The sequence below is a fragment of the Schistocerca americana genome, chromosome 4 (assembly GCF_021461395.2).
Source record: "Schistocerca americana isolate TAMUIC-IGC-003095 chromosome 4, iqSchAmer2.1, whole genome shotgun sequence".
NCBI lineage: Eukaryota > Metazoa > Arthropoda > Insecta > Orthoptera > Acrididae > Schistocerca > Schistocerca americana.
In genome coordinates this window covers 306,937,681-307,081,859 of record NC_060122.1, presented here as the reverse complement: position 1 = coordinate 307,081,859, position 144,179 = coordinate 306,937,681, and positions in this window count along the sequence as shown.

Below are 144,179 nucleotides of genomic sequence, written 5' to 3'. Positions count from 1 at the left end.
GTCTCAATAAGATAAGTCATTACATCAAAGGCCGTATAAAATAAAAGTGAAATAGGTGAAGTTAAAAGAAACATCAAGCTATCAAACGGTCGTCGTATAAAACAGTACACCAAACACTGAATAAAACCTTAAAAGAAAAACCTAACTATCCAAAGTGCGTAACTGGCAAGTAAACACATTCATCACAAAGAAAACAGTGTAAACCATACCCCAAGTATGTACACGGATATTTTTCATCCCCGAAAACTGTATAAACGATTCAGGTGGAACCAGTTTGGACAATACCTACAGGGATCATGCCTCCTTTTTGTCCCACACCGGTAATAGGAACGAGTTCGCAGAATCGCGTTTACGCTCTGCAGATCAATTAACTATCCGTATATATTTGACCGGTGTATTTCGAACGATTCTAATCACTATCCCAGAAAAGTTTGAACAGGCAACGTTTATTGTTTGAAATAGGGCATAGCTCATTTCTTTGATTAAGAATTTTTTGTCCAAGATCTAACGCCAGCATTGTTTTCTTTGGCACGCTTGGACATCGTATCTGAATCTGGAAGTCGCTGTAGTCATTGTGATATTTAAACGTTCCCTGTTCGATACGACCTGACACCGCTAACGAGGAGAAAATGGTATTTATTTTTGGACTCTGTTTCCATTACAGGACCGATACGCTCCTTAATAGCCTTATGTTTCATTCGAAATCATTTTGCGCGCAGACATTGCTTGGTAAACAACCCAGATTAGTGGTGCGGCTATGCCGACAACTGGCGACATGGTGACCAAAATTTGCGGTCTGTGTGTACAACGAGAGTAGAAACTGTGTGTTTAGCCGAGACAACAGCTCACAGGACGCGGGCGGTCGGAATTGTTCGTCCAGAAGCTCCTGCCCGCTATCAGGTTGTATTGTCCGTCAACCGCAACCCCAAAGTGCATTTTACTTGCTAGCGAACTGCAGACCTGTACGGCAGAAGGGGGCGACCACAACGCACGCAAACTGACCGTGCAAGTTCCCACAATGCAATTGTCTGAAACACATAAAGGGGCGGTAGCGGCCGTTGGTTTTAATTGCTAGACGTGAATGCAGCGAATGGTCGTACATCGGGACCAGTTTATTGGCTGAGTGGCGAGTAATGCCAGTCCTCTGCAAACAGCGACTCCAGTCTGGAATACACATTGTTGAATTTCAGGAAAGCACTGTTACCCAGGAGGGCGTGCTATCTGAAAACTAATAAGGCTTTTTGAATAAAATATACGTTATTAACATTCTACATCTTTACTCTTCATGTCTACGTATTTATTTCTCAACATTATCACCCTGGCGACGAACACATTTCTCCAGGCGGGAGTTTGTCTATCTGTTACCATAGAATGATCGACGTTTTTTGACGAAGCCATAATCTTTGGTTGCATCGCTTCCTCACAATCGCGTTGAAGTCCTTAAACAAGTTCTTAAAGTTTCTGAAACAGAAGTAAATCGGAGACAGCAAAGTGGGGGCTGTATGGAGGATGATGGATGACACTTAACTCAAGCTGTCGGATTGTTGCAGATGTCGCAGCAGTAACGTGTAATGTGGGGACCAAAACTTCGAATTCGAAACTCGATTATCTCACACACCGACATACTTAAGAGATACACAGCCATGTCACACGATAAAATTCGAAACCCTCTAGGACTGAAAATATGAATACAAGAATAATACAGATGTAGAACATTAATAATACTTTTTTTTAAAGAATACTTTGCCATTTAACTCGATTTTTGTATTTTTCTTGTATATGGTGTAGATTTGGCTATCACGCCACTATCGAGTACAATGTTCTTAGACCATTAACATCATTTTACTGTGTGCTGTACAGGCTGACAAATACACTGTTCAACACATCTGCTTAACAGTGATACGCTATGTGATCAAAAGTATCTGGACACCTGGCTGAAAATGACTTAAAAGTTCTTGACGCCCTCCATCGGTAATTCTGTAATTCAATATGATGTTGACCCGCCCTTAGCCTTGATGATAGCTTCTCTCTCGCAGGCATACGTTCAATCAGGTGCTAGAAGGTTACTTGGCGAATGGCAGCCTGTTTTCTACCATAGGCTGTGAACAGGTGCTCGATCGTTTCGAAAGATGCAATCGCCATCCCCGAGTTACTCCTGAACAATGAGAAGCAACAAGGTGCTTAAAACATCAACGTAGGCCTGCGCAGTAATAATGCCACGCAAGAAAACGAGGGGTGCAAGCTCCCTCCATAACACGACCGCCTCCGAAATTTACTGTTGTCACTACATACGCTGGCAGACGACGTTCACCGGGCACGCGCCATACCTCTAAGGTATGGAAAAAAGGTGTCATATTGACCTTCCCCTTACGAAGTATGAAACTGTTATGTAAGGTGCGAAATTTACCTTCATTTATTTTGCCACCTTATATACCCATTTCCTGCCATTGGATCACCACGTTGTGTACCATGATTCGTTACTCCCCACAACGTTTTTCCACTGTTCAGTCGTGCAATTTTTACGCTCCTTACACGAAGTGGGGCGTCGTTTGGAATTTACCGGCGTGATGTGTGGCTTATGAGCAGCCGCTCATCCATGAAATTCAAGTTTCCTCACCTCCTATCTAACTGTCATAGTACTTGCAGTGTATCCCGATGCAGTGTGGAATTCCTGTGTGATGGTCTGCATAGATGTCTGCCCTTTCCAAATTACGGCCCTCTTCAAATGGCTCTGAGCAATATGGGACTTAACATCTAAGGTCATCAGTCCCCTAGAACTTAGAACTACTTAAACCTAACTAACCTAAGGACATCACACACATACATGTCAGAGGCAGGATTCGAATCTGCTACCGCAGCGATCGCGCGGTTCCCAACTGAAGCGCCTACAACCGCCCGGCCACTGCATCTGGCGCCTCTCTTCAACGGTCGGCAGTCCCTGTCCGTCAACAGACCAGGTCGACCTGTACGCTTTTGTGCTGTGCATGTCCCTTCACGTTTCCACTTCACTATCACATGGAGAATAGTGGACCTAGGGATGTTTAGGAGTGTGGAAATTTCGCATACAGATGTACGGCGCAAGTCTCACCCCATCACGTGACCACGTTCGAAGTCCGTGAGGTCCGCGGAGCGCCCCATTCTGCTCTCTCACGATGTCTAATGACTACTGAGGTCACTGATGTGGAGTACTTGGCAGTAGGTGGCACCACAATGCACCTAATATGAAAAACGTATGTTTTTGGGGTATGTCCGGATATTTTTGATCACATAGTGTGATGTGCTTGAACGATACGGTGCTGCATTTCTACGAGATATTAATTTTGTATCATTGATATCAGTGTTAAGCCGATGTGTTGAACAGTGTATTTGTCATACTGGACAGTACACAGGAAAATGATTTTAATGGTCTAAGAACACTGTACTCGATAATGGCGTGACAGACGAATCCACATTATACAGAAGAAAAATACAGTTAAGTACAATCAAATGGCGGTGTATTTTTTGAAAAGCTACTCTTCGGCTGTGCCCCAGCACCAATAAAAACTTCTTTTTCTTACAAACTTTTGTTCTATTTAAAAATCATTATAAGTTTTCACATAAAAAATTCAGATTCATTACGTTTCAGGTGTAGAATGGAAGCTCTATGAGACTGTTATTCACATTCCTTTATACCTTAAGTCTGCAATTGTTCAGCGCATTAAAACGTACGTAACGTTACATTTCCGTTACGCACGAAATGTATACCTGCTGAATGAAGAGTAAAAATTAATAACTTCCTTGTTCACGAGAAACCACCAACGTCACCAGGAATTACATTGGCTTTTATTTTCTAAATCAAAATCAGTTAGCATGCAATAAACGAGGCTCTGCGATAGTTTCAGGATAATAGTTGCCTTTTTATTTCTTTTTTCATTTTCCACTCCATTGTGTGCCCCATATAATACTTCTGCATAAGTTGGAGTGGCGTTACCTTCATTCTCGTAATGAGAGGTTTACTGTGATGGTTTCTCAAGGGTTTGACACTAATTTGGTAGTCATCGGGCTATGCTACTCAGTATGATACAATGGTCGCGACATGGAGGCAACTCTCACTGACGAGGGTAATTTTTGCATATGTAGCGCACTGCAATACAGTTGATACAAGTTTCTATGATTTTAACGAAGATGTTATCCTGTTATGACCCGTCCTCTGAAGTTTTCTTAAAATTTGCGGTGTGAAAGAAAAAAGCCCTACGATGGTTAAATTTGTATAAGGAAAGTTTAAATCTGACTGTCACGTAAAGTGGAGGGATGAAAAAGGGTTCTGGGGCTTTTCTTGATATATGTCACCGATCTGCCATGACAGATGATACAAAAACTGTTCTATTTGCACGTGACACAAGTATTACTGAGAATGACATGTGTCGTAATATAAGTAGTTTCGCTAATGTGATAGTCATTAAGATCAGCTTGTCGCTTTCAACAACAGATTAAGATAAGGCAGTACATGCAGTTTCTGACACGGAATTCATGTAAAAGAGTAATTTTATCGTGCGAGTGGGGTCCAGGATTCACTGAAGTCGACCACTTCACATTCATAGGAATGAGGGAACCCACAGGAGGGAGGGTAAATTGGAGGCTTTCTTAGAAGCACCATGTTAAAGATTTTGTGCAAAAACTGAATGCTGAAGTGTTCACTATAAGAGTAATCTCCACTGCTCGGAAATGCTAAGGCTTGTTAACTTTTCTTACTTGAACCCTATTTTATTGAATGGTGTTATATGTTGGGACAGCACTGTGCATTCGCCGAGAACATTCTTAACACAAAAACGGAAGAGGAGGAAATTAATGTTTCACGTCCCGTCGACAACGAGGTCATTGGAGACTGAGCACAAGCTCGGATGGAGGAGGAGAGCGGCAGCGTCCTTTTGGAGAAACCATCCCGGCATTTGCCTCAAGCGATTTAGAGAAATCACGGAAAACTTGAAACAGGACGGTCGGACGCGGGTTTAAGCGGTCATCTTCCCGAATGCGAGTCCAGTGTGCTAGCCACTGCGCTATCCTGCTGGGCAGGGCGGTGAGACACACCTGCGGTCTCAATTGGCATACTTAGTGCAGGGCGTTGTTCAGGTGTCCATAAATTACAGCTCTGAAATCCCTATACACCTATTCCATCATAGTGCATGTTGCTAAGAATAAAAACTATTTCAGAAGAAACTGAAACATTAGTCCAGTGTGTGCACAAGACGGTCAAACGATGCAAACTTAGATAAAACTTCCTCAACCACCGCACAGAAATATGTGCATTATTCAGCACGTTTCAGCTTCAAAAGTCTACCAGTGGAGCTGAAAAAGTTGAATGTAAAACCCAAATACTTGAATCCAAGTTAGTGCACTCTTCTCATTTTCTGCACCAGTTCCATGTAATACACTCCTGGAAATTGAAATAAGAACACCGTGAATTCATTGTCCCAGGAAGGGGAAACTTTATTGACACATTCGTGGGGTCAAATACATCACATGATCACACTGACAGAACCACAGGCACATAGACACAGGCAACAGAGCATGCACAATGTCGGCACTAGTACAGTGTATATCCTCCTTTCGCAGCAATGCAGGCTGCTATTCTCCCATGGAGACAATCGTAGAGATGCTGGATGTAGTCCTGTGGAACGGCTTGCCATGCCATTTCCACCTGGCGCCTCAGTTGGACCAGCGTTCGTGCTGAACATGCAGACCGCGTGAGACGACGCTTCATCCAGTCCCAAACATGCTTAATGGGGGACAGATCCGGAGATCTTGATGGCCAGGGTAGTTGACTTACACCTTCTAGAGCACGTTGGGTGGCACGGGATACATGGGGACGTGCATTGTCCTGTTGGAACAGCAAGTTCCCTTGCTGGTCTAGGAATGGTAGAACGATGGGTTCGATGACGGTTTGGATGTACCGTGCACTATTCAGTGTCCCCTCGACGATCACCAGTGGTGTACGGCCAGTGTAGGAGATCGCTCCCCACACCATGATGCCGGGTGTTGGCCCTGTGTGCCTCGGTCGTAAGCAGTCCTGATTGTGGCGCTCACCTGCACGGCGCCAAACACGCATACGACCATCATTGGCACCAAGGCGGAAGCGACTCTCATCGCTGAAGACGACACGTCTCCATTCGTCCCTCCATTCACGCCTGTCGCGACACCACTGGAGGCGGGCTGCACGATGTTGGGGCGTGAGCGGAAGACGGCCTAACGGTGTGCGGGACCGTAGCCCAGCTTCATGGAGACGGTTGCGAATGGTCCTCGCCGATACCCCAGGAGCAACAGTGTCCCTAATTTGCTGGGAAGTGGCGGTGCGGTCCCCTACGGCACTGCGTAGGATCCTACGGTCTTGGCGTGCATCCGTGCGTCGCTGCGGTCCGGTCCCAGGTCGACGGGCACGTGCACCTTCCGCCGACCACTGACGACAACATCAATGTACTGTGGAGACCTCACGCCCCACGTGTTGAGCAATTCGGCGGTACGTCCACCCGGCCTCCCGCGTGCCCACTATACGCCCTCGCTCAAAGTCCGTCAACTCCACATACGGTTCACGTCCACGCTGTCGCGGCATGCTACCAGTGTTAAAGACTGCGATGGAGCTCCGTATGCCACGGCAAACTGGCTGACACTGACGGCGGCGGTGCACAAATGCTGCGCAGCTAGCGCCATTCGACGGCCAACACCGCGGTTCCTTGTGTGTCCGCTGTGCCGTGCGTGTGATCATTGCTTGTACAGCCCTCTCGCAGTGTCCGGAGCAAGTATGGTGGGTCTGACACACCGGTGTCAATGTGTTCTTTTTTCCATTTCCAGGAGTGTAGTTAAAAACTCTTCTGTAATGTGCTGTTTTAATCGTTTACGCTATTGCAGTTACTTTTGCATTTCATTAATTCTTTAATTTCTAATCATCATTCTGTAAACTAAGTACTGACTCGTTCCATGACCAGGTAGTTTTATCTCGCATGGTTTCTTGGAACTCGGAAAACTACCATGCACCAATAAACGAAGACAGCAAAAGACATATACAGAAAGCAAATACATTTTGAGATCTTTTAGAATCCCAGATCTCCAATACTTTAAAATAACAAGGTTAAAATACTTCTCGGACACTTATATACACAAGTTGGGAAGGAAAAGAAATTTAGGAGTATGTTTGGCGAACATTCATTACATTTAAGAACAAACATAAATGGTGAAAAACTGAGTCATATGCGTAAAACGTCCCATTTAAAATTGCTGTCGACACGACTTCTCTAACTACAAAGAAAAGTGAGAACTTGGATGTTTCCTGATTCGTACCTAGGAGAATTTCAACTGATTCACAATGCCATAGGTCAGAAAAAACATCAATATTAAAGTGACAATAAAAGGGAAATTTAACTGAGATATTTACCCCTCTAAGGTTACGATATGATTTCTTCCATCTAAAACAAAAAGTAGAGCCCAATACACCTAACAAAACAATATGGAATATAGAAAAAATTATAGAAGTATGTTAGATAACGAAAAAGGTTTTTGGCATGAACTCCAGGCACAAGTTACTACAACAGCAGAGAAAACACTAGGACTGGCAACGAATGGAAATAAACGCACGATGGCACGAAGAATGTGGAATAAGAGTAGTACCAAAAGCCCAAAATGGAAGAAATAGAGGTGAGTCAAAAAAAAGAAAAAAAGAAACACGTTGAATAATTAAGACAACAAAGTAAAGAAACATCAAAAATAATCCAGAAAACCATAAGGACATTCGACAAATTTCTATCGATAGAAATACAAGAAAATTTGAACAAAAATAGTACTAGAAATATTTTACCAAAATTTTCAATAATTAGATAAAGTGTACGAAATAACACTTGTTTCAAAACTAGAAATGGCAAAATAACGTTCAACAACAAGAAGAAAATATTAACAAATTTTGATAGGCTCTTAATATGTCCACATCCAAAAGTTAAATTAGGATTTCCAGCAATAACGTAAGATCTTGAGCAGGATTTCCCACCAACAGAGCCACAGATTCATAAAGCTACGAAAACTATCAAAAACAGAAAAGGGCCGGCCTGGGTGACCGAGAAGTTCTATGCGCTACAGTCTGGAACCACGCGAGCGCTACGGTCGCAGTTTCAAATCTTGCCTCTGGCATGGATGTGTGTGACGTCCTTAGGTTAGTTAGGTTTAAGTAGTTCTAAGTTCTAGGAGACTGATGACCTCAGCAGTTAAGTCTCATAGCGCTCAGAGCCATTTGAACGATTTGAACAGAAAAGGAAGTGGTGGAAATGTCATTACAGCAGAATTATTGAAATGGTCTGCAGCAAATATTGTTAAGTGATCTATATTTGCTTTTTGGGAACATCATTTCGGAAGCAGAGAAGACTAAGGAAGAGTGAGAAATTGGAAATGTGTGGTAAATTCTATGGGACCAAACTTCTGAGGTCATCGATTCCTAGGTGAACACACTACTTAATCGAACTTAAACTAAGTTACACTAAGGACAACAAACGTGCACCCATTACCAAGGGTTGGACTCGAATCTCCGACGGGGGAAGCTGCGCGAACAGTGGCAAGGCGTCCTAGACCGCAAGGCTACACCTCGCGGCTTGGAAAATTGCATTAATCCGCCCACAATATCAAAAGCGAAAGAAAATGTGAATAGTTACAGAGGAATGTAACTTTTGCCTGCTGCATACAAAATATTTTAAAAATTTCTCCTGAACAGTAGTGAATAAACCATAGACAAGAAACTGGGAGAATATCAGGTTGCGTTTCGGAATGGTATATCCTACACTGGACACATTTTAACTCAAAATCAGTAATTCGCAACAGAATGTTAATCAGCAAAGGTCACGAAATGGAACCAATAATTATTGGAAGGAAAACACAGTGGATTGGTGATCACGAAATAGATGAACATGAGGAATTGTTACCTAATCAGCAAAACAATCCAAGACGGACGGAGCAAGGAGGACATATAAAGCGGACTAGTACAGGCAGTAGGGGCATTTCTGGCCAAGAGAATTCTACTAGTTCCAAACACATATTTTAATTTGATGAAGAAATTTCTGAGAATGTATTTTTGGAGAACAGAACTGGGAACGCGGACTGTGGTAAAACTGGAACAGAAGAGTACTGAGCCATTGGAGGTGTGGTGCTAGAGAAGAATGTTGAAAATCTGTTGGACTGATAACATGATGAATGCGGAGGATCTCCGGTGAATCGGTGTAAGGAAAGGAATATTGGGAAAACACTGACAAAGGGAGGGGACGTGATGTTAAAAATCGCGGAATAATATTAATTTAAGGGTGGCAGCAGCGTGCAATCCCATGGAGCAACGCTTAGCGCTGTGGACTTTGAATCCAGTCATCCGTGTTCGAGTCTCAGTGGAACGTTTCGATGTGTTTTGCGATCTTTTCTGGCCGAGCTGGCTGGTGAAGTGGTGTTAAGATAACGTGCGTCACGTCTAAGACAACCTCTGTGCTTTATTGCAATGCTACATTGCAACTACCGGAAGCAGTCAGAGATAACGCCATTGCTGTTGAAGATAACGTATCCGAGACAGTTTGATTATGTTCGTACCTAGAACGGAATCTGCACAACGGACGAGCAAAATTTGTTTGGTACTTGTGATGTATCGTATGGTTTGAAGTGCGATCACAGTGAAATAGCTGTTTCGACGGCCGCACCATATTTGTGACGTGCACTTGTAGAATCACAGGCTTCAGCCATTTCTCCCATATATCATCGCCGTAGTGATTGAAAGAAAACTGTAAAAAACCCAGAGGACTCTACAAGATGATGACGTCCCCGCATCTTCCCAAACGTCTTGAATACTGTCTGGACTCCAATGTCTCCCAACACTTCCCTTTGTCCTCCATATGCTGCCGCACATGGATCACCAGGTGCACAACTCCACACACTCTATGCCCTTTCCCAGGGTAATTTAAAACATCTTCTACTCGATGACCACTATAACATTCCTGCCATCTTCCCAACTTGTTGTTGTTGTTGTTATTGTGGTCTTCAGTCCTGAGACTGGTTTGATGCAGCTCTCCATGCTACTCTATCCTGTGCAAGCTTCTTCATTTCCCAGTACCTACTTCAACCTATATCCTTCTGAATATGTTTAGTGTATTCATCTTTTGGTCTCCCTCTACGATTTTTACCCTCCACGCTGCCCTACAATACTAAATTGGTGATACGTTGATGCCTCAGAACATGTCCTACCAACCGATCCCTTCTTCTAGTCAATTGTGCCACAAACTTCTCTTCTCCCCAATCCTATTCAATACCTCCTCATTAGTTATATGATCTACCCATCTAATCTTCAGTATTCTTCTGTAGCACCACATTTCGAAAGCTTCTATTCTCTTCTTGTCCAAACTAGTTACCGTCCATGTTTCACTTCCATACATGGCTACGCTCCATACAAATACTTTCAGAAACGACTTCCTGACAAATCTATACTCGATGTTAACAAATTTCTCTTCTTCAGAAACGCTTTCCTTGCCATTGCCAGTCTACATTTTATATCCTCTCTACTTCGACCATCATCAGCTACTTTGCTCCCCAAATAGCAAAACTCCTTTACTACTTTGTGTCTCATTTCCTAATCTAATTCCCTCAGCATCACCCGACTTAATTCGACTACATTCCATTATCCTCGTTTTGCTTTTGTTGATGTTCATCTTATACGCTCCTTTCAAGACACTGTCCATTCCGTTCAACTGCTCTTCCAAGTCCTTTGCTGTCTCTGATAGAATTTCAATGTCATCGGTGAACCTCAAAGTTTTTATTTCTTCTCCATGGATTTTAATACCCACTCCGAATTTTTCTTTTGTTTCCTTCACTGCTTGCTCAATATACAGATTGAATAACATCGGGGATAGGCTACAACCCTGTCTCACACCCTTTCCAACCACTGCTTCCCTTTCGTGCCCCTCGACTCTTATTACTGCCATCTGGTTTCTGTACAAATTGTAAATTGCCTTTCGCTCCCTGTATTTTACCCCTGCCACCTTCTGAATTTGAAAGTATTCCAGTCAACGTTGTCAAAAGCTTTCTCTAAGTCTACAAATGCTAGAAACGTAGGTTTGCCTTTCCTTAATCGAGCTTCTAAGATAAGTCGTAGGGTCAGTATTGCTTCACGTGGTCCAATATTTCTACGGAATCCAAACTGATCTTCCCCGAGGTCAGCTTCTACCAGTTTTTCCATTCGTCTGTAGAGAATACGCGTTAGTATTTTGCATCTGTGACTTATTAAACTGATAGTTCGGTAATTTTGACATCTTTCAGCACTAGCTTTCTTTGGGATCGGAATTATTATATTCTTCTTAAAGTCTGAGGATATTTCGCCTTTCTCATACATCTTGCTCACCAGATGGTAGAGTTTAGTTAGGACTGGCTCTCCCAAGGCTGTCAGTAGTTCTAATGGAATGTTGTCTACTCCCGGGGCCTTGTTTCGACTCAGGTCTTTCAGCGCTCTGTCAAACTCTTCACGCAGAATCGTATCTCCTATTTCATCTTCATCTACATCCTCTCCATTTCCATAATATTGTCCTCTTGTACACTGCCCTTGTATAGACCCTCTATATACTCCCTCCACCTTTCTGCTTTCCCTTCCCAACTTATCAACTATAAACTACATTATATCTTCCTTTTCGAAATAAACGTTCTGTCCTTGCATAAATACAGACCTATTCAACTTCTAACAAATACTTCCCGCCTCCTAGCCTTTCCCATCACTCATTCTACATCCTTCCACTCCAATCCTGTTTGCATAAAAATCTCTCACGCTTACTGGGAACCCACAACACCGCCATCCTTATACTTTCCAGAATCAAGCATGTTAGTGTCTTAAAGGTCCACGTATTTTATGAGTTTTTAATCATTTTATTTAACCATAAAGTGCCCCGTGTCCGATACAGGAGCCAGCTGTTAATGGTCGCTTCTTTGGGCGTTTCCGATCAGTCGTGAGGCTGGTATCATGCCCCGCCTGCATTTGCCGCCACATGACTGAAAACACCAAAGAAGCGAGAATTGTAATCTGTGTACTGCAGGGGAAATAGTGCACCACGGTGTTAAAGACTGAATAGCGGCGTGTCGGAATGCTGCCAGTCCGTCCTCCTAATGAGGCAAACATCAATAAAAAGTAAACGCTAATTATTGAAGGCGCTCTTATGCCTGTTAACGTTTTGTCACATCAAGATATGTTCCTTTGTCTGATTGCTTTATGTTCGCATTACTGTGTTGCAGCCCTCATGTATGCTTTGTCTTTATCTTGATAACTTTGCTTCATGTATTACAGGCTGTGACACTGTTGCGAATAAAGACAGTGATTCAGCAAGCACAATTTTTTTTTCTCTAATTACTGTCAGTTACCATAAACGGACAGTCAGGCTATTGATTAGGATCTGTAATGACCTTTTACGCATGTATCAACTTGACTAGAAGAAGGGATCGGCGTTAAAGAAAGAAATTTAGCTTTATGCACTTCTGTTCGCTTCATTTCCTTATCACAAACTCACGGGCTACATCTATTTTGTTTTAAAAACTGCACAACAGTTGCCAGCCGGTGTGGCCGAGCCGTTCTGGGCGCTACAGTCTGGAACCGCGCGACCGCTACGGTCGCAGGTTCGAATCCTGCTTCGGGCTTCGATGTGTGTGATGTCCTTACGTTAGTTAAGTTTAAGTAGATCTACGTTCTAGGGGACTGATGACCTTAGAAGTTAATTCCCATAGTGCTGAGAGCCATTTTTTTGCACAACAGTTGCGTTCGTGAATTTAACTTGACGTGCTCGAATAAGTTATTTTCCTTTACAGTGAATTCGAATAGTTTTATAAAGATCCTTCCTGGTATTTGTACATTTACATCTCTAATCTGCACTCCACATTCCTGTGTGGGGTCGTTATTCCGGTACTAACATCCCTTGTCCCTTCCCAGCTCACTTCAGCAATTTTATGAAGGAAAAGCGACTATACAATTGCAAATGAGCTCTAATTTTTTTTTTTATTTACTTATCGTTACCGTTTCGGGAAACGGATGCGGGAGGAAGTAATAGAGGGAAGTTTGATAATTCTGGTAACGTTTCGTGAAATAATGGAAAATTTTGGTCATTCCGTCATGGTTAGTAGTAAGCTTGATTATTCCAACGATAGTATAAAGAAATTTCAACAATGTCGAGCGTACAGTGCATTGTTGATAGACGTCTATACTGGGCTGTGTTTCGACTGCGATTGAAAACGAAGGAAACAGAGTTTCATGCTACTATTTAACATTTTCATTTGAAGGGTTGCACTACCACACAAATGAAAACAGTACTGGATGAAATTCAGTCAGACTCTGCAAGGTCGTTGAAGTCCATTTACTTTTGGATTAATGAATTTAATCCTTAACTCGTGAGGTGACTTTTCTTTAACGTACACCACGAGGTGGAATCTCTGGGACCCTTACGTCTAACAGAGAAAATTATTTGAAATTTTTGATTTATGCTATATAATATTTATTTTTACAGTTATTTCAGTATTTTTTAAATGCTTCTAGTTTATTTTACTGTTAAACAAAGCCTACAGGTTTTTACCGTTTATCACACAAAAGGACATAATTTTGTGTAGTTCTTTTAAATACTCATAAATGGACTGTTAGAGTACTGAATTTTGCATTCTGAAAAATTATATAATCTCTGTACAAAGAAATTTCCAAACGAAACTAAATTCCAGGGTTTAAATTTGCGCAAAAAATTCCACTCGATAGGTACAAAATGAACTCTGTCAAATTGACATTCATTGCTGGGAACTACATTTTTCCTTATCACCACTCAGAACGCATTCGATTTTAACACACACTTTAAGTATTTCATTGAAGAAACAGACAGATGCTCATCACAAATTTCCTGGAGTTCTTCCTCTGAATGATTCTCTTGTTCAATAGCAGAACTATGATCACTGGCTAATTTAAAATCGTCGTCTTCTTCGTTTATTTATATCACTGACAGCTTCCTCCACAGACCAACTAACAATTTCATTAAACTTAGGAAAAGTTAAAACTGACGCATTCGTGCTAACACATTTTGAGCTATACGGTACTGTACTGAAGAAAACAGGTACGTAGTTCACGAGGCGCGGTCAAGGAGACTCCAACACCAATCAGTAACACGTGTCAGCAATAAACAGTTAAGTAAATTACGCAACCGACAGCAAAACATCGTAGGCTTGGCAATATAAGGAGGGTCGGAGGGGTACAGAAGCATTCCACCTCAACTGGGAGCGAGTTCGAAAATTACCGCGCGGTCTAGAAGACCACAGCTCGTGAGTTAACGGTTAAACGTGGCCGGACAAACACCGAAGACGAAAGGCGCTCCGGCCATCTAATTGAGGTCACCACAAAGGAAACAAATGATAGAATCCGTGATATGGTAATGCAAGAGCGCCGAATAAAAATTCATGAAAATTGTGGTACTGTAGGGGCCTCGACTGACTGCGTGCACGATATGATTGCTTGAAATATTCACTCTTGGGAGTTCAGCTGAAAACCTCTCTTTCAGCGTTTGTTTCTGTAGTTTATTAAGCATCTCTTTAACGTTCTCGAACCGACTAAACGATCCCGTCACAGAAAGTGTTATTCTGTCGATGTTCTATGCCTTCTGTTTATCCAACATGGTAATGGTTCCAGAATAATGAACAATCACTAACAATCATTCGAAGGAGTATTTTGCAGTTATGGTTATTTTATATTTCCTTGAGAATCGACCAATGGATGACTGGACCGAAAACTGCACACTTCAATGCGTTAAGAAATTAGAATTTTAATTTTAATCTTAGTCTACTATTTTATACATTTTAATCGACCATATTTAATCCACTATTTTATTAAAAATATTGTGATATAGTATCATTTAGGCGCCTAACAATAAAAAAAGACGGTTACCAACGAAGTAAGCCAGAACTCTTGCAAAATTGTCACTACATGTGGAAGTGCACTGACATGCATTATTGTACAAACATCACTAATAAATGGAGCGGAGACAAAATATGCTCCAAAAGGTTTTCTTCCAGATACCAATGTGCTGTAAGGCTCCCATGAACCACGAATACCACATAATTCCCTACAGTCGTAGTGATTTCTGCCAACAGCATCGGGGAACCTCCCTGAAAAAGCGTTCCGAATGAGAATATGCAAGAGAAATACCTTAACAACTAGTTCCATTGACATCTAGTGACTACCCTTTGCGACATGTCAGCTTTCTATAATCATGATAAAAATGAGAAATAACTCTCCCCAGTTGATGATATTTTCTTCGTGGGAGGAACACAGTCACGTAGGACTAGTTGAAAGAAATTTCCGCCATTTGACTGTAAATTACTATTTATTTATTTCACACAGTCATTTTCTCGGCTTTACAGGCGTTTTCAAGTGCAACTTGAAAAGTCAAAGAATGTCAGACATGAATAAATGAATTCTCATTGTACATTATTTCAACGCTGGCTTATAGTTTAGGCACATCGAACATTTAGTGACATTTTAACTTGCACTTCAGAAAGCCTGTAAAGCTAAAATCTGAACAGTGCAATTGCGAGTTTCCCTTGTATTATATATGTGCTAAGCCCTCTGGTGATGTCTGGACCTATAGCAAGTCTTCCGGAATAAGGAATGGCGTCTTCTAAATCTTCTTCGGACGGTTACCATTCTAAAATCATCCCTTTGATTTTGGAGTCTACATCTACATCTACATGTATACTCTCCAAATCACATTCAAGTTCCTGGCAGAGGGTTCATAGAAACCTCCTTCACTGTTCTCTATTATTCCAATCTCGTATAGCGCGCGGAAAGAATGAACACCTATATCTTTCCGTACGAGCTCTGATTTCCCTTGTTTTATTGTGGTGATCGTTCCTCCCTAAGTAGGTCGGTGTCAACAAAATATTTTCGCATTCGGAGAAGAAAGCTAGTGATTGGAATTTCGTGAGAACGTTCCGTCGCAACGAAAAACACCTTTCTTTTAATGAATTCCAGCCCAAATCCTGTATCATTTCTGTGACACTCTCTCCCATATTTCGCGATAATACAAAACATGCTGCCTTTCTTTGAACTTTCTCGACGGTCAGTGGCGGAAAACGTGAAATGTTAAGAAATGATAATATTTGGCTGATGTTGCTCTTCTCGGGCCTCGACTTGACTTGCTGGAATAGCCTCCAGTTTCCCTGTGCCTTCTTACGGTTTGGAAGTCGTGGAAGGTAAAGTTTTCAACACTTCTCTGGCTTACTGCACGCTCCAACCATCTCAGACCAGAAAATTTTCACAGCAGAACTCCAAGTTTGCTGCAGAAAGCTGACTATGACAGTTACAGAAAGATCATACAAGCACGTGTGACTGAAAGGAGAGCCATACAGAGTATAAGTGGTAGAAGAGCGTGAAAACGTTATTTCATCAAATCCTCAGGCTGAACGTTAATAAACTCGATAAACTGCAGGGATATTTTCCTGATTGGAAATAGCGGAAAAATGGTCTTATGAACAAGTGTCCGGAAACGGATCGTTGTCACGGTAGATGGCTCTGATGAATGATAGTTCCTATGACCAGGTGCCACGTGTTCCTTGCTTGTGCAGGCTGCGTGACTGACGAAGCGTATTGTAAGCAGGATAATAGTCCGTTATTCATGTCGGGAACAAGTCAATATTGTGTTTGTGCACAGCCAAGCAGATGGAAACGGTCGAGAGGCAGCCCGGCTGTACCAAAACACTCAACCTCATGCACACCAACCACATGAGGCAACATTTCAAGCCCCTTTAGGGCGTTTGTGTGATCATGGGCCCATTGAGACAGACGAACGTGCAGGGACACGGTGGACTGGGCGTACACCACATTTGGAGGACCGGGTTCTACATGATAGTGAGACGAACCCTAGCACAAAATCAAGGAAGTGGCCCATCACTATCGTGTAAACCAAAGTATACGTGTGAACGCGTGCATTGAATCGTATGAAGGGCACTTTGAACATCTGTTGTGACGTGGATGCGATGGAGCTCTGTTCTGTGTTCTGGGACGATTTGTTATCATTGCACGCACTCCGTACATTTCGCAACACATGTTCGTAGGACATGTATTCATCCACTTCCAGTCAGGGATCTGTCGTTGCTGCAGTTTGTAGGTTTAATTAGTGTTCACCCTGCGTAAATAATTACATATCGTTAATTACGTGTTGCTTTTGTCGTAGAGGTTAGTGTATTTGTTTTATGTTGTCACCCCACTTCAGGTCGCTACAGTAGTTTCTGTTTTCAGTGATTTGTCGCCAGTAGCATGATCGAACGGTGATAGATCTCCTCGCTTATTAGCACGCAGGGTGTTAAGTTTGTTTAAGTTCATGGTCAAATGGCAGCCTTTATAACATTCATAGAGCCTTTACAGATCTTCCTGAAATTCATACAGTCTTCTGAGATGGTACGTTCCTATACTCCTATTCACAACTACACTTTCGGCGTGTAGTCTGACAGAGATTCTTACGTTGTACTCTAGGTCACTAGTTACTAACATAAAGCAAAATCAGTAACAGCCCTAAAACATTCCCCTCCGGCACTCCCTTGATTGTCTTTAACCCTCCATTACTCGCGCGAAAATACGTGACGTTGTCACTCGTTCGGACAACAGGTGTCATCTACAAAGCAAGAGGTCTATTTTTATATGTTAAACGGTCTCTATGAGTGATTTTATGATATTTTTTATTAAGTCTAAATATAATACATATAATATTCGTACACAGTGTAATATATCCTAAAGTTTGAAACAGTTTGTGAAATAATTTAATGAAGTTTCATTTGAAAATAACAAATTTACGTGTGCTTTCCATGTAAGCATTGAGTAGTGTGTAACAACACAACTACGTATCAAAAGAAAATGGAAACGTTTACCTCAAAACAACGACCTAACTAATAAGCATGTACAAAGAGTAATTTAGTGACAAAGTGCAAACAAAATTGAAATAAACAACACGTTATTTGACAACACAGTCTACACATATATCTTTCAGATAATCTACACATGTCCAGTTGTTGCATGTAGTGCACCATCTACGAACTGTTTCCTTTCGTGGTCTTACACATATACGTATAACACCTTCCACGTGATCCCGATGATTTTAGTGGCTATTCCACAATTTCTTGAGTAATTTAGCCCTCCTCCGAATTTCACATGGAAGGCTTTCAATAAGGGGACGTCGCTCTATTTGAGGCTTTATTAGTTCCCAGCTGATTTTTTCTATAAAATCAACCCCTTTTTACAACCTGATTTGAAGCCATGCGGTGGTATTTACATATGAATAAAGCAATTATGGCTGCAATGTCCAAAATATTGTTAAAACAGTACCATAGGCCACCTTCTTGTATTACGTGACACATTGCTCTTCTGACAAAACTGATCTAAAAGATCTACCCCCACTTTTGACGTGTTATAGAAAGTAATCATTTCAAGTTTATTTTGTTCCCCTGTTGAACGATCTATAGCGTCATCAAACTGCATATTTGACAACACCAAAACTGTTCTATTTTTCTTTGGGCAGTATGAGACCAATGAACAATGCTGTTGAAATCCAAAGATAGCTGACTTTGACCCCCTTTCTCGTTTTGGTAGAAATTCTTTCGGTACTTCTCTCTTGTTTTTTCGTACTTTTTTTTAATTCACTATGGAACTTAAAATCTGAGGTCATCAGTCCCCTAGAGCTTAGAGCTACTTAAACCTAACTAACCTAAGGACATCACACACATCCATGCCCGAGGCAGGATTCGAACCTGCGACCGTAACGGTCGCGCGATTCCGGACTGAAGCACCTAGAACCGCTCGGCCACCCAGGGCCGGCTTTTCGTACTGTTCCGACGTATGTCAGTTTCTTCGCCTGAAGTTTCTTGATTAAAGACAAACTGGTAAATCAGTCGTCACCAGTAATATTTCTGCTTGTACCTTGAAGCGGGCCGTGCGGTTCTAGGCGCTACAACCAGGATATAAAATAAACTGCTGTAGTCACAATACAACCGATTGGAAAACAGAATTCCCATTTTAATAAACTTGTGATTCTCACAGACAAAATGAAAGAACTTGTTGAACCGTTACTCAAACAAGCACTGAAGGAAGCACTTAATGGCACATCGTTGAAAGCATCTAATAATGTACAAATACATCACTTGGACCAGAATCCACCCAAAACGGAAAATAACGTAATTTGAATGTACAGTCATACGTAGAGATATAGTTTGACAAGGACAGGACAGGTAGTACGCCGTGACCTCATAGTAGATCCATCCTGGCATTTGGCTGAAGTAATTTGGCGACACCACAGAAAATCTAAACGAGGATAGTCTGATGTAGACTGGTGCCTCAACCCTCAAGAATATAAGACGACAGTAGCGTAGAAGGTTAGTGCTACACTGTTCGTTCATTTCTGACCCCCAAATCACTCCACAAAGTACACACACTATGCATACATAGTTTTGTAATATACCAACACAAACACTAACATCTGAATTAAGGACATAGAGATGATGTCTGTTTCCATTTCGTGAACCGTAACTTCTCCTTTGCTAGCCTGAAAACTGGGTCACCATACCTCTATAACGAGTGACGAACTGAGCTAAGAAATATCACAGGAAAAAAAGCAAATCATAGTGAGAAACTGGAATGTAAGGTGAAACACGTTTCCAGTTCTACATTTATTCATTCTTGGTAAATCTATGTTCAGTTTAGAACTTGTCCCATGGTCTTGAACAGAGTTGTTTGTGCAATAATTATAAATGGTATTTTTAATGTATACTGTAGAACCGATTGGTAGGTGTACACGCACGGTCTATGGTGTTTAACGCACCCGGTGGTTTCAGCAGATCTTTACACTGAGCTCGACTACTATGATTGCTTATTATGGTTATGGCCCCTTTCTGCATGAAAACTATGTTCACATTTTGAGCATCTGCTCACCAGAAAAGAACATATCTATGAATTGAGTATACATGTAAGTAGTATGCAACTAAAACAATAACTGACGAAAGGACTCTAAGCGCATTAATTACTGATGATATTCTGTTTGCAAATATCTTTGAGTGTTGATACGACTCAACTGAGAGTCAGTAACCATACCTAGAAGTTTTGTTTTTTAATGTAGTCTATAGAAGTCCTGTCTACATTTAACTTAACAGTGTCATAATCTCTCTTCAAACTGAAATTAATGGCATTTCTTTTGTTCAATGTCACTATTCCAATACTATCCAGCTGTGAACTATAAACTTCGTTGAGGGTTTCATTTGTTTTCTCTGCAAGGTGTTCTCTTGTTTTCTCGGTGTCTGCAATCTTGCTGTCAACAGATCGGCGTATATTTTCTTCGTTGGTATGTGTGTATCAGGAACAGTATTGGCCCTAATATGCTGCCCTAAGGAACTACTATATTAATGAGTTATGGTTCTGATAAGTAACTCTAACACTTATGGGAACAAAAATTCATTAATATAGTAGTTCCTCAGGGTAGCATATTAGAGTTACTTGAGGTATGTGTTGCCTCTGTTCCTTGAAGCCTATCTTTTTTAGTAGAATCGAATGGTGAACTGTTTCAAGGCCCTTAGAAATATCTAAAAGTATGATTGTAACACATTCGTGTTTGTCCGGAGTATGAAGCACCACATTTGTGACTTTTGCTGCAGCTGATTATGTACTTTTACCACTTTGGAATCTATAGTGTAATTCTCTTAAAGCGTTACATTTATTCAACAAACTTATTAACCTGTCTTTCATAACTGATTCTATTACTTTTGAGAATGTGACTACAGGTAAATGAGCCACTAGTTTTCTGTCTTCTATGTTACCTTCGTTTCCCAGAAGAACAGCTCCTGCATGTTTGAAATACTCTAGAAATTTCCATGAAATGAATTATTTATCATATAGTTTAATGAAGATTGTATACTTTCTATCCAGTGTTTCAGCACACACTTCAGAAACTAATTTAAGCTACAGACTTTAAAATTTTTGGGTTTTGTACAGCTTTACTGACACATACTCTGTGGTTGGTAGAACACCATTGTACTTAGTGCATGGTTATTTATAAATTGAATATGCTTTATGTCAATTTTTGTTATAGTTTATCAGCAGTACTTGAAAAATACTTATGCACATAGTTTTCTAGGTGGTGTGCATCGCCGACCGAGGTGGCCACGCGGTTCTAGGCGCTGCAATCCGGAACCGCGCGACTGTTACGGTCGCAGGTTTTAATCCTGCTTCGGGCATCGATGTGTGTGATACCCTTAGGTTAGTTAGGTTTAAGTAGTTCTAAGTTCCAGGAGACTGATGACCTCAGAAGTTAAGTCCCATAGTGCTCAGAGCCATTTGAACCATTTTGAACCTAGTAGCGGTTCGGCCATTCGGAGCACAGTATCTTCAGCTGAATTACTGCCATTATATTGTCCCTCTGATTGCTTACCGACGCACGGCTCTAAATTCAAAGTGTAATCTGTTTTTACATCAACCAAAGCAAACACTCTTAACCCACACTTTGCAGGTTTGCTAGGCATATATTGCCTGAATGGGCAGTTTCTTCTAAATGCCAAAAGCTGTTCATCAAAAGTAAGATATTCACTAGGTGAAAAATATTTTTGGCAATTGTTCCTGAATAGTTCAAGTACCTCTGGGATGGCAGCCAACTTCTCAGTCTCTCTGCGAACACCTCTATCACGGATATCATCAAACCTCAGACATCTGATCAGAAACCTGAATTGGTTTTAACTCGTGCATAAATAACATGACTCAGGTCTGTTTCCCTTCGAGTTATCCCACAATTTCGATATGCTCTTCCTAGAACGTCTCAAAAATCCACACAGATATAACAAACCAATGAAGGCTCTGATCTCTACCGCATCTGTTTCTTTAGGATCCCTTTCCCTGGAGAAGTTACCACGAGCTTCATTGATGTATATATTAGTGCATGTTGCGATAATGCTTATTATGTTTTCATCCAAGAACAAATTCATAATTTCTATTTCTGTCTTTTTTATACGAGCTTGATTTTTTGGTCCAGGAAAATGCGTAATAATACTACATGATCTGCTTCTGCCATTAATGGGATATTTATTTTTCCTCCATTTAGTTATTCCACCTTTCCCTAAAAAAATGCATGCTCTTCAGTTACGTCTCCTCGTGTCTCATATTCATCATTTCCTTGCACTTCTTGTTCTGTTCCTGAATCATGACCGCTTTCATGAACAAAATCCTCAATCTCTGAGCTAGCCCTATCACTGTGAACATCTTCATCACTCAGCTCATTGAACCATTCCAGCCATACGTTAGGATCTCTCCTAAACTCAGTCTTCCACAATTTAAAAATAAAAATACTAGGTAACAGGGAACTGCAATCAGTTTCCATACGCCTAAATTTATGCACGTATAAGATCGATTGAATCTAGGAAAGCACTAAAGTAATATTGAATTACTTTGTTTCAGATTTTGGCAGCAGAGCTCACGCGGATCACCAGTGTCCTCCAGACTATAATAATGTATAATAAACAATGTATCTTTCGTAACTGAAAGCCAACAATGACTGTAGCTAACAGCCGGAGAGTTGACAGAAAGGTACTGAAAATGGCGCGAACTCAGTCCAGCCCTGTCAGACAAAACTGAGCGGGAAAGTCATGTGGATGACGAGTGTCATCCGCGCGAGCAATGGAGGGTTAGAAGATTAGATACTTATCCTGTTGCGAACAACGTATTCATTTCTCTCGCTACCCGTTAAGTTCTACACTGTACTTGAACTTCACGCAGAAACTTCACTTTGGTATATTTCTGCGGCGTGTTCACCATATAAACGCTGTTCGTTAGACAGAACTGTTTTATCGAGGTTCCAGGTCTTCAATATCGTTTCCTACAAGTTTATTACTCTCTATTGCGAATTTCGTGACAGCATCTTGTCGTCTAGCTGAAGCGTTTATCAACGGAACAGCACGAAGCTTAGCAGGTGTTCCCGACAGCCTTTGAGAGCACCGGGACGCACATTGCCAGTAACGCAGTGCGTGGGAATAGACAGTCGTAGAGTAATTGCGCCGCCGGGCCGCGCCACACGACGGCTTGTCGCCTGTCACGTGTACCCACCTCTAGCAGCGGCTCCTGCGAAATTCCTCGACTCCCTTCCCGGCGCGGCCGCATTAGCGGATGGGGCAGAGTATTGCATTCTGCGTCTGGCCTGATTAATAGCCCGGCATCCGGCTGCCTTTGTCTCGGGGGACGCAGAGATTCATCACGCTAAAAGCGAATCACGTCTCGAGAGCGCCGATGCCCCAACTCAGGTTTTTCTAAACTCCTTAATTAAAATAAATGTTCCTGTCCATGTGGCGGCTCCCTTGCTTTCTGCGTTTCGTCAGATTTTTTTAATAAGTGCTGCAGCAGCGGAGCACTGATCTGTTTAGTAAGATTAAAAGGCCACTCAAATCGGTCAAGAGAGTGAAATAATTTACGTACCAGCGACGCACTTCTGTTGATTGTTGTAAACGTGTACCACCCCTTTTTTAAATGTTGTGAACATGTTTAGTTGAACACTTGAAGTATTACAACAGGTACTGCCTGTTTTATCTTCGTTCTTTAAATCCGAGTCAGTAAGTTTACCTTCGTTCGCCTTAATTAATACAGTCTGAAATGGTTTCATTTACTTTGCGATTAGGCTCATAATTTAAATATTATACCATATTTTCGGAATCACCTATTGCTAGAATAATTTCATATTCAAAGGTGAAAAAGGAATTTCATTTTGTTTCACTAGTATTTGTTTCACATTATTAAACCATCATCAGGTTTCTAACAACCATATGTAATACTCAAACAAAACGCAATTGGTTTGCTTTGTAAGCTGACTCTTGTTTCCTAACTACGAGTGAATGGCGGTACAAAGATATGAACATAACTTATGCCCTGAAATATACCCCACAGAAAATGGACATGATCTAACGATGACATCTGAAACCTGAGTACCTATAGCAGATGGCCAGCTCACATAAAGCGAGAACAGAGGGAGAAAATTATTCGGTAGGAACACAATTGAATATTGAACACATATATGAACTTTAAACCCCATACATAGCTCCTTATACGTTTGATTTGTGCGAGGACAAACGTTTTTGTCGTCTGTTACTCACGTTGCCTAAGAAGCTGAAAATACTGAGCTTGTGTCATGAATGAGGTAAACTGCAGTTACCTTAGAGAACTGCATTAACGTCAACTTACCTGGTTTGCTGAAAACATTTTACAAAACCATCGACACGTATGCTGTGGAGCTCCCGATCAAGTGCAATTGAATATATGTTTAAAGGATCCCGATATAGAGGCAAATACACGTGGCGGAAATTTGTACCTGCTGAAACAAAGTGTAAGTTAATGAATTCGCGAAGTCGAATTACACAATAGATCAGAGAGTCAATATAATTTACAGTTAGGTTACGTACACAGTTTTGCATTGGTTGTACGAATAAACTTCTACTCTGAGTATCTAACATCCTTTGTATCTACCTTGAAAAATATCAAATAACCCAGTCGTATGAATCCAGCTGAAATGCTCGCGGCTCCCTGTGTCTCAGTCTGACAGACGGCTAAATGTCAATTGCGTCCGTCTTAACATTCGAAATTACTGATGTACTGCTTGCTACAGAGTGATGGCCAGGGTGGAGGACAAAACGAGAGTACCTTCTGCTTCAAAGCATGAGGGAATTGAAGCGATTTCTGGCTCATAGCATTCCCTTTGGTTGGGTGTGGTTAAAGCTGTTGGCCTGGCCCTATCACTATGATAGATCCGCACTTCTTTGTCTTGGCAACGATAAGTCCCTCTCGCTGCTGGAAGCGACCCATAATGGTCCCAGTGTGATCAATCAGTGGCATACGACTATTGAAGTGTAGCTCTCCTTCCGAAATGACTGTCTTACAATTTTTCACTATAAAAAATAAACAGCATATCTTACAGAAGTTGAATTTTTCCAGTCATTATATCTGAAATAAGTCTTCAGTAGTGCTTCACAAGGTATCACCATTTCTCAGTCTCTTTACACAGTAACATAAAAACATGCGATCAGTCAAAATAAAAAATAAAAATTTGTTGAAAGTATCACGTGAGTGGTAAGATCATTCCGTATCTGTCGTATGACTGTGAGTTGTGTTGAAGTTACCCAAGTATATCAGTGGAATTTTGATTTGGTAAGCACTTCGGCTAAGAGTAATTCCCTCAATCCCGCTCTCCAACCACGTTACCTCTATAATTTTGAAGAAAAGTGATCAGCTAAATTGGGCGAAGACACCCGCCCAAAGAAGTCCCCTTCATTCTGCCAATGGCCTTGTTAAAGAGGGCGGAGGAGCGGTCAGAAGTTCAGGCCAATCTCTTGGCCTTGGGCTGGGAAACTGCCCCTAAAGGCGGTAGAATCAGAAATAGTCAACGGCGTAAAGATGCAGAAGGCACTGGAAACCACTTAATTAAAGACACATAATGCGTATCCACAGGACATGTGGCCTGTAGTTGAAAAATTGTCATGATGACCTCTCCACTGGCAAAAGATCCCTGATAGTCCGGCATTCGGATTTCCGGTGGGGGACTGCTACGAGGGAGGTGACCATGAGTTAAAGATTGAATAACCAACGAAAGAATAAAGTGCTACGATTTGGGTCATGGAATGGAAAAAGCTTGACAGTGGTAGAGGCACGAGAATATCTGAAAAAGGTAAGGCATAGGATCACTTCAGATGTAGTGGGGTTCAGTGAAGTGAAATGGAAAGAAGGCAAGGATTTCTGGTCAGACGAGATAGGGTAATATCGACCGTACACAGGGAGTAGGACAAGTTATGAATAGGAAACCAGAGAGTGAGCTACTGTGAGCGATAGAGTTGTTCTCATCAGAATAGACTGCAAACCAACATGGACCATGGTAGTTGTCTGAGGTATCCATGCCGACGTGCTAAACTGAAGATCGAGGGATAGAGAAAGTATATGAGGGTGTTGAACGGGTATTAAGTATATACAGGAAGGTGAAAAATCCAGTCGTCCTGGGGCCTGGAATGCGGTTGTCAGGGAAGGAATAGAGGAAAGTTTTATGGGAGAATGTGGGCTTGGTATGTCCTCTGTGACAAGGCCGTTGGCAGAATGAAAGTGATTTCTTATACTGAAGGTCTTCATCCACCGATTCTGATTACTATTATGAATTTAAGTGGTGATACCTGGGGATACGTTTTTTAGTTAGGACTGAAATAAACAGGAGGTGTGGGGAAACTAAAGCCTTCGGGAATGGCAAAAGCTTGACAGTGGTAGAGCCTTCGGTAAAATTAAAGGCGAGGACTGTAACATTGAGTGAGTAATGGTAATTCCACTGTTAGTTGCATGGGAGAGAGTACATTGTGAGCTAGTCTACTACGAGTATCAAACAAAGACCTTCATTTGAGGAAGAAGTTTCTGACGTTTTACGTTTGAGCCACAGCATTATATGGTAGTGAAACATGGACTGTGGAAAAACCGGGACAGAGGACAAGAGAAGGATTTGATATGTTGTGCTACAGGAGAATGTTGAGGTAAGAAATGATGACCTTCTCCGAAGAGCTGGTGAGGAAAGGGATGTATGGAAAATACTGACAAGAAGGAGGGACAGGATGGCAGGATATATGTTAATACTTCGGCGAATAAATTCCGCAGTACTAGGGGGGCTGTAAAGGGTAAAAACTCTAGAGGAAGTCAAAGACAAATAACTGAGAATGGAAGCTACAGTTGCTACTCTGAGATGAAAAAGTTTGCACTGGAGAGGAATTCTTTGGTGAGCCGCCTCAAACCAGTCAGTAGACTAATGACTCAAAAAACAAAATAATAAATCTTTTTTGGAGGTTTGGTCTGAAAACAAACGGCTACATTCGAAATTAGTCACCAGCATAAATTACCCGCAGCTGTGGTGGAATATTTAATTAAAGAATTACCAACTCTACGTTGCTACCAGTAGTTATTTCTCTAAAAAATGTTGGAATTAGATAAACACACATATCATGAACGAAACTAGTAGTACCCTCATAAATATCTTTCGAAGTTCCGGTACCCTACGATTCTGTGCTCCAAATGTGCATCATCAGAAATTTCATCCTCAAATGAAAACCTATGTTTGACACTCGTTGTAGACTAGCTCTCAATGTACTTTCTCCTATGCATCTAACAGTGGAGTTACCATTGCTCACTCAATGTTAATGACCCCGCTTTCAATTTCATCGAAGGCTAGTTTGACTTTTCTATTGCTGAGTGAGTCCCGGTGGCAATCATTTCTTTTAAGAGTTTCTCAGATTTTTCGTTTAACCATTTCGCTTTAGCTTCCCCGCACTTCCTGTTTATTCCAGTCCTACTAAAAGAGGCATCCCTTTGTCTAGGGGTAGCAACTTCGTTTCGTAATCAAAACTTCAATAGTGCACAAGGTTACTACAGTGACTGCATCAGTAATGGAGCTTGTGTTTACAAATATTGAGAAGCGAAAGTGTAGTGGAACTGTAAAAGACCTTAAGCTATGAGGCTGTTTCGGCTAAATAACAACAGTGAAATCGAGCATCGAAAAATTTTAACCCTAGGCAGGCCTAGAGTATACGTTTAACAGAAATCACTATACAAGATATTTCAAGACAATTGTCAACCCAAAGTTGAAAGTAACTATTCAGAAGAGTAACATAAATTTAAAATTCTCTACATTCTCAAAATCATTTAAACTGAACTTCCAAAATACATTCCTAGAAGTACCCACATAGGGATCAGAGTCTCACAAAAACAGATGGATAACAGCAGATATTAAGAAGTCTTTCTAAACTTTTAAATACCCGAGTTCCATGAAAAGAGACATAACGAGCTAGAATACTTAGATATAGACCATAGAGACAAAAAGATTTGTAGGAAGGTTATGATTGCTGCAAAAAAGTAATTTGATTACAAAATAATATAGAAGTAGAGGGTAAAATTAAAGTAATTTGGGAAGTCACTATACAGGAAACAGAGACAAATAAAGATATAATAATGTACTTATAAACGACGGGACAAAGTAATAAACGATGCACACCAAAAAAGTGGTTCAAATGGCTCTGAGCACTATGGGACTTATCATCTGAGGTTATCAGTCCCCTAGAACTTAGAACTACTTAAACCTAACTAACCTAAGGACATCACACACATCGATGCCCGAGGCAAGATACGAACCTGCGACCGTAGCGGTCTCGCGGTTCCGGACTGCAGCGCCTAGAACCGCGTGGTCACCGCGGTCGGCGATGCACACCACCTAGCAAACTATGTGCATAAGTATTTTTCAAGTACTGCTGATAAACTATAACAAAAATTGACATAAAGCATATTCAATTTAAAAATAACCATGCACTAAGTACAATCATGTTCTACCAACCACAGAGTATGTGTCAGTAAAGCTGTACAAAACCCAAAATTTTTAAAGTCTGTAGCTTCGATTAGTTTCTGAAGTGTGTGCTGAAACACTGGATATGAAGTACACAATCTTCATTAAACTATATGATAAATAATTCATATCATGGAAATTTCTAGAGTATTTCAAACATGCAGGAGCTGTTCTTCTGGGAAACGAAGGTAACATAGAGGACAGAAAACTAGTGGCTCATTTACCTGTAGTCACATTCTCAAAAGTAATAGAATCAGTTATGAAAGACAGGTTAATAAGTTTGTTGAATAAATGTAACGCTTTAAGAGAATTACACTATAGATTCCAAAGTGGTAAAAGTACATAATCAGCTGCAGCAAAAGTCACAAATGTGGTGCTTCATACTCCGGACAAACACGAGTGTGTTACAATCATATTTTTAGATATTTGTAAGGGCTTTGAAACAGTTCACCATTCGATTCTACTAAAAAAGATAGGCTTCAAGGAACAGAGGCAACACATACCTCAAGTAACTCTAATATGCTACCCTGAGGAACTACTATATTAATGAATTTTTGTTCTGATAATTGTTAGAGTTACTTATCGGAACCATAACTCATTAATATAGTAGTTCCTTAGGGCAGCATATTAGGGCCAATACTGTTCCTGATACACACATACGAATGAAGAAAAAATACGCCGATCTGTTGACAACAAGATTGCAGACACCGAGAAAACAAGAGAACACCTTGCAGAGAAAACAAATGAAACCCTCAACGAAGTTTATAGTTCACAGCTGTATAGTATTGGAATAAAGTGTCATCGAACAAAAGAAATGCCACTAATTTCAGTTTGAAGAGAGATTATGACACTGTTAAGTTAAATGTAGACAGGACTTCTATAGACTACATTAAAAAACAAAACTTCTAGGTATGGTTACTGACTCTCAGTTGAGTCGTATCAACACTCAAATATATTTGCAAACAGAATATCATCAGCAATTAATGCGCTTAGAGTCCTTTCGTCAGTTATTGTTTTAGTTGCATACTACCTACATGTATACTCAATTCATAGATATGTTCTTTTCTGGTGAGCAGATGCTCAAAATGTGAACATAGTTTTCATGCAGAAAAGGGCCATAACCATAATAAGCAATCATAGTAGTCGAGCTCAGTGTAAAGATCTGCTGAAACCACCGGGTGCGTTGAACACCATAGACCGTGCGTGTACACCTACCAATCGGTTCTACAGTATACATTAAAAACACCATTTATAATTATTGCACAAACAACTCTGTTCAAGACCATGGAACAAGTTCTAAACTGAACATAGATTTACCAAGAATGAATAAATGTAAAACTGGAAACATGTTTCACCTTGCTTTCCAGTTTCTCACTATGATTTGCTTTTTTCCTGTGATATTTGGTTTCCAGAGCTATGCAGTGTATAATAATGTCTTGTGCTATTTCTTAGCTCAGTTCGTCACTCTTTATAGAGGGATGGTGACCCAGTTTTCAGGCTAGCAAATGAGAAGTTACGGTTCACGAAATGGAAACAGACATCATCTCTATGTCCTTAATTCAGATGTTAGTGTTTGTGTTGGTATATTACAAAACTATGTATGCATAGTGTGTGTAATTTGTGGAGTGATTTGGGGGTCAGAAATGAACGAACAGTGTAGCACTAACCTTCTGCGCTACTGTCGTCTTATATTCTTGAGGGTTGAGGCACCAGTCTACATCAGACTATCCTCGTTTAGATTTTCTGTGGTGTCGCCAAATTACTTCAGCCAAATGCCAGGATGGATCTACTATGAGGTCACGGCGTACTACCTGTCCTGTCCTTGTCAAACTAGATCTCTACGTATGGCTGTACATTCAAATTACGTTATTTTCCGTTTTGGGTGAATTCTGGTCCAAGTGATGTATTTGTACATTATTAGATGCTTTCAACGATGTGCCATTAAGTGCTTCCTTCAGTGCTTGTTTGAGTAACGGTTCAACAAGTTCTTTCATTTTGTCTGTGACAATCACAAGTTTATTAAGGGGCTCCGGAACACCCTATACTTGCAATGTTAAAATAACGCTTATAAATTACATCTTTCCTCACAAAGTATTTGAGGTAGGATGTTGAACTTTTTACAGATTATTTATTGGAATATGGGCTACAACTTAACACAGGGATTTTACAAAATTTTAGTTCAGTTATTAAAGATGATTTTTTTTTTTCAATTGTAATGAAAATTCACAACATTTTTTTGCAATTTTTTATTTATATATACAAAAATATACAGTTTTTTGGAAAAAGGCTGTGTTAAATTATGCAGAAGGTACTGTGTAACATTTACTGAAAGTTTGAAACAAATACGTTTGGAAGATCCTTAGAAAACATGTAATTAGTATGAGAAAATAAAAGTTTTGGGAATCGAGCGACAAAGATTGGATTAACTTTTTAGTGCATTCCAGGTCCATAGGATGGATCATCTTCATCCTCTGCAAACTCCTCCTCCAGCTTCCTCTTGTTCCTCCTCCTGTTTACTCTTTCTTGTATTTCTAGACTCTTTACAGCCCTGTCTGCAGCCCGAAGGCGTTCCTTGTCTAAAGCAAGCATCGCTCGTTGTTGTGTTCGTAGATTTTGCTACCATTTTCTTCAGTTGCAGTTACTGCAACACTGTTCCAAAAGGTGGTCATGTATGAACACTTATCACATTTCAGTTGTATTTCACTAGCAAGTCCTACGTGCTTTATTATGGACAGTTCCAGACCAACTTCACTACAATGAATACATCTTACACAGTTTGAAAAAATTCCTTTGAGAACCGATATATCAAATATTTCATTCACATCCGATTCGCCCATAAAACATTCATAGTTTTCACTCATTGAACCAAGCTTCTTCTGTGAAGTATTTTCTTTCCCACTTTGACTGCTATGGGCAGGTGTACTTGAGAGGTTAGGTTCACTCACTTGGTTATCGTCTTTATTGTTTACAGTAATAACACATACCTTTGGCTTTCCAACATTTCTCCTTTTCTTAAAAGCCTTCAGAGGATTTCTAATAACTTTACTTTTACTCATTATTATACTTCAACCAAACAGAGACTCAAGAAACAGAATTAATTACGAATATTTTCGAGATAACGACAGAGTAAATAAACATGAAACAATCGACAATCACACCAGCGATATATATTGAACCATCACAGGTTAGCCACAACACATACTTTATCTCACATCACTAAAATGTACCTGATGAACACGGACGTTAATAATAACACCATTTGACAGCAGTTTAACAGCGCCACAGTGGGTCACGCCCATGTAGAACACATTTCAAAAAAAATTTAAAAATAGTTGTAGTCTTCGGAATTGAATAAATTATATATCTATTAAAAGGTAATAGTCTGCAGATTCAGAAAACGCAAAAAAGTAAAAATTGAACTTTTCATGATTTTGAGCCTTTCCGGAGCCCCTTAAAATGGGAATTCTGTTTTCCAATCGGTTGTATTGTGACTACAGCAGTTTATTTTATATCTGTCAACAGATTTTAGTGATGCGACATGTTATAGTTATTACTATACTACCTGATTACGCAACATTTCGGTTAAGTCACGTTTATGCTGCTGTCTTACTCAGTGGACCTGATGATGGTTGCATAGTAGAAACCAACATGATCAAGTCATTGAGTTCTGTAACCTTTCCTAAGCCTTTGAAGGTTACTGGTCACTTCCGGGGGCCCTCCTACACTCATTTCGCAATATGTACACTGAGCAGCCAGAATATTATGACCACCGAACCGCTGTTGGTATAGACCCATCCAGGAGATAGCAGAGTTACACGCCCGGTGCATGTAGTATCAGTGAGCGTGCTTTCCTTGTGTAGAATGAGGAAGGCGCGCGACCTGAGTTTGACCAAGGACAGACTGTAACGGCCCGGATGCTCGATACTAGCATTTCCGAAACTGCATGACTTCTCGGGCGTTCGAAGAATGCTGTCGGGGCCGGCCGAAGTGGCCGTGCGGTTCTAGACGATACAGTCTGGAGCCAAGTGACCTCTCAGGTGGTATCTCCGTGTCTCTTACGCTTTTTAGACCCCTTCTGTACCCAGCGAAGCCTGGTAACAACTCTAAACACGACCAACGCTAATACTCTCGCTGTCGTTTTAACCGTCACAGGAAATAGTAACTAATCATCTACAAACCGCCGGCCGCTGTGGACGAGCGGGTCTAGGCGATTCAGTCTGGAATCGCGCAACTGCTACGGTCGCAGGTTCGAATGCTACCTCGGGCACGGATGTGTGTGACGTCCTTAGGGTAGTCAGGTTTAAATAGTTCTAAATTTAGGGGACTGATGACCTCAGATGTTATGTCCCGTAATGCTTAGAGCCATTTAAACCATTTGATCTACATACCCGACAATAGTACGTGTACGACATTACATCTGCATCGACATCCGGCAAAGTTTTCTGGGTGCTTCACATTTTTTCAGGCAGTGTATATTCCTTTAATCCCCTAATACTGTGCTGGTAAGTGGTCTTTAATTTGTGACGACGAATTTTCCGTTTATAGAGTTAGGGTAAGGCAGAAATTTCTCTCCGCGAGAGTAGAGTTCAAATCGCTTCTCAACCGTCCTGTTTCTATCATCCATAGTGTCTATACATTTTTAAGCTGAATGCCGGGAAAATTCTAAAGGTGGACGACGACGACTTCGTTCAATGACATTCTAAATGATAGCTACATTATCTCTCTAGCGACCTCATTGTCGAAGAGTAATTTAAGTATCATCATCCGTTCTTACATAACATTCGTTGTCCAATTATCCGTAGAGAACTGCTCTCCGTTTCCCTCTTTCTCTCTCTCTCTCTCTCTCTCTCTCTCTCTCTCTCTCTCTCTCTCTCCCTCCCCCCCCCCCCCCCCCCCCCCTGTCTCTCTCTCTCTCTCTCTCTCTCTCTCTCTCTCTCTGTGTGTGTGTGTGTGTGTGTGTGTGTGTGTGTACTCTTTCCTCGCCCTGTCTACCTTACTACAATATCTTTCCTCGCCCTGTCTACCTTTCTACAATATTAACCAGTGGCCTGGCACTTAAGAGAAAAACGACCTATTCTAAGAAACTGCTCAGGCACTCAATAGCCAGGATAGATTTAGGGGGATCTGCGAAAAATATAAATCTGGATACCTTCTGCCGGCCGGAGTGGCCAAGCGGTTCTAGGCGCTACAGTCCGGAACCGCGCGACCGCTACGGTCGCAGGTTCGAATCCTGCCTCGGGCATAGATGTGTGTGATGTCCTTAGGTTAGTTAGGTTTAAGTAGTTCTAAGTTCTAGGGGACTTATGACCTCAGCAGTTGAGTCCCATAGTGCTCAGAGCCATTTGAACTTTTTGATACCTTCTATTAACGGTTTATTTACCGCCACAAAAAAAAAAAAATGGTTCAAATGGCTCTGAGCACTATGGGACTTAACTACTGTGGTCATCAGTCCCCTAGAACTTAGAACTACTTAAACCTAACTAACCTAAGGACATCACACACATCCATGCCCGAGGCAGGATTCGAACCTGCGACCGTAGCAGTCGCGCGGTTCCGGACTGCGTGCCTAGAACCGCTAGACCACCGCGGCCGGCTTTACCGCCACAGTCACATGTAATTTCATCAAGGATTTAGCTGTTGCGGCTGTCGGCCGTCTGCAGATCTAATGGAAATAACTTTAAAAGATATAAATACATACAGATTACGTCAAAATTAAAACGCGTAAAATACGATGATATCATACCATTAGAAAGAAACGGTAGTGCACTCGAAAGATTCGTAAGAAAAACACGCTTTCAATGGAAATGGATAAGGAAGTAATCACTCAGTGGGTGTGTAAACTAACCAATCATGAGCTGTTTCACACACATTTACATACATTAATAAAATTTAAAAATGTATGTGTTATTATTTTTAATGAAAATAATCTGTAAAACGGCATTAAAATATGCCTGAAACAAGCGTGTTTTATGTTACAAAAGCCACGGATTTGGTCGAATAATTGAATCTAAATTCAAACTTCTTAATGCGGTTTTCTTAGATTACTTTGACTATTGATCCCTCCAGCGGATCAGCAATTATGAGCATGACGGCCCGCATTTCCAGTATGGTTTTCCCAGAGAGGTTGAGAGATAAACACAGTTCCATACCTATGGTATAATAGCTCTGTATTTCACACATTTCATTAATAGTGTAATATGTATAGCTTAAGTAAAACCTTTTGCCCTTCATTATTGCCTATTTCGTACATCTGAAAATCTCGTCCAAGTTGTATGTGATTGCGCAAGAAAATTAAAAAGTATTTCGGGAAACACTGGATTCTCTATGAAAATCAAAATGTGGTCCTTCCCTAGCTCTGGAAAACTAGGAGGAGACCTAATTCCTTATCTTTTTTGCAGACTACAGCGCCTCGCTAGATGGGTGTGTTTCTTACTACCACTGAGAAAACCACAGTGCGGCAATTGGAGGAGCAAGCGTTTAGCGCTGCTGCTAGCCACAGTTTTTCTAAATACAGGATACTGAACATGTATACGGTACACAAGTTTGTAGAGCAACACCTGGTTCACGTACCTGCGTGCTGCACCTTGGTTTCCCGTGCCGCTTCTTCTAGTCCCCTTGCTTTCAAATACAAAATTTAAAATCCGAGTTAAAGTTCAGGGGTAAAAAACTTAAAATTTTGACCTATGCCGAAGACACTGTAAATCTCATAGGGACGGCAAAGGACTTAGAAAAGTAATTGAACGGAGTACCGTATTATGCAGACTATAAGACACTACGGACTATAAGACGCAAATATATTTTTGAGCATTTTCTTTAAGATATAACACTTTTATTATTTTTGTTATCACACTGCCAGACTAAAGAAATTCTTATTTTGTATAGTCTCGGAAAATCGTCATCTGAACTTTTCTTCTTCTTCTTCTTCATCTTCTTCTTCTTTATTTGCCCCTTCGTTGTCATCGTTGTCCTCTTCATATGTAAGATGGTCTTCAATGCCAACGTGAACATTGCTGACGCCTCACTTCTCAAAAGACTTAACATTAATATCTTCTCTCACTCTAAACCACCACTGTTTTATCCACTGACGTATTTGTTTGATTGTAAGTCGTTTTAAAGCTTCCTTCGGCTGAATTCATGTTGAGTTTCATTCGTCATCCACTTGTTCATTCCTCTCTCATATACACTTTAAATGGTTTATTTATCGAAACATCAAGAGGTTGCAGTCCTCCCGGAATAACAAGAAGTTCTGTATTTCCCTGTCTCGATTTCTCTTTCACAGAATTTTTCAAATGACTTCTAAACAGATCTAGCACAATTAGAAACTCTTCTTCAATAAAGCACCTTTGCTTCTCTCCCACATTCTGTTAATCCATAATTTCTACCAGCTTAGTCCATCCAACGCTTGTCATGTACGTGACAACACTTGTGGGTATTTCATAAGGTTTTGACATTGTTTTGCGCTTGAAATTGTTCATTGGATTAGGTTTAACACTGTCAGCACAGCATGGAAGGTGAACAATGTAGTGCATTTTTTCAAGTCCACTTGTTTCTTTAGATACAGTTTTAGCACCTTCATCACAACCGTTCTGTTACTCGGCACATCAAATGTCACTGAAGTCTGGTCCATATTCACTATCTTGATTAGTTCAACACTGGTTTTCTTTCAATGTTGAATAATAAACCAATGGAAAAATAATATTTTCTCTTCATACTCTTGTAGCATGGTTTGACATTTTTTAGATTTGGTTCACACGCTATATCAATGACGCTTCATCAATCTGTACCACTAACCAACTCCATCCTTAAAGTCTGTTAAGTTCCACTGTAGCGCTAGCTAACGAGCGTGTATTTGAACCACTTTTATATTACTTCATATGACATTTTGATGGTGCCCTTAAATCCATTTCAATATGTCACCTTCTATTTTTGGCCATTTTGCGTTCAGTCCTCTATTTGTATATTTAGTTTTCCTCATATTTTTTTCAGTTCTTCTCTACTTGCCCACCAATCGCGAATGACTTTTTCTGTCGGTGGAGGACCTAAATGCCGCTCACCTGCCCTGTTTCCATGTTCTTTTGCAATTACTTTAGATTTATAGCCGTATCTCAGTGCATTTTCTCATGTACACTTGTTTCTTTAATTACAGTTTTAGCACCTTTCATGACAACGGTTCTGTTACTAGGCATAGCAAATGTAACAGGAGTCTCGACCTTATTCGCTACCAGCCTTAGTTCCACAATGGTTTTCTTTCGATGTTTAACAACAAGGCGATGGAAAGATAACATTTTCTCTTCATACCTTTTTGGCATTTTTTGACGTGTTGCTCCGTTACGGAACTAAAACTAACAAAAATATTGGACTGTTACCGATAACAGAAGTCACTTTCAGTTAATGTTCACCGGCACCGTAGAGTGGAATGACCCAGTGCTATAGTGATGTGATGGCGGGGCGGAAGGGAGACATTGTCAGCAAACGTGTAAATCCCCGCAACCAATGTTCGCCGCACCGGTGCACTGCTGTCGCCAATTGAATCCAATGCTGCCAGGTTTCCCGCGGCATAGAAGATACCGCCATTTTTAAGACTGGTGGGAATTTTAAATCAGACACTGGACATTTTTATATTAACTTCTAAAATAAGACGCACCTGAATTTTGGAGGCCATTTGTCGAAAAATAAAAATGCGTCTTATAGTCCCTAAAATGAGGCAGGTAGTCTCTCTGAAAGACATAACACCGATATACAACTGCGCTGGCGGTTTTAAAGTCCGTTATTGGTGTAACTATTTTCGTTCGCCTTAAGCTCTCAGAGGTCTGTCGTTTGTTAATGAACTGTCACTATAATCAAGTATGCAGGTAAGCGGAGTAATTGGTTCGGAACGGAGTCCACTCAGCCTCGTGATGCCAATTGAGGAGCTAACTGATTGGTAAGTAGCGGCTGGGAGGCCAAGAAAGCCGACAACGCCCGGGAGAGGCCCCACAACCATCCATACTGCGTACAGTGACTCCAATGGCAGAGAATGACGCGGCAATCGGTCCATCGAGAATGGCTCATCCGTGCCAGCACACGTAGCTTCTCATTGCTTTGCGGAATAATTAATAAATAAGTAAACTGCATGGATAAATCCACTGAGATTAACGATGTTGCCGAAACGGGATAATTACCGTAAATCAAGTTTATTGAAAATAATACACACATTTTCGGATGGCGGCCAAACACATTTGTGGGTTCAAATGAGAATGAAGGTAAATAATAATTAATTTATTGCAGGCGAGCAACATAACCGACGCAGGTGTGTGCAAAGTTCATTTCACAACCCATTAATCATATTAAAGAGGGAACATTCATAACACGAAAGTACAGATGCTCACTATTAATCATCTTACAAAAGTAAAATTCATTGTCGTAAATAAACACTGCAAAATCCTGCAGCAACTCCATCACATTTTGAAGTCTCAATATGAAATACAGCAAAAATAAAGTTCTAGCGCCAATTTTCACAAATAATGATGGTATGGCAGATCAAACTTAACGACCAAAGCCAGTCAAATAATCTAATTGAAATGAGACGTCGAAACATGAGACTGTGCTCACCAACATTATTCTTAAGTTCAATGATCTGTACCCAAAATGTTTTAGCGCAACTGCTTCGTCGCCTACACTGTTTTGACTGCCGTCAAAGAAACCCACAGGAGTAATATCCCGCAACAAAGATGAAGGTCTTCAAGGGCGACCGAGTAAGTACCAAAAAACGTGTATGCCCTGGTACTGGTCCTTAAATACTTTCTCTGTTAAGTTTGAGGCAGTGACCACCATTCAAACATTTGTCTGTTTGCACATATGCACAGTATATCAGAATAATCCCACAGTTATTTTTGTCATTCTGCGACTTCTCATTACAGAAACAATACACTATAAAAAAACTTATTAGCGAAATTCAAATTTATATTTTTACCCAGTTTTGCAATCTGAATCACTTACGTTGAAAACTACAAAATATGTATGGACAATTTGAAGAAAGAGTAGCGCTTTAGAGAATGTCCTCTTTTACGTAGTGATCTGATATAACTTTTATTAATGGTCATTTAAATAAGTGATCCCCTGAAGTATATCTAACAGTTACTCGTAGGTCGTCATCTGGGATGATCAGGTAATGATCTAGGTAGCTCGTGTTACCTTCATACTGCATGAAGCTTGGACAAGATTTATAGCTGTAGTCCATTTGCATGTCTATATTTTGTATAATCGTCTGCAACTCTTGACGTACGAGGGTCTTTCAGTAAATAGTGACCCCCTTTTTTTTTCAGAAGATATTTATTCTTAAGAGTTAGAATTTGGTGACAATATCAGTCATTATTTATTTTACATTTTCTGTTTTCTAGCATAGTCTATCCCACGTTTTATGGCCATACGTCAGCGTTCTCTGATACCATGTACTCTCTGTTTGTGAAAGCGATTATGTTGTAGTTATCTAGGTGTTTTCGCTGCATGAATTATGTTTTCATCACCTTCAAACTGTGTCCAATATAGAGAATATTTAAGTGATCCATACAGATGGATGTCAGATGGTATGGGCTGTGGGGTGTATAAGGCAGTCATGTCAATTCCGAGTGCCGATGTGTTGTAAGATTCTAGGACTTTTATGTGAGCGTGCATTATCGTGTCGGAGGAAGATTTCTTTTGGATTCCTGTCTGACCTACCACAACAGAAATGGTTCCTAAGTTTGCTCACTCTTCACATACGTCTCAGACTTAAAGGATGACCTTTTGGGAAGAAATCCAAGTGAATGAGGCCATGACTATCAAAGAAAGACTGTCACCATGACTTTACCAACAGACGAAACTGCCTTCAGTTTGTTCTTTGTTGGTGATAGTGGGTAGTCTCTCACTGGTAGGAACCTTTTTGGTTCCAGGTCAAACTAATGCACCACTGTTTCATCACCTGTAACTATTCCATACAGAAATGCCTTTCCATTGTCATCAAGCTGATACAGAAGCAGGTGAAATGGTTTCTTATTGAATCTTGCGGTCTGCTGTGAGCATGTGTGGGACTCTTATCGAGCACACGAATGTATAACCAAGGGACTCAGCCGTAGCACGTGCACTTCGAATAATCAGCGAAAGCTGTGGAGCTAGCTGTCGAGCTATGATCGTTGTGATGCTTGAATATACTATCGGCACCATGTTAGCGGTAGTGGCTGTGACAGGACTTTACCCATCGTCTAACAATACTGTCAACTGCATCTTATCCTAAACGGCACACAAACGTTTATGGTGCGTCAGTATTCATTAAACTATCCTTGGACATGTGGGATTTGAAATGTAGCCTGTTGTTTCATTTGCTGAGGTTGTCATCTTTCATTTGATACTTCATCTGATGTGATCACTTCTGACATCTAATTGTTATTAATTTCTTTGTTCCACGCAACTGCTAAGGTCGCAGGTTCGAATCCTGCCTCGGGCATGGATGTGTGTGATGTCCTTAGGTTCGTTAGGTTTAAGTAGTTCTAAGTTTTAGGGGACTGATGACCACAGATGTTAAGTCCCATAGTGCTCAGAGCCATTTTTTTCTTTGTTCCACTGTAATATTCATAATTAAAAACAGTTGTAACTTTCTTAGTATTACCGTAGAATTATGCTTAAAGCTACAATGATCTTGTCTCATCGCTGCAATTGTAATGCAAGGACTCACTATGGAAAATCCCACGTCCAGCAATCACATGGTTGTCTGGTCTAGCACTGCTCTGCTTGTCCAAAGCATTGACAGTCAACGCCCATTGCACAAGCTTTTGTTCCATGAACTGACTTCTCATAAATTCACAAGTAAGACAACCGTAATGGTACTTAGTCGAAGTATCAAGTGACAGTTGATATTAGGGAACGAAACAGTAAAAACCGTTGATAAGTTTTGCTATTTCGTTAGCAAAATAACTGATAACAGCTGAAGTAGATAGAAAAGAAGGTTGACAATGAGGAATGAGGTAAAGTCTTCTTTAGAAACGAAACGTGGATGTTAAACAGTTAAGGTAAGACGAAAAGAGTGGCTTTTGAAATTTGGTGCCACAGTGGAATGCCGAAATGTGTGAATAAATAGAATAATGAATGAGGATTTGCGGAACCGAAGTGGGAAGAAAAGAAATTTACAGGAAAACGTGACAAAAGGAAAGGATGGATTGACAGGAGACATCACTAGGCATGGAAAAATAGTCAGCTTGGTAGTTAAGGAAAGTGTGAAGGGTAAAAGTTGTCAAAGAGTGTGATTACAGTAAAACAGGTTCAAATGGGTATAGGTTTCATAAGCTATACAGAAATTAAGACGTTTGCGCAGGATAAATTAGCGTAAAGAACTGCATCCCTCCAGGCTGACTGAAGCCTATAACAATAAGTCGACATTACGGTCGCGATATCACTTTGTTATCATTCTGGCGGATAGAATGGGTCCTACTAATTTGGATATTGAAAACCTCAGATCGTATTCCTGTCGTTGTAGTTTTACAAGTGATGGTCGCTATAAGGTCTTCGTCCATGACACAGCCTATTTCTCGTACTCAGAACTCCTCTACCGGCTGAAAATTTCTTATCTAACATAACAAATAAGCTCCAACGATTTGCTTTTGACCGAAGGAAATTAGAACACATCTCTACCGAATCGCGTCAGCTCGCATCTGTGCCATGTTCAGTGAACGTGCGGCAGCAATGGAACGGGAAAACGTCGGGAATCACTTTGTAAAATGGTGCAGTGCTTAGCTTACAACCGTTGCAGAAACCATTTTAAACACATTCAAGATGTCGAATATTCATGAAAAAAGGGACTACAGACTCGAAAGCAGTGAGCCCCGGCAAGAAAAATAGAAATTCTTTGTTCACTGATCGATCAATTTCAGTTAAATTTTGTACGATCCTTTTGCTTTTCGATCGATCTTACAGCAGTTGCAAGAGGACGTCTTCGAAAACAGAATGAGTGTGTGCACCGCCTGCTGCTTCATTAACTCCATATACGTCTTTCACAGTGTCTGATAGTTGCGAAAACGTGATACTTTGTGAAAAATGATTGACAAAAGAAGTGAAGCACCCGAATGCGGAGAAGACATGGAAAAGAAACATCAAGGATTGGAAGCGTATGTTATTGTAGTGAGTACAAAAACGACTCATATTTTCAAAGAACATCAGAATGATGTTGCACAGCATCTGACCAGGGATGCCATAAGACCTCTCTACCCTCTTCTGAATCTGGCCCCAAATAATTTATGTGGTCTTGGTACTGGGACCAAGCTGAAATACGAGCTGATCTCTCATATGTTCTATCGCTGACGTGTATGGGGAACCCACTGGCCGTGGGAGAACCTCAACATCAGACAGACAATTCACAGAGAGTAGTACCATAAGTGGACGAGCATTACCCTTTTCAAAAATGGCACTACGAAACAGTCGCATCAGTGGTAGCATATGAGGACGCAGGAAGTCCGTAATGTACTATTGTGCCGCTAAAGCTGCCCCAGTCACCACCCGTACTGACCTGACGCAATGTACGAGGGCTTTCACACCATGATGATAGCTGTAACGCCTCTTCAAAACAGTGGAAGAATGGAACCGCTACCAAGGTTACCTTCATACTTGCCGACGATGGTCGTCTAAGGTAGTGCAGAACCGCGAAAACAGTACTACGCCATTCATCAGGAAGACATGTTCCACGATTACAGTAGCACGCCAGACGTAGCCGTTTGTTTAGTGGTGTTATCGAGAGCCTGAGCATGGGACGATATTTCCCTAATGTTACCAGAATCTCTTGACGACGAGTATGCGTGTCCTCAGTTCCCGGTCCAGCCAAACAGAGGAGCACTGTTACATCTGAACGCCCCTTATTTCTAGATATTGCTCAATTCGACCAGTCGGCCAAATGTAGACGTACAATGAGCCCATTTCCTCTTCTGTCTGCAGTTGATAACGCTGTCTCCTCCAAGTATGTCGCATATAAGCGTGCTTCTCTGTAATTCTTCAACATCCGCCGCTATTCACCCCCATTACAGACACTACAAAGCCCGGTAACTACACTAAACGGGAATAGTATTAATGCACTCGGCGACTGTTATGTGTCACAGAGAAACCCAACTCATTTTGTACCCGCCGATGGTGTTCACGTGTGGTATTCGAAGACGTCTTTCGAGTGCTTCTCTTATTTCTCAAGCAATGTATTTGAATTTACAATGAAATGAATACCCCTAGCAGCATAAAGGCGTTGATATAAGTCAACTGGGACACTTGAAAATGTGTTCCCCGACCGGGACTCGATCCTGGGATCTCCTGCTAACATGGCAGACACTCTATCCATCTGAGCCACTTCATATATATATATATATATATATATATATATATATATATATATATATATATATATCGGCCATTTGACTATTTTCTTCTTCTGTGCAGATGCACAAACAGTGCCCGAACTCTTGCAGGAATCGGCAAAAAAGCCGCGAGTGATAATGGGCAGGGGCATTATGAATGTAATGCGAGACAATAAGTTGGGAATGTTGGTCTCACGGGAGGCGTGCCAGAGATAAGTCCCTGCAGTCGCACTATCCTCTGTGTCCTCGAATGGATGCAGGTGATCAAAAAGGATGCTTACGTACGTCCATCAGTTCGATACAAAAAACGAGACTCGTCCGACCAGGGAACCTATTTCCAGTCATGAACAGTCCAATGTCGGTGTTGGCGGGCCCAGGCGAGGTGTAAAGCTCTGTGACGTGCAGTCATCAAGGGTACACGAGTGGGCCCTCAGCTCCGAAAGCCCTTATCGATGATATTTCGTTGAATGGTTCGCATGCTGACACTTGTTGGACCAGCACTGTAATCTGCAGCAATTTACAGAAGGGTTGCACTTCTGTCACGTTGAACGATTCGCTTCAGTTGTCGTTATTCCCGTTCTTGCAGGATCTTTTTCCGACCGCAGCGTTGTCTGAGATTTTATGACTTACCGGATTCCTGATATTCACGGTACCCTCGTGAAATGGTCATACGGGAAAATCCCCATTTAATCGCCACCTCGGAGATGCTGTGCTCCATCGCTTGTGCGGCGACTATAACAGAACGTTAAATGTCACTTAAATTTTGAATAACCTGCCATTGTAGTGGCAGCAACCGGTCTAACAACTGCGCCAGACAACAGTTTTATATTGGCGTTTCCGATCGCAGCGCCGTATTCTGCCTCTTTACATACACTGAAGCGCCAAAGATACTGGTATAGGTTCAAAAATGGGACTTAACTTCTAAGGTCATCAGTCCCCTAGAACTACTGAAACCTAACCAACCTAAGGACATCACACACATCCATGCCCGACCCAGGATTCGAACCTGCGACCGTAGCGGTCGCGCGGTTCCAGACTGTAGCGCCTAGATACTGGTAGAGGTACGCGTATTCAAATAGAGAGATATGTAAAAAGGCTTCATTGTATAACTACCTGCTAACGTCACATGAGTAGATAAATCGCTTACAACGTTGGACGTTATAAGAGCAGAGCTTAAAGACGTGGATTTAAATGAGACAGATGTTCATTACTATACGAGAAATTTGGCTGTGCATCTTCAGTTTTAAATAACGGCATTTTGGTCCGCACGAGTTAGTAGTTAGTAACTTCCGCACATTACCTGTCATTTGTGTAATAAAAATTCTTCTTGAGCGGTTCAGTCATAGGGTTCTATACACCCCTAACTACTGAATGGATCATCTGCGCGTGGTTGTACGTTAACTTGTGGATAACATCGGAAGTTCACTGAGGCTTTTTGTGGATGATGCTGTAGTATATCGAGAGATTATAACAATGTAAAATTGTACTGAAATGCAGGAGGGTCTACAACGAATTGACGCATGGTGCAGGGAATGGCAATTGAATCTCAATGTTAACAAGTGTAATATGCTGCGAATACATAGAAAGAAAGATCCTTTATCGTTTAACTACAATATAGCAGGTCAGCAACTGGAAGCAGTTAATACCATAAATTATCTGGAAGTACGCATTAGGAGAGATTTAAAATGGAATGATCATATAGTTGATCGTCGGTAAAGCAGATGCCAGACTGAGATTCATTGGAAGAATCCTAAGGAAATGCAATCCGAAAACAAAGGAAGTAGGTTACTGTACACTTGTTCGCCCATTGCTTGAATATTGCTCACCAGTGTGGGATCCTTACCAGATAGGGTTGATGGAAGAGATAGAGAAGATCCAACGGAGGGCAGCGCGCTTCGTTACAGGATCATTTAGTAATCGCGAAAGCGTTACTGAGATGATAGATAAACTCCAGAGGAAGACTCTGCAGGAGAGACGCTCAGTAGCTCGGTACGGGCTTTTGTTGAAGTTTCGAGAACACACCTTCATCGAGGAGTCAAGCAGTATATTGCTCCTACCTACGTATATCTAGCGAAGAGACCACGAGGATAAAATCAGAGAGATTAGAGCTCACACAGAGGCATACCGATAATCCTTCTTTCCACGAACAATACGAGACTGGAATAGAAGGGAGAACCGATACTCAGGGTACCCTCCGCCACATACCGTCAGGTCGCTTGCGGAGTATGGATGCAGATGTAGATGTAGAATAGGGTTGTTTCGAAAGGTACATGAATTCTCTATTTCCTACCGTATCGAGTAGACAAAACAGGACGTGAATTGTACTGTTTTTCTTTAGCTCCCGTTTCCTTCAAAGGTTAGCATTTCCAATCACAGATATTGCAATACACAGTGCCATCCGTAGCCTTTCTTCAGCGCGGCCATAAACTACCTAAGGCTTCGATTATGATTGATAGTGAGGGAACAGTGAACTTATGGCAGCAAGAGAGGGGAAGAAAACCGGGGGGAGTCATTCCAGAAGTGGAAAGGGTCCTTCCGGATGCCATGAAGGGTACAGGGTGCACCCATCTGCAGGTGGTCGCTCATGTCGGCACCAATGATGTGTGTCGCCATGGATCAGAGGAAATCCTCTCTGGCTTCCGGCGGCTATCTGATTTGGTGAAGACTGCCAGTCTCGCTAGCGAGATGAAAGCAGAGCTCACCATCTGCAGCATCGTCGGCAGGACTGACTGCGGACCTTTGGTACAGAGCCGAGTGGAGGGTCTGAATCAGAGGCTGAGACGGTTCTGCGACCGTGTGGGCTGCAGATTCCTCGACTTGCGCCATAGGGTGTTGGGTTTCGGGTTCCGCTGGATAGGTCAGGGGTCCACTACACGCAACAAGCGGCTACACGGGTAGCAGAGGTTGTGTGGCGTGGGCTGGGCGGTTTTTTAGGTTAGATGGCCTTGGGCAAGTACAAAAAGGGCAACAGACTCAACGGGTGCGGGACAAAGTCAGGACATGCAGGGACCAAGCAGCAATCGGTATTGTAATTGTAAACTGTCGAAGCTGCGTTGGTAAAGTACCGGAACTTCAAGCGCTGATAGAAAGCACCGAAGCTGAAATCGTTATAGGTACAGAAAGCTGGCTGAAGCCAGAGATAAATTCTGCCGAAATTTTTACAAAGGTACAGACGGTGTTTAGAAAGGATAGATTGCATGCAACCGGTGGTGGAGTGTTCGTCGCTGTTAGTAGTGGTTTATCCTGTAGTGAAGTAGAAGTGGATAGTTCCTGTGAACAACCGAGCTAGGTTAATAATTGGCTCCTTTTACCGACCTCCCGACTCAGCAGCATTAGTGGCAGAACAACTGAGAGAAAATTTGGAATACATTTCACATAAATTTTCTCAGCATATTATAGTCTTAGGTGGAGATTTCAATTTACCAGATATAGACTGGGACACTCAGATGTTTAGGACGGGTGGTAGGGACAGAGCATCGAGTGACATTATACTGAGTGCACTATCCGAAAATTACCTCGAGCAATTAAACAGAGAACCGACTCGTGCAGATAACATCTTGGACCTACTGATAACAAACAGATGCGAACTTTTCGACTCTGCAAGTGCAGAACAGGGAATCAGTGAACATAAGGCCGTTGCAGCATCCCTGAATATGGAAGTTAATAGGAATAAAAAAAAGGGAGGAGGGTTTATCTGTTTAGCATGAGTAATAGAAGGCAGATTTCAGACTACCTAACAGATCAAAACGAAAATTTCTGTTCCGACACTGACAATGTTGAGTGTTTATGGAAAAAGTTCAAGGCAATCGTAAAATGCGTTTTAGACAGGTACGCGCTGAGTAAAACTGTGAGGGACGGGAAAAACCCACCGTGGTACAACAACAAAGTTAGGAAACTACTGCGAAAGCAAAGAGAGCTTCACTCTAAGTTTAAACGCAGCCAAAATCTCTCAGACAAACAGAAGCTAAACGATGTCAAAGTTAGCGTAAGGAGGGCTATGCGTGAAGCGTTCAGTGAATTCGAAAGTAAAATTCTATGTACAGACTTGACAGAAAATCCTAGGAAGTTCTGGTCTTACGTTAAATCAGTAAATGGCTCGAAACAGCATATCCAGACACTCCAGGATGATGATGGCATTGAAACAGAGGATGACACGCGTAAAGCTGAAACACTAAACACCTTTTTCCAAAGCTGTTTCACAGAGAAAGACCGCACTGCAGTTCCTTCTCAAAATCCTCGCACAAACGAAAAAATGGCTGACATCGAAATAAGTGTCCAAGGAACAGAAAAGCAACTGGAATCACTCAACAGAGGAAAGTCCACTGGACCTGACGGGGTACCAATTCAATTCTACACAGAGTAAGCAAAAGAACTTGCCTCCCTTCTAACAGCCGTGTACCGCAAGTCTCTAGAGGAACAGAAGGTTCCAAATGGTTGGAAAAGAGCACAGGTTGTCCCAGTCTTCAAGAAGGGTCGTCGAGCAGATGCGCAAAACTATAGACCTATATCTCTGACGTCGATCTGTTGTAGAATTTTAGAACATGTTTTTTGCTCGAGTATCATGTCGTTTTTGGAAACCCAGAATCTCCTATGTAGGAATCAACATGGATTCCGGAAACAGCGATCGTGTGAGACCCAACTCTTTTTATTTGTTCATGAGACCCAGAAAATATTAGATACAGGCTCCCAGGTAGATGCTATTCTTCTTGACTTCCGGAAGGCGTTCGATACAGTTCCGCACTGTCGCCTGATAAACAAAGTAAGAGCCTACGGAATATCTGACCAGCTGTGTGGCTGGATTAAAGAGTTTTTAGCAAACAGAACACAGAATGTTGTTCTCAATGGAGAGACGTCTACAGACGTTAAAGTAACCTCTGGCGTGCCACAGGGGAGTGTTATGGAACCATTGCTTTTCACAATATATATAAATGACCTAGTAGATAGTGTCGGAAGTTCCATGCGGCTTTTCGCGGATGATGCTGTAGTATTCAGAGAAGTTGCAACATTAGAAAATTGCAGCGGAATGCAGGAAGATCTGCAGCGGATAGGCACTTGGTGCAGGGAATGGCAACTGACCCTTAACATAGACAAATGTAATGTATTGCGAATACAAAGAAAGAAGGATCCTTTATTGTATGATTATATGATAGCGGAACAAACACTGGTAGCAGTTACTTCTGTAAAATATCTGGGAGTATGCGTGCGGAACGATTTGAAGTGGAATGATCATATAAAATTAATTGTTGGTAAGGCGGGTACCAGGTTGAGATTCATTGGGAGATTCCTTAGAAAATGTAGTCCATTAATAAAGGAGGTGGCTTACAAAACACTCGTCGACCTATACTTGAGTATTGCTCATCAGTGTGGGATCCATACCAGATCGGGTTGACGGAGGAGATAGAGAAGATCCAAAGAAGAGCGGCGCGTTTCGTCACAGGGTTATTTGGTAACCGTGATAGCGTTACGGAGATGTTTAACAAACTCAAGTGGCAGACTCTGCAAGAGAGGCGCTCTGCATTGCGGTGTATCTTGCTCGCCAGGTTTGGAGAGGGTGCGTTTCTGGATGAGGTATCGAATATATTGCTTCCCCCTACTTATACCTCCCGTGGAGATCACGAATGTAAAATTAGAGAGATTAGAGGGCGCACAGAGGCTTTCAGACAGTCGTTCTTCCCGCGAACCATACGCGACTGGATCAGGAAAAGGAGGTAATGACAGTGGCACGTAAAGTGCCCTCCGCCACACACCGTTCGGTGGCTTGCGGAGTATAAATGTAGATGTAGATGTAGATGAACTATCCACCTGTTTTTCAGCTGTCCGGAGGAGCCTAAAATGAAAATTTTGAGATTGTGAACTAACCGTCGTTGACTTTTCAACAAGAGGAACAACAAGGTGGTACATGCCTGCCACCACTAGTAGACAGTTAATTACGAGTGTCTCGCATACCGACGTCAACAGATGTGACCGTTGTAGTAAGGAATTTCCTGTATGTTAGTCACACAGGTGCTCAAATGGACCTCGAAATTAAGTAATTTAATTCCTCGCCTTCTTTTCACGTATACCGCTGTTAGCAGAAAGGCAATTTATATTCAGCCAATTCGGCCGGCCCGGGATTATCTTTGTCGTCGTGCTTCGGTGCGGCGCCTGTTGCTGGCATATGCCTGGCGCGGCCACGAGCACAAACACACACACACACACACACACACACACACACGCACACACACAGCCTCACAATGGCAGCTGTGCGTGGCCTCGCTGCGCCCTGCTCGAGTCCCACTCTATAATGCAGAGGCGGCGGCTGGTGTACCGCGCAGTATATTTAATGCAGCACCGTTGGCCAACCTGTCGCTGCTAACCGACCGTGGCTGGCGTGGAAGCTAGCTGTGTGTTTGTGTGTGTGTGCGTGTGTTTGTGTGTGTGTGTTTGTGTGTGTGTGTGTGTGTGTGTGTGTGTGTGTGAGTGAAAAGGAGTGGCGGGGGTAGTATTAGAACTTCCAGTAGAGCCGAAAGCTTTTCGTAATGCATGGTTTGAAGAGTTGGCCATTAAACTCATCTGCAGACTAGATTCAGGTTCTTTCGAGACAGAGAATCTGCTGTTGGTCAAGCCATATCGAAGACACAGTTTTAGGTCATCCAGTGACGTAATTTTTTACGTCCATATGGAGATGAAAAGGGAGCCTTGTTGAATTTATGAAAATAATCCAACATGTCCATTAAAATGTTATTAAATACAGTTACATAGAACTTACTGAATAAACGATGTGTAACCAACAATAGCGACGACAGTTGTATATATCTTAGCAATGAAACCATAAAATAAGTTAAAAATTGACTATTTTCTTATTCACAGCGCTTTGAGGTTGACAGCAAAAGAAGTAGAAGAGCAGAAATTGCATGACGTTATTTGGATAAACGTTCTCAGAATCATGCTTTTAATGTGTCTAAAAAGGAAGATACATTAGTATCAGGTGTAATACCACGATTGATTTTTAAAGCTTGAAACATTAAAAGACTAATGTTTTTTGTGTAGAAACCAGTCAGAGTTGCAAGATTCAGTTTTTTTATTCAACTGATGACTAGTTTAGGGTTATCTGATCCCGTTAGTGAACCATGCAGACCGACGCAGTAGTATATTCCGTACAGTTTAGATGATCTGAAAATGGGTTCACGAAACCAGAAACTAGTCATCAATTGAATCAGTAAAATTAATCTAGCAACTTTGAATGTTTTCTATGTCAAAGTGGTTTACGCAAGTTGCGGTCCCTTAATTAACGCAGAATGCTAGAAATCTACGAAAACTAAGAGCTGTTCAACGAGAAAAGGGAAGATGAAAACTGGGTATTACTAGGAGAAACAGCAAAACTAACGAAAATACCAGGGAGCAGGCATACTAGGAGACCAGAGTTATGACCGCATCGGATATTATATGGCTGTTGGCCGGATGTTTCGTGTTTGGGGGATAGAAGGCAGGTCCAGCAAGGAGGATTTTGATTTTTTTCCAAGATGTGATAAGAAGACGTGCATGGATGCGAATAGTTGAAGACGGCATGCGGGGAAAAAATTCACAGATGTCGTCTGCTAGTGATGACGAGGATTGTGAAAACCCGATTAGATTAGAGTTTGACGTCCGTCGACAACGAGGACATTATAGTGGGGAAACCCGCAAGCACATACACTGATAAAGCGAATCATTATGAACACTGCCGAATGCCGCCATACGACTAGGGAAGTACGTAAGGAAAGCAGAGATGAATGGGGTATCATGATACCGACGATGCGGGTCACAAATGGGGAAATCCGTTGATATAAAACACTCTGATGGCTTTTTGCTATGGCCCGGGGTCTAGGAACAAGCATCTCGGTGAAGCTGACGAGCTGTTCGCGAGTTGTTTTTGTCAGCAGAGTGGCTGAAGGACGGTGCAAGGTGTTGAAGGTCGATGAGTCGTAACAGAATATTGATATCGGAGGTTGGTCCGATATGTAAAACAGGACAGGGGACGGTCAGTGGTACATTCGACAACAGAGTACGATGCAGCAGCAGGCGCAAGTATTTCAGAGCGGATTGCTCTGCGTAAATCGGTTAATACGTTAATACGCAGTTGACGACCAGTGCGTTTTCATGTATTACCCGAACGCCGTCATCAATTACAACTGCGTTCAACACGGGATTGTAGACAATGGGCCATGAATCAATGGAAACGTGTCGTCTGTAAGTTTCCTGTCACAACAAGTCTATCGTCGGAACACCATACGCCGTCATCCAGGCTTACGACTGCTCGGAACACTGAAGATACGCGGTGAATATTATGCTACGGGTGTCACTAAGCAGGGCTTCCATGAGACCTGTGGAGGTAAAGGAACGCAGTAGGACAGCTGAAGACATTTTTTTCTTTTTGAACCATCAGTCTCCTGACTGGTTCGATGCGACCCTACAGGAATTCTTCTCCTGTGCCAGCCTCTTCATCTCAGAGTAGCAATTGCAAACTTTGTCCACAATCATTCGCTGGATATATTCCAATCTTTGCCTTTCTCTACAGTTTCTTCTAGTACCATGGAAGTTATTGCTTAATATCTTAACAGATGTCATATCATCTTTCACTTCGTCTTGTCAGCGTTTTCCATGTATTCCTTTCCTCTCCGATTCTGCGCAGAACCTCCTCATTCCTTACCATACCAGTCCGCTAATTTTCATGACGAATACTTCGACTTCCTTCTGTTCCGGTTTTCCTACAGTTCGTCTTTCACTACCATACAATACTAGGAGCCACATGAACATTCTCAGAAATTTCATCTTCAGATAAGGTGTATATTTGTCTTCTCTTGGCCAGGAGCGCTTTTCTTGCCAGTGCCAGTCTGCTTTTTATGTCCTCGTTGCTCCGTCCGTCAGGGGTTATTTTCCTGCTGTAGTTAACTTATCCATTTTTTGATCACCAGTCCTGATATTTAGTTTCTCCCTGCTCTCATTTCTGCACTTTCTCATTCCTTTCGTCTTTTTTCGCTTTACTCTCAATTCATATTTTGTACTTATTACGCCGTTCTTTACATTCAGCAGATCCTGTAATTCTTCTTTACTTTGAGTGGGGATAGCAATGTCATCAGTGAATTTATCATTGATATCCTTCCACCTTCAATTTTAATTCCAGTCTTGAACCATTCTTTTATTTCGATCATTGCTTCTTCTGTGTGTAGACTCAAAGTAGGGGGCGAATTGATTCAAATGGCTCTGAGCACCAGGGGGCTTAACATCAGAGGACATCAGTCCCCTAGAACTTAGAACAACTTAAACCTAACTAACCTAAGGACATCAAACACATCCGTGCCCCAGGCAGGATTCGAATCTGCGACCGTAGCGGTGGCACGGTTCCTGTCTTCAGCTTCTAGAACCGCTAGGCCACAGCGACCGGCCTGGGGGAGAACGATTACATCCCCGTCTTTCACCCTTTTCAATCCTGTCACTTCGTTCTTGATCTTCCACTTTCATTATTATCTCTTGTTTCTTGTACATATTGTTCGCTACTGGCCATTGAAATTGCAACACCACGAAGAGGATGTGCTAAAGACGTGATATTTAACCGACAAGAGGAAGATGCTGTGATATGCAAATGATTAGCTTTTCAGAACATTCACAAAAGGTTGGCGCCGGTGGCGACACCTACAACGTGCTGACATGAGGAAAGTTTCCAACCGATTTCTCATACACAAACAGCAGTTAACCGGCGTTGCATGGTGAAATGTTGTTTTGATGGCTCGTGTAAGGAGGAGAAATGCGTACCATAACGTTTCCGACTTTGATAAAGGTCGGATTGTAGCCTATCGTGACTGCGGTTTATAGTATCGCGACATTGCTCCTCACGTTCGTCGAGATCCAAGGACTGTTAGTAGAATATGGAATGGGTGGGTTCAGGAGGGTAGTACGGAACGCCGTGCTGGATCCCAAGCCGGCCGTGTGGCCGTGCGGTTCTAGGCGCTTCAGTCTGGAATCGCGCGACTGCAACGATCGCAGGTTCGAATCCTGCATCGGGCATGGATGTGTGTGATGTCCTCAGGTTAGTTAGGTTTAAGTAGTTCTACGTTCTAGGGGGCTGATGACTTCAGATGTTAAATCCCATAGTGCTCAGAGCCATTCGAACCATTTAGATCCCAACGACTTCGTATCACTAGCAGTCGAGATGACAGGCATCTTATCCGCATGGCTGTAACGGATCGTGCAGCTACGTCTAGATCCCTAAGTCAACAGATGGGGACGTTTGCAAGACAATAACCATCAGCACGAACAGTTTGACGATGTTTGAAGCAGCATGGACTAACTGCTCGGAGACCATGGCTGCGGTCACCCTTGACGCTGCATCACAGACAGGAGCGCCTGCGATGGTGTACTAAACGACGAACCTGGGTGCAAAACGTCATTCTTTCGGATGAATCCAGGTTCTGCTTACAGCATCATGATGGTCGGATCGGTGTTTGGCGACATCACGGTGAACGCACATTGGCTCAAAATGGTTCAAATGGCTCTGAGCACTATGGGACTTACGATCTGAGGTCATCAGTCCCCTAGAACTTGGAACTACTTAAACCTAACTAACCTAAGGACATCACACACATCCATGCCCGAGGTAGGGTTCGAACCTGCGACCGTAGCGGTCACTCTGACCGGCGAAGGCACATTGTCAGCGTGTATTCGTCATCGCCATACTAGCGTACCCCCCGGCGTGATGGTACGGGGCGCCATTGGTTACACGTCTCGGTCACCTCTTGTTTGCATTGACGGCACTTTGAACAGTGAACGTTGCACAGATGTGTTACGACCTCTGGCCCTACCCTTCATTTGAACCCTGCGAAACCCTACATTTCAGCAGGATAATGGGCGACCGCATGTTTCAGGTTCTGTACGGGCATTTCTGGATACAGAAAATGTTCGACTGCTGCCCTGGCCAGCACATTCTCCAGATCTCTCATGAACTGAAAACGTCTGGTCAATGGTGGCCGAGCAACTGGCTCCTCACAATACGCCAGTCACTACTCTTGATGAACTGTGGTATAGTGTTGAAGCTGCATGGGCAGCTGTACCTGTACAGGCCATCCAAGCTCTATTTGACTCAATGCCCAGACGTATCAAGGCCGTTATTACGGCCAGAGGTGGTTGTTCTGGGTACTGATTTCTCAGGATCTATGCACCCAAATAGCGTGAAAATGTAATCACATACCAGTTATAGTATAATATATTCGTCCAATGAATACCCGTTTATCATCTACATTTCATATTGGTGTAGCAATTTTAATGGCCAGTAGTGTATATTACCCGTCTTTACCTACAGCTTAGTCCTATATTATCAGAATTTCGAACGTCTTGCACCATTTGACATTATCTAATGTTTTTCCCAAGTCGATAAATCCTATGAAGGTGTCTTGAGTTTTCTTTAGTGTTGCTTCCATTATCAGCCGCAACGTCAGAATTGCCTCTTTACCTTTCCTAATGCCAACCGACTGTCATTTAACATGTCCTCAGTTCTCTTTTCCACTCTTCTGTATGTCATGCTTGTCATTGACTGACATTCAGGACCTCTTAAGCTGACTGTGCGATATTTCTCGCACTTGTCGGCTCTTGCATTCTTCGTATTTGTGTGGATGATACTTTTTCGAAACTCAGATGGCATATCGCCAGACTCATACGTTCTACACGTCAACGTGAATAGTCGTTCCGCTGCCACTCTCCCCCCCCCCCCCCCCCCCGGCGATTATTTTAGAAATTGTGATGGAATATTATGTGACTCTTCTGCCTTATTTGACCTTACCTCTTTCATAGCCCTTTTAAAATCAGATTCTAACACTGGATTCCCTATCTCCTCTATATCGACACCTGTTTCCTCTTCTTCAGACAAGTCTTCCCCCTCATTGAGACCTTTCAGTATAGCACCAGCTCCACGTTATCAAACCACCGTCCCAGGAATAGCAGAATCTTGACAAATCTGTGCCACTTAGCTGATGTTTTCCACTAAAAAAGTAGCAACAAGCTAGAAGGCAGATTCTCGCATTGTTTTGGCTCATCTTAGGAGCAAATTCCCAAGCTAAAACACACACACACACACACACACACACACACACACACACACACACACAAACAAACAGACACTTATATATGCCCAAATTGATACTGCTCATTACACGTTTCTTGAGGTGCACAATGTCAGCTGAAAGCGTCAGTTTAATTTTCGTTACAAACAAAATTATTTTTAAAGTAAGATTTTATTTGCCCATGCGACAGAGTTGTTCCAAAAAAGATGATGTTCATACGTTTGATACACAAAATGTAACCCCGCCATATTGTGTCACATGTTGATGCTAGTATCTGAAAAAATGAATTTTTGGGTTATTTCTATAATCAGCACTACGGTCCTACGAAATAGCAATGATTTTCGTTGTAATTGTCTTTTAAAACTAATTTAGTTTAATGACTGAAATAAATTTGAACCCTTTTTTTTTACTCCTCGGAACATTATTTTCCCCACAGGGGGGAATAACCCCCAGGTTGGGAACCACTGACCTAGAGGCTTCTAGGAGTGACAGGTCTCTGGCTAAATCGTTCAATTAGCACTGGCTCCCGATAGTCCTTGATTTCGTGGTCTTCATCACAACTGTTGTGCAACTCGTTCGCTGAAAGTATAAAGAAACCGTCGAGGCTATCAGGTGGCAGAGGTACAGGAATATCTTGTCTATGAGTCACAGGACGCAACAACGCACCAGTGTCCGGATAACAGATTTACTTTCCCTTTTTTGGGTCCTCATATGTTACACGAAGGAAAGTCATTACCGTGATTTAGAAGCTCCCTTTGTACGAAGCTCCCTTTGTACGAAGCTCCCTTTGTACGAAGCTCCCTTTGTACGATGCTCCCTTTGTACGATGCTCCCTTTGTACGATGCTCCCTTTGTACGAAGCTCCATTTGTACGAAGCTCCATTTGTATGAAGCTCCCTTTGTACGAAGCTTCTTTAACACGAAGCTCTCTTTACATGAAGGAAAGTCATTACTGTAATAGAAGCTCCCTTCATACCGTTGGCAAGATTTGAGGTTAGACTACGTCGGGAGTTGTTCTTCACATCTTGAAGACATTCGATGTGGGGCCAATGACTTGCCCTGATCCACATCCTTTGCACCAAAGTACGCAAAATACGAGTAATTCTTTCATAAAATCTGAAATTGTTCACTGCTATTTTTTGTATGCCGCACATGTGACAAAAGCGGCCAATAGAATTATTATAGATTTGTCACCCGGTGCAGAGTTTCATAAATATAAATATAAATTATAGGTAGCTGTATTACACAGCATGACGTAAAACACCTTTTGCAACAGGCTGCATTGCGAACCTTCACAAAACAATACTGACGATGAAATAGCTAGGTACATTTTACGTACCTCACACAAAATCTCAGTTGGTGTCAAACCTACATGTGCTCGAACTTTCGAAGTACTTTACCTGAAATCAGCACCCAAAAATTTCACTAGAAGAACCCATCACCTTTAAGACAAAAAGTTCAACTGTCAACCAGTGATAACTGTATCCGTGTACGATACACAATAAAATTCATCCGATTTTAGAAGCTGCCGATGATAATTCGTGTTACTGTGCTGCTAAAACTGTACAAGGTGCACAGTACCTGACGCAGGTTGCCTATCTGACGGCATACATAGGCAACAAAATTTTCATATTCAGTGATTCTTATTATTGACCAATTTTAAACTGCTGACATATTCCACTCGTTAAAGATCTAACAAAGAAGTCCTATATTAATGTTAGAAACCGTTTATATATTTTGAGGCGGCGGGTCTCAAGGGCGCAAGTTACTGGACTATGTTCGTCCAGGTTGGCAGCTCATGGTCTCCCAGTAGCGTTCTCGCTTCCCGAGCACGGGGTCCCGGGTTCGATTCCCGGTGGGGTTAGGAATTTTCACCTGCCACGAGATGACTGGATGTTGTTGTGTCGCTTTCCTCATCAGTATTCATCCCCATTACTGTCAGAGGACGGCAATGGCAAACCACCTCCATTAGGACCTTGCCTAGTACGGTAGTTCGGGTCTCCCGCATCGTTCACCTACGCTCTTTCAAGAAGCATGAGACTTTATTTGCATATTCATCCAGTATTTGAGAACGTGAGCAGTCAACGACTTCCAACAAACATTATACATAACTTCAAACCTTTTCGAAACAATTTTTAGTTTATGTCTGCCTCTGCTCCCTTAAAATACTGGGAAGAAGAAAAGTTTTTCTTTTCGATTACTACATTTTTGTTGTTCAAGCAGGAAAACTTGAGCATCGGGCATTAAATCTCAATTTATTGCTTCTTCACTAACGACTCTATTCGTTAAGCATTTTTCAGACAGTATCCGAAAATGAGAAAAAATGGACCTGCGAAATTCAGTAGAAACATTGCTAAGCTTGTAAAACAAATTTTTATAAAACTGAGCGCAAATTACCCACACTAGATTCATCCAGTATTTGATAAAGAGGACACTTTGCGACCTGTAACAAACTTTCAACGTAATTTCAAACCTTTTCTAAACTTTTCATTAGTGTATGGTTGAATAATCCAAAACTAATGAAAAACAACGTGATTAGAGTTTTTCGTGTTTAACTATAAACGTTTTACATAATTAACGTGAAGTACTTAACACATTAACTCATTTGTGAAGTAATCAGACGTTTAAAGATGTTTTATACATGGGAGTTCGATTCTTTAACGAGCGTGGGAGGTTACTGGTGATGTTTAGAGCCAATGGTAGCATGCTCTTGAGGATAAGAATTCAAAACAGGCAGAAGTGATTCCTATGCAGAAGGGGCAAAAGCCAACCAGTAACGTTGCATAGTGTGGTGTGCGTACTGTAAGACCTTCGGTACACACACCATCAGAGTATTTGACTTGTCGCTCTAACGAAGTAGGCGATGTCAGCAATATGTCTCGTGGTCTTATCATGGCGTGTATATCTTCTGCCGTTAGGTCAGACGATTGAAATGCCACATGCACACTTAGAGTAGCAGATTGACGGTGACCAACTTTAAACAGAACTTGATTAATTTTCACACACATTTATTAAAATAATAAAAATGTAGACATTACGTAAGTTGATTCTGGAGGCTGTTTACAACTGACAATCTGAAGTTCATTTGGTCTTGGTACGTTAATCTCATTCTCACATATCTCTGATACTTGACAAAGTGTCTATATATTTCTCTTCATGGCTATGTACAGGAATATGATAATCTAATTAGGCGCAGACTGAAACTTGACTACAGACTAATGCAGACTGAGTAATACCTCGAGCGTTCAGGTATCACTGCGCGAGTGTGATCCGCGAGGAGAAAAGGTTCCACGTTAGCAGCAATCTCATTGGCTACGAGACATATTAATACGCGGATCGGCGGAAGCAGAATTTGGTCCGTCTCTAAGACACCGCCATCTCGTAGTGCGGAGACGGACGAGCGCTGCGCCTGCGCTGTTGTACTCAGCGGGGCGGGCTCTAGTGGGAAAGTTGTGTACGCGCTGACTACGCGGAACTATGTACACAACATATAGTTAACACACTATCGAAGTACTGATAAATTTAGTCCTTCGCAGGGAAATGTTAATGAATTTCACTTCGCCAGTGCATCTATCAGGTCTTTCTATTATCTTTAGTGAATGAGAATGTACTTAGAGAAATGTTTGACAAAAGTTACAGTTTGTGCGATTTTAATGTTCTTCAGACTTTTTTTCTTATGTGAATTGACATTTGACAGTTCTGCACTCCAACCCAGATATCCTTAACCATTTGACTTTCCGCCTCACCCGAAGTTTCACTGTCACTGACGTTACCGCTTATGACTTCCGTCAATGCCACCTCGCTGAACGTGTGAGCCGCACCACTGAGGGAAAGGAATAAATTTCAGGCTTTCTTTCATAGATATTACATTCACTGCATAGCAACATTATGAACTCTATAGGTGTTACTGGTCATAGCAAATTAGGATGCGAACCTCTTTTTTCTGATGTCAATGAAGTTTTCTTTTCGGTATGTTGGTGCACATAGCTCAATAATGTATGTTAGTGTAAGTTTGATGCACAGAATTGTTGACACGGCTTTTTAACGAGATTGCATACACCGTGATACCGTGGCAATGTTATAGACTTTCAGGGATGATGGAGAGAGGTAAATCTATCAATTTGAGGTAAGGGAGCTGGTCCAGAAACGACTGAGTTGAAAGTAAGAGCAAAACTGGTGTTGCTAATATTGCAGGGAAGGCAAGTTTCAGAGGTGGCAGTATGGACCAAAATAAAAATGCCTAGTAAAGATGGGTTCTAGAATTCCTACGTCAGGAGCAATGAACACTTTTTTATATTCACTAGTGTGGAACACACCTCTTTTAGTGAGCAAGTGTCCATAACTCTTCCGGTATTAATTTTAGAGCTCATGTTTACGGGACTTTTTTTCCTTGTTTTGGTCCAAACAAACATCTTTGAACCAAGAAAGAACAGAAAGGTGGTAGATCAAGAACGATGTGCTCGGATTAAAAAGGGTGTAAGACTCGAAGAAGCAATGACGGAAATAAAAAAAAAAGAAAGAAACATATAAGTCTTGAGTGTGAGTAGCCGCAGATTAATCATTACATAGCTAAAAGATTTGCACACGATGTCATTATTTACTCACCGCAGTCGAGAGAGCTGTTTTTCAAGTACTGTCAGGAATTCAACACCGGAAGTTGCTACCGTATTGTATTTGCGAGATTATCATACCACAGTTTCGTGCTCTTCCGCTTATCCGTCCTGTTTTTCAGGTCAAAATTAGTATGTCCCCCATTGCATTTGATGTTGACAGGTTATGTGCATTATAGACAGTTTGGAGATCCTGTTGGATTAGTGGCTTAACGTAATCCAGCCTTGTGAGTTTGTCTCCTTCGTAGTACGCACTGCTAGTAGTTTTTTCAATTAACGGCCTTTAATTCGTATTTACGTTGTTACAGATTAACCTGAAGATGCGATTCATTATCGCGAAACTGTTTGTACCTTGATCCCACAGTAAATGAGGATTAGCAGGTACTAGTGGACTCTACAAGTTTTTAGAAGAGTTCCCCAAAAACTAATAATAAGATTTGCTATTGACATTGCTCTCCTCGGCGAAAGTAAATAAGAAGTAGATGTGTTGAATGAAATGAGCAATCCAAGGGGTACATCGGGAGGACGACGGTTCAATCCCGCGTCCGGCCATCCTGATTTAGGTTTTCCGTGATTTCCCTAAATCGCTTCAGGCAAATGCCGGGATGGTTCCTTCGAAAGGGCACGGCCGACTTCCTTTCCCGTCCTTCCCTGATCCGACGAGACCGATGACCTCGCAGTTTGGTCTCTTCCCACAAAAAACAACAACACGGAGTACAGAGCAGGCGTATGGAATGAGAGACAATTGAAGAAAGACGGAAGTAACGAGATGCGGCAGAAAAGAGAGCAGCGAGAAATTTAAGATCTGAACTGGGGAGACAAAGTTAAGTAATTATGCAAACTTGGAAGCAAAATAACCCATAACTGACGGAACCAGGACGACATAAAAAGTAGACCAGTACTGGAAAAGGGGGCAGTCTTCGCCAAAAGAAGTCTCCAGCGCCACACATATGAGGGTGGAAGCTACAGTCAACGTCTTCAGTTATTGTTTCTATAAAGGGCAGCCAAAAGAAAACCAAACACATGGGAAAAAATAAAATAAATTGTTTTTATTTCAAAATTAATAGCCATAACTGTCAATAAATTTATCCCTCTGTGAGACAAGACGGACAATACCTCCGTGGAAAAATGTTTGCCGTTGGCTACGGAACCACGTTTGTACCCAGTCGTGGATCTCTTCGTCCGAAGCAAATCTACGGCAAAGAATGTCTTTCTCCAGGGCTCAAAAAAAAAAAAAAAAAAATTAAATCGCATAGGGAGAGACTGGGACGGTATGTGCAACGGTTCTCAGGGAAAATTCTGCAACGTACTCGAAACGTCCTTGGCAATATTATTCCATCCCTAGTCAACAGCAATCATATTTCCATGAAAGTACTGACTTAGAAATGTATTCCTCAAATGCAGGTTTCTTGGCTGAAATCAGTAGTTTTATTTTAATGACAAATGATCTCTTTGGCTCTATTAACCTGCTTCTTATATTCTCATTCCTTCTTCCATCATCCGTAATTTTGGTTCCAGGGTTGCACAGTTCATTCACATCTTCTGTTTTATTGTCCCTAATTTTCATGTGTTTGTCGCAAATCTCATTTCTGCTACTGATTTTCATTTTCGTCTCTATTAGGTCTACTCTAAATCCATTTTCTGTATTCATTACACAGTTCATTCTCTTACGTGAAGACAGCAGTCTTATCTGCGAATTCTATTGGAAAGATAATGAGGACAACAGGAGGGTGGCGGTGTTCTCTGACGTAGCCAAGAACGGAAAGCACTTTGAATAATCAGGGAGTATGTTGGGATTCGTTGTTTAGTATGGGGAAATGCATCACAACTTTTTGTCTTATAAATACTTCATGGCGTTTGTGGTGGTATAATTGGTAGCACAGGTTAAAGAAGTGAGAGAGGGTTGTACAATTCATCTTTTTACTGCAGTTATTATCTGAAATTTAGGCTGTTATGATAGTGATGAAAGAAACTGTTCTAAATACTTACATCAGCTTCATAACAACGTATTTTTCGCAAAGTCTATTGTTGCAGGGTTTCCGATAACTTGTTTATTTATCAAAGGAATCAGCAGCTAACATGAGAATATGTACCGGTAACTTGAGTGTTCTTTTCTGGGATAATGATATAAACTGCCATTGCTTTTCTAGCCGACGGAAGCCAACGTTGATATTTTTGCTGGAGAGCTGTAACGGTTATTACACGAAATATTATAGATGTGCCTCGTCTGTGGCTGGCGCAGTGGCATTCTGATTTTATCTGTAATCGATACATCATTTCATTCGCGGCCCTCATGAGATTTCCGTTTTCCCACGGGAGATTAATCTGCGGTTATCAGGAAATGCAATCCAACGGTCGCATCGGTTATTATGGGTTATATCACGAGGCCTTGTCGGCTTCATACGTGACAACGCCGCTGAGAGAGAGTGTATTCACCGCTTTATTTGCCGTGGGAGTCCCTCGCGATCAGGGGACGTCATCTCGTTGGTACTATAAAAATGCTGATAAAAGTACATACAGATGCCGAAGGGCAAATAAATGGAAACAGAAGACTTTTTTTCCTTCGTTGCAATCGACGCAGATACAGTATTACTCGACTGATAGCGTCTCGTCAGTCGCGACTCCCTTTGACTTCATGTCTTTGGTTACAGATGTCATACAGATCTCTACACTTTACTTCGCTCCAAGAAACATAAATCACAAAAATTCCTGATGTTTTTTAGTCTTCTCTTTCAAATCACTTAGGTCCCATGATCTGTGATAAGTGTCCCATAAATAATTACTAACGTAAACTAGCACTGTATATCATGATATGTGAAAGTAAATCACATGTGTTGTTCCCCGCCGGCCGAAGTGGCCCTGCAGTTAAAGGCGCTGAAGCCTGGAACCGCAAGACCGCTACGGTCGCAGGTTCGAATCCTGCCTCGGGCATGGATGTTTGTGATGTCCTTAGGTTAGTTCGGTTTAACTAGTTCTAAGTTCTAGGGGACTAATGACCTCAGCAGTTGAGTCCATAGTGCTCAGAGCCATTTGAACCATTTTTTTTGCTGTTCCCCAATTCATATGTCGTCTCCAGTGGTCAGTTATCGGTTTACAGACGAAAGTAGCCGCGTGTGATTGTTGTCTGGGAAATCTGAGGCGTAAGTTCACCGCCCTGATGGAAAGGGATTTCTTCCTTGACGAAAATACACTGTGAATCAGAACAGTGTACTAAATGTCCTTTTTCATTTTAGGCAGCTCTAATGGACTTGTATTGTGTGGTATGTTTGTGTTGTATTTTGCTGAGAAATGGAAACGGGCAGAATATGTAGTAGCGTAGTTATCTCTAATGACGGAATTTTTACGTGTGACGGATTCAACGTCCCCCTTATTTTGCAGTGCACTGAAGAGCGTTTTGGGCATTGGCGCCACTACGTCCCCTCTCCTTGCGGAGAAATACTGGCGGAGAAATTTTCTTTACCCTAACAAGAATGGAAACTGCTGCCTCAGAGACAAGCGTCCTTAAGCGAAGTTGGCTGCGGACGTGGGTACCGCATTAAGGACTTGGCATTACTTAATTTACAGTATTCGTAAAGTTACTCGATCATTTGTACTCCTTCATCGGTTTTCGTGCTCCTTACGTTCGTTCAGCCGATGGCTTTGCCGCAGTGGTAACACCGAAGTTAAGCGGTGTCGGGGTGGGCTGGCACTTGGATGGGGGACCGTCCGGTCTGACCAGCGTTGTTAGCAAGTGGGGTCCACTTAGTCCTTGTGAGAGAAAGTGAGGTGCTACTTGACTGAAAAGTAGCGCTTGCAAACTCGTAAACTAACATACGGCTGGGAGAGCGGTGTGCTGACCACATGCACCTCCATATCCGCATCCAGTGATGCCTGTGATCTGAGGATGACACGGCGGCCGGTCTGAACCGTTAGGCCTACATGGCCTCTTCGGGCGGAGTTTAGTTTAGTTTTACATTCTAATCTGAGAGACTTAACCATTCTGTTACCATTTATCTTGTACGTTATCTGATGTTATTTCGAGGAATGGGGTCAAAATCCTCTGATTTTGGCCGTGTATGGTCGTCTACACAACTGCGAGACTTCACAAGTTACGACATCCATCCTACGTTTGTGAGACGCGAACATACGTATTACGCATCGCTGCTCTTTCTGAGATAGTTATAAAGCCAAATCCAATTATCTGTCCTAACAAATCAAAATATGACAAAGGCCGTGAATTGTATAGAAAACTGTGTATGTGTTTGTGAACATATTGCGAAGTGTTCTGAGATATCCTGTCGGTCACAATAACATATTTCATGCACTGTATATACTTTATAAATGATGAAGTTTGCCAATTCCTACACACACACACACACACACACACACACACACACACACACACACACACACAAACGGACACACATGCAGAGACTAGATGCGTCTTTATGGTTCACAGTGTTTTGATTTTCGGTTAGTCCACGCAGGTTCTCGAATCAGATATTATTTATTTATTTTTGTTTTCACAGCAAAATCAAATTAAAAAATGAAGTTGTCTCGCACGGCAAAGGTTCGCTAATACTATCGCTAGAATACTGCTTTTCATTTACCCATACTAACAGTGTTTCATTCATTAAAATCTTCTTGACTGCACATAATTTCCTAAGGTTCAGCCACTGTTACACGTGGGCTTCATCAAGTTAGACGTCAGTTCATCACTATACGTTATATTTCAAAACTACAAACATACAATAATTTTTATACTTTTTCGAAAAATTTAGAACTTCGTTTCACTAACAATAGTCACTGCTGCAGCCACAACAGCTGTTGCCAAGCAGCTGGCTCATTAATAAAGAACGGAGAGAATATTTAGTAATATCGTACTGCCTGGCGAGATCAGGAACAGGTGCACCATCCTCAGGTTATAAGTCTATTTCCTTCTTCCTTTTTACTGCGAAGCTTCTTCAAGTCGCTATCAGTGACACCTTTGCGTTCCTGGAATCACCGTTATCTCGTTTGCGGGTCGAGTCAGAATTTATATGAAATTAAGTCTACCGTCAGTAGTGGCCTTGCTCCCAGTTAACAGGCAGTGTCGTTGGCGGCAATCTGTCGGGGAATATGGAACTGTGTTTTATGCTCGCTCGTTATGACGTTTTACGAGTATGAATATCTTCCCTGTTATAATATTTATGAATTCCGCATACAGAGAACCTGCAAAACTCAATTCACTTTGTTCGCCTGTGAAATAAAAGGCGCCGCAAACAACGGTACACAGGTTGCTGTCTTGTTCTATAACTTCCGGAAAGTATTCGATACAGTTCCGAACTGTCGTTCAGAGAACAAAATAAGATCTTACCCAGTAATGGACCAGATTCGTGACCTGACTCAGTAGTTTACCAGATACAGCTCAATACGTGATTCTCATCGGGATGAAATCAACTGTTGTGTAGGGACTTCCCGAAGAACCCATATGAAATATAGGGACCGCCCTCTTCTGGGCTGAAAACCCTACCAGTTCTTCGGCCTGTAGGTCGAGGACTTGTGCGGGGTCGTTAGACCTAATAAAAATATTAAAAATTATCATATTTATTGCTGAAAATACAAGTTGTTGCTGCTTCCTCTAAGACGACTCGTTCAAAATGGTTCAAATGGCTCTGAGCACTACGGGACTTAACATCTGAGGTCATCAGTCCCCTAGAACTTAGAACTACTAAAACCTAAGGACATCACACACATCCATGCCCAAGGCAAGGTTCGAACCTGCGGCCGGAGCGGTCGCGAGGTTCCAGACTGAAGCCCCTAGAACCGCTCGGCCACACCGGCCGGCGACGACTGGTGGCTACGTTATCCGGAGAGGAATCCGCTTGATCCAAATGGTGCAAAGGACGCTGCCTCAGCTTGGCGTGGAAGTCGATGACTCCCTGATAGGGGGGTTTCATGACCCGTTGGCGAAGAAGGGACGAGTTCTCGATCCCTCCCAGAACACTTCCCGCGTTGTTCCCTGAGGTGGACCGCGATGCCCGATCCCGTGTAGTCATGTTGAATGCTGAATTAAGCCCGCTGGTACGGAAGCGAATCACCCCCATGTGACGCTAGAGTTTAGGGTAGCTTCCGTTCTGGACCGGAGTGGTGTTTGTTGACCTTCAGTCTACACGCCAGCGCTGGTTGTAGTGCTGACGTCAGTACTGGATGCTGAGGTCCATCTGTCGTGGCTTCGATTCGCTGACCGCCTCTTCAGTCAGCAAGTGCAAGATCAACACTAGTACAATCTCACTCACAAGATGTTACTATACCATAATCAGGGCATCGAGAGCCATCGACATGAACGCCGTTGAATCGATTGATTGAGTGCCAAAGGCTAGTGAAGGTGGAGTACATAAGTCATCGAGGAAAGGCTCTGCGCTACAACGTCGCTCGTAATGATCGAATTGATTCTGCTTTTCCTAAGTCGTCAGCGATCTACAGTTACGAATTTGTTACAGGATCTTGACTGGTTAGTGAAACCCTCACTAGTCATTGTTGCATCTTACCTAGTGTCTCTTGTGTAATATTACCGAAGTAACGAAGGCAGTTTTGTCTGCACTGTTCTAACAATTTTCTGCTGAATTTCTCGCAGTTTCTCTTAAGAGAGACGAGATAGCTGTTCTGCCTGACCTACTAACAGTGTTGAAATATTAATGTTACTCGGTTGGTGACTGGCGACACATCAGCGTGGTTGGGTAACACTGGCTCCTCTGAACTTAGAAAAATTTTGACTCTCGCGTTCCAAAAAATGTTGAAATGTGTGTGAAATCTTATGTGATTTAACTGCTAAGGTCATCAGTCTCTTAACCTAAAATATACTAAGGACAAACACACACACCCATGCCCGAGGGAGGACTCGAACCTCCGCCGGGGCCAGCCGCACAGTCCATGACTGCAGCGCCCCTGACCGCTCGGCTAATCCCGCGAAGCACTCTCGCATTCCATTACTGTTTCGCGTTCTATTGTTGCGTAAGGGAAAAGTGCTAGGAATACAGGGCCGTTAAAGTGTCTAATATGAATAAATGATCTAATGGGTACCATCGGAAGCTGCTCGAAATTGGTTGCAGGTGATGATGTCGTCTGTAGGATGGCTGAAACGCCGAAGGACTGTAACGAATTGGTGGAATTATTGCGAATGATCGAGTGTCGGTGCAGTGACTGGCAGATCCTGAACGTAGATAAACGTAACGCATTACGCATAAATAGCAGTTTCATAATTTTTCAATGACACAGTTGGTGATAAATACTTGAAAACAGCAACAACTTAAATTTGTAGAAGTAGCCGTCTACAGCAACGTTAAGTATAACTACTACCTCAAACTAAATGTAGGACATACAAATGTTAGAAAAATTAGTTGTTTTGTGTGCAGAATCACTTCTTATTTGCCTTCTGAGTACCGGTTTCGGTACCAAACATGACCATGAAACCATCATATGATCAAAAAATCGCAGTGCATTGCAAAATAATTTTTAAGAAACATTTACAAAATATATTTTTTGCTGTGATAGCAATGTAAATTTTTCTTACAAAATTAATTAACTGTGTACTGGGATTTTTTGATCAAAGGATAGCCTGATGATGATGACGCTTATAACCGAAGCCGCTTTATATAACGGCAGAAAAATTGGGAGAGGTAAGTTTAAAGTGGATTTACTTTAAAGCATGTTAATGTTGGAATGAACGTTACTTGAACGCTAAGTTTAATGTTACTGTGCTTCACAAAGAAGATTTTCCCCTTAATTAAGAGGGCCTTTAAATAGTTGTAAGCTGTAAGGACTGCTGAGCTGCGCCTTTGCTTAGGAAGTTTACTTGTATGATGTAGGTTCGTACAGTCGCCTTGATGATCAAACGGTAGCCATACGAAGCAGTAACCTCAGCACTCAGCACTGCTACTACTGCACGCCGCTCTCCTGGAAAGTTTATTTTAAAATTAATTTCTCACGTTAGACATGCCTGGCCGCCCACACCGTAGCGCACTCTGGGATGTATGAATGTAGTCGTCTCAGTTTTTGGGGGAGAAACTATTAGTAAATTACAGTTCAAAGGCAAATATGGCATATTACGACGGAACTGGACCGCGTGTGGGCTCCAGGTAGTAATCTGTGTATTCATTTGCTCTACTGTAGACTCAACCCTACCTAGACATTCGTGAAAACCTGCGATTTTGAGTGCCATGCTCTCCTGCTGTGAGGTTACCCTTGTTTTTTTTTTTATTATTATTATTATGACTATGGGACTCAACCGCTGAGGTCATTATTCCCCTAGAACTTAGAACTAGTTAATCCTAACTAACCTAAGAACATCACACACATCCATGCCCGAGGCAGGATTCGAACCTGCGACCGTAGCGGTCTCGCGGTTCCAGACTGCAGCGCCTAGAACCGCACGGCCACTTCGGACGGCTACCCTTGTTACATGTGACATAATCTCTTCCAAGTCCTGCTTACTCGCGATATTTTCCACCTTAGTACTTATTTCACGCTGTATAGTACTTATGCCATTCACAGTAGTAGTCAGAGTAGAGACAGAAGCAGCTAGAATTTGAAGCCATTTTCACTATCTTTCGACCGTGACTGTCTCAAGAAATATGTAGATTACCGCTACCAGTCACTAACTACGTTAACTATTGTATTATTTATTTATTGTGCGATATGTTTCGAGGGTAAACCTCATCTTAAGGCTAAATGACATTAGAAAAACAATTTTGCAACAACATCATAAAAATGTTACACTGTCTTTTCATACATGCTGTGGTTATACTGATGAAGAAGAGAAAACCTAGTAACAGTGACAATGTGACATCACCTATTTCCAGGTTTTCTCTTCTTCGACAGGATAACCAAAGCATGTATGATAAGACTGTGTAACACCTGTATGATCTTATTGCGAAATTGTCTTTGTAATGCCATTTAGCCTGAAGATGAGGTATTTCCTCGAAATATGTCGCACAACAAATAAATAATACATTAGTTAACAAAGCAAGTGACTTCTATCGGTAATTTTAAAAAAAACCTTTACATACTGTAGCAGCTATTTTTTCTATCTTCGCACTGATCTCATATATTTTGTCTATTTTAACAGTAATCTCATCAATTTTGTCTACTTTAGTGGCCAAGAAACTTAATCTATTCAATATTTCCGTTAAAGGATCCGTGTTCGACCCAGATGCGGCTATTAGCTGATCTCCAGAGGCTTCAGTAGCTGGCTCAACTTTCGATTGCCGTTCGCTATGCATTTTGTAAAACTGAGATGAGCCCTTACCATAACCTGGTAACAACAAACAAATCTTGCACCTGGCCCATACTCACACTGAATTTACAGCAAACAAAAATCAAGCACAACAGTGCTATAATCTATACACAACTCACTTACTACTAGAAAACACAAACAACATATAAATGGTTCTTGTTAAAGAGTTTCTACGTTGGAGGACTGGCAGAAAAATCTATAGTCGAAGACAACTCTCTGATCTTAATGTATTAATAACTGTTGAGTGTAGAAGTTAGTTTGTGATGGACTAGGCTGCCCATCTACCGCGATTACACCAAGCTCCACAGCAACCATGAAACAAAATTTGCAAAACAGAGATTCCACACTGTACAAGTTGTGAAAGACGAGACCTATTTCCCCACAAATTACTACTGACATTCCTGTACAACGTCGTCAAATTTAATATAAAGTCAGAAACTTAAAGGAAGAACAATTTAAATGGCAATTTAGTTCAAAGAATATTAAGCTTGGAATATTAAAATTCGAATCAATGATACTTGATTGTTAAACTAAAAGTTTACGTGTTTCACAAAGAAGTTTTTCCCGTGAAAAGGAAGCGTTTAAATGGATTTAAGCTTTCAGGACTGTCCACTTACGCATATGTTTAGTAAGTTCACTTGTATGATGTAGGTTCGTACAGTCACCGTAATGATCAAATGGTAGCGATACGTAGCTGTAGCCGCTGCACTCCGCACCGTCACTGTTGCACGCTATTATTTTGAAAAGTTAATTGAAGTCTATTTCTCACGTTAGACATGCGTTACACTCTGGGATTTGTCAATGTATTTGTCTCAGTTTTGTGGGGAGAAAATACTGATAAATTATAGTTCCAGTGCAAAGACGGCCAATTATGACGGAACCGGACCGAGTGCAGGCTTGAACTAACACTCATGAAACCGAAGACACGAATATCGGATCGTACGTATATGTAAACTTGAAGCACAAGTTTCCAAGGTTGTTAAAATGATGAAATTGCTTATCTTTGAATAAATATTTATTTACTCGACAGTTCTCTTTAAAAAACGACTTTCGTATTTCTGTTCACAACATATTATACCTCAGAGTATAAATAAAATTAATTCTGTAGGTAATTCCTTAATGGCTGCCGTGCAACAATACAATTATATCCGCTCCGACAGCACGTCTTTCTATTCCATTATCTCAAGCCATACTGAACAGTATTATTAATCCAGTATCAAAGAGGCTATATCACAAAGAACAGCGTCAGCTACAGGGAGTTTATTTTCTCAGTCACTATCTTTCGCTGCCGCACAGCGCGGAATTGGGTGAAGTAAGTCTGCCGATAGCCAGTGATACCCCAACACTTTATTACTGTCGGTAGCCTGTAGGCAAAATAGAAGTGCGATTTAGACTAAAAATAAAAAAAATTAATTAAAATTCTAGTAAAAGTTTTCTCCATTCTGGACGTGGAACATTGCGAATGTGACGAATGAAATAACTGAACCAATCCCAATTGTGAGGCTTCAATTTCTGTTTACCATGACGGCTGTCTAATCACTTAGCGACTCAGCGACAGATGGTATACATGTTTAATAAATGTTTGGAGCATTTTAAGAGTCGTACTGGGTTGTTAGCATCCGCGGATTTATTCCCGGTCCGCACATTACCCTGGAAAACTGATCAGCCAGAAATTTATGACCACCGACCTAACTTTGATATAAACCTGTTCAAGTCATAGCAGCGTCACCTGGCGAGACATGACGGTTACTCAAACATACACACGTTGCATTTAATATCAGTGTGCCAGCCGCTGGGGCCGATAGGTTCTAAGCGCTTCAGTCCGGAACCACGCGGCCGATACAGTCTCAGATTCGAATGCTGCCTCGGACATGGATGTGTGTAATGTCCTTAGGTTAGTTAGGTTTAAGTAGTTGTAAGTCTAGGGGACCGATGACCTCAGAAGTTAAGTCTCATAGTGCTTAGAGCTATTTGAATATCAGTGAGCTTGCTGTTCGTGTGTAAAATGCGAAAGGTTCAAAAAATGGCTCTGAGCACTATGGGACTTAACTTCTGAGGTCATCAGTCCCCTAGAACTTAGAACTACTTAAACCTAACTAACCTAAGGACATCACACACTTCCATGCCCGAGGCAGGATTCGAACCTGCGACCGTAGCGGTTGTGCGGTTCCAGGCTGTAGCGCCTAGAACCGCTCGGTCACTCCGGCCGGCAATATGCGAAAGGCATGAGCATTTCGGAAACTGCGGGACTTGTCGTGTGTTTGAGGAGTGCTGTGGTGAAAGTCTCCTACACGTGTCGAAACCAAGGTGAAGGCACGTTCATATGTCATGGGGTTGTGCGGCCACTCCTTGTTACAGATGTCGGGCGTCGTAGGCTAGGCAAACTCGTAAAACTGGACAGACTGCGAACTGTGGCAGTAATAACATCAGACTTCAATGCTGGGCAGAGTACAAGTGTGTCTGAACATACAGTGCACTGAACACTCCTGGAAACAGACCTACTGGGCCGACAACCCATGCCTGTGCCAATGTTAACACTATGACATCGGCAACTACTACTGAAATGGGGATGTGACCATTTGTTCCAGACATTGGTGCAGAGCGTTCCATGGTCTAATGAATCCCGATAATTCTTCATCATACCGATGGAATGGCGCAAATCGATCGTCTTCCAGGGGAACAGCTCCGTGACATCTCTACTGGGGTACGGAGACAACCTGACGGCGGTTCCATTATGCTCTGGGGAACATTCACATGTGCATCCATGGGTCCGATGGAGCTCGTGCGAGGCACCATGAGAGACAAGGGGTATCGTACACTGGTTGCAAACCACGTACACCCCTTCATGACGATCATGTTTCCCGACGGTAGTGGCATTTTTCAACGAGATAATGCGGCTTGTCTCAAGGATAGGTGTATGACGAAGTGTTTGGAGGAACACAGTGATGTGCTGGTCCCCAACTCGCTAGATCTGAACCCGATCGAATACATCCGGGATGCGACTGATCTAGACCTGAGAGCTCACCGCCACCCTCGCCGGAATTTAGGGAATAGGTGACTTGTGTGTTCAGATGTGACGTCAACTCTCCCCAACGAAGCAGTGGCTTCATGCCACGACGCGTCGACGCTGTTATCTGTGCCAGAGGTGGACATACCGGCTATTACACAGGCAGTCATAATGTTCTAGGTAGTCAGTGTATAACACTGCAGAAACATAGCCGTAGATTAAAATTACCATGCACTTCTCGTATCCAGTAAATTGACTCGTTCCCCATCATTTCGAATAAAAGAATCTTTCAGATGACCTATGGAACGTGTAACTTACTAACTAGGATCCGATTTTTCTGACTGAGGTGGTCACTATTGCAACCGACCAGTCGGTAATATGTAATACGGATGTAAAGCCGAGATTAATTTCAAGAATCTTCAGGAAATATTAACAGCGGAAAAGAGGCGTACCAATGCTTAAATATTATTCGTCAGTCTGGGATCCTTAGTATGTTAAATAAGTTGATGAGATAGAGGAGGTCCCACGGAGTATGGGGTATTTCATCACATAATAGTTTAGTTATCACGAGAAAGCTACGAACATGCGCGAACTCCAGTTGCAGACGCTACATGATATAACAATTTTTAGCATATTGCAGCCCCGTCAGCAGCTGTGATAGACTAAGATTTTGAGGAATCAACCTCAGTTGCACAAATTTTCCGGTCTTTACCAGGTTTTGGCTAAATGGATCTAGCCGTCTTCAGAATCATAAAATTACTATAACGTGCCAAAGTAAGGCACAGTCAACATTAAAATGATTACCAACGTTACTTGCCGCTGCCAGCCGACCGCGTGGTGAAGAGATACCGGGGCTGGACTTCAGCTAAGTAGTTTTCTTCGACAAGGTACCACGGTACTATAGGGTTTAATTTTAGTCTTGACTGTGCCTTGCTCTGGCATGTTATAGTAATTTTATGCTTCTGAAGAAGGCTAGATTAATTTAGCCGAAACCTGGTAAAGACCAGAAAATTCGTGCAACTGAGGCTGGTTCCTCAAAATATTCGCTACACGATAGCCCTTGTGGATCATTATTCTTCTTTTTCTTGTGCCTGTGTGCCGCATCGGCTCAGGGTCGACATTGGTGTGAACGGATTTGGCATGGTTAGTTTAAGCCATGGTCGGATTCCCCATCTGTCACCATCTCGTTACCCACGAGTTAGTCATGGGATAGCGATATGCACATTTACAGATGGTGGTGGTATCGCTTACGTAACATATAACACGGCAGTGCAGATGAGTCACGTGAAAATGTTTCCGATGTGATTATGGCCACACGAACTGAGACTTTTAACGCAGAGTGGGAGGTAAGACGTAGATGCATGGGACATTCCATTTGGGAATGTGCTGAGAATGCCAAATTTCAGACATTACCTCTCATCACAGACACGAGGAGGCCCATGGCCTCACTTAATGACCGAGAACAGCGGCGTTTGCGTAGATCTGGCAGTGATAACAGACAAGCAGCACTGCGTGAAATAACCGCTGAAATCAATGTGGGACCGACGCGAGTGCCTTTGCTAACAGCACGACGTCGGCTGCACCACCTCGCATGGCCTCGTGACAATATCTGTTCTGCCCTCAACGAATGGAAAAACGTGGCCAATGAGATCAATGAGATGAGCCCCGATTTCAGTTGCTAAGAGCTGATGAGTGGTTCCGAGTATGGCCCAGAACTGACAAAGCCATGAACGCAAGCAGTCAACAAGGCACTGTGCTAGCTGGTGGTGGTTCCGTAATGGTATGGGTTGTGTTGACACGGAATTACCTGGGTCCTCTGGTCAAACTGAAGCGATCATTCACTGGAAATGGCTCTACTCGTTTACTTGGAGACCATTTGCAGCCACTCGTGGACGTCATGTTTCCACATAAGGGTAGGATTTTTATGGACGACATTGCGCCTTGTCTCTTGGCCAAAATTGTTTGCGACTGGTTTAGAAAACATGTAGACAATTCGAGCGAATGATTAGGCCTCCCAGGTCGCCCGATATGAAATGGTTCTGAGCACTATGGGACTCAACTGCTGAGGTCATTAGTCCCCTAGAACTTAGAACTAGTTAAACCTAACTAACCTAAGGACATCACAAACATCCATGCCCGAGGCAGGATTCGAACCTGCGACCGTAGCGGTCTTGCGGTTCCAGACTGCAGCGCCTTTAACCGCACGGCCACTTCGGCCGGCCGCGCCCGATATGAATTCCATAGATTACAGAGGTCAGTTCGTGCACAGAATCCGGCACCCGCAACACTTTCGCAATTATGGACGGCTATAAAGGCAGCTTACTATTTCACCAGGGGACTTACAGCGATTTGTTGAGTCCATGCCACGTGGAAGTGCTGCACTGAGCCGGGAAACGGAGGCCCGACACGATATTAGGAGAAGTCCCATGAGCCGGCCGGGGTGGTTTGCTAAAGCGATCTGCCCACTATACTCTAGACCATTGTCTTAGTGTTTTCTTGAAGCTTGCTTTCTCCCCTCAATAATTTGACTGGCAGCCGGCATGTGTGGCCGTGCGGTTCTAGGCGCTACAGTCTGGAACCGCATGACCGCTACTGTCGCGGGTTCGAATCCTGCCTCGGGCATGGATGTGTGTGATGTCCTTAGGTTAGTTAGGTTTAAGTAGTTCTAAGTTCTAGGGACTGATGACCTCAGAAGTTAAGTCCCATAGTGCTCTGAGCCATTTTTGAATCCCATGACTTTTGTCGCTTCAGTGTATGTTTATTGAAACTGTCTGCGTTTAGTATTATTCATGCGAAAGTGAACAAAAGTTTCATAAATGTTTGCCTTCATCGTGTAACTGAGGCAGCACTGGGATACGAGCCTGGTACTAAGGAAGTTTGATGAGGGAAACGGTCTAAAAACCACATCCACGCTGGCCGATACACCGATCCCCGTCGTTATCTGCCGCACAGTGAGCCAACTCGCTTCAAAGACTCAACATAATAGAGAAGTGAATATAAAATCCTGCAAAATTCTGTTCGTTTTCGATTCTTTGGGTCGCTGATGAGGAATCCGATGTCAGTATTAGAAAATTGAAAATTACGGATACAATTTGGCGGATCAAAAATTATTAATGAGGAGGATTTGTTTAAAACTTCGGATATACAATATTGTGAGGTTACTCATACCGAATTAGAAGACGAAATTTCCTTATTGAAATGTTTTATTCGATATTTTATATTTTTCAGTCGAAATGACAGTCCCGTTCATCGCTTGTGTCGTCATTGATTTCACAAGGATACTGTTGAGTTGTCAACGTCAGGTAGCATCTGTTTATGCTCTTCAGTTACTTTCTGGTCTCTGCAGATGGATGGATCAGTAGATGTCAGAAGCCGATGGGATACGAGATGCAACGTTATCTCATGGGAATATTTAAGCGTAAAATCTTCTCGGTAACGCCGGGTATCCATATTCCGACCTCTCTGCGCATCTTCAGATTGGCGGCAAATCGCCAACGGCGTAGCCGTGTATCAAATCTATTTGGACTGATGTCGTCATCGGGCGTTATTGGCAGAATATTGTGAGTCCCGTGAAGTTGGCACCTGACTTTCGTGAAATATACATTTTTTTTCAGAGTTACTGAGAGATGTGTTTTATCATACAATGTAAACTTTCACGGCCGGTATTGCCTTCACTTAAAACTTCCGGGCTTATAGGCCGTGGTCGAAGTATAAAACTCTCTCCTGAAGTCTCGTCTCCGACTGCGGGAGACATCCTCGGAGGTAAAGCGGCGAACTGCGAAGAGAACTCGAGGAAGTGCTGATTATATAGGCAGTACAGAGGGCGCCACTGTCGATCACGTGGCGTCGGCTATGAGATTGTCTCTGGTGATGCCAACATTCTCGATTGAAAGTAATCGATCGTCACGCTTGCGGTGCAACGCTGACATCCAAATTTTATCCAGTTTAACACCTTCGTCTTTCCTGTTAAAATTATTACGATGTTTATCAATCTCGATAGCCTCTCTATACAACCGTGCATAATAATGCGAGGTTTTTGATATGACGCTCATCTCGCTGAATTTTATTTCATGATCACCTTCATGGTAAACATGTTCCGCTACGGTCGATTTATCCGTGTGACCCAGGCGGCAATGACAAATCAACTGGTGAAAGCGCCTTCATTTGGCTCCGACGATAAGAAGCTGCTTTGTAAAACAGAAGCGTACCCACCTAGACTTTATGGCTTACCCAAAGTTCATAAACCTGGGAATCCGTTGAGGCCAATTGTCAGCACTATAGGCGGACCAACACACGAGTTAGCTAGGCACCTTGCCTCAATGCTGGAGCCTATGTTGGTAGGACGGACAGTCATATTAAAAATTCAGCTCATTTCATTGACAAGTTAAAGGAAACGAGCGCGGGTCCGGATGATATCCTAGTCAGTTTTGACGTTGTGTCGTTATTTTCCATGATTCCGGTAAACGAAGCTATCTTACGCATAGCGGATATATTTCCCACCGATATTGTTGCATTTTTCCGACACTGCCTCACCACAACCTACTTTCAATAAAATAGTGACTTTTGTGAACAGATTGACGGGGTGGCTATGGGCAGTCCTCTCAGTCCTGCTGTGGCTAACTTATTTATGGAGACTATTGAACAACGGGCGTTGCAGACTGCCAGTAAGAGACCAGCCAGATGGTATCGCTATGTCGATGACACGTTCGTAGTATGGACACACGGAGCAGAGGAGTTGGATGCTTTCCTGACACATTTAAACAGCATTAATACGAAAATACAATTCACTATGGAGACAGAAAGGAATGAGCAATTGAACTTCCTGGATGTGTCTGTGATTAAACGACCGGACGGAACGTTGGGCCATAAGGTGCATAGAAAGCCCACACATACTGATCGTTATCTACACAAAGATTCAAACCACCACCCTAGACAAAAAAGAGGTGTAATGAAAACTTTGGTAGACAGGGCGCACAAACTTTGTGAACCTGTTTATTTAAAAGATGAGATTGAACATCTACGGTCAACTTTCGTGAAGAATGGCTATTCTAGCAAGTATATAGATCGAGCACTTCGCTCTAGGCAGAGAATCAGGAGTAACGACGAGCAACAGTCGTCCATGGGCAAAGATTTTGTTCCGTTCATTAGCAAGGCCACAGATCGCATTGGGAAAGTTTTAGGTAAGTATGGGGTGGAAACTATTTTCAGACCTACTAGGAAAATAAAAGAATTTTTAAGGTCGGCAAAAGATGCACGGCACGCTTTGGCTGCACCGGAGGTATATAAAATTCGTTGTAGTTGTGGACAGGTTTATATCGGTACCACAAAGAGAAGTGTGAACACCCGTCTTGTCGAACATAATAGGAATTGCCGCCTGGGTCACACGGATAAATCGACCGTTGCGGAACATGTTTACCATGAAGGTGATCATGAAATAAAATTCAGCGAGACGAGCGTCATATCAAAAACCTCGCATTATTATGCACGCTTGTACAGAGAGGCTATCGAGATTGATAAACATCGTAATAATTTTAACAGGAAAGACGAAGGTGTTAAACTGGATAAAATTTGGATGTCAGCGTTGCACCGCAAGCGTGACGATCGATTACTTTCAATCGAGAATGTTGGCATCACCAGAGACAATCTCATAGCCGACGCCACGTGATCGACAGTGGCGCCCTCTGTACTGCCTATATAATCAGCGCTTCCTCGAGTTCTCTTCGCAGTTCGCCGCTTTACCTCCAAGGATGTCTCCCGCAGTCGGAGACGAAAGGTCAGGAGAGAGTTTTATACTTCGACCACGGCCTATCAGCCCGGAAGTTTTAAGTGAAGAGATGTGTTTTAGTTCTACATTTCTCTGAAAAGAACTTAAATAGTTTGGAGCATTTTGCGGAAAAAAGTATCGCTCAGGGAAATTTTGTTCTTGTAAAAGAAATTGTTTGCTTCTTTGGGGAAAAAAATCACAATTCCTAATAGCTCCTCAAGAATTCTACATAAAACACTAATGACTTGTTTTTGCGCCGAACATAGTTTATGAGATAATTACAATAATGAGGGATGTATTTTTACAGCGTAGCTCTGCCGAAGGGTAGAAATATCACCGTCCATTATAAACGTGCAGATATGTGCACGAAAATACATTTGAACTTGTTACCTATGCCATTAACGTAGAACGAGAGCCATTTGCGAAAGCGAAACCCAGCAGAAGAAATTTTTCAGCCAGTGATTTCGGATATTGTTGGTAATAGTTTTTAAGTCGATACACGTAACTACACCGGTGTAAAGATGTCATAAACGTATCTTCTGAAGCGCTAGCCATCTTACTACACTACTGGCCATTAAAACTGCTACACCAAGAAGAAATGCAGATGATAAATGGGTGTTCATTGGACAAATATATTATGCTATAACTGACATGTGACTACATTTTCACACAATTTGGGTGCATAGATCCTGAGAAATCAGTACCCAGAACAACCACCTCTGGCCGTAATAACGGCCTTGATACGCCTGGGCGTAGAGTCAAACAGAGCTTGGATGGCGTGTACAGGCACAGCTGCATATGCAACTTCAACACGATACCACAGTTCATCAAGAGTAGTGACTGGCGTACTGTGACGAGCCAGTTTCTCGGCCACCATTGACCAGACGTTTCCAGTTGGTGAGAGATCTGGAGAATATGCTGGCCAGGGCAGCAGTCGAACATTTTCTGTATCCAGAAGGGCCCGTACAGGCCCAGCAACATGCGTTCGTACATTATCCTGCTAAAATGCAGGGATTGAATGAAGGGTAGAGCCACGGGTCGTTACAAATCTGAAATGTAACGTCCACTGTTCAAAGTGCCGTCAATGCGAACAAGAGGTGACCGAGACGTGTAACCAATGGCACCCCATAGCATCACGCCTGGTGATACGCCAGTATGGCGATGACGAATACGCGCTTCCGATGTGCGTTCACCGCAGTGTCGCCAAACACGGATGCGACCATCATGATGCTGTAAACAGAAATTGGATTCATCCGAAGAAATGACGTTTTGCCATTCGTACACCCAGATTCGTCGTTGAGTACACCATCGCAGGCGCTCCCGTATGTGATGCAACGTGAAGGGTAACCGCAGACATGGTCTCCGAGCTGATAGTCCACGCTGCTGCAAACGTCGTCGAACTGTTCGTGCATATAGTTGTTGTCTTGGAAACATACCGATCTGTTGACTCAGGGATCGAGACGTGGCTGCACGATCCGTTACAGCCATGCGGATAAGATGCCTGTCATCTCGACTGCTAGTCATACAAGGCCGTTGGGATCCAGCACGGAGTTTCGTATTACCCTCCTGAACCCACCGATTCCATATTCTGCTAACAGTCATTGAATCTCGACCAACGCTAGCAGCAATGACGCAATACGATAAACCGCATCGCGATAGGCTACAATCCGACCTTTATCAAAGTCGGAAACGTGATGGTACGCATTTCTCCTGCTCACACGAGGCATCAGAACAACGATTCACCAGGCAACGCCGGTCAACTGCTGTCTGCGTATGAGAAATCGGTTGGAAACATTCCTCTTGTCAGCACGTTGTAGGTGTCGCCACCGCCACCAGCCATGTGGGAATGGTCTGAAAAGCTGATCATTTGCATATCACAGCATCTTCTTCCTGTCGGTTAAATTTCGCATCTGTAGCACGTTATCTTCGTGATATAGCAATTTTAAAGGCCAGTAATGTATATTCTTTCATCTGGGCAGTATCGGTGTCATGTATTAAACAGCTCACACAAACAATGTATGAGCAATGTGTCATTGTCCGACTCATTGTTTACCGTCAATAGCCACTGCACTTATCATATGGACTTGAGACTGGAATGACACGCCAGCAGTAGGCAAGTATGCGACAGTACACACTAAACAACATTTCGCGGGATGTAAGCCGGACGCGTGCAGTCTTTCCTTCTAGTCTGCTCAGGTTTTGAAGCGAGTTGAAGCGTGTGCCTGCTAAACTCGATCCGGGGCCAACGCACAACTCCCCGGTCCGGAAGCGGCGGTTTAACACTTACGTCTATCCAGGCTGGTGGCAGCCCTCGTACATGTAGGAGAGATTTACTACTGAAAATCCGGGTGTGTATGCCATTCAAGAAGATTTGGGTATCACATTACATCCTGTCACATGTCTCTCGCGAAATGACCACAATGAGAAAATCGAATTCTTTATAGCTGAAAAAGAGTTTTATCGTGAATCGTTATTCCGAAGCCCCAGTTGCTAATGCAGAAGTGAAAAGGGTGGGAGGGGTTGGGGGAGGGGAACGATAATGTTACCAGAACTACGTACCACCACTCATAGTAAAGTGCCTTGTGGAATGTATATATAGATGTAGATGTATTCGGAATTAGAGTATGGAAGTAATCACCATCCAGAGGACGTAACGGCACACGAAAAGCGTTCTTGCGTAATTCGCAAAGGGCTGTGCGCCACGTGGAGGCAGTTGAGAGAGTAAGCAAAAGGCCCCGGGGCGGCTTGGGAGAGATTCTGGGTCTGACTGCGGTTCTGAGGCAGTAACGGTAAACCGTGCGGCGGCTCGCGAACCTTCCGCATCCCTCAGCGCGCATAAATGTTTTGTAGTCCTTTGAGAGCGTTTGCGGCACCCACCCTCCGCCACGCGAGGGCTGCGGGGAAGTGCCGCCCGAGGCGGTGATCCTGCGCGCGGCTGCCGAGAGGTTTCAGCTTTTAGCCGCGCTCCAGGGAAGCATGTTTATTTATGAAAGTTTCTCATTAGAATGAGCTCCGATTTGTCTCGAGAAGTCGTTAAGCCAGCCGAGTTTTCGAGGGAGCTTTACCGATTGCAAGCTAGCTAGACTCGTGCCCTTCTCCACGACATTTTCCAACTTCATTTCCCTCGCAGTCTGTGGCGAAGTGTTATTTACCGTTTTTTTTTTTTACAACATGTTTATTCGTAGCTCACAATTTCAACACATCGGCAACGCCTACAGGTACGCGCACACACAGAAACGACATAAATAAAAAATATACGAGAGGATTTGCAAGATTAACTTCATTATACATTATTATAGCATACAAATGAAATTTTATTTAATGCTGCACTACACTTCAAAGGGTCGCAGATACTAGAGATCACAAATGAGCTCAGCGTATTCACTATAAACTCGCCAGCAGGTCACATGACGTCATCTCCGAACACTCCGTCTCCAATGGCTTGTTGACTGGAGTCGCGAGTTGCCCCCATTACCCTTTAACCGAAAACTCGTCGTTTGCTCCTCTTGTCGTGTACAAGTTTACAATGCCGTAGTAGAAAGGAATGCATGTACACGAAAACTGAGGGCTCGCGACATTCGCATATACCACTGCTCTACAAGACGATTATTATATGCCAGTATAATGACTCATCCACTAACAGTGAATATTGACACATGATTCAGATGCCCCAACTGATGTTGTTTTATGAAATCAACGTGTTTCTCTCGTTCAAAAAAGAGAAACGTGCGAGATTTTCACATTCTCTCACTTGCTACTGGAACACTATAAGTCTTACAGAAAAAATGAACAGGGACTTCGAATCTTTCTGTAGAAATTTAATTTAGTTAAATATTGTACTGGTATTCGTTTCCACTAGAGACCACAGTTTCAGAGTTATTCGAGAAAAACGTACAGAGGTGACCTTCAAACACGCTCCCATTCACGCACTCAGACACCAACGATCAAATGGCTCTGAGCACTATGGGACTCAACTGCTGTGGTCATTAGTCCCCTAGAACTTAGAACTACTTAAACCTAACTAACCTAGGGACATCACACACATCCATGCCCGAGGCAGGATTCGAACCTGCGACCGTAGCAGTCGTACGGTTCCGGACTGCGCGCCTAGAACCGCGAGACCACCGCGGCCGGCTCACCAACGATCAGGACATCTGGTACGTTGTTCATGGCTCTCCCTCCTACCACTATCCAAAAATACCTGACTGCACGAATTATTTCCCACATTCGACCTTTTTTAACCTTCATTGACTGGTCTCATTAGGACACCAGATTAGTCGAGCTCTTACAAATTGTAAAACTGATGATTGTGGAAATTTTACATAACAAATTTACGAATTTTAACAGCATAAACATTTACATCATTTTACTCGTCAGGACTCCTGACTGCGACACTACTGCGCTTGTAAGGTTTCACTTTGGATTGAATTATCAACGTGATTAGTTTTAGGGGAACGTTTACAAAAAGTCGCTTTTCTGTCATTACTCCCAGGGACGTGTTTAAATTAACGATGCTGGCCCGTTGGATGCGTTGCTCCATGTATGTCAAGATCCGTACTCTGCAAACCATTGTGCGTCCCAACGTACGTTTGGAGCGCGGCCAGCATATCTGCTTAAACGTCTCTGTGGGTACTGAATTCCTCACTTGCTACAGGTTTCTGTAACTTTCGGATAAATGACGTGCTGTTTGCGTCATTGACTTCATGCGTCTGCGGGTGGGTGTCCTCTTTTAGTAGTATTCGTATGGGTTCTGCACATATGCCTGAGAACCGTTTTTGTGCATCGAGCGGTAAAGGGTGTGGAAACTTACAAGAAAACGTGCCGTTCCTATCAGTCGATCGGCTACGCCAGAGGAAATGTTTTGTGGTTCCTGCTGTGAGGAAGCTGGCTCCTCCAGCGTTATGAAAACACCCTGTTTTCTTAAGTGATGAACCTCAGTTCCCCAGCCCCATCCGTGTCTGGCCTCTAGAAGGGGCATCCTGCAACTCGAATGCTCGACCGAGTCGCGTGTTAAGACGACTAAACTTGGAAAGACATAATCTGAGTGAAACGAAGTTCGTTGTAGCCAAACTTGCGACCAAACCAAATAATTACGCAGCATCGCGTACGTCTCTCCAATTGAACAAGTCATTGTGCATTCATGAATCTCCAGTTAACTTCGACAGTCGACAGTCGACTGATAGGAACGCACCCTTTCTCGTAACTAGCACGTCGTGTACCGTCCCAAACGCAAAAACGATTCTCAGCCAAGTGTGCGGGACCCACAAAAATACTACTAACGTCTACAAAGCAGAGCGACGTGATTGATAAAACTTGTGTTTGAATAACGGGAGAGCTTCACAAAGATCCTGAGGAACCTCAGTTGCAGATGGTTGAAGTTAGGCGCCTGTTTACTGACAACGCCATTTTTTACAAAGCCACGAAAAGCAATACCAAGTGGGGAATTGCGGCACTGTCGGGGACGTTTAAGCAGTAATTCCGCCCGCACTCCAATTTTGCATTGGGAAGTGCCTTCTGAAATGTACTATGTGAACGTACTTTACTTCGAATTTCAAAGTCTTCGTTTTGGCTATCAGTTCATCATGTGTTTCATTTATTGTGCTTCAATAAGTTTCAATGTATATACAGGGTGATTCAGCTCCACCTACTGCAGGTTTTTATGCACCCCTCAGTGCCTTCAAACACTATATGTTACATTTACATATATCTACACACATCAAAAGAAGTTTTGCATCACCCCGGTTCACAGAACTCCTGAAGATAGATGTTGACTGTGGATATTATCTCACAGACACGGTCCCTTTGACTATTCAGAGATCTCACTAAACCCGCCCAAAGATGTAAACAACCATGCATGAGCAGCACCTATTAGATGGAGGGGGTCCGACGGCCTACCTGTTCTAGTCATTCCACCAGGTAGGAGGTACACGGCTCGTGTTGTCTGTAGTTCAGACATGCCTAGACGGTCAATACCGCGGTTCGATCGCGTCCGCATTGTTACTCTGTGCCAGGAAGGGCTCTCAACAAGCGAAGTGTCTAGGCATCTAGGAGTGAACCAAAGCGATGTTGTTCGGACATGGAGGAGATACAGAGAGACAGGAACTGTGATGACAGGCGTCGCTCAGGTCGCCCAAGGGCTACTACTGCAGTGGATGACCGCTACCTACTGATTATGGCACGGACGAACCCTAACAGCAACGCCAAAATGTTGAATAATAGCTTTCGTGCAGCCACAGGACGTCGTGTTACGACTCAAATTGCGCGCAATAGGCTGCATGATATGCAAATTCACTCACGACGTCCATGGCGTGGTCCATCTTTGCAACCACGACACCATGCAGGGAGGTACAGATGGGCCCAACAACATACCGAATGGACCGCTCAGGATTGAAATGACGTTCTCTTCACTGATGAGTGTCGCATATGCCTTCAATCAGACAATCAAATGGTTCAAATGGTTAAAATGGCTCTGAGCACAATGGGACTCAACTGCTGAGGTCATTAGTCCCCTAGAACTTAGAACTAGTTAAACCTAACCAACCTAAGGACATCACAAACATCCATGCCCGAGGCAGGATTCGAACCTGCGACCGTAGCGGTCTTGCGGTTCCAGACTGCAGCGCCTTTAACCGCACGGCCACTTCGGCCGGCAATCAGACAATCGTCGGAGACATGTTTCGAGGCAACGCGGTCAGGCTGAACGCCTCAGACACACTGTCCAGCGAGTGCAGCAAGATGGAGTTTCCCTGCTGTTTTGGGGTGTCATTATGGGGGGCCGACGTACGCCGCTGGTGGTCATGAAAGGCGCCGTAACGGCTGTATGATTCGTGAATGCCATCGATCGATAGTCAACCGTATGGGTAGCATATTGGCGAGGCATTCGTCTTCATGGACGACAATTCGCGCCCATATCATGCACAAAAATGGTTCAAATGGCTTTGAGCACTATGGGACTTAACTTCTGAGGTCATCAGTCCCCTAGAACTTTGAACTACTTAAACCGAACTAACCTAAGGACATCACACACATCGATGCCCGAGGCAGGTTTCGATCCTGAGACCGTAGCAGCAGCGCAGTTCCGGACTGTAGCGCCTAGAACCGCTCGGCGTATGTATCCCAGTATAAAATTTAACTTTATTTAATTTCCTACAAAATACGTGCACTTTTACACCTGTCCATTGGCACCACTGCCAACGTGCTTCGTTGTATACTTCAAAGTGAGGATCTTTTGGAAACTTGTTCTGCTTTTATGACTCATTTCTCCTTGAATTATAAATCTCCATCTCATTTTTTGGCGAGGACTAAGTTTGTATGGAACGTGGGAATATGAATACCTTGCATGTGGTATACGAAGGCGTTGTACGCTGCATAAAACTCAAAGGTAGGGGTAGCTAAATCACTACATATATAGAAGTTTGCCGGTGGAGTTTCGATTCTTCTTGTATATGATAATCAGAACTGCACTGACAAAGTTTCAGAGCTTCTTCATACATTTTGAGTGTTTTGGTATTAGGGATGCACTGTCTGTGGCGGCTCGTAACGTAGTTATTGTATTTCGTTTGGTTTCTTACCCCCAGTTAGACTGAAAATGGTGCACAATAGGGCATGTGCCTACGGTATGCGCTGCGCCTTTTTTGCATTCTGTGCCGGTACCTGCTGTGACAGCAGTAATGCCCTCTTTAACTCGGTGGCTGCATGTCTGCATTCGGTACTGCTAGGTTGTGCCTAGGTTTGTGTTTTCCGACACTGTTACAACAATACACGGCTGTGTGGATTGATTTACTGACGGAGATTTGGCCGATACACACCACGTGTACGGGTTCACTAAATGCAGTGGAAGAGCAGCACGAGAACGCTATACTGATCTCGTTCCCGCACCGACCGTAACCTCTTCGCACTACTGTTGCGATTGACGATCGTTGCATTACTCTATCTTTATATTCTATGTTTTGGTGATTGCGTATTACAAGCTTATTGACTTGTGTGAACTTGTTTTCACAGAAACCATGGTGAATTCGCTAACAAAGAGAATAAATCTTAATCATATTCTCACTCTGTAATGAGCTGACGGAAGCCATAGGTCTCCTATACCAAAATACTCAGGAAATATCCCTTAAAAACCCCTCTGAGTTTTTCGGTAGAGTACTTTTTCACCCAGATAGAAAATATCGACGCAAGTCTACTGATGATGTAAATACTGTGACGTTGTTCATCCTCAGTCCCCAAAAGAAATAAATGCAACTATACTCGTTACACCACATTGGCAATTGTGTCAACTTGTTTTGTAGTACACTTTGAAATAAGCGTCTGTTGTAAACTTATTCTGCTGAATTATAAATGGCAATGTGTTCGAGAGTTCTTCTTGCTGGCAATAATATGTTTAATCGTGTCCGTATAGTTCCAGTGTTACGCATTTCGTTCATATTTACACCTGAATAACAGATCCGAGCAATCCGTGATTTGAGTGTTAAATGTCCCTGATAGTACACAAATGTTTTAAATGTGAATTTTTCGACTTTTTATGTCTGTGTATACTTCAGCATAAGATCTTAGAAATAGCTGTTCCGTAGTCACATGCCCATAATTAAACATTGTGCAGACATAACGTGCGTGTTGAGTGCAATGGGACGTGAATTACATGTAGTTTTTAAAAATTATGTTGTATTCCTGCACCAACGGAGCTAGCGTTTTCGTTTTAGGACAACTACGGTTGCACTCATACGCACAGTGGCCGGCCGAAGTAGCCGAGCGGTTCTAGCCGCTACAGTCTGGAACCGCGCGATCGCTACGGTCGCAGGTTCGAATCCTGCCTCGGGCATGGATGTGTGTGATGTCCTTAGGTTAGTTAGGTTTAACTAGTTCTACGTTCTAGGGGACTGATGACCTCAGAAGTTAAGTCCCATAGTGCTCAGAACCATTTTTTTCATACGCACAGCGACGGCGGACGCTGTTCAAATGTACACAGGTACCGAGACTTGTGTGGCGTAATGCGCCAGTGAAGTTTTTATTGTAAAGTAAGTTTTTATGTTTAGTACTTAATTTTACGCTCCGTTCGTTTAGTAGGTACTTGATAATGGTGTAAGACCGAAAATGTACAAACGTGTAACTAAGAAGAAACGACGGCAGCGGGTGGCACTAAATCTCTTGAACTAAAATAACACACATTTTGCGCCAAATACTATTCTGAACTCAAGGTATCTGCATCGGAAAAAAATGCAAGACCGTCAGGGACTGTGTTCAGTGGGACAAGGGTATAAAATAGGAGCATACTGAAGGGTTGTACTGTTACTGATTTATTTGTCACAGTGATCGGGGATCAGATGGTACTAAGAAGGCCTGTCTGTGCAGTATCTGTTTTTCAGGTAGTAACTGTTCTTAGAGATGAAGAGTATTTACAAATGAAGAGTATTTACAACAGTAATTCAAGGCTACAATCATGCCGCGCCGAAGAGTATGTGGAACAACTTCAGGGATTCAATAGGGTCGCATTATGGCCTGTGGGCAGCTGGATGGACGAATCGAAGGATTGCTATACACTTTGAGAACAGTGTGTTGGTGGTGTTTGGCATGTCATGATCTACGCATTGTTTGAGCACGAAATATCATCGAGAGAGGAAGTCCACCAACGTGTTGTCCCTGCTCTGTCAGTAAGGGCCATTGGGAACTGAGAGCACGTGTGCCTGTGATGAAGGTACCACTGACACCACAAGAACGCAAGCACGGCTACTCTAGCGTCGTGAAAGAGTCGATTGGAGAGTAGAATGGCGCTCTGTTGCCTTCAGAGATAAGAGTAGGTTCTGTCTGCATGCTACAGATAGACGTACTCATGTACGGCGTAGAGATGGTGAGCAACATTTTCCGGAATGCATTCGCCCACGACACACCAATCCCCATCCAAGTTTCGCGGTGCGTGTTGGGAGGGGGGCTATCAGTTACAAGTCGCGATCACATTTGGTGCTCCTGCAGGGTAATATAAATAGTGACTGCTGCATTGCACAAGTTGTTATACCTCCGTGCTACTGCCATTTTTTCGACAGGAATATGCACGGGCACATACAGCAGGTGAGAAGCAAGGTGCTCTTCATGGTGCACAAAAATTGCTTTTGCCAATAGGGTCTCCAGATCTCTCGCCAATTGAACGCGGATCGGACATGATGAAGCAGGAACTTACTTTTCCTCCAGGGCTTGAAAGAACCATAGCCAAATTTCAACAAAAGGTGCAAAATGCTTGGGAAATCCATCAGAGGGTGCCACGGTGCACCTTTGCGATCGTTTGCACGTGAGAATACACTACTGTGTTACAGCCAGAGTGGGTAGACTGCGTACCGATGATGTGACTGTTTGAACACCCGTTATTCTGGTGTGTTTGTTTCATTTGGTCTAAATTTGTTATCATATATTCCGACAATGATGAACTACATGTTACATGTGTATAAAATAACCCTATCCTTGAGAATGTTGCGTTATCTCCGGTAGTGTAGATGATTGCTGTAGGAGGTCTGTGGGGTGAAACACAGTTAAAAGCTTTCGTTACTGAGTTATCTGCAATATTATTGATAGAGATAATGCTCATGCTGTTTGCTGGCTATCACTTCAGAAGAGATGTTATTATTGCTTTTCTTATCGTGTTTATGGCGATGTGTCTTAGGTGGGAAGTGTCGTGGTTAGTAATGCAATCTTCTTGCGAGCGATAATTGTTTCACGTGTGCTGAGAAAAATGCATTGCTAGTGAGATGAGGCCTGAAAAACGGGTTGTGATTTTGCCTTCCCGAAACAAAAGTTTCCACAAAACTGAGAGTGTCGTGTCCACACAGAAAGAAACGGACGTGTATGATTTGGCCACTGCAAACGCATTGCTTTACTTTGGTTCTCAGCGTTCTGGGCTATTCGTAACGTTGTGGTTTCGGATTTGCATCGAAACGTCTGTGGCCAGCTGCCCCGTTGTTCATCGTTTGACGATAGCTGTCCACCAAGGAGCGCTCTGTAGGTACAGAAACGTGACGTATAGATAACAGCGAGCTTATCTCTAAGTTACGAATTTTGGTATAGCAGCGAATGTGAAAGATGCGTGAGAGTTTATTCGCACTGTGTCTAACGATCTTTGTAGATATTTTCGTTTTAGTGTCATACCCTCTCGCAAATTTATTTGTAATTCGAAACTGTCACAATTAGATTTTGGCAAGAATTTGCATTCTCATCGGTTGGTGGAGATGATGCGTAGGTGCACCGGCGTTTGCGTTTGTTGCTATTAAAGCCTCACGAGACCCACGAGGCGATGCTCAATTTGTATACACAGTTTAACATACTTCTAATAATTTTATTCCTGAAGATGGATTTAGGTGGCCTTTTGCTTTTTCCCAGTTACTCTTACAATTACCTCAGAACAGTTCTTGAAACTGTATAAAAACTCTATTTTCGATACTGTGACAGATTTATTTTTGGCAGAACAAACCACATCCCCCCAGCCGCAATTTTTGCAGGGAAAATTAAGTTTCATTTTCCTTATAACCAACGCGCGCAACAAAGCATTTATCTAGCAATAACTGCTTCGTGAAATAGCAGTTATTAATTTAAGTACCGGGCAATAAGAGCAGTGCGCTATAATTTGCCCCGCGTGATTTAAGAGCAGAGAAATTAATGTTGGTAATAGAGAACAGCAGTGCTACTGTTGATAGGTCCCCAGAGCTCCTGAACACGGAGAAATATCACGACGTCGCACTGCGGGCGCTGCACATGCCGTTCCCTCGCTAACTGCCCCACCGACGGGCTCGACGTTTCATTAAAAGGTGGAAACCTCGGCGTTGAATACATGTAAAATTTAGTTTCCTAGATTTCTTTTAAAGCTAGCAGTGACACAAATATTCATCTAATGCGTCGAAACTGATTTTCAAGTGAGCCTTTATTATTTGTGTAGTGGTTACTGGGCTGGGTGTCCGCCTGTTTAGCCGGATGGTAACGTGCTTGCCTCCTATGCAGGGGGTCCGGCGTCGATTCCCGTCCGCGTTAGAGATTTTCTCCGCTCGTGAACTGGGCGTTGTGTTGTCCTCATCATCCGCCGTAATAAGACTTGCACTTGTCGGCCGAATATGACTTCCCAGCCAACAATGCCATGTATGATGATTTCATTTTCACTGGACTGCGTAACATTTCAAGCCCAATAAATGTATGACATCGGTGAAATTATCAATTTTTCGTTTTATTTTTGGTTGTACTTTCTAATGGATTCTTTACTGTTAGCTAAGTAGATTACACACAGCGTTTTTTAAGACTATGCCGTCCGGCGACACCACAGTGGTGTCGTGCGCGATATAGCGGCCAACGAGCGGTGACACCACAGTGGTGTCGTGCGCGATATAGCGGCCAACGAGCGGTGACACCACAGTGGTGCCGTGAGCGAAGTATCGTGTAGTGGCCGGCGACATCACTTTAGTATTTTTTGCATTCTGTTGGTGTTTAGTTCAGGTTGCAATAAGTTACACACGCCAACAAGTTTTTTTGTTTTTATAAGTACTTGTGCCCTTTCATCATGGCGTACGAAAGAGACAATAGGATCATTTACAATGAATGTGCGGACGTTTTGTCTGTCGTTCCGGACAACTTGGCCGATTGGGAAGAAGACATTGGACATCAAAAAATGAAAGTGAAGCAGAATCGTAGGAAGATAGTGAAATACGTACAAGAAGAATTCGGCAACGCTACGGTTGCCAACTGATTCGGATGAATCATACGAAAAAGGCAGTGCACAGTGGTCAGACTTTCATTTACCGAGGACCAATAATAAATTTGAAATATCACCGGGTCCAAACATATTTCCCAAAGGTACACAGAGCGTCGAGGATATCGTAGAATTATATATTGGGAACGATCTATTTGAATATATTAGCAACGAAACCAACAAGTACTACAGTCAAAATGGCAATAGAAGGAAACTGGATTTTAAAAATGCCAAATTTGTCGACGTTACGGGACCCGAACTTGGAAAATGGTTTGGGCTTGCTATCCTTATGGGAATTGTAAAGAAAAAGCAAGGATCGATGATTATTGGTCAACGAATCCGTTGAAAGACACACCGATATTTCGCAAAACGATGTCTCGCGACAGATTCAGAGAAATATTATAATTTTTACATTTTTACGGCAGCAACAATAACCCGGATAATGCCGATCGGCTTGTCAAAGTGCAATTCGTAAATGATTATTTTTCCCAAAAGTTTAAGGAAACGTTTAATCTAAGTCAAAACATCTCAACTGAAGAAGGAATGATACAGTGGCATGGACGATTAAATTTTAAAGTTTACAATCCGTCGAAAATTACGAAATACGGCATATTCATTCGGATGCTGTATGGTTCGATTACGGGATACAATTTCCTCATTCAAGATATATTCCGGAGCTGAACAGCCTTTAGTAAAAACAGTGATGGAAATATTGACACCTGATGGAAAGTGGCATCAACTCTGAGTGGATAATTATTATAACAGTGCAGATCTTGCAGAGAAGTTACTTGAAAAGAAAATTCGAGTTTAGGAGCGATAGGGAAAAATAGAGGATTTCCGGAAAATTAAAGCGCAAAAGTCAGTGTGTTTGGAGCTTGTCATCAACGGAAAGGTGACAAGCGGCCGGCGACAAGCCAAGTAATCCGAATTAGAGCTGCCCGCGCCAAGTGAATAAATTTGTACGAGACGTGCGGACGGGAAATTGTTAATACGCACCCGTTTTGGTGCAAGCACTCTTGACTTATCATGAAAGTTGTTGGTGTGCTTTAGAATAAACAACATGAGGTGTACGTGTAGCATGAGGAAGATTTAAGGGTTTCGTGTTTGATACTCTTACCAAATTATTGATTATTAAGAACAGCGCAGAAAAAGGTGCGCAACGGCCTTGCCGCAGTGCATACACCGGTTCCCGTGAGATCACCGAAGTTAAGCGCTGTCGGGCGTGGCCGGCACTTGGATGGGTGACCATCCAGGCCGCCAAGCGCTGTTGCCATTTTTCGGGGTGCACTCAGCCTCGTTATGCCAACTGAGAAGCTACTCGACAGAAAAGTAGCAGTTTCGGCCAAGAATACCATCGTAACATCCGGGAGAGCGGTGTGCTGACCCCACGCTGCTCCTATCCGCGTCCTCCTCGTAGGATGACACGGCGGTCGGATGGTCCCGGTAGGCCTGAAGACGGAGTGAAGGAAGGAAGGAAGGCAGAAAAAGGTAGATTACTACTTACCGTAAAGGAGACACGTTAGTGCAGAAAGGCAGAATTAAAAGATATTTAGATAAAACTTTCGGCCACAGCCTTCGTTAGATACGAGAAACATACACCATTCACACACACAAGCAAACGCACTTCATGCACACATGACCGACAACTCCAGCCGTTCGGCCGACTGAAAGCTTTATGAAGTGTCTTTTAGTTGTGCCAGGGAGGGAGTTGTATTGCGAATCAAATAGTCAGCAAACCTCTCAGAACGAAAATTTCAAGTTTACTTTTACGTTGCGGCTAGATGGAATGAGAGCTGTGAACTTGCGTATGAGACTACTCAGGGAACTTGACTTGAGAGAAAATAAACTTCGCTTCCAAGGAGCGACTTTCATCATTTCAACAACATCGTTAAGTATAGAGCCTTATAATCCTAGGAAGCTGTGCAAAGGTTGGTTTCAGGCAACGGTATAATACACAAGCGGCCTACGTATATATGTGTAATCGCCAACCCACTTCTCTTATTTGTCCGACAGGATAGAGGCTTGCTAAACAACTAAGAGGGGCGGTTACAAAGAGCCGTGTCTGCTGATGCCTTGCCTCTGCGAATTGACTAGTAACATCAGTCACACACTTATTTTAATGTAAGTATAGAATCTTTCAAATGTACTTCTACAGAATATTAAAAATAACCTGGAAAGATAATCATAAGGGGGATTCTAGCGATTAGGATTTGAAAGGATTCTACAGAAAACTCGTGCCATGTGAAGGAATTGGTTGATCGAGTGGGATGTCACCTTGGCTGGACAAGAGTGGAGCAACAGTTACCTTGACGAAGTGAGAAGCAATAGGAGAGAAAAATGTATGTGTGTCTGGTGGTGGTGAGACGGGGGGGGGGGAGGGGGGGGGAGGTGCAAGATTCTTTCAGACCAGTGAAAAGAGAAAGCGATATCTAGGATCACAATGCTTCAACAGTGTTAAAATTAACGTAACAGTTGAGTAACCCACAGTTGAATTAATCTACGATTATCGAGCGCAAACTACGCTCAGGATAGAGGGTCCTCTGTCTCTTGTGACGAAAAGTTACATAAAAATATAAACTGGAGTAAATTTGGCACAGCCATCAATCGAAGATGCATGTACTGAAGCATCGGACTCTTCTGTTTGTTCAACACAGCCGATTATAGGTGTTCCTATTTCTGACGTTTTAATAGTGACAATAACAGGGTCTAGTCATGCTTCTAACTATTGTCATGCACCACCCATCCCCGTAAAATGTCAACAGCATTCCATACAACGGAGCCAGTAGGTGCACTCCTTCCTACATTTGTCCGCTGTTTGGTAAGTGTCTGTTTCTTAGGAGTTAGACTGTGAGTGAAAAATTCTCATGAATATTAAGAAAAATACTTTGTAATTCCACCTAAATATTATAAGTTTATTTAATAATTACATTTTCATTTACAATTCCTTGTGAGTGTGGCAATGACTATATTGGATAGTCTGTTTGAATACTTTACCAGCATTGGACCGAACTTCAGGGGCGCGTCAAGTACAGAAATCTAGAACAATCCACTGTTGCCAAACAAAGAATTACGAATAAGCAGTATATACAGTATTGTTTGAGGCTACACTCATTATAACAGTGGCTTGGAACTACTTGAACTCAATTATCAAAGAATTTGTGAAAACGTACAACAATTCAAACAGAAGTATGAGTTTCGCAACTACTGTTGGGTCAATCTGTGTACTTAATACCGAATGACCAGAATAGGAGTTTCTCCCGTATTATACATGGAAAGAAAGACCCTGTGAATGTTATATTACATGTAACACCTGACATCGTCAGATGAGCGAGACCTAGCAGTCTGGGTCATTTATTATAAATTTTAATGGTATTGATTGCGATATAATGTAATAACAACTCGATGATAATCGGCTTCTGTTGACTAACAACCATTCTCAGATCTACGGAAAAAAATCAGAAAAAGTTATGCAAAGACTTCCTAACAACTCTTAAAACATACATTTGTTTGAAGTTATTATGAAAACATTATAAAGATTCTCTCTGACCAGCGTATAAGTGTTTACAAGTCACGTTTCGTAACGATATTTTTGTGGGTGGCACTGTATTTAGGTACTAATTATAATGTGAGCAGGTGATGTCTTTCATTATTTTTAAAGTTTTGTAACTTTTGTAGATAACCGTATGTCTTAAATACCGTTAGGTGATTTCTGCGTGAACTGAAAGGCAGTTTTTCTACTTTGTTTCCGTAATTCTAATGACAGTTGTTAGTCAACCGAAATCAATTATCAGCTAAAGTGCGCGTCATTTATGTTGGCGGCGGAGTTTAGGTTCGTTCTGCGCATCTGACGTCACAAAACACAGTCGGCCAATGAACAGAGAACGACATTGCCAATCTCGACTGCTGTGCAGAGCGTGGACGAGTGTCTTCAGTTTTAGAAACGTTCAGTCATAAACAAAGTAATAGAACAAAAGCAATGTCTTGATAGCAGACTTTCTTTTACAGAAAGTTTGGAAAAAGCATTCTTTATACCAATTGCTTCATATTGTATTAATTAATTAAACCAAACAAGCAATAAGACTCCTAATTCAGGCGATAGCAAGGAAAGGTGTTTGTATCAATCTCACGAACCGCTTTTTCGCAACAAAGAAGAGCGGTAATTGTTTATTTCCTATTGTACTTCGATGAAGCGTGAGTAATTCATAGTCATACCAACAGTTTTTGTCAGTATTTTGCGTGACATGTTAGAATCCTCATGGCGTTCTGCGCGTAGATGAGCTGCGTTAGCGTAATGGTTAAGGTGTTGGGCTTCTATGCCAAAGGATATGAGTTCAAAGATTGTGCGGTGCGTAATATTTTCATTATTTGAAAACAATATCGAAGTGCCTTACTTCACGAATTACATTCGTTTGAATGCAATTTTTTGAAATTTCTAGTGCTTTTTCTCTTTATTAACCCTTTTGCTGCTGCAGACACGTGCTCCCCGCATTCCGCGCTGTGCACGATTTTGTCATCATTGCACTGCTCGCCTGCGCAGACACATGGTGTTCCCACTGCTTTGACACACTTATCGTTCGATTTCACAAAAACTATTTGGCCCAAAAATTTGATTTTTGCACGTCTTCTTGCTGATACCTTCCCCACTCAACTTTTACCTCTGCAAACTCTTCAAAATAGTTTTTGTGGAATCGAATGATAAGATTGTCAAAGCAGTCGGAACACAATGTGTCTGCACAGGCGAGGAGTGCAGTGACAAAATCGCGCACAGCGCGGAATGCAGGGAGCACGTCTTTGTAGCAGCGGAATACTATGGCGCTGCTTCTGTTGGCGCGTGCATCGTGTGCAACTGGCAACGCAGCAATCTCCCGCGTCTGGGCGGGCATGCGCGAGCCGCCAAGATAAAAGAATTGAACTATAGTTGTTACTGCATTATATTGCGATCACGACCATTAAAAATTATAACAACGATCACCATTGGTGTCGGTGTAATCTCTGCTTCCAATGGGCACTACCGTATCCATGATGTATCACTGATTCATTCCGTACCTCAGTCGATAAAAACGAAATCGTTATTGGATGGTTTGTTGTCCAGTCTGTCTTACTGCCCAACTGTTAAAAATCCTTTCTCTCAGAAACTGGCAGGCATTACAAGTTCAAATTAATGTCATGTACTAACTTTATGGTCCCTTGTCAGAGTCACATATTTTGGTATTCGCATACTCACCCACTGAGACCTACAGGGTACTTTTCATTGATCTAGAATCATGTAGTTTGTCAAAAAGCAAGGTTTCGTATTAGAAGTAAGGGGAAAATGTCCTAAAATGGTTAAATTTTAATTATTTCACACGAAAAAAATATTTTGTCAATTGTTACCCACCTCATGTGTGTCAATCTGTTAGGCCCCTCTTTCTCACACGCGGATGACGTATCAAGTATGATTTTATGTCGCATACTAAGATACATGAGCCCTTAGCTGTATAAAAAATTTAAGCTTCTAAATCAATGCAGCCAAAAGATACCGCCATTCATATCACATATATTGATACTCGCAAACTCACTCTTCAAAATGTATATGGATCTCGACATATATTCATAAAATATGGCAATGTTTTAAGGTACAAGTAAAGGAAAAAATTCCAAAAGTGTTAATTTGTAATTATACCACACTAAAACAATATTATTTTCTCATTATTTTTCTATGTGTATCTGCCCATCTGATCAAACACCTTTTTCTCAGGAATGGTTAGATGTAAGAAATTGAAATCTATGCTAAAGACTAAAATTACGGTCCATTGTCAATGTAAAATTTAAGCTTCTAAATAAAAGCAGTCGAAAGATATAGCCATTTACGCCACACATTTTGTTACTTCATTAACAATAGGTAAACATCTCAAAGATTTAAAATCGCTTACTCTTGCCCAGACAGGAGTCCAGTATTCAACAATGCATATTTTCAGTAGGTTACTAGCTACTGTTAAGAGTTTAGTTTCACACAAGGCACAATGTAAATATAATTTAAAAGAATTTTTGGTGGCCAGCTCCTTCTATTCCACCCATGAATTTGTCAACAAGATCATTTTAATGAATAATATACTTTAATTTTTGACAATACTTGGTTGTAACAGCCAAGTAACTACCTACTGTGTGAATGATGGATGTATGGAAAGCAGATGTAAGTCTTAAGTCTGCAACTAGTGGAAGTTTAATTTAAAATTTGTACATAATTTGGATGTTCTTAACTGAGGGTCATTGAAATGAATAATTTACTTTAATTTTTGACAGTGCTTAGTTGTAATAGCCAAGTAACTAGCTACTGTGTGAATGATGGATGTAACGAAAGCAGATGTAAGTATTAAACCTGTAAATAGTAGAAGTTTAATTTTAATTCATGTACATAATTTTACTGTGAATTCACTAAGGATCATTAAAATTAATGGAACTCAAGTTTTTCTAATTACATTTATGTAATGTGTTTATCTGACATGTTCCACAAACAGAAGGATTCCCTCTTTCGTGGGTCTATGGAATGAATAATAAAAAAAATATATACAAATGCTAAGCTTATAAGACAATGCAGTCAAAAGATACCACCATTTATGTTACATAGTTTGATACTCGAAAACACGCTCATAAAAACCTATAGGGTAATTCCCGATGACCTAAAAATCATGAAATTTGGCTATGACAATGGTTTCGCAGTACAAGTAAAGGAAAAAAACGGAATTGTTGATTTGCAGATATATCACACAAAAAAATATTTCTTTTGTCACTTGTTATATGACTTCAGACTTTAATTTGAATGTATTGGAATCCCTGGGACTGACATCTAGCCATTAACAATGCCAATAACAGGCAAAAATTGTCAATGTCCTTGGCTTCCGGAATGGTTAAACTGTCCATATATCCTGTACATAATCAAGTTCGCACGGAACCCTCCGTCGGCGAGTTTTACCCGCACGTTGCCTGTGTTTTGGCGTCGTTATACTTTGCGTACTTACTGTTGTGTTACTTGTGTGTGTTGGTGGTATGTGTGTCATACTTAAAAATTATTTAGTGCTACGTGGGAACAGAGCCATTTTTCCACTAAATCTGCATATGTGGTCTTTTGCATCACATCTAGCGCACATGAACGCATTTTATAACACGTCATGTAACTAAACTGCTATTGAGAGACATTTGCTAAGTCCTAGCTTTGAGTATTTAGCAGCACAACAAGCATTTCGCTTCTGTAAATGGAAACTCCATCGTTACAGAAAAGAGGGAACAAGCAACACTTAAAGCATATGTTTATGCAGTGATACGTTACAGAGATTCAATGTATACCACCAAAGAGAGCTACAGTCTTCTGACCATCTTACTGCATGCATTACCTGCCTGTCATAACTGTTAATGAAAACAAATTATATTATGTCAGTTAAAGTTACTTATGATAATGTTACTAGTAAAATCAATTATAATCTTTATTGTTGCAAATAATTTATCGAGGTTTTGTAAGGAACAGTGTCTCTCATGTTCTTTAATTTTATTGCATTTGAAATATTGACAGTAATATCACCAGTATAATAAACGATGGTGGTCGTTACTACAAAACATGTTACTGCGTTCCTATATGCAGTATGGTAATATTCAGAACTCTGTATGCTGATTTTCGACGTGAATAGGAACAAGACACTGTGCCGTCGTAGAAAGAAACAGTTTATGAATGTCACACGGAAGAGCAATGTAATTTAAGTAATTTGACAGCAGTTACAATAACCAAAGTATAACAACGTCAATAAAGTATTTTAAGCTATTAATTTGTTGATGTTGTTGTTACAGGCTGGGCTTAATTTCGGCTTCAACGCATCGGAAAGGTGTTCCAGTACCTGAGAGCATTGTTGTTCTTTCTTTAAATATTTTTTTAAGTCTCGTTTGAACAAGTCGGCTCGTACCCATAGAGACCTACACTATAACGAAGGTCATGAGAACTCTGTTAGCTTTATTACGGACACACAACACCGTGATTCCAAGACAACATTAATTTTATTTCTCTCCAAGGCACGTACATAATGGAATATAAAATATTAATTCAAGGATAATCAATATTTCCAGAGTGTCTATAATTACAAATATCAACCCGCATCACGCTCCCCACCCTGGTCAACTTCTAGAGGAATTACCAGTTGAACGGGGCGTGAAATTATGGATCCTTCTGAAGTTTGTAAGGTTACAGTTCGTATTTTCCCATCTCTTCCTTCATGAAGATCTTCTATCCACGCCTTCCTCCACATGTGTCGTGGACGAACATCCTCTTGTAGAAGAACGACATCACCCAGCTGGAGTCTTCCTGAACCTAGCCTTGTCTGATGAGTTTCATGGAAGTTTTTGAGCAGGATCAGATATTCTTTCTTCCACCTGTTCCAGAAGTGTTCTGCCATCTTCTGCAGCAGTTGAAATTCCTTGGACAAGTCTTTTCTAACTGGTGATTCTGGACCAGTAGATAGTGTTCTGAGTCGATCACCTACAAGGAAATGTGCAGGCGTCAGTGGCTCAGATTCCTCTCCCCCTTGCGTAGTTGGTGTAGAGTTTAGTGCTACTTCTATACTGACCAGGATTGTGTTGACCTTCTTCGTCCAACTGTGACTGTCCTAAAACTTTTCTCAGGCAGCGTTTGACAGATCCCACCATCCGTTCCCAGAATCTTCCCCACCAAGGCGCGTGTGGGGCGATGAATTTCCAAGTGATGGCTTGCTGGGCGAGGTACTTGTGCGTCTTGCTTGCCATGAGAGCCTTCGAGAGCTCTTTCAGCTTTAAGTGCGTGGCATGGAAGGTAGTAGCATTATCAGTGTAAATTGTGCTGGGCAGTCCTCATCTTCCGACAAACCTTTGTAGGGCTTGAAGAAATCTATCTGAGCATAGTTCCAGGTGTGTGGCTCGTGTTGTTGCGCATGTGAATAGAGCAATATACGCTTTCTTCGTAATATGTCCTTGTCTGACATGTAATGGACCAGCAAAGTCAATACCTATTACTGTAAATGGTTCCAGTGGTGAAACTCGTTCAGCTGGTAATGGGGCCTCAGTTTGTTGAACAACGTGAGCTTTCACCATCTTACAAGGTAGACAACGGTGTAGAACATGTTTAATTGCCTGTCGAGCTCTAAGGATCCAGAATTCTGTTCTCAGTTCAGATAACACTATGTTTACTCCAAGGTGATGCAAACGAATGTGAGTCTGCTGGATCAGTAAACGTGGGAAATGATTATGTCCATCAAGAAGAATCGGGTGGCGTTGATCTCTGGTTAATTCTGCAAACTGCAGCCGTCCACCGAGACGAATAAGACCATTATCCAAGAATGGGTTGTAGCGAGCTATCTGAGAATTACGTGGTAGATGCATGTTGTTGTATAGTCATGCAGTTCGAGCGCAAAATGTTGCTGTTGAACAACTTGAATCCAGTAAGTGCGTGCTTTGCCCAAATCTGAAGCTGTTAGTTCTCCAGATGTTCTGTATTCTTTCAATAAGTGCCGTTTAAAGCGAAGTACCCATCCTGTTGTAACCTCCCTACAAAATTTCATTCACATTTTAGTGTAACCTCAAAACAGAAAAATTCCTAAACTTCTCGACAGTAAAAATTATAATTATGTCGTTCACATTCAGTGTAACGTCCCAACAAAAAATAAATTCAGTAACCTGGTAATAATACAATGTAACTAACCTCTCAATTAAATTGTCGCTCACTTATAACTTTTCAATAATTGACTGTGAATTTAACCTGGTAAATTTTGGACGTCAGCAGTGCTGCGTCATGGCCCTGAAAGATCATTCTGAATAAAAAAAAAGAAAAATTCTTACCTCAATGAAGTCGCTGGATAACGCATATATATCTGCTCTTACAATTTTTTTTTTATTTTTGGCACAGCCCTGTGCAATGCTGGCCGATAGATTTGTCATTTATGAAAGGAAACAACTGATTTTTCTTTTGCAATAATCGGGATGATCATGGATTGGAGAAATTAGTTGATTCTTTAAATTGAAATGAATGGTTGTTAAAAGTTACTTTTAATGAGAAAGATTATTATTAGGAGATTTTTAAAACATTTACATGGGACTTGAGATAACAATACTGCATATGGGCGAGGCTGCTCTTACCTTATACAATAATGCTCAGGCACCGGCATCGCTGCACCACGACCGGCCCAGCCATCACTATACACCAGACCAGACTAGACTGCTCGCTAGCAACAACTTACTGCTACTGCTACACAGTTCCTACTGCAGTCAACACTGCTCTCTGGTCTGAGATTCTCTTATACCTTACATATCGCAGGCAGTGCGTGAACAATACATCGAAATTACATCTGCTCGGACCTCTTACATAACCCTCCACTGGGGGGGGGGGGGGGGGGGGGCAAAAATTTGGCAGCGATGGTGAGTAAATTGGACTTGTCATGAGCAACAAATTTTTCTAAAATCTATGTAGTTACTAAGTCTACAGTCACAGGGTATATACATTATTGATAAGTGCAGAAGATATTAAGTAATGAAATAGAGTGCACAAGCAATGAGTACAGAATATATCAAGAAACGACAAAAATTATACACAATGAGTACAAAAGATATTAACAAATGACAAAGTGCACACACACTGTATAAGTCTTTAGCATTTTTAGGACAACTGAACTTATTAACAAATGAAATAAAGTGCACACACACTGTAAAAATCTTTAGCATTTTACAAGTACTGATTCCCCAAAAAATGATATAAAGTGCACATGCACTGTAAAAAAAAATGGTTCAAATGGCTCTGAGCACTATGGGACTCGACTGCTGAGGTCATTAGTCCCCTAGAACTTAGAACTAGTTAAACCTAACTAACCTAAGGACATCACAAACAACCATGCCCAAGTCAGGCTTCGAACCTGCGACCGTAGCGGTCTTGCGGTTCCAGACTGCAGCGCCTTTAACCGCACAGCCACTTCGGCCGGCGCACTGTAAAAGTCTTTAGCATATTTCAAGAACTAGGAAAGGAATGGGAAGGATTGCATCATGGTTGTAGCACAGTAGGTTGCACGTAGTTGCGCCGAATGTCCATATCTTTCAACAGAAGCACAACACCAAGTGAGACAATCTGAAGTTCTCTTCCCTGAAGTATTTATCAGTGTAGCCAATACACTGAAATGTTGTATTAATATTCAATGTTATCATTTTGGTAGTACATTAGGTACACCAAACAGTAGGACCATAATAACATTTCCATCGTTCAAGGTGGTGGACAGCATGTGTCAACACCACATTCTTGTAGAACCCATACTCTCACATCAACAGAGAATTAGTGCAAAAACCAAATATAGTGCTCTATGATCATGAGAATGGACAGGACAAACGGATATTGCAGTAATTTCTGGTAATTAGGTCAGAAGGTGAAGGATATTAAGTCTTATGCTAGTCAACATTGAGAATTACACTAGTCTATCAACCGATCTGAGTAATTGTTGGCACTCATTGCCTAGTTACTAAACATTTCTGTACTATGTATGGAGTATTACAGAACATTCTTCATAAGTCATCTGATTACAGTAAATATTGGCACTCATTGGCCAGTTACAAAGCATTGTTTTATGCATTATTCAGAAGTCATCATTCAAAATGAGTTAATTATTGGCATAGCATTTGTACATAATTCATCTAATTACAGTAATGATCGGCATTCATTGGCCAGTTAATAAACATGTAGCAAGTATTGAATATTACAAAACACTATTCATAACTCATCTGATTGTGGTAATTATTGGCACTCATTGGCCAGTTACAAAGTATTCATATAGTTTTACAAAACATTATTCAGTATTATTCAGAAGTCATAATTCAAAACAAGAGTTAATTATTGGCATAGCATTTATAGAGTATAACAAAAATATTATTTATAGAAATTATTGGCATAGCATTTATGCATTATTACAAAACATCATTCAGTATTACTCAGAACTCATCATTCAAGTGGCATAGGACATATTTAAAATGTAACACACTGTAACTATTACTCAAGGTCTGTAGTCCAATAGTACATAGATATAATGGATTCAATACAACAGAGAAATTTGTATTATATTCAGAACTAGAAATATATGTTGAACTGGTAGCATTATTTAGTTATATACTGGTAATAGCTGGGACTGGTAATAAAAATTTTTTGTGCTAGCAATGCATTGCGTTGGGATCGATAATTGCTGGGGCATGAAAATATATGCTTTTGACTTATTGCTGGAAATGAGGATTAATAACGTCATTCGTCATGAGTCAGCTGTAGCAAGGTTATGGAACAAGTAGAGTATATGTGATCACATTCATGAATGATACACAAATGGGTAAAAAAAATGCAAGTGCTAGAACAGGTTTAATGACTAACTGCTTATAGCACAAAAAACGCATATTATGCTGAAAAGTAGTGAACTTCGAATTAACAGGTAATGAAACATGTACTCAATATGTATTTACTCTAGCTGTCCTTTCCAAAACATTCAGTCATTATACCATGTGACATAAGACATACTGTCAAAACGAACTGCAACAAATATTTAAATAACTACATAGCATCTCTTAACTAATAGTAAATATATAAACGTCATTATTATCATCATCTGCAAAGAAAAACTTCATTATTCATATTACCATAACTTCATCACTATCATGACCTGCAAAGAAAAACCTCATTATACATATTAGCATATTCTTCATATAATTATTCATCATCATTTATTATCATCTGCAGAAAAGGACACTTCATTATTAAGTATTCATATTACCATTTACTTCATACAACTATTCACACTACAGAGTTTCTTATTTCTAGCATATTTCATCACTGTAGTTCTGTCTGACAGCCTGCATCAGTCGCCTCGTATTCTGAAAGAAAAATAATTAGTCAAGACTGCTATCATACGATGTGTGTAGTATATTCTGATCCATTTACTCTTCATGACAAGATATTGCATTTTCTTTCGTTCATTCCGATGGTAAAATTTCCATTTCAGAGTAAACCACTGTGGTTGTATAATTTATTTCTTTTACACGTTATTGCTTTCTGAAAATGACGAATATGGATTAATATCTTACATTTAAATCATATACCCATTAAATAAAAACTTGTTTCTAGTGATATAATTTAGCATACAGCACAGCATGACAGAAAACGTATTATGTCAAAAACATAGACAGTTTTCAAGTGCAAAAAATGTACACACGGTATCCTAATGTAGTAGGAAAAAGTGTAGAATAGTCAAGATATTGAGATATCATAAGGAAAAATGTCAAAGTCAACTGGTGTTTGTTATATCTTAGAGATTACATAGTGCATACAGACAAAAATTCTACTTTCGATAGGAAAACAATCATACATACACAAAAATGGAAAATGTGCATGGTCTGATATCTAACGACAAGAAAAGCGACCTGCTAACCTTACCTTGCCGGGCACTTGCCAGGAAAAAATATGATAATCATCAGTAAGTGTTCATATAAATATAATTGCATAAGTGGTCATATAAAATTCAGGAAATGGCATTACAGTGTGATAAATCATAAAGTATATTCATTCAATAAAGGGTTTAATATTGGAGACATGGTGATTGCCTTTGCTTTTTCTGGTTCTCAAAGTTTAGACGTGTACTACATTGGGGTGAGGAATGCTGCGAATTCGATATGGACCTGCGTATAGAAGCTCAAATTTACTGCATCTACTCTTTCCTCTGCTGGATAAATAGTGTGTACGTACTAATATCTTCTGTCCAACGTGAAAGTCACGGCGTGTACAAATCTGTTTTTGCTGTCTTCTCCTGCGCTCTGCGCCACGTTTGATGTTGTTGAGCGCAATGTCAATTATTTCATGGTGGCGTAGTCGACGAGATGTAGGAAAAGATACTGATTCTTTAATTTTGTTAGGTGGTTCAACATTTTTCAATATAACAGTCGGAGATAGCATAGTAGATTCATTTGGTATGGAGTTAATTACATCCTGGAATGAGAGTATGTGTGTGTCCCAATCAATATGTTTTTATGGCAGTATATTCTACATAGTTTACCAGTTTCTTTCATTAGTCGTTCACAAGGATTCGAAGAAGCGTGATACCTGGATATATAGATCGGAGAAATGTTTCTTGTTCGTAACATACGTGTCCATATTGCAGATCGAAACTGTGGTCCATTGTCGGAAATTGCTTTCAATACATGCCCTACATGAAGTAGAAAATGTTTTACAAATGCATTCGAAGCAGATTTAGCAGTAGCTTTGCGTAACGGAGTGAAGGTAACAAATTTCGAAGTGAGTTCAACAGCGACAAAGATGTAGCAAAAACCTCTATTAGTTCTGGGAATCGGACCAAAAATGTCTACAGCGGCCATGTGTCTCAATTTAACGGGTACAGTGGGATGTAACGGAGGAATATGTGATTTAGCTTTCTGGTAGATTTTACATGTCGCTAAAACTCGTCGAATACGTTTCTCCATGTTGGCAAAATAACAGTTCTGTCTCAGTACAAGAAAACATTTTCTGGCTCCGTAATGTGCGTAACTTAAATGAGTATACCAAATTAATTTGTTAACAAGCTCGTCAGGAATACATAATAGCCAATTGTTGCTGTCAGGGTGAGAGCGGCGAAACAGAATGTCATTGCGCACAGTGTAATGGTTTCTGATGGTAACATTATTCCTATCTTGCCAAAGGCGTTTAATTTCTTTCCATACTTTGTCTTTGCTCTGCTCTTGTGCTATGTCTCGAAATGACGATGAAATGAAGTTTTCAAATGCGACTTGTTGAATATACATGACGCTAAAATTTGCTTGGCAGAAGTTGGTTGCGATGTCTTGCTGATTGTTGCTGAGGGAACGGGGTAGTGCGTCTTCTACAACATTTTGTGTACCGGGAATGTGAACAATTGTAAAATTAAATTCCTGTAAATAAAGTTTCCATCTGCTTAATCTGTCATGTGTAAATTTTGCTGAAAGTAAAAACTGGACAGCTCTATGTATGTCTTCCATAAAGAAAATGCCTAAATCTCGTAAATGCCCATACGACACATAATGTTCCAAGTTCTGTATCAGAATAATTGCGTTCAGCAGGTGACAGAATGCGACTTGCAAAGGCGATGTTTTTAATTACTGTAGTACCATCTTCTTCAATTTCCTGAAAAATGTGTACGCCTAATGCGGTGTTAGAACTGTCGGTGGCAATTGAAAAATTTGTAGTAAGATCTGGGTGTGATAAAAGTGGTGCGTTCAACAAAGCTTGTTTCAGATTGACAAATTCAGACTGTGCTTAGCTATCCCAGGACCAAATAGCGTTTTTACCCGTCAACTGGCATAATCTAGGTGTATCTAAAGCAGAGTAATGAATAAATTTGCGAAAAAAATTAATTAATCCCAAAAAGCTGCGTAATTGTTTCTTCGTCGTTGGTACAGTAATGTCACGTAAAGCTTGACGTTTTTCCGGGTCAGGCACAATACCTTCTGCTGAAATTACATGTCCAAGAAATTTTATGAAAGTTTTGCCAAAGTGCGATTTGCTAAGATTAACTGTGAGTCCTTGTGCACGAAAAGTTTGCAACAGTTTTTTTCAGAATCAAATTGTGTTCAGACCAGTTAGCTTCTGCGATAAGGATGTCGTCTACATACGTTGTGATTCTGTCTTTAGTTCTGTCGGAAGTATAGTAGTCAAACCGCGAATAAACGCTGCTGAAGAAATTGTTAAACCGAACGGTAATATGCAAAATTGATAAGTCACCAAAACAGAGGAAAGCTGTGTACTTTCTGCAGTTCGGATGGAGCTGAATTTGCCAAAATCCCGATTTCAAATCTAATGCGGAATAAACCGCAATACCATGAAATTTCTGTAAAAGTTCTTCTAGTGTCTGTGGGCGATCTGATTCATTAATAATAATGTCGTTCACATGACGCGAATCAAGTACGAGGTGAAGTGAGCCATCGTTTTTCTTAACGATATGGAGCGGGTTTATGTACAGACTAACTGCCGGTTCAATAATACCTTGGTCAAGCATAGCTTGCAATTCTTTCTTAATTTGTTCTCTGTGAATATATGGAATGGGATAATGTTTGGCTTTAAATGTATCGTGCTGCTTAACTTGAAATTCATACATGAAACCGGACATAGTACCAGGGATGTTGTCAAAAACTGGAGCTTGCTGTAAAAGAATTTTGCGTAGCTCTGTACGTTCGCCGTATGTATTTCCACTGCTTTGCTTTACTTGCTCAGAAATCATTTGCATAACCTCATAGTCGGCTTCGTCTGATGTATTATAATTGTGTACGTACGTATCTGTGAACGACGTGGAATGACAGTCTATATTACACGATGTCGAAATGACCTCTGTCCGATTAATTGCTTGTTCTTCTGCAGATAAAGCGTGCTGAAAATCTAATGCCAGTTGTACATTCTCATCCTTTAACATTAAATAGGAATTTTGAAAGTCAATAATTGCGTCGTGTTGTACCAAAAAATTCGTACCTAAAATAACGTCTGTTGTCAATAACGGCACAATCCAAAAATTTGAGTGAAACTTATGACCTGCAATACAAAATGATAAGTGTGTCTGTAACTTTACATCTACTCCTTTACCAGATACTGCTACTTTTACTTTAGTTTTGCCTAATGGTAACGTAGGATAAATATTCTCTTTGTTACATTCGTTGAAGGTTTCTTCATTTATAAATGACATAGGTGATCCAGAATCGATTACTGCTGAAAATGTGGATGAGCCAATCTTTACTTCAGTTACAGGATGGGAAATGGCTTTTTGAATAACCGGTTTTTCATGCAAAAGTGTGTCTCGGATGTCGTCAAAAGTAATAAGATTGTCGTGAACAAGACTCTGTGTATCTGAAGTATTGCTTACATTGCTGGAGGATGCAACCTGTACTGTATCTAGTCAAATTCTATCTGACGTGCTGTTATTTGCAGGAAGATGCTGTGGCATTTCGACTATTTGTACTGTTCTATTACTTCGTCGTGACGTATTAGGTTTGGGATGATACCTACTGTCTGGTTCATTCATGATTATCTGTTGTTGTGGTTGATTCTGGTGCTGGTAAGACCGACTGTTACGCTGAAAACTGTGCTCATTACTTTTACGTCTGTCATGATAGTCATTACTATACGGCGCGTTGCGATAGGAATTGAAATGATGTGTCTTCTGTTGGTAGTGATTTCCCTGTTGCTGTGCGTTACTATTTGGTGGAGCCGACGCTATACGTGTAAGTGGCGAAACATTAAAGCTTGGTTGACCTTGCACATTACATTGTTGGTTAGGTATGCTAACCGGTTGGTTTTGTTGCTGTTGTGGGGAAAAGGACCTCTATTGTTGCCAAAATGCGTCTGCGATAGCTGGAAATTTTGTACATACTGATGATTAAAATTTTGTCACTTATTAAAATTATACTAATAGTTTGGGAGTGTCTAATGAAAACTTTCGCTTTCAGGTAAAACTTGTCGTATCGGGTTTTCTTCACTCATTCTTAATCGTAGATAGATCGATAGTTGAAGAGCTGGTTTGATAGATATAAAGGATAGTAGAAGAGAAGGCAGCAGTGCAGAAAACTAAAGATGAAATAGCACTACTACGGCTCGGGGCCCTGTGCACGCTACGGCACTTTCTTCATCGAAGTGTAATGAATCCCCTGAGGTCATTTACGCACTGCAAATAAATTTTGGTTTCTGTGTTACAGGCAATGCTGGTGAAAATTCAAAAGCAACTTGTTGTATCCAATCCAAACCAAGTTTCTGCATTACAGGCCAAGCTGGTAAAAATACAAAAGCAAATTGTCGTATCCAGTCCAAAGGATGTATTTTTGTTCCGTTATTTTTAAATACCTTAGATTTTTTCACGGATAAAAATTGCTTATAATCAACGTTATCGTCTCTGAATGTGTGAACTGGTTCAGGATTGTATGATAATCTGTTTATCTGTGACTGTTAGGAATCTAAGTCACGTACACTCTGTAAATTACCTAAATTACACTGGCTGTGTGAGTGCGACAAATGTTCGGAAAATGGCGTATGCTGTGACGTGTTACAGATTGCAACATTTTTTATCTCAGTCACTTTGTGCTGTAAAGATGACAATTTCCTACGTGATGTATTATTGGACGAACCCACCACACTGATCGTCTGCTGTAAATTTTGGAATTCGGGTGTTTGATTAAGCGAAACTGGTGACGTATCGTCTGATTTGGTGTCATTATTATTTTCGATAACATCAATACGACTGGCCAATTCGTCATATTTTTCAGTCAGTGCTTTTACCTGATCATCGTTTTTAGTATCACAAGCATTAATTTGTTTTTGTATTTTACGTGTGGTTTTGTTCAATTTTTTAACGTCTGCTTTGATGGCATCGGGATCCTGTATTAGTTCCAACTTTTCAAGTCTGTTGGTCATTGTCTGAAAGTCTAATGTGTGTGTGTCTGTTTTTGTTTTAAGATCGGAGATTTCATCATGCAATTCGGTGTTCAACTGTTTGATAGTATTAATTTCGTCTGATACTGTAGCAATATTGTTGTCTACGTATGTTTTTGCTTTAGTAAATAGTTTACGCTTATCTTCCTGTCTCTGTGCAGTAATTGTTTCCATGACTTGTTGCTTTACTTTATTCTGTTCCTGTATAAATTTACGGTAACGTGTTTCACTGTTTTGTAGGTGGTGAATAAAACGTTCGTCAATTTGGCTGTTCTGTTGGTCAAATTTCGCGTCTACTTTCGCATCCAGTGTGCGTGAAAGTTCTGGTACATTAATTTAAACTCGTCGCGTAACTGTGTTGCGTTTTCAGAACATTGTTTAGCGACTGCACTAATTTCATCTCTAAGTTATTCAGTTGTGGCTGCATGAGTATTACTTAATTCTTGTGCCACAGATCTAATTTCTTCACTACTGTTCCTAGCACAAGCCTTAATTTCCTCACGTAATTGTTCTTTAGTATCATGACATTGCGCGGCAACGGCTGTAATTTGTTCACTAAGCTGTTTGAAATTGTTGTCTTGTTTTTCATTCAACTGTTTAGAATTGCTGTCTAGTTTTTCGTTAAGTTGTTGTTTGAGATTTTCATTATTTTCATTAAGTTGTTGTTTGCGACTTTCATTAAGTTGTTGTTTGAGATTTTCACTAAGTTATTTGTTTGATTCATGAAGTTGTAGCAATAATGCCATAACTTGATCCATGCCAATATTACCTACTCTATTCTCTGTGCTGTTTGATGACGTATCTGGAATTGTCACGTTTTTTGTAACCATTTGGTCATTCTCTGATTCTTGAAAAAGTTTGCCAACTGGATGTGCACTGTTGGTCACTACACCGGAATCAAATAAATCTTACATATTTTGAGTATATTGTTCACCTTCGTTAGAAACAATTATCTGTTCGCTACGTATATTTTGCAAATCATGCGTGTCTAACTCGACAGCGTTCATTGTAACGGAACGTGTCGCGTCATCAATTGTCGTTAAATTAACAGAGGACACAATTGAATTTGTTTGCTCATCATTAGCATTAAAATCATTACTAGTGATCGGTACGCACTGATTATCTGTAATTAGGGAATTATCACTATTACACTGAGTGTCGCAAATATTATCGGTGAAATTATTCCAGTCGGTTATTTCACTCATTGCACATCGCGATGTACTGTTAACAGTTTTTCGCGGCATTTTCAGAAATCAAAATTAAACACAAAATGAAACAATGACGAAGCAAAAATGGAACAACCACAATTACAACATAAAGCAATAAATTGCCGATGATCTGTGAAAGAAAGAGTAACAAATTACTAAATGCGTTGCGCCAGATGCAAACTACATTTAAGTAAATAAGAGCAGATATATAACTGACTACTTCTCAGAAATTCACAAAGAAATACGATCCTGGCCGGTTGTCGCCAAGTGTAACCTCTCCACAAAATTTCGTTCACATTTTAGTGTAACCTCAAAACAGAAAAGTTCCTAAACTTCTCAACAGTAAAAATTATAATTATGTCGCCCCAACAAAAAATAAATTCAGTAACCTGGTAATGATACAATGTAACTAACCTCTCAATTAAATTGTCGCTCACTTATAACTTTTCAATAATTGACTGTGAATTTAACCTGGTAAATTTTGGACGTCAGCAGTGCTGCGTCATGGCCCTGAAAGATCATTCTGAATAAAAAAAAGAAAAATTCTTACCTCAATGAAGTCGCCGGATAACGCAAATATATCTGCTCTTACAATTGTTTTTTTATTATTTTTGGCACAGCCCTGTGCAATGCTGGCCGATAGATTTGTCATTTATGAAAAGAAACAACTGATATTTCTTTTGCAATAATCGGGATGATCATGGATTGGAGAAATTAGTAAATTCTTTAAATTGAAATGAATGGTTATTAAAAGTTACTTTTTATGAGAAAGATTATTATTAGGAGATTTTTAAAACATTTACATGGGACTTGAGATAACAATACTACATATGCGCGAGGCTGATTTTACCTTATACAATAATGCTCATGCTCCGGCATCGCGGCACCACGACCGGCCCAGCCAACACAATACACCAGACCAGACTAGACTGCTCGCTAGCAACAACTTACTGCTACTGCTACACAGTTCCTACTGCAGTCAACACTGTTCTCTAGTCTGAGATTCTCTTATACCTTACATATCGTAGGCAGCGCGTGAGCAATACATCGAAATTACATCTGCTCGGACCTCTTACACTGTAACTCTTAACAGCTTGAAGGAGCTACTGTACCGTGTAGCTGTTAAAATAGGAATCGTTGTTTGTATCATGGAGACTTGGTCTGTTAATTTCTTCTTTTCTGGCAAGGAGTGCTCTTCCATCTGTAAAATTCGAGGCCACTGTGTTCTGTTCTTTGTTAACCAAGCTGGTCCATGAAACCATACAGAAGCATGGTGATGTTTATCTGCTGTGGTACCTCTGTAGGTGAGATCAGCTGGATTTTCGTCACCAGGGCAGTGCCTCCACTGTGACGGATTCGTTAGTCGTTGTATTTCCGTAACACGGTTTTACGCAAAGGTTTTCCATCGATTAGGGTCATGTTGTATCCATCCTAAGGCTACAGTTGAGTCAGTCCACAATGTTGCACGACTTGCATTATAGCTAGTGGCCTTACAGAAATAATGAAGTAGTCTTCATCCAAGAAGTGTCGCTAGAAGTTCCAGCCGTGGAAGAGTTATTTTTTTGATGGGAGCTAGTCGGTTTTTACTGCAAAGTAAGTGGACAGATACCATATTTGTTGTGGTGCACCGTACATAAAGGACTGCACCGTAGGCCTTTTCTGATGCGTCGCAAAAGACATGGATTTCTGGCTCAGTGTTTTCAGGTACACGAACCCATCGGGGAATTTTTATGTGTGAACATGATGGCAATGTTGATACCCACATTCGCCAGCGTTTGCTAAGATCAAGGGGTAAAAGCTCATCCCGTTCAATTCCTCTTGACCAAATTTCTTGAAAAATTATTTTTGCAGTGAGGGACACAGGCGACAACAAACCCAGCGGGTCATGGAATCTAGCAGTGTTTCGTAGTAGTTCTCGCTTAGTGGCAGGACGATTTATAACATTGTCAGTAACATTGATGTGGACGACACTGAGCGTATTAGTCTGTGTGTTCCGGTGGACTCCCAGTACCTTCTTATCTGTAGTGTTTATGACACCTTCTGATTGCCATATTCCAATCAGTTGGCTTGAATTTGTGGCCCACTTTGCCATTGGTAGACTGATCTGTCCCATGAGTGATGTAAGCTCATAGTATAAGTTAATTACGGCATTGTCATCTTTAGCACCTGCTACAAAATCATCCATGTACGTATTATCTTCAACAAGTAAGGCAGTTTGCGGAAAATTCGTTTTGTGCATTACAAGTTCTTTCAGTGTGGCTGCAAGAAGAGACGGACTGCAGGAAAGTCCGAAAGGTAGCCGGGTGAAGCGGTATGTAAAATGGTTCAAATGGCTCTGAGCACTATGGAACTTAACATCTGAGGTCATCAATCCCCTAGAACTTAGAACTACTTAAACCTAATTAACCTATGGACATCACACACATCCATGCCCGAGGCAGGATTCGAACCTGCGACCGTAGCGGTCGCGCGGTTCCAGACTGTAGCCCCTAGAACCGCTCGGCCACTCCGGCCGGCGAAGTGGTATGTAATCCTTTCGTCAGTTGTAATATAGTTTCCTTGTTGATGTACGATTACTTTGTACCAAAAATAACCTCGTGCGATCTCTATCTTTCATATGAAGAACTAATTGTAGAAATGCTTGTTTGATATCGGCAATTAAGGCTTCTCGATGTAGACGATATCTCAGTAATATTGAAAGAATGTCAGGAAGTAAATTAGGACCTATTTCTAAAGAGTCATTCAATGAACGTGCATTTTGGTTGTGCGACGAACCATCAAATACAATCCTCCATTTGATGACACCTAACTTTTCTTTCTTTACTGCATGATGTGGTAGATAAATTGTGTCACGCAATTTCTGTCGAGAAGGGGTGACTTCCACATGTTTGTTCTTGATATGTTCTATCATTTGCGCCTCGTAAATTTGTTTCAGTTTCTTGTCCTTCGTAAATTTTTTCTCCAGTGAAGCAAATCTCTTCTCTGCTTGCTAGAGATTATTAGATAACATAACGTTGGATTTTCTGGGGAAAGACACGACTCTTCTTTTGTCTTCGATGCAGTAGGATTTTGAAAAATCTTGCAATAACGCCAATTCCTTCTGGTTCAGAGTTGTTGTTTCATCTTCTGTGATTCCCATTGTTTCTAAATTCCAGAAACGTCGTAAAATATCGTCTGTTGTTGTCGCTGTCTCTAAACAGATGTAGTTTGCCGGCATAAGGTTAGCCGTGGTGCTTGATTTGCTTCCACTAAGAATCCAACCTAGAATGGAAGGTACCAGAACAACTAATGACATTAGTCGAATCGGAGGGGAATCTTTAACGATTTTCCAATAGTAATCTGCTCCGATAAGAATCTCGATGGGAAGATCTTCTGTACCATCTCTTAGGTCCGCAAACTGAAGTCCCCGTGTGCGTACAAGTTTTCGTAAATCGGAAGGCACAGTCGGGTGCGCGGAAAATGAGTATGTGCTTTCAAACGCAGTCATAGACGTCTTGGAATTAGTCCATGTACCCTGTAGTGTGAATTCTGCGACTCTACGATGCGTTGAAGTTGCGGATGGCATTTCAAAGGCGTTGACAGATAGATCACGATGTTCTATAGTTCTTAAACCTAGCTCATCAATCAGGAACTTGGAAATGTAGCTTGACTGACTACCGCTATCCAGAACGCTGCGAGTAAGTTTACTTAATCCTGCGGGTCCGCTGACCCAAATTCGAGCTGTCTGAAAATAAGTAAAACCTGCTGAACTTACGTCGATTCTCCCTACAGATGTAGAGCTAATTTGCTGAGAAGATGAGTAAGAGGCAGCAATGTCAGTACAGATGGCTTTGTGATGACTTTTCTTGCACTTAGAACACGAGACATTGCTTAATTAATATAATGCAAATAATTGTAATTTTCTCGCTGTCTGTCCGATTACGCAGTCTCGTAACCGGTTGGCGCTGACCAGTATTAGTACGCAATCTGACTTCATACAATAACAACAAAGAATGAAACAAAACTTCCGTTAACACAATTAATTAATTAAGTCCCCAGCAACTATAAAAGCTACGAAACAAAAACTACAGAACAACAAAACACAAATGTAACTGTTCTGTGTGTGGAAGTGTGATTCAACGTACACATCTGGCACGGTTCTTCCTCAATACGACAAGATGCTTTAAACGCCATCTACAATGAAGTAATTAAAAAAAACAAAAATACTATAATTGCACATAAAAACCAGAATTACACTCTAATACATGAACACAAGCCAGATGCTTTGTTGACTGAACCTGTGACTAAGAGACATTGTTAGTTAGGACATTGGAAATAATAATAATAAAAAAATTTATTACCTTCATATATATTGACGAAACATACACTCTGATCATTACAACATCCGCAATCGAACAGCATCGGCTGTCTAGCCCATCAGAACAACTGCATACAACATGCTCACAACTAGTCACGGCTACATCGGAACTCCTACTGCCAACTTCTCAATAAGCACTCTCCACGACGACTTCACGACAAGCACTCTCCACTACCACATCTCGACAAGCACTGCCAGTGGAGGCGGCTGAATAATACTCTTTGGCGCAATCTCTGGCGCTGTGACTCAGTGTAGCCACCTTTCAACATATAAAACAGTGATTATCTTGCTTTAGTTTATCGATACGTTGTTGGCTGTCAGTTATTATGTTGCAGTCTTGGGCTCAATGAGAGCGAGTTTCGCAAAATACACAATATGGTTGTACCGGTGCTTCTCGTTTAGGCTTACACGGATTTTTCGCTTGCTTTGAATTTTTGTGAAGCGCTGCTGCAGTGGGCGTGATGCTAGGAGATGACTGATATTCTGTACGAATCTTTTGTGCAGTGAGAGCACCACGAACTTCTTCTACCAAAAAGTTATGTAGTTTCAGTACATCTCCTTCCGCTACTTCGGTTCTTCTGGCATGAATGACCCATTTCTGGCAAATTTCAGCTGGAAATGCACGCAGAATTTTCGGAGTGAGAATTTTACCGTATGCCACGACGTCTTCTCCTAAGGCACGCAGTGCTTGAATACGACGGTTACATTCCAGGAATGTACTGTTCAGCGTTTCAGGTGTCGCTGACTGTACAGGCTTTAGCGCATCCAGATAATCGAGGTGCGCCTGTATTATGCGATTGCTATCTCCGTATCTATTCAATAAATTTTTCTTTGTTTCTTCATACGTGTTAGCCGTTATAGGTATTCCATCTAATAGTAACTTCGGTTCGTCTGGCAGATACCCTCGTAGGAAAACATGTTTATTTACTGTAGAAAGGGGTGGGTCTTTATCAATGGTCGATTCAAATTGTTCCCAGAAGCGGGACCACATTTCGACATCTCCACAAAATGACTCAAGCTTAATTGCTGGTTGCTTGACAGAGTGCAATACAGTTGGTTATGTGAGCACTGGTGGTGACGTGATATTCATCTGCGACGTTGTGACTGAATGCTTGTAATCAATCGCTTTTGTAGCTGTCTGTATAGCGCATTTGACTTTGTCTATATATTCCTCACAGCTCAGCACGTCTGCATTGTATTCATCGTCAGAGAGAAAATTATGAATAGCGTCATCTAATGAAACGAGCTTCTCTAGAGTTTCTTGAAGACGTTCCCTGTAATGTTCAAAATCATCAAACGAGATTTCTATGGTAAGAGCATCAACAGCCGCACAAAACCGCGTAGCATTAGTCTTCTCCCTAGTTCGCTTTCTTTTGAAGTTTTCTGACTGTATCTCTGATTCGTACTGCATTATGTCTTACTAAAGACGGCTATTGTAAGATTGTTTACGAGTTCGCTTGTGAATAGCTTAAACGTTTAACAAGCAGCGTATGAGGAAACGAAAACCTTTTAATAATGGTTCAAATGGCTCTGAGCACTATGGGACTCAACATCTGTGGTCATAAGTCCCCTAGAACTTAGAACTACTTAAACCTAACTAACCTAAGGACATGACACACATCCATGCCCGAGGCAGGATTCGAACCTGCGATCGTAGCAGTCGCGCTGTTCCTGACTGAGCGCCTAGAACCGCTAGACCAGGGCGGCCGGCTGAACCTTTTAATAAAACTAGCTACTCTGAGTGCAAGTTTCAGGCTTCTAATACAAAGTCGCAAAAATTGATTTGAAGCAACCAGTTCATGAGATCATATTATATTGGAATGGACTTAGCTTGTGATGCGGTCCGACGTCATCTGTTGTTTCCTACAGCGTGAAGTGAGCCGTTAATTGTTGAAATCACGCAGGAAATCGCAATTTCTTCCCGTGTTTCGACACCAAAATATTACGGACACACAACACCGTGATTCCAATACAACACTAATTTTATTTCTCTCCAAGGCACGTACATCATGGAATATAAAACATTAATTCAAGGTTAATCATTATTTCCAGAGTGTCTATAATTACAAATATCAACCCGCAACAAGCTTCATAGGACGTTACTGTTCAAATATGTTCCTTATTTGCTTATTTGTAGTAATGAATATGAACGTAAATCAGTCAACTTGTAATTGTCTGGAGAGAAGCTTTCTTTGTTGTGTCATTCAGGTTCCCATTGCATGCATACGCACATCTGCCACAATATTATGACCACCGACCTACTATCGATATAAATCCGTCCAGGTAGTAGCGGCATCACATGGCGGGGAATGACCGCTACCGAGACATGCACGGTGCATTTAGATCAGTGAGCATAAATGTAATATCCATGTCTAGAATGGAGAAGGTACTCGACCTACCCGAGTTTGTGTAAGGGGAAAATTTTTATGGCCCGGAGGCCAACCCTCATTACAGATGTCGGACGTCATAGGAGGAGTACACTGATAAAACAAAATAGACCGTGAACTGCGGCGGAACCAACATCAGACTTTAATGCCGCGCAGAGTACAAGTGTGTCTGACCACACAGTGAACCGAACATTTCTAATGATTGGCCTCCGCGACGGACGACCCACGCATGCGCCAATGTTAACGCCACGACATTGGCAACTACGATTGAAATGGCCACGTGACCGTCGGCGCTGGAAGTTGGCGCAGTGGCACAGCATTGCGTGGTCTGATGTATCCCGATACCGTCGTCTCTCTGACTACTTTACTGCGGGACGGAGACAAGCTGCCGGAGGTTCCATTGTGCTCTGGGGAACATTCACGGGGCAAACATGGGTCCAGTGGCGCTCGCGCAAGACACCATGATGGCCGAAGTGTATTGCACACTGGTTGCAGACCACGGACACCCCTTCACGACGATAATTCTTACCTACGACACTGGCACGTTTCAGCAAGATAATGCACAATGTCACAAGGCCGGGAGTGTGATGGAGTGGTTCGAGGTTGGCGAATTGTAACTGATGTGCTGTGCCCCTAACTCGTCAGATCTGAAGCCGATCGACACATCTGGGGATATGATTGAACGTAATGTCAGAGCTCATCAACCGCCCCCCCCCCACCACCAAACTAACAGGAATTAGATGACTTGCGTGTTCAGATGTGGCGCCAGTTGCCTCCAGCTAGTTAGCAAGGCCTTATTACTTCTATACCACAACGCGTCTCCGCTGTTATCTGTGTCAAAGGTGGACGTACCTTCTATTGGGTAGGCATCCAAAATGCTCTAGATGATCAGTATAAATTTAACCAGTAGTTAAAATTAATTTATCTGACCTATGTCTTCTCGTACGTTGTGAAACAAGTAAACGTCGTCGATGTATGATATGTACATCCAAACACTGGCTGGGGACTGGCAGCACCAGCCGAAGCAAAGTTTCTCCGGAAAAATAAGCAATGTGTGACTCGTCGATATCTATCGTAAGCTGACCAACGTACCGATATTGCTGAAGGAAATAGAAATTTCTGTACAATATTTGTAGTGTTGCTTTTACTTTTCTGAAGGTCACAAAGTAGTCGAAATAACATAAAACACAGGTAACATACGTTATAAGTGTTCCACGAAGCTGCTTCGTTTACGTGGCGTAAGTTGATTAAAAAATTCATCAAGCTTTTTAGTTGTGATTGAAGCAAAAGAGCGTCGTACCTCTGGAAATGGTGGCAGAGGTACTTGGCTAACGAATTTTGTATAGGGTCCTTCGCAAAGAAGCAAGAAATCATGAACTTAATTTTTTTCAAAACTTATTAATAAAATGCAGAAATATTTTCATCAAGCCTTCATATAAGAGATATCGACAACTGTACCTAGTATATGACCTGCTCTACCACGCTGGCATGCGGCTCTGTACGTGAAATTAGCATTTGGGAGGGCAGTGGTTCATATGACCGTCCGATCATCCAGATTTAGGTTTTCCGCGATTTTCGTAAATCGCTTCAGGCAAATACCTACGTAGCTCCTTTGAAAAGGGCGCTGCCGATTTCCTTTTCCCTTCTTTCGCAATTCTAGGCAGTATTCCGTCTCTAATGACGTGGGTTCCACGGGCCATTAAACTCCTATCTTCCCTCTTTCCTTCCTTTGTACTTGAAATTTGCTACGACTGGACGAAAAGACTCCACTGGCATTTTACGAAAAACACGGCAAATTTTCATCTTTAAACTGCAAATTTTTCGTGGTTTGTTGGTATACCTGTCCCAAAGAAAATAAAACTTAAGAGGACCAGTGACATGACTTTAGTGGTCATCGTTGATCATCGTTATGCGAAGCTATCCGGAAACCGATCTTGGAGCAATTAAGTTCTTTTGCCAGAAGTTTGACAGCTGACACCATCATGTTGAAACTACAACTCATGACAGCCCGTTCTATTGAAACATGACAAAAAATCTCTTATCATCTCAGAATATCGGTTTCCATTAACTGTCACAGTCTGTCATTTGTCATCATAAAAAAAAGGACCGGCGATGTCGCTCACACTAAATAGTCATTCGCAGTGACTGAATTTCCTTCTGGTGAAGCCTGCAAGTATTTTCTACCCCAAGATACCACTTTCAGTTTACTCAAATTTCCGTTTAAGTAAAAGTGCACCTCGTCAGTAAAGATGAAGTTCCTTTCAAAATCGTTGTCTCCTCATAAAACAGTCAGTAAAATGTCATTTCTTCTCATATTCGGCTTCCTTCATTGCCCCTTTAACTGAATTGTGTAAGGGAGGTAATGGAGATCATACCGGAGAATTCGTCGTACTGAAGAATATCCTATTCACAATTTCTGATAACTGCGACTAAAAGCCATACTGTCACAAACACTGGATTATCTTTCACGGGTTTATTAGAACGAGAGCGCACAGAATGCTTAATGCTCGCTGTTGAAACCATTTCAGTGAAATTCACTGCTTCCTTGCGCCCTAGAATAGCTCGAAGACGTCTCACAATTACTGCAGAGGTCTCTCCGTTCTGACGTTTCCTGTATTATCACTCGTTGTCAAATAGTAAACTGCCACTTGGTTAGCAGAACAACTAGGAAATGCAATAAATTCCGATTGTAGTTCCTCAATTGGCGTCACGAGGGTGAGTGCAGCCCGAAAACTGGCAACAGCGGATGGCGGCCCGGATGGTCACCCATCCAAGAGCTGGCCATGCCCGACAGCTCTTAAATTCGGTGATCTGACCGGAACCAGTGTATCCACTGCGGTACGGCCGTTGCTAAGCGACTGGAACAGAGGTTATTTTATTTCCGTTATGGAGATAAACACCCTTGAGGCTTGTTTTCGACGCATCTATGAAAAGTCTCCACTTCTGTGAAATATAGCTGACGTTCAGCACTTTCATTACGCGACCAACGCCATTGCAAAATGTTAGTGCTCCGTCTGTTGCAAAAAAGGAAATAAAGGCATGTTCTCTGTGCCTGAACACACTGATTTGAGTACTTTGGTGGAGTAGATTTTACTCTTGTAATCTTGAACCAAGCAGCTGTGCCTTTTCTTTACATAGCCCTATATCACGTACTAAATCATTTAAATCTGCTTGTGTTAACAAATATGGCGATGACTCACTTGTGCAGTGATATAAAGGATCATCATCTGTGATTTCTTCAGTACCACTTACTTCACTGTCAATCCGAATTTGACCTGGAGCTCTTGAAGGTACTGGAAGGCTGTCAGAATACTGCACTGGAATTCTCGCTGAAGGCAGAGCTGGGTAAATAATGCGCCTCTTCGATTTTTTTGTTGTAAAACCCTGAACTTTTATAGAAATAACAATCAGTAATGTGGTCCTAGGGCTCTCTCCACACCATGGGCACAGCGAACAACGCCACATTCTCTTTACCTTTCCACCACTGAATTAGTTTGTAGAAACATATAGCACAACAGAAATGTGGTGCTCATTCTTTATCTTGGTCTCCTACCTCTATTCCAAAGTAATGTTTATATGCTTTCTTTATGACTGTTCAAATTTTCTGACAAAGGTGAACTTCCCGGAGATAGAACACAAGTTGTCTGGCTTATATCGACATCCACGACGACATGACGTTTCTGAAAAGTTAAAAATACGTCTTCAGTAATACACCTGTACTACATTAATACTAGAGAACTAGAGAAACGCTGATATGTAGAAGCAAGCAGTCAATTTATCTTCAGCACCAGACTAAATCAGTTTAAACACAGCAACTAATAAGTTGAACTGTGCTCGGAAACATGACAGAGACGGTTACCTGGCAGCCATAACATCCACACACTAAGACTGACACAAATTACGGTTTAAGTCACTGTTGTAAACTCGATGCACCTGCCTCTGAGAAGCGTGAAGGTTTACTGCCGAGGCAGTTGCCGGCTGTCGCTGTTCGAGTTAATGAGCTATTGCAGGTGGTCTTAATGGCGTAGGTGTGACGGGGGATAACCCAGTGATGTCTGGTTCTTCCCAACTGGTGTTGATCAAGAAATTGTCACGTTCCATCACTACTGTATGCCGCAACATTCCCGTACTTCTCTATAAGGACCCTGTGTTTGCCATGAATTGTGGATATACATATATCAAAATTTTAAACATGGCTGAAGCAGCAACCGTTGAAAATTTTCGCTGTAAATGATTACAGCCGAACAGTTGCAGAATAAATATTTATTGAAATCCTTGACCACGGTTTCGGTATATCTAAATATACCCTCATGAGAAGCAAAAATACACCTGAACAGGAAGACACCTTCATTAACAAAAAACTTAACATCGTAACTGAGATAGAAGAAAAAAACACTTAAGTAAACAAAAAACTCTTAAGTAAACAAAAAAATGGTTCAAATGGCTTTGAGCACTATGGGACTTAACTTCTGAGGTCATCAGTCCCCTAGGACTTAGAACTACTTAAACCTAACTAACCTAAGGACATCACACACATTCATGCCAGAGGCAGGATTCGAACCTGCGACCGCAGCGGTCGCGCGGTTCCAGACTGTAGCGCCTAGAACCGCTCGACCACCCTGGCCGGCTTTTAAGTAAACATGAAAAAGCCAAAGTATTTTAAGTGATGCTGATATGTTTTATTTATTAAGACAGAGAGTTTAATTTAGCACAACCTTTAAAATTTTGATGCGCATCCCGGTGTTTTAATGTGCGCGAGTGTCTTGCGCAGACCACAAGTGCCCTCTCTCGGTGAAATGGTCTGCCCTAGTGCTCCCATACCCTCTTCACGCTAGTTGACAGGCTAAGTACTTATAGAGTGCCGTGTTCACATCGACCATCTCTTTATAATTATGCTGTACAGATGAAAGTGATATTTCAACTACTGACGACACCTTTGGCAAGATTGTTTTATCCAACTCCACTGCAGCACGTGATTTTAGTAAGTGACTAAATGTTTTTGTGCTTGTTATACTTTGGTATTTTTCATGGTTACTTAAAGCTATAGGTTTTTTTTTCATTTTATCTCAGTTATGTTGCTAAGTGTTTTCGCTAATGTAGGTGTCTTCCTGTTCAGGTTTATTTTTGCTTCTGATGAAGGTATATTTAGACATACCGAAACCGTGGTCAAGTATTTCTATAAATCCTTATTCTGCAACTCTTTGGCTGTTATCATTTACCGTGAATATATGTATACATATTACATAAAAAGTAACCCTGGAAACAATGTTTTGTTTACATATTTGAATTTCCCACGGTAAACTGGTTTAGAAGCACGCACTTTGTAAGTAGGCTGTTTATGTTTTCTCTATGTAAGTAGGCTGTTTATGTTTTCTCTATGTAAGTAGGCTGTTTATGTTTTCTCTATGTAAGTAGGCTGTTTATGTTTTCTCTATGTAAGTAGGCTGTTTATGTTTTCTCTATGTAAGTAGGCTGTTTATGTTTTCTTATTGGCAACGTTATGTAGCGCTCAATATGAAAATCACTGGCTGTGCTGTGTGCAGTCTGTGGCTGCTTTGCATTGTTGCAATACTCGCCATTGTAGTGTTAGGCAGCTGGCTGTGAACAGCGCGTAGCGTTGCGCAGTTGGAGGTGAGCCGCCAGCAGTGGTGGATGTGGGGAGAGAGATGGCGGAGGTTTGTAATTTGTCATGAACTGATATATATATTATGACTTGTGATGATATCAAGGTAAATACATTGTTCGTTCTCTATTAATATCTTTCATTTGCTAACTATCCCTATCAGTAGTTAGTGCCTTCCATAGTTTGAATCTTTTATTTAGCTGGCAGTAGTGGCGCTCGCTGTATTGCAGTAGCTTGAGCAGCGAAGATTTTTGTGAGGTAAGTGATTTGTGAAAGGTATAGTTAAATGTTAGTAAGGGCCATTGTTTTGTAGGGAATTTTGAAAGTCAGATTGCGTTGCGCTAAAAATATTGTGTGTCAGGTTAAGCACAGTCCTATATAAATTGTTCAAAGGGGACGTTTCATATGTCGACCCTTAGCCTAGGATACCTCACTAGAATCTTCTGATTTTTCTTGTAGTTTGTGTGTTTAGTGTAGCTTTTGTTTATTGCTAGCGCGTAATTGTAGAGAGAATCTCCTTTGTAGTTGTAGCCTTTCATTGTTGTACAGTAAAACAGTTGTGGCATGCATATAGATTTGCACCAAGTATTTCGCAGCTGTAATTAACTAGATATTATTTTCAGTGTTATGTTAATGTGTTCTCTTATTTTTGCTCTTCAAATTGTGTTTTTCTGTGTTGTCGTGTGAAATACTGTGACAATAATGGCGTGTGAAAAACGTAATACTAGGCTCCAAAGTAAACTGAGAAATGACAGTGAAAATGAGAGCAGTGTGTTAGCGCCACCGAGTTATGAATTAACTGATGTTCAAAGTAGTAATTTGGTAATTGTGCACAGGGAAATGGAGCGGGCGGCAAACAATGGCGTGGACAGTGAAACAATTAGTGAAGAGGGAAGCATTATCGATCGATCGGTCGGCAACAGCTCGCCTCAGGAATCCGAAATGACAGGACACAATTTCGCAAATACTGTAGATTCAGGTTTTGGGTCATCACCGTTTTCTCAAATAAGTCAAGACACATTTTCTGCTTGTCAAAATGTGAATGTTGTCGGTGCAAATGCACTGCCGAAAAGCGTAGAGAAACAGATTCCAGACACTAATACATTATTATTGCAATTAATGCAACAAATGGAACAAAATCAGAGACAAACACAGCAACAGTTAGACACAGTGGAACAAAATCTCAAAAAGTTAGACACAATGGAACAAAATCTTCAAAAGTTAGACACCACACTTGAACAAACACGTGAAGATTTAACTAGTGAGTTACATAACATTGAATCGAAATGTCAAAAAGTCTGTAATGACGTAAAATCACAAATTTGTGAGCATTTCCAACCTATTTTTTCGCGGCATGAAAATGCATTACAGAATCATGAAGCAGCCATAAAAGAACTGCAAACTATTTTTCATGAAAATCACAACACCTTGCAAGCTAAAATTGACTCAGCTGCATCTACCGATTCGGTTACGCAACTTGCAAAAACTCAGGAAAACTTAAAGGTCACAGTAGAGACGATTGCAACACAAATGGACACTCTGAAACTTGGTTCAGAAAAACATACAGAGGAAATGATTTCACTGTCGGATAAAGTAGCCGAACTTTCAGATCAGTTCACTAACTTATCTACAAAGGTAGATGATGATCTGAATGACACAACACCTGTAGCTTTCATGGACACTGAAGAGTATGAACAAATTAGAAAATTCAAACAAAATCAAAATCAAATCAATACACAGTACAAAAGAGAAATCCGGGAAGTGCAAGATCAGTTGGCACAAGTAGTACAAGAATTACGTATTTCTGAGGACACTCGCGCCCCAATACGGGAAGAGGGACATACAAATACGGAACAGACACAAAATAACAACACAGGGCACTTCGGAAATTGTGAAAGAAGTTGGCAAGGTACGCCGAATTTTGAGATGGAACCGCCGAAACGACGTAACTATGACCGAGATGCTACTCGCCGACACGATGATTTTGACTATAAGCTGTTCATTACTACACGTAAATTCAAAACGTTTAAGAATTCTGCCAACGACATTCATCCACAAGCATGGCTCCATCAATTCTCTCATTGTTTTCCTCCCAACTGGTCGTTGGAACACAGATTAGAATTTATGTGTGGCTACTTAGAGAATGAACCAGCTGTAAGAATGCGATCGGTAATTCACGATTGCCACAGTGAAGGAGAGTTTTACCATGCCTTCCTCTCAGCATATTGGTCTCAAGCCACACAAGACCGTGTAAAACATGGCATCATAATGATGAAACATTTCGAACAATCTGAATTTTCCAGTCTTGTCAAATATTTTGAAGACATGTTGCATAAGAATCAATATCTTTCAAACCCATACAGCCCCTCAGAACTTATCCGCATTTGCTTAATCAAATTGCCTGAACATTTACGACATATTATTTTAGCAGGACGTTGCAAAGACGACATTGAAGCTTTTCAGGGACTGTTACAAGAACTGGAAAGTGACACTGACAATCGCGGAACGCGAAAACAAGGACACAACAATTACAGGTCACATCCGTCACAATTCCGTGACGACAGAAACAATAACTGGACACGACAGGTCTATTCTTACAACGCAAATCGTGACCAAAATAGACACCACCCGTACGACAACCGTTGGCAGAGTAATAATAGTTACAGAGAAAGATCGCATTTCCGTAGTAATGACTATCACAGAGACAATCAGAGAAACAGACAATATGGGAACCAAAACAAGTATTATCAAGGGAGGCAGAATAACTTCAGACGCAACAGTTCGGCGCAGAGTTACGATCCAGGGAGAAATTCTCCACCACATGACCGACAAACAAGAAACTATGTAAACTACCGACAAAACGACAGACGTGAATTTCATCAGAACTGGCGGGATTCTAACAGAGCTGGGCCCTCTCGGAAAGGCGAATTTGTAGAAGTTAGGTCTCCTAATCCCAATAATAACGCGCGCCAACAAAGAGACAGACAATGACTCGCACTGCAGGCAGCCGCGTGCGCCAGGTGGCTCAGAGAAAAATAACATAGACGCTAACCTTGAGAAAAAAAATTCCAGTATTCTTTACCGACGTATACCGCATGATAATTGCGTTGAAGTTGAAACTCTGCGTACTAGGAAGAGTAAAGGTTTACACCACATTTCTCATGTAAAACCATTTATTGACAGATAATCTGCCTTTTAACTTTGTCTTTGCCATAAAACGTTTCACTTCACGTTACTAGTATGCTTTAGAAACTGTTACCATGCAACAATGTTTGAAGTTCAATATCCAGCCAAGAACCAAGAGAAATTATTTAAACAGAAATTACGAATGCATTGTTATTGCGAACAGACGACACAGTGTAATTGTGTGTGTACATTCTTGCTTGTTAGTTGTACGATTAGAACATTTACCAGTACTGCTAATGAGATTTTAATGCAACATTTTGGTTTACTTGAAAATACATTCCGGATTTAAAGTACTTTCTGAGAGATACCAGATGACACAGAGGTTAGTTTATGTGACAGCTACACGATTTTTATCACGACGCTACTAATGAGTGACAATTTACAATGTTGCTTTTGCAGTGTATCTGTTTTATATCTGCACAGTTTTCTGAATTCTTCTAGGAAGAAAAACATGTTTTAGTAGTAACTTTTGTGGTATAGCAACAATGAGACAGCCTTTTTCGTGGCATAACAATACGTTACTGTACAGTACTTTCCTCATCACGGCAATAAGCGTAATAACTAAGATATCTATACGTAAAGCATTTCACTTTTGTGTATCATGAGGTAAGTACATTGACTTTAGCAGAACTTTGCTTACAGAGGACGATAACTACGACAGTTCCACAGAATTATCTTACAGCAAGACGCGCATTTAGCGCTACAGGACACGCATTTGAGTGATTAATCTTATACTTAAAACACTTATTTTCAAAGATTTTTTAATTACAAAGAAAGTTTTCCGTGATACATTTCATTCCATTGCTGTAATTTGTAACACCTGAGGGTATAATTACATTTATCCTCAGGGGGGTACATGCCTACTTTGTGTACCATGTGTGTGGCAACCACAAGGAACCCTAGCTAATATGGTATTTGCTTATACAACTTTACACATCGGTACCATATTTCTCTAACACACAAATTACACAGCTATCTGATCATTTAACTGAGAGAGACAAACATTTATTTTACTATATCAGTGACAGATGTTTACGTAATTACACAGTTGGATAACTTCACACTTATGAAACTGTATTTTGTCTGTACTTTGTAAACTGTTCATATTTTTTTGGAACCATTGTGATACTATGAGAGCTTTGAATGATGTATTTGGTATGGATTCATGATTTTTAAAGTACGTTTGAGGCAGCTGACACTTTTGACATGAGCAGAGAATTTTTTTAGGCTTGGAAATTATTGGAGGAAGTTACGACGATTTTGAGATTTGACTGAGGTGTTATGATGTTATTATTACGACGACGATGTGTATTATGTTGTTGAGGAATGTTTATTATGCTACGTATTTCTCATGATGAAATATTGAAGAAGTGTCGACGAATATGTTTATGTATAATGGGGTAAGGAATAATGAGTAGTGTTTAGGGACTCTGATTTGTGGAAAAGGTTGTTGGAAACCAAGAATCGTACTTTAAAAGTTATGAAATGTGCGTAAATGCGTGAATGTATTACAATGCAGACGAAAATTTTTTTTGGACACTGTTATATCAATAGCATTTTGTTTCTACAGATTTGTAACGCAAATTCTTGACCTGTGAAATATCTTTATATGCGACTGTCTCTGTAGCGGAAACGGCTGTTGTAAATATTTCCGTAAGAAAGTTAACGGACCACCTACACATAATGCGTCGTGGGCACCCAGCTGTGTCAGACGCCTGGAGAAAAAGCCATTAGCGCGTGCCTTTCAGAGCACAGGAAAACACCTGGAGAACAAGCCATTAGGGTGTGCCTTTCATCGCTAATGCGACACCCTCGTTACTTGAAAACATATGATTACTCGCACTTTGTGCTAATTGCTGAAATGCTTATGAATTGATGGGAAATATTCGTACATCTGCAAACCTGATAATGACAAGTGTCTTTCTATGAGAGTTGAGAGCTACTGACTTACGAAATGCCACATGACTATTGAATGATGTTTTTATGCTTTGGTTTGCGTAATTGCTTATTTCACTTGATATCTGTTTTCCAGCTGTGTTGCAGCATTGCTTTTATAAAATGAAATGCATTTGCTAATGTGAACACTTTCTGTCAACAGATCTATTAAATAATTATTTTATGATCCACATTCTTTAAAAAAGGAGCACTTGGAAAGGAAAGAACAATAAGAAGGAACTAGTAACTGCATTCATAATTTTCTTTTCAAGTAATTGGTAACTTTTTGGTAGAATAACTTCTTGTGGTGCACCACTTTAATTACATAGACATTAAGATGTGAATATACATTTCCCTTATCTGCATTGTTGTTTTTACTGTAATATTTTTTCTGCTTGCGCTATGTCATGTTTAGGTATAAGTTGCTGCTGTTTGCCAGGCATAGTGTTATTGAATTTGACTTTTGCTCATTTATGCTGCTAGCTTTGCCAATTTGCATTTTTTGCATTGCTGTTTGTGTTGATTTGTTATGTGATGCTGCATTGCCTCGTCCCTTAGTTTAGCATCTGAGCTCAGTAGATTTAAGTTAGCTTAAGAGGGGGTAGCCTCTAAGGGAATGAGTTGCGATGAATTGGAAGAAATGCATTGAGAAAACAGGTTTAGGTAGGATTTTGTTGGAAATAAATGTTGAGGTAAGAAATGTGTGAACATATAAATACAGAAAGCATGCTTAGATAGAATTTTTTTGGTGGAAACAAAGGATGAAATAAGAGGAAAGATATATGAAGTTTTGGGTTGGACTGCAGTACCAAATGTTACACTGAAAACGAACCCTGTCCTTTCCTATTGGTGTTATCCCACTATGTGTTTGTGTACCCTTGTGTATTTGTTTTCTTCCTGTCTCTGTGTAGTTTCATAGAATTTTTTTTTCTTTTAATATTAAGCTACATTCACTATGATGAGGAATACTGTTATCCTCAGATATAATTGGCATTAATAATATGTTATTTAATTTGTAAAGATGTTAGACATTATTAATTCCATTCTGTCTAATGCTCATGTGTGAAGTTGATGTTTCAAAAGTTATTGTGATCTTTTATGTATGTACTCATGTCATAATTCCTGTAACACTGACGTATATGTCTATTTCTATTCTTTTGTAAAGCCCCTATTACTACAAATGTTATCTATATTGTTATGTTTTTAATGATGTATTTTGTACCTTTGTTATTGTATTCTTATGTTATAAAATTGTAATTGTCACCAGTTCATCTTATTATTAACTTGTAAGTTACATTTCACTGCACACGTTTCTGTTGGTCATAGTACATGGACAATATGTGAGAAGTAGGGACTGTTAGTGTTTGCACGTGTGTTAATAACTCAGCAAGGGACTGGATAACAGCATTGCTGGTTCTAAGGACAATTTCAAAAACTTTGTGAGTGCACAAGTGGTGGTTTATGGACTTGCTATATTATCCGCAAGACTCTTCAATGGTGATTGTGCACCTGCACAGTCACAACAGATGGCTGCTGGCCATCTCTTCAAGGACTACAGTGGGTCTACATCTTTGATGATCCATCAATATCATTATTTCTACAAGGACTGCAGTGGGTCTGCACCTCTGGTGGCCCACCAATATCGTAATCTCTACCAGGACTACGGTGGGTCTGCTCTGTGATGACCTACCTACCAATACTCTTCAAAACGTCGACTGACTCTGCTGTGGGTTTACTCTGTTGTGGCCCATTACCTGTCTGCATGTCGAGTCAGCACTGTCTTTCCGTTGGAAGGACAACACTACTTCTTCAAGACTGCATGGAAATCCACTACTTCCGTGTGCATTTTCTTCTACTGCTCAGACTTTGAGAAAAACACTGCTATTCTCCTGTTATGTACGATCAGGACTGTCTTTATGGACTGTGAGAAAATTTGAGCTTTTGACCAACATAATATCAATAAATGTGTGCATTTGATTTCTTTGTTATTGTAATTATGAAAAATTTTATCAAATCATTATTGGCCACTGCCCAAAAAAAAATTTGTAAAATTTTTGTGGGGAGCATGGGGGCTATGTAAGTAGGCTGTTTATGTTTTCTCTATGTAAGTAGGCTGTTTATGTTTTCTCTATGTAAGTAGGCTGTTTATGTTTTCTCTATGTAAGTAGGCTGTTTATGTTTTCTCTATGTAAGTAGGCAGTTTATGTTTTCTCTATGTAAGTAGGCTGTTTATGTTTTCTTATTGGCAACGTTATGTAGCGCTCAATATGAAAATCACTGCCTGTGCTGTGTGCAGTCTGTGGCTGCTTTGCATTGTTGCAATACTCGCCATTGTAGTGTTAGGCAGCTGGCTGTGAACAGCGCGTAGCGTTGCGCAGTTGGAGGTGAGCCGCCAGCAGTGGTGGATGTGGGGAGAGAGATGGCGGAGGTTTGTAATTTGTCATGAACTGATATATATATTATGACTTGTGATGATATCAAGGTAAATACATTGTTCGTTCTCTATTAATATCTTTCATTTGCTAACTATCCCTATCAGTAGTTAGTGCCTTCCATAGTTTGAATCTTTTATTTAGCTGGCAGTAGTGGCGCTCGCTGTATTGCAGTAGCTTGAGCAGCGAAGATTTTTGTGAGGTAAGTGATTTGTGAAAGGTATAGTTAAATGTTAGTAAGGGCCATTGTTTTGTAGGGAATTTTGAAAGTCAGATTGCGTTGCGCTAAAAATATTGTGTGTCAGGTTAAGCACAGTCATGTAGAAATTGTTCAAAGGGGACGTTTCAACTTTAATATCAGTAACAGAACCCTTGTCGAACAGTGTGATTTTGGGACCGCTATGTTGATAATTATTCAACGGCAACATTTAAATCTAAATCTGGGCTGACAGAACGACCTATACTAAGTACATCAGGATATAAAGTATACTGTGAGGATGGAAACATTTTTCCCTCCTACATCTACATCTCCTGGAGCCACAATACGGTTCATGCTGAAGGGTATCCTTTGCCACTGCTGGTCACACCCTTTTATGCTCCACTTGAAAATGGACCGTTGGAAAAACGACTGCCTGTATGCTTGAAACCTTACTTCTCATAGCTTCTTTTCGCGGTACTTAAGCAGAGCGCAATTAAAATCACTCTCCTGCATGATTACCATAGTGGCACTGGTGTAGTAACCGTAATAGATCCTTAGAACAGAAAAAACAGGCTTGCTTGCACAAGATAAGTTTATGTAATCAAATAATAGATAAACCTGTCTTGTCCAACCAAGACTGTTTTTTTTCTGTTCTAAGAATCAAATAATCATATCTTGTGCAACCAAAACTGTTTCTTCTGTGCAGAATGTATATTGCTCACTGTAGATCGTTCTGCAGTCCGTTGCAAATGCCCGTTCTCTAAACTTCCTCATTCACGTTCTGCGAAAGGACCCTTGAGTGGAACAATTCCAAAATAATTTTGCGTTGTTCGAACCTAACGTTAATAAATGTACTAGAATGCCTCTGAACTACATCAGTGTCTTCTGTTAGTCTGACCTGGTGGGAACCCGAAATACTCGAGCAGTGCTGAAGAATGGTTCGCACAAGCGATCCGTACGCGACCTCCCTTATAGATGAACTACGTTTTGCAACAACTCTCTCAATAAATGTAGGATAGCTAAGCGCAATCCCTCTTACGACCTTACGGGCTAATTCCATCTCATAATGGTACGCAACGTTACACCTAGTTATATACTGGACGTGACTGATACTGTATTGGAATATTACTGAATGTTTTTGCAACTCATTTATATTAACTTACATTTATTTTCCACATTTAGAGCATTCATGACCCCAAACATAAATTCTGTGCAAGTCTTCCTCCCACAATCAGCCAACAATGAAATTCACCCGTACACTGCAGCGTCATCACGCAACAGTCGCAGATTGCTGATCACCGTAAGCGTCAGATCGTTCACGAACACAGAGAAAAAGAGCGATCCTCACACGCCGGCCGGAGTGGCCGAGCGGTTAAAGGCGCTACAGTCTGGAACCGCACGACCGCTACGGTCGCAGGTTCGAATCCTGCCTCGGGCATGGATGTGTGTGATGTCCTTAGGTTAGTTAGGTTTAAGTAGTTCTAATTTCTAGGGGACTTATGACCACAGCAGTTGAGTCCCATAGTGCTCAGAGCCATTTGAACCATTTGATCCTCACACACTCTCCTGGAGCGCTTCTAACGATACCCTTGTCTATGATGATCATTTGTAGTCCAGGACAATATAGTGGTTTCTATTACTTTGAAAGTCTTTAAATCACATGTGTGCCATCCTAGTCCGTATGCTCGGGCTTTCGCTGACAATCTGTAGTATGGCATTGTGTCAAATACCTTCTGGAAATCTTTGAATGTGAAATCTGCCTGTTGGCCTTCATCTGCCTTTCGGAACATATTGTACAATTAAAGAGCAAGTTTAGTTTCTCATGAGCGATGCTTTCTAAATCTGTTCTGATTCGTGGGTATAAGATTTAATGACTGTGTACAGTTCCTCTGTTTCCAAAATCATTCATGCTCCTATACACATCCAAATGCCTTTACATGTGGTAGTTGGTATGGTCAGATAAAGAGGAGGATGATTTTTTCATCCTATAAACAAAATTATTTTAATTTTTGCCATACATTTGATTGTTTTTTTAATTTAATTGAAGAATGGGACAAGTCAGTAACTCGTAAACACTTATTGATATTGGCATTGCTTAAATGAATGGAGCTATTGTTACCTGTATAATACGTTGTCCGGCGACTGTGGTTACTTGCTAAAACTGCTGGCAACTGGCAGTCAGCCGCATCACTTAGGTACAGGCGTAGGGATTTAGTTCCAGAATATAAACGTGGCTGGAATAATTTCACAGCAGAACCCACAAGGATAACCGGCTCAACAAACTAACCTAATAAGAAGTCAGATATGTGGAGAAAACCATGACTGTATCCATACATATTATGATATTTACTGTGTGTGTGTGTGTGTGTGTGTGTGTGTGTGTGTTATACATCCTCTTCTGAACCACTCGACCGATTTCAACCAAACTGGAGACACATATTCCTCAAGACATGGTAACAATCGCTGTAGGGGTAACAACCACTTACCTATCATAGTTTAGGAGATAATGACGTAATAAACAATGAAATGCTTGAAAAACTGCCATATCACGTATGAAGTTTCTCTTCGCCGTAAATTTATCAGACAGTGTCCACATAAGCAGCTAAATGCTCTTACAGAAGTATGTAGTGGTATCACACGCAGTTCAGGAAATATGACGTCATAAACATGGAGATGAGTGAAAACCTGCCGCATTGTGCATGATGTCTACTAACTATACTCGCAACACATTTTGCAGACAATATCCACACATGCCGTGGAATGTATCCACACAAATATAGTGAAGAGCCAAAGAAACTGGTAAACTTGCCTAATATCGTGTAGGGCACGCGCAAATACGCAGAAGTACCGCAACACGACGTGGCATGGGCTCGACTAATGTCTGAACTGAAGTAGTACTGGAGGAAGTTGTCGCCAAGGATCCGTAAGAGCACAAGGGGGTGGAAATCTGTTATGAACAGCACGTAGGAATGCATTCCAGATTTGCTCAATAATGTTCATTTCTGGGGAATTTGGTGGCAAGCGGAACTGTTGAAATTCAGAACAGTATTCCTGGAGCCACTCTGTAACAGTTCTGGACGTGTAGTGTGTCTCGCTGTCGCACATCGGAATGCACAATGTACATGAATGGATACAGGTGATCACACAGGATGCTTACGTACATGTCACCTGTCAGAGTCGTATATAGACATATTAGGGGACCCATATCCAACTGCACGCGCCCCACACCATTACAGACCCTCCACCAGCTTGAACCGTCCCCTGCTGACATGCAGGGTCCATGGATTCATGAGGTTGTCTCCATACCCGCACACGTCCATCTGCTAGACAGAATTTGACACGAGAGTCGTCCGACCAGGCAACATGCTTCCAGTGAGCAACAGTCCAATATCGGGGTTCACAAGCCTACCCTAGACGTAATGCTTTGTGTGGTGCAATCATCAAGGGTACACGAGTGGGCCTTCCGCTCTGGAAGCTTATATATATGATGTTTCATTGAATGGTTCTCACGCTGACACTTGTTGATGGCCCAGCACTGAAACCTGCAGCAATGTGGGGAAGGGTTGCACTTCTGTCAAGTTGAATGATTCTCTCCGGTCGTCGTTTGTCCCGTTCTTACAGGATCTTTTTCCAGCCGCAGAGATGACGAAGATACCAGATTCATGATATTCACGCTACACTCATGAAATGGTCGTATGGGAAAATCGCACTTCGCACTCGTAGATGGGGTGTTCCATGAGCTGACTATAATACCACGTTCAAACTCTGTTAAATTTTGATGACCCGCCATTGTGGCAGCAGTAACCGATATAACAACTGCTGCAGACACTTGTCGTCTTATATAGGTGTTGCCGACTGCAGTGCCGTGTTCTGCCTGTTTACATCTCTCTGTATTTGAATACGCATGCCTATACCAGTTCCTTCGGCGCTTCAGTGTATATTACTGCACTGCACTGTCCACGCCCCACTGGATGAGTTTTATTACTTGCGTAGTTCGGCTCTGTCTTAATGTTGACTAAATTCGTCGAGTGAAAGAGGGGACGGCGCAGCTGATGAAGAAAATGTCGCCTGTGGCGATCATTCACCAGTAACTGACGCTGTCTGACTGCTTCTCGTAATAACTCTTATTCAGAACTCCTTTTTTACAAGTTACAGCGATTTATTTCTGATACCTATGTACAGTCGGCTCTTGAGGTACCGCCTACTGCGTTACCGGCCGTTAAATTGCCTCTTCCTACTTTCGCTGTTATACACAAAGTTCCTCATTATACATTCTTCGTTTTTTTTTTCTTCCGAAGTCCAACAACCGCCTCGGAGTATCCCGCCGCCGCGACTCTGGACCCCCATGGAGCGACGTCATCAGCCTCACTGTGTTTGCTCCATGGCGGCCCGCTACTTGCAGCGTCAACCAAAGTCCGCGCCGGTTGCTGGCTCGGTGTTTGAATTATCTGCACATATAAAAACCAAATACTTCCGCAGTATTTATGCATATAACTAACAAATCCTAACCCGCAACTCAATTGTATCATTTAATTAGAATTTGTGTTAGGCCAGGGGCGATAGATGGCACATGCAACAGACCACTTGTCGCCTGTTACACCACAATACGACACAGAGTTCAAGGAATATGAAGCCATAAATACAGAGAGGCGTGGTAACTGTCACAGCATCTGTGATGTTTAAATACATTTATTCTTTACCACTAAGAAACTCCTGGAGTCGACTCACCTTAAGGAAATCCCTGCAGCGCTTTTGACAGATTTTAATTACGAAGTGCAAGTGCGTGTGGACGAAAACAATTGCCATCTTTAGAGTTATGAAGAGACTTTGTTAAAGAAATGGATACAAAATCGGGTTGTAGATACGCAAAGCCGCTGCAACACAGTTCATGTTTTGCTTTTGTTTCTAATTGGAAATTGGTTAATGGTTACCTGTACATTGCTGGGTTTATCATAAAGTTGTTCACTAAACGATGATATTTTTAGGGAAAGGATATCACTGACGACACAGCTCTGTTCATTGTATAGAATGGGCACTGCATCGTAATGGTCGAAGTGAATCATTAACAGAATTTTTAATCAACGTTTTGAGAGAGGGTTTGTCGCTATCGCAAGCAGTGTAGTAAGGACAATAATTATTGCTTCTAACCCTAGCTACTAGTGATCTGAAGAACATTAAAGCTGTGTAAGACTAATACTCAAGGCCGAAGTATTGATATATAGTTGAAAAGAGCAAGAAGTTGTAGCAAGGATGAGAAAGCTTGTGGAGTATAGATTTCCTATCAAAGGTTCATTACTCCACTTGGCTGCTGGGTCTGGAGAGGAGGCATGCCCTGATGGACTGCAGAACTAGAGCAGCAGTGAATTACTGGTAACATCGCGACGGCATTTGATGAAATTAATTTTCTTTAAAACATTTCTTAATGGGCAGAAGAATGCTTGACATCCTCGGCTCGCCACACTTTCTAACCATATTTGTATCGGAAAACGCAACTAGAGAAACGTCGCTTTAACGGTCATTCTTCTTTGTCCTAAACAGGGCAACTCTTCACAAACAAGCTGTGATTTGCATAAAGTGAGGGCACTGAGCGAGAATGAGGAAAGTGCGCTCTCCGAGAAAAACAGGAGACTGCCTGCGTCTGAATGTTATCAAGTATGTAGAGCCGATGTTGCCAGCGCCTATAGACAATCCGTGGGCCCGAGAGGAACTATCGTAATGGCATATGGATGGCACCCACTGTTTGTAGTGAAGGGAAGCTATCAATGAAGCAGCCACATTAGAACTACGCAACGGTTGCTTCTTATTAGGAGCCACTTTGTGGATTTTATCTAAACAATTTACGGCTATCGGTATCAGTCAAAAACTTTGGGCCCAGTGACTCCTGTTCCTGGCATGTTACTGATAACTCTCCTTACTCAGTCCAACGCAATTAAGCGTATAAAACGCAGCTTCGACCGTTAACTCACGCCGGCGTTGAAGCTCTCGTAGGTAGCTGGTTTGAATTCTTGCGGTGGAAAAAACTTTCACGTCGAGTTTAAGGCCAGCAAGGGGAGGAGGGGGGCGTAAAGGTAGTAGAGTACAGTTCCTGATCAGCACACATTGAGCCAATGCTCTGGATTATATACCAAATTTACGCGCAATGTTTCTTTAGATCCATTATATATTCGTGGATATGAGACTGCGGCTGATCAACTCGTAGAAGAAGGTTACCAACAGCCGTAATTCTTTCTACTGATACTTCGAAAGCGCTTACTTAAATATAAGCAACCAATCTCGAAGTATCATTAGCCGCCGGCCGAAGTGGCCGTGCGGTTAAAGGCGCTGCAGTCTGGAACCGCAAGACCGCTACGGTCGCAGGTTCGAATCCTGCCTCGGGCATGGATGTTTGTGATGTCCTTAGGTTGGTTAGGTTTAACTAGTTCTAAGTTCTAGGGGACTAATGATCTCAGCAGTTGAGTCCCATAGTGCTCAGAGCCATTTGAACCATTTATCATTAGCCTCATCTCCAGGCCCCTGTGAGGAAAGAGAACTGAGACATTCAACCATCAGTCCACGCACAATAGGTATCATACTTTGAACTAGATCCGTAGATATTTATTTCTTCGACATGTCCACTCCAAACGCACAATAACCGTGAGGACGAGTTGTCTCCATGCGTTTTTCGCGTGGGAGCCTGAAGATAAAATTTTTTGGCAAGAATTACAACTGTTATCTCGAGTACGGTACCCCTAGTGTATCCAGGAGTGAGAACACTGCCAAAGTGCTGACGGCCTCTTTGTTGTGTTTCCAGAGGAGTAGGGTAGTTGTCGGCACCGGGTTTCACAAACTCGCTTCTTTGATCATAGTACAACAAAAAATGAGGCACTCACTGATTAGAGCTGCCAACAATGAACAGATACACATAACACACATCTCCTACATTTCTCAGCGAAAAAATGCCACTTTGCTCGAAGTCAGAAAATTGTTTCCAATTAGGCGGCTGGCTTACCCCTCAAGGCTACGCAGTCATCTTTCCTGTAAGACTTTGCTTTATAAGCAGCTTCTAAATGATACACTTACGGAAGTAAAAGAGGCGTTAAATGTTCAAATAAATAACTGTGGGTTGCACAACCAAAAATGGAATATCATCGTCCGGGCAAAACAAGAAGGAACAGAATAAGAGACAAATTGATAAGAGAAAAATGCTTCAAGTCGCTCTAGGCCCTATGGGACTTACATCTGAGGTCAACAGTCCCCTAGACTTAGAACTACTTAAATCTAAGTAACCTAAGGACATCACACACATCCATGTCCGAGGCAGGATTCGAACCGCGCGACCGCAGCAGCAGCGCGGTTCCGGAATGAAGCGCCTAGAACCGCTCGGCCACAGCGGCCGACGATGAGAGAAAAGGCAGAAGCCAAGAACGTGATAGGAATTTTTTTTTAAACTTAATGATGTGGACATAGAACGTGACGAAATGTTGGAAGTTAGAGTTACACTTTATTGAAACCATTATGATAAGAAGGTGGCATAATGTATGAGGGATTAACGAAGACAGCAGAATACATTTGAATGCGAAAAGCTGAAAACTGTAAAGTGTGTAGAAATTTCGGAAAGCAATGAAGGGAGGAAGATTCGGATTTAATGACCGTCGATCTACATGTGGATGGCCAGACGACGACGGTATGAACCGTCGTCCTCCCGAATGCGAGTCCAGTGAGAAACGTGGAAGACGCCTAGCAAAGGATGATAAAAAATATCAACAGTCGGCCACGTTGTTTGTTGTCAGACTGATGAAGGATGCGCGCATCAGTAGGTGAAACATTATCTCAGGACAGCTCACACACCGATAAGAGTGTTACTGAAATGTGTGACGAGTGTACGCTCTTTCTAGCATTCACGGTAGACAAATTTGCGACAGTAGATTCCAGCTGGGACGAGTATACAATATGCGTGGAGTGGGTCCATTTCTCAAGCTTTTTCGCCAAAATCAGCGACTGGAAGGAAGCGGGGCGCGGGCGTGTTTTTGTGCGGGGTCCCGGACTCGCAGCGGTGATAGATATGGCATCGGGAAGCCGTCGCCGGCCGTGCCGCAGGTCTAAATGAGGCTCCATCCATCTCCATTGCGCGCGCGGCTTTGCCCGACCCACTCCGCCGGGCGCAGTAGTATTTCTTGCCAGCGCGGCGACTGCGCCACAACAATTTAATACCAAAAGCCGGCGGCGCGACAACACTGGGAAATAATGCCCGGGATTGGCCGCGAAATACGGCGCCGCCGAACCTGCGCTGGCCAATTCGCTCGGATAAACGCTGCTTTTTTGTAATGCCACGTGGATCACGGTTCCGTGAACAAGCGTCCGTGCAAGGCATTAGAAAGACGTTCAACAGTGTCTCATTTCGTGTGGGATGGAAGATTGAGACTATCATGAAGTGTGAGGAACAGAACACAGTTATCCTCCTGTCGTTTTTTCTCGATATTTATCTTACACTGAACATGACATACGATTTAAAAATCCCCATATTAGAATGTGACACAAGTGTTATTGTGCAAGACGCGTGGAACATAATGTAAATGCTCCACTTAAAAGTGCACTCTGAAACATCAGCATGTGATTTTCAATCCACAGATTTATGCTTAACCGAGGCAGAACGCAGTACATACATTTCCTGACCACAGACTCATGTACGACGGTAATCCCAAAAGTAAGGTCTCCTATTTCTTATAAGAACAGAACTCTGTCTGTGTGGCAGTTGGGCCGGCCGGAGTGGCCTAGCGGTTCTAGGCGCTACAGTCTGGAACCGCGCGACCACTACGGTCGCAGGTTCGAATTCTGCCACGGGCATGGATGTGTGTGTTGTCCTTAAGTTAGTTAGGTTTAAGTAGTTCTAAGTTCTAGGGACTGATGACATCAGCAGTTAAGTCCCATAGTGCTCAGAGCCATTTGAACCATTTTTGTGACAGTTGGTCACACTAATATGAAGAGTGCTTCACGCGCTGTGTGTAAACATGCGCACGCCTCGCTGAGGCTTGGCAGCCGCTGAGAATGGAGCTCCCGTTGGATGTTACCGCCAAGTGCGAACTCCGCGCAATTATTCGGTTTTTGAACTCAAAGGACGCTGCGCCGATTGAAATCCATCGCCAACTGACGCAAGTGTATGGTGAGTCGTGCATGGATGTCAAAAATGTTCGTAAGTGGTGCAGAGAGTTTGCAGCTGGTCGGACCGAACTTCACGACGAACAATGGAGCGGGAGAGCGTCAGTTTCTAAGGAGGCAGTGTTGAAGGTTGACCAAAGCATGCGTGAAGATCGGCGGATCACCCTGGATGATCTCTGCACCTTGGTTCTTGAGGTTTCCCGAAGCACCGCTCACAGAATTTTAACGGAAACATTGGACTACCGGAAAGTGTGCTGACTGAGGACCTCATGCGGCAACGAGTTGAAGCTTTTCGCGCATTTATTCACCGCCTTGCAGCCGAACAGGACAACTTTCTGGACTCAACTGACACGGGTGACGAAACATGGGCATACCAAAATGGTTCAAATGGCTCTGAGCACTATGGGACTTAACTTCTAAGGTCATCAGTCCCCTAAAACTTAGAACTACTTAAACCTAACTAACCTAAGGACATCACACACATCCATGCCCGAGGCAGGATTTGAACCTGCGACCGTAGCGGTCGCGCGGTTCCAGACTGTAGCGCCTAGAATCGCTCGGCCACCCGGGCCGGCCAGGGGAATACCAGTTTATACGTGAGACCAACCAACAATCATCGCCAAAGCCGCAGAAATTCAAACTCAGTCTGCCGGTAAACTCGTGACAACCGTTTTTTGGGGTCGGAAAGGGGTATTGTTGGTCGGCTTTATGCCCACTGGGACCACAATTAACGCTGATAGGTACTGTGAGACTCTGAAAAAACCTGAACTGGAAATTGAGAACCGGAGAAGAGGAATGTTGAGCAAGGGCGTACACATTCTCCATGACAATGCTCGGCCACACATCGCTCGGCAAACCGTTGCTCTCCTGCAACACTTACAATGGAACATAATCACCCACCCACCCTACAGTCCTGAGTTAGCGCCCAGTGACTGTCACCTGTTCCCTCAGTTAAAAGAACATTTGGCTGGAAAGCGAGTCAGCTCCGACGACGAGGTGAAAGAAGAGGTTCATAACTTTTCTGAACGGCTAGGCTGCGAGCTGGTATGACCTGGGCATACAAAACTGCCACAGCGTCTGCAAAAATGCGACATAAATGATGATTATGTCGAAAAATAGATAAATGTTCAAGCTGTAAACCGATGTAAACCATTGTAGGAATAAACCGGTCTATGTACTTATAAAAGAAATAGGAGACCTTACTTTTGGGATTACCCTCGTAAAAGCGAGATTTTATTGTTTCATTACGTTAAGTGGTCAGTTAAATTGTCTGTTCTAGATTAGGGATGAGCTTAGATGCAAAGCGTTGTTAGAAGTTATTACGTTCAAGATCTGGTGCAGAAACGGATTGCTGTTACCTTCACTGTCTCTGACACTGAAATTCGAATACTTGCCTGCTTTTAACACATTTTCTCGTATGGTATTATATGCTGTTTACTCTGCTTGCTTTCACCGCTTTTTAACCTATGGCATTATATGCTGGGGCATTTATGTGGACTCACCAAGAATAATCTTCACGCCGAAACTGGCAGTGGGGTTGAAATACTGTGTCAGTTTGCAGACTTAGTGCAAGTTGTCGCTCGTGGGTGCTGAATTCTCTCTGCCATACTTCTAAGTACACCGTGTAAAAACTACGTACACAATTAATAAAATAGTCCGGGCTATTATGCCGCAGTCGAAGGGATTTCACTGTAAAACCCTAAGTTTCCTCCCCATCTGCAGAAGACATTTTCAAGGGGGATCGTAGCTTTGTTGAATGTCCGCTGTAGTCAATAACGAGCCAGGGTGTAAATCGGACATACAACAAAGCTACAATCATCCTTGAAAATGTCCTCCACAGACGGGGAGAAAACGTCGGGTTTTAAAGTGAAATCACTTCGACCACAGCGTAATAGCCCGGAATATATTATTAACTGGGACAATTCCGGCCGTGAAAGTTTACATTTTACAAGAACGACATACGCAATTTTTTTTGTATTTAGTGCAGATAGAGTAATTCTTTTTTATCTGACAAAAATGTAACAGATGGACTGTTTGCCCGCTAAGGTCCACGAAGGCTTTTATGGTACTGATGTTCAGAAACGACGTTAAAAACTGTAATGTAATGAACATTATTTCAGAGACGTTGCTGATAACGTCATCTGTTTACAGCATAGCATAACTGGTATATGCTGCTGATTGTTCGGCGCATTCAAAACAACGAGATGTTTCACAAATTACGGCTGCAGTTTCAGAATAACGGGCAACAATCTGTTCTAGAATGTTTCGTGCACGAAACTCTTCATCTCCTCCACAAAAAGGAATCCATAGTACGTCAGCAACATGTCTAAAAATATTCCTCACACGGCAGTTTGAACGCTATCACGGAAAACAACTAGTGTAAAAAGCAGTGAAACCTCTGGAAGGAGGTGGTGGCTGGTAACAACTCGTGATCTTATGTTGTTATGTTCTTTCACCGTTCCAGCAACTGCTTCTTTCTCAATAATATTCTTTAACATACTATTCCGGTCAGCCTATGATTACGTACAGATGGATCATAACTGAAACGATTAAGTATAGTTCCTGTAAAAGTATGTTAGCCCTCAGCTTTTACTGAAATGGCTTTGCGTTGTATTTAATAAAATGTAACGTTTGAACACACGGCAATGACATTCAATGAACGTCTGAAAGGCACCATCCTTGATGCTGCAGCCCTTACGAATTAAGACACAAATGAATTGCAGGCACTTGCTTCCATTGGGCGCTGATCTAATCAGTGGGGTAAGTTGAAAATATGTGCCGAACCAGGATTCGGACACGGTCCTGCTTCTTATTAAGTAGCTGCTGTGATCACCAAGCAATCGAGATACAGCGGTCATCGCAACTGCACGGACGCCTCTAGCAAGCTTCCCGTCAGACCCAAATTATCCACACATTACGATTGTAGTGCCCCTTGCTCATTATCCTCACTACTCGCCGCATTTCACTGATTCCGGTAAGAGTTCGAGTCTGTTGTGCAACCGCAATGAAAAGATTATTGGTCGTCTTCGCCTTAATTATATAGGACGAACATTACTAAAACCGACATAATGCAGGGACGGATTCCTCACTGGAAATGGAGAAAGAAAGGTCCTACGAACATGAGCCGGCCGTTGTGACCGAGCGGTTGTAGGCGCTTCAGTCTGGAACCGCGCGACCGCTACGGTCGCAGTTTCAAATACTGCCTCGGACATGGATGTGTGTGATGTCCTTAGGTTCGATAGGATTAAGTAGTTCTAAGTTCTAGGGGAATGATGACCTCAGATGTTAAGTCCCATAGTGCTCAGAGCCATTTGAACCATTTTTGAGCTACGAACATGTGTCTGGCAACGGACTGTGTGCCTGCAACGACAACAAATCGACCGGGAACACAGTGCAGAGTTGCATCGCATCCACGTAACAACATATGCTCAAATTGGCCTTCATGCGATTGCAGGTGATATTGATAGCAGCGATTGTCATGCAGGGTACATATAATCGTACTTTGACTTACATCATGTTGGCAGGCCACATGCCTAGAGCTTGTATTAGAATTGGTCTCAATATCGTTTGGAATCCGGCCTCCAGACCTGTTGTACGCATAGTCCACCGCTTCCTTGCACGTTTGTCTGTCTGAAAGGGCCCATGACCACATAAACTCCCAAAAAGGGCTTCAAATGCTGTGTGATGTGGTTGGTGTCTGTTAGGGTACTTGTTTTAGTACGGCCGCGTTGCTTCTCGACCTTTCCATATGTTTGGACACACACACACACACACACACACACACACACACACACACACTACCTCGCCTTGTTCCAGACATTAATATCGGACCACTCTGCTGCTTACTGTACACTGCGTCAACCACAAAGTCAGCAACACACACGGAACTCACGGTACGTAGTCAGGGGAACTGTCATTCGTCAGCGCAGTCTTCCGTGCCAACGATCCATTTCCGAACACATGTTCATAGGATCTTTTTTCCTCGACTTCCAACCAGGAATCCGACCCTTTAGCTTATCGGTTTTATTAATGTTCCCTCTGTGCATATGTGGTTCTGCTCTTTCGGTAAGCAGTGGACCCGGATTCGAATCCCAGTAAGAAACTTAAAGAACTTTCCCCATTGATTTACAGCAACGCACTCTCGCAGCCAACGTCTGCAATTCGTTTGTTTCTTATAAACGTTTAAGACAAGGATTGGTAGTTCCTATGAGGTAGCTGTTCAGTCAGTTCAAAATGTCTCTAGGAACTATGGGGCTTAACATCTGAGGTCATCAGTCCCGTAGAACTTCGAACTACTTAAACGAAACTAAGGACATCACACACATCCATGCCAGAGGCAGGATTTCAACCTGCGGCCGTAGCGGTAGCGCGGTTCCAGACTGAAGAGCCTAGAACCGCTCGGCCACGCCTGGCGGCTGCAAGGGGGTTCACTATTGTGCCTGTCGCTCTCTATCGACGTAGTCTAGTGCACACGACAGTCTGAGCATTGGGTAATCCACAGGCGATTGAGCTGTTTGCGTTGTATTGTAGATACTGTAGTTTGAATCTTGTTGGTGTTTCTTATTGTGCAGTAAATTACTTGCCGGGGATATATCGTAGTATCATATCTATATACTAAAGTGGCTTAATTGTTACGTTTTTCCATTGTGATGTTTATACTGCCCTGTTCACGAAAGGTTAACTACATTTGCTTTCACTTCCACATGTTAGCAATTTAAGCGCACTACTGCAACAGTGATAAGACGGGTATGATTTTCTGCTACGGGTTAGCAGAATAGCTTGCGAGCCCATGTCCTCGACACGGAAAATGCCCACGTCGCGCTGTACCATCCAGTAAGCTGCCTGGCCAACTTTTTCAGTGCCTTAAAGACACAGATTCTCTAGCACCTCACAAGGTGAACGGCGGATGCCCTCGGTCAGCCTGTAAAGCATGTTAGGCTAAAACAGCGATATGTGGGCGAGAGTTATCCTGTTAGATAATACCCCCCGGAATGCCATTCATGAATGGCAACGGATTCGGGCGAATCACTAAGACTCGCCAGCAGATTTGCAGTTAGGGTGTTTGGGGTAGCCATGTGAGTGCTCTTTCTCTAGGAATTGGCAAGCC